Source organism: Pristis pectinata, chromosome 1, assembly GCF_009764475.1.
Source record: "Pristis pectinata isolate sPriPec2 chromosome 1, sPriPec2.1.pri, whole genome shotgun sequence".
Lineage (NCBI taxonomy): Eukaryota > Metazoa > Chordata > Chondrichthyes > Rhinopristiformes > Pristidae > Pristis > Pristis pectinata.
The window spans coordinates 35,266,551-35,388,446 of record NC_067405.1 but is presented as its reverse complement, the minus strand read 5'-3'; the positions used below and the strand labels follow the sequence as shown (position 1 = coordinate 35,388,446).

Here is a 121,896-nt window from a genome sequence, read left to right as displayed (position 1 = left end):
AAGGTTAAGTGTACTCTGTCTATGAGTGGACAGCCTTCTAATGCTCCAGGGAGACCCCGCATTTCTGCAATCTTTGCACTTTGCTGGAGGACAAGGTGCTGAGGCACATGCAAGCCAGACTGAACAAGCCTGAGCCTGCATGGTGGTAGTCTGAGCTTCCACTGCAGTATTCAGATACTGGGGGGCTCTGCATCTGCTGCACTGAAAGCGACATGAGGTGTGGGCCCAAAGGCATGCTAATAGAGTTGGTCACCACATCTACACTGAAAAGGATGAGCGCCAAGTGCTGTGCAAAGACCAATGATGATTTTTTTTTGAGAAGACTTCACTTTTTCAGAACTTGGCAATGTTGACATGGCCAGCATTTATTTCTCATCCATAATTAAAGAATCATACAGCAGCGAAACAGACTATTCAGCTCAACTCATCCATGCTGACCAGTGAGCACATTACGTATTAATCCTATCCCCCAGCACTTGCTCCACAGTCTTCCATGCCTAGGCTATTCAAGTTCTCATCTAAACACTTAAATCCTCTCAGTGACCCACCTTCAACCACTCTCCCAGGCAATACATTCCGGATACTTGCCACTCTCTGAGTGAAGAAGGTCCCCCTTATATCCCTTCTAAATCTCTTTTTCCTTACCCTAAATCTATGTCCTTTAGCTTTACCTCCCCCTGATGTGGGGAAGATCCGGCATGTTCTGGTCTTTGGTGATGCCAGATTAGCAGATTTTCTGGACTGTTGAATGCTATTTCTTTTAATACCCCAACAAATGCTTCATTGAATTTTTAGATGTTACACCATATCCAGTGAATCAAGTAAGTTTAAATGGAGCATGGGAACTGGAGGTCCAATGAGTGGATATGAATCATGGAATCTGGACTCATGATTGTGTGTGCATGAGAGAGGTGGCGAGCATGACTAAGAGAGGACAGAATGTTGGGGTGCCTGCGTGTGATAGAGAGGAGGGTGTGTGTGATTGTAGTTGTTTTTATTACAATCATAACATATCCTTTAAGACAATCATTTGAATTTTGTTTTTCCTATTTGTGTTACAGATCTAGTAAATAAGACCGATGTAATGGGAATTGTCTTAATCCAAAGTCTGAAAGTCTACAATATTATAGAAAGGTTTTCTGCAGCAGTTTATTGATATTTTAATTACATTCACATTTATTATTATTTTATTTGAGAGAAATGTATCTTAAGTGAAATTCTGGAAAATTCCATAGATCCACTGTGCAAAACTTTATGACACTCAGCATTTTCTATTTTTATTTCAGATTCCTGCAGTTTTGTTTTTACATTTACATTTACTCTCACTAACTATAGATGAATGCTGTGTATTGTGGGATTGATTTTATTTACTGAACTAATATTTAATGGGAAGAAGTTTGATATACTGTTCTTTGTATATCTGTGTGTAACTGGTTAACTCAGACGGACTAGGCAGAATCCACAATGGAGTAAAGTGGAAACAACTAAGTTAATGGGTCGAATAGCTATTTAAACTTTGATCTCACTAATATTTATTTATATTTATTGATTTGCAGTCATAACTTCTGTGTCATCAAAATTTATTGAAAATTTATCCAAATTTCATCATGCCACTGATGTGAAAATGTACATCATTTTTGATAAATAACCAGTGATGAACTGAACTTATTATTTAGTATTACATAAACAAAAACAAGATGCATTTGATTTTTTCTTTCAGCTGAAGAGTTGTATAAATAGGTTGGGTTTAGTAATTAAGAAAGAAACTGCATTCTCGTTAAAACCTGGCTAAAATCTGACACAGCAAAAATAAAACAGCAGTCTAATATTTTGGAATCAACCCGAATCTTAATGTGTGACAAACAGTGAGTGCTGTATGATTGCATCACTGTGATGCTTGGTTGCCAGGGAGCTTCAGTTGCTATCTTTATCTTCTACATTTCTTTCTTAACCAAGCAAAGACAATGTTGCTTGTTGAAAATTAACAATAGTAAGTCTAAATCTATCTTGTCATGGATGCTGTGATCTCGCTTACAACATTGCTAATTAAGTATTTAATGATTCATTTCTATTGATTGACTTTGTAAATAATCAATCATTAGAAATACAGAACTGGGGTGTATATTTTTATATCAATATTTGAAGACTTATTTGCATTTCAAATTCAGAAAAAAATAGTCCAGAGCAAAGTTACAACATGCAAATTGATGCAATGCATTTTATAATAATCAGAATGCTGTGCATAATTATGAAATTTTGAATGCTGTAAAAATCTTATGGTGTAATAGGAAATTGAAACACAAACATTAACCTAACAAAATTGGTAGCAAAATGGAAGGTAAGCAAGAGTGAGTTAGTGCCAGAATTTCATCATAAAATTCAACAGGGGTTGCTAGAATGCCATGAAGAATTGGAGACTGTCTGTATTTTCATGAATTATTCATAACTATAAACATAAATCCTTTCATGTTACCAGCCTTTGCTTGACTTTCTGCATTTGCAACTAGGAAAATAATACATATTTGGTTTCCAAAAATTCTACATCTGCAAATAACATAACTGATAATTCTATGCAATAATTATTGCTGAAATTATGTTTAAACCATTGTTGATCATCTACATACTGTAACCAGAAATTATTTTCCCGTGCTTCACAACAAGTTTGAATGCTTTATTGTGCACTATTGATTACTTACAGATCAATTACTTTCGATCGTTTCATACCACAACAGGAATTAAAAACTAACCTATGGTTTAATAATTGAATTATACATTTTCCCATCAATATTTATGTGGAATTGATGTGCAGCACTGACCAATTGCAGATGGATGTGATTTTTTTTTCCCAGATAGCACAATCTGAGGGAGAAATATTATTTTAAACAGGAAATGTTCCTGATATACAGTATATCTTATCTTATCTTGCTGCAGGTGTTCTATATCTTGAAGTTTGGGTGGGGATTCCCCTACTATCTTCACATACTGGTTTAATTTAAATGCAAATAATTTGCTACTAGTGCTAATCTTGATAAAAGGCAATTTGTTAATTTGGAGAAGTCCAATGGCTCAGTCCCTTAAAGGGGAGGACTACATTTCAAATGCAGATGATGATTTACTGAAGCACTTGACAGCATTATTTTGGAAAAGCCCCCATATTCTTTGAATTGTAGAGGTGCTAATAGAGGAAGCTGATGAAAGGAAGACGGCTAGTTAGTTTCCTGAGTTTGATCTGGCATTCAGTGTTATAATGGCTGATGTGTGATTCAACCCCAATAACCTGCATTTTCACCATAACACTTAGTACTTTAATTAACAAAAGTTTATCAATCTCAGATTTAAAATTAGCAATTGACCTAGCATAAATTGTCATTTGTGAAAATGAGTTCCAAGTCTCTACCATTTTATAGAAATATTTCCTAACTTCCTTCCCGAAGGGCCTCATTCTAATATTTAGACCATGCCCTTTGGTCATAGGCTACCCATCAATTGTACTTGGCATCTAGGAAACCTATCAAACCACTCCAGAGAATACAACACAAGTTTTTGCAATGCCTCCTTGTGACTTTACCTTTGAAGTCCAGGTATCATTCTGGTAAGTCTACGCTGCCTTCCATTCAAGGTCAATATATTATTTCCATGATGTAGTGCTTAAAACTGCTCATAGCACATAATCTGTGGTTTGACCAGGAATTTGTACAATAGCAGCATAACTTCTACCCTCTAATCTTCCAGTTCTAACGGCTTTCTTTCCATTAGACTTCTTCATTTTTTTTCTTCACCTGATCATGACATGATGTACCTGGATCCTAATTCTCTACCTTTTTGGATTTCCACTACATCTAGCTTTGCAACAGGAAAATGAGGAGAGGAAGTTTGTGTCACAATCATTGTTCCTAAGGCCTGCTTCCAGTGCAGGAAAGAAAACATAACTAATCATTCCATTAGTACTCTCTCCACTGGCCTGTACTGGTTGCTCAACACCTACATAATTAATCTTTCCTCCTCCATTTTGTTTTGTGCATTTTACTAGAACTTATTGCCACTGTTCTCCCTTGTCATTATGTGCCGGCCATAGGATCTTGTTCATTTTAGTGGTGCAGTGGAATCTAAGGCCTTTTTAATGCAGAGGCCAAAGGAAAACACTGCCTGCACATGCAGAGCCACTTGCTTCAAGCACCAGTGCAGGGTCTGGGTTCAACCAACTCTTCCGCCTTGGACAGACTGTCAGATGAAAGCTGCAGAAGCTTGGGTTGGAACTTCAGTCGTAGCACACATCTATGACTGTCTGTATTCCTGAAGATCAGTAGCTCATCTGAAGTCAATAAAAAGGCTGATAAGAAATGGAAATTACATTGTCACCTCTCAAGAGGATAGCACCTCTGAATCCTCGCATTCCCCTCAACCCATCAGGCCTGTGAAGAGGAAAGGACTGGCTCCTGTTAAAATACCTGATTCTTTCACATTTTTGTGGAATAATAGATACCGACAACTATAACTTTTGCAGTTCTGCTTCTAAATCAAATAAGCACAATGAAAACATTTATGCTCCCATCTTTCCCAGGAATGGCTCAATTATGAAAGATACCAAATACTACATCGGGGGGAAAAAAATTTGAAAGACCTCAGCAATGATATCTACATCATGAGGAAGCACATACATCAGGAACACATTTAGTCTCAAAGATTTCTAGGGCAATACAGATGTATAAACTTTAGAAAATGCACAATTCAAAGCCAAGATGTTTTAAAGAATAGCCAGGCAGCTTGAATTGGTGGACTGGATCATATTCAGGGATTCATCTTCGGATCTGAATGAATATGCCACAGCCGTCACCGACATCATCAAGACCTGCATGGATGAGTGTGTGCTGTCAAGAACATATTGAATTTTCCCAAACCAGAAGCCCTGGATGAACAAGGAGATTCGCAGTCTGCTGTGGCATTCAAGACCAGTGATCCAGAACCCTACAAGAAGTCCAGGTACAACCTATAGAAGTCCATTGTGAGAGCAAAAAGGCAATTCTCTGTGAAGTTAGAGGCACAACTGTGGCAGGGTTTGCATGCCATTATTTCCTGTAAGGCGAAACCTAACAGCATAAATGGCAGTGATGCTTCACTCCCTGATGAGTTCAATGCCTTTTACGCACACCTTGAAAGGGAGAATAACACTACACCTGTGCAAATCCCCACAGCATCTGGTGACCCTGTGATCTCTGTCTCGGAGGCCGACATCAGAACATCCTTCAAGAGGGTGAACCCCTGCAAGGTAACAGGCCCCAACGGTGTACCTGGCAGGGTACCGAAAATCTGTGCTGACCAACTGGCTGGTGTGTTCAAGGACATCTTCAACCTCTCATTGCTGCATTTAGAGGTTCCCACCTGCTTCAAGAGTGCATCAATCATACCAGTACCCAAGAAGTGCAAGGTGAGCTGACTCAACGACTATCGCCTGGTAGCACTCACATCTACTGTGACTAAGTGCTTTGAGAGGTTAGTCATGGCTAGAATTAACCCCTGCCTGAGCAAGGACCTGGACCCGTTGCAATTTGCCTACTGCCACAACAGGTCTACAGCAGACACAATCTCACTGGCTCTTCACTTGGCTTTGGAGCATCTAGACAACACTACCTGTTTTATCGATTACAGCCTGGCATTCAACACCATCATCCTCTCAGTACTAATCAACAAGCTTCAAAACCTGGGCCTCTGTACCTCCCTCTACAACTGAATCCTTGACTTCCTTATCGGGAGACCACAGTCAGTGTGGATTGGCTCCTCCTCGCTGACAGTCAACCCAGGTGCAACTCAAGGATGCGTGCTTAGCCCACTGCTTTACTCTCTCTACACTCATGACTGTGTGGCTAGGCACAGCTCAAACGCCATCTATAAATTCGCTGATGATACTACCATTGTTGGCAGAATCTCAGATGGCGATGAGGAGGCGTACAGGAGGTAGACAGATCGGCTGGTTGAGCGGTGTCGCAACAACAAGACCAAGGAATTGCTTGTGGACTTCAGGATGGGGAAGTCAGGAGAACACACACCAGTCACACAGGGGTTTGAGGAGATTTGGTATGTCACCAAAGACTCTTGCAAATTTCTACAGATGTATGGTGGAGAGCATTCTGACTGGTTGCATCACCGCCTGGTATCAAGGCTCCAATGTTCAGGATCGAAAGAGGCTGCAGAGGGTTGTAGACGCAGCCAGCTCTATCACAGGCACAATCCTCCCTGCCATTGAGAACATCTTCAAGAGGTGGTGCCTCAAGAAGATGGCATCCATCATTTAAGGACCCTCACCACCTGGGACATGCCCTCTTCACGTTACTACCATCAGGGAGGAGATATAGGAGCCTGAAGACCCACACACAATGTTTCAGGAACAGCTTCTTCCCCTCCACCATCAGATTTCTGAACAGTCCATAAATCCATGAACACTACCTTGTTATTCCTCTTTTGTACTATTTGTTTATTTTTGTAACTTCTAGTGATTTTTATGTCATTATGTCTTGCACTGTACTGCTGCCACAAAACAACAAATTTCACGACATATGTCATTGATAATAAATCTAATTCTGATTCTGAATCACATTGTCTAGGTACTGATCATTGTTGGGCACTCATTTCAACTTGGCCTTTCTCAGTGCATCACTGGAGTGGGATTGATATCAGCTAAATCCCTTATATACTTTTCAACATTCATTGACACTCACCCTCTCCCTAACACACTAACCCCCACTGTACTCTCACCCAGGGCCCTGAGCTCCCATCCAAGTAAGGCTTCAATCTCCTGATCCTGCAGTTAACCAAGGTTCCCAACCTCCATCCTCATCACCATGCTCATCTGCCAGTTCTGGCTTCATACAGGACTAATGTGCAATTTAGAAAATGTACAATGCCTATTTAGATTCAGCCGTGGCGCTACTGGAGTTTCCAGCTGGAGGAACATTGCCCCATTACAATGCCCATCTAGCACTCGTTTTGGGAAGCATAGAATCTATAGGCCCTCCTAATTATATAACAGCTCTAATGCAAGCCTTTGAAAGCACCTCATGCTTGTCTTGTCAAACAAAATTTGATACCAAGGATATTAAGATGACTGGTTATTTGGACAAAGAAGTAGGTTTCAAATAAAGTGACATTGGAAAGGAAAGAAAGGTAGAGTTGTGAAAGGTTTGGTGAGAGAAATCTAGAGCTTGAGGCAAGTGCAGGTTGAGGAAACTACCAGCAATGTTGAATTGGAGAAGTGCAAAAATCTTAGAGGGCTGTAGGGCTGGAGGACATGGCAAAGTCATAGAAAGATGTGGAAATAAAGATATAATTGCTTAACTAGAAAGGAATATAAGTTGGCAAATTGAAATTGAATTGGAATTGGTTTATTATTGTCACTTGTACTGAAGTACAGTGAAAAATTTGTCTTGCATACTGTTCATACAGATCAATTTCATTACACAATGCATTGAGGTAGTACAAGGTAAAACAGTACAGGATACCGAGTAAATTGTCACAGCAACAGAGAAAGTGTGGTGTAGGTAGAAATAAAGTGCAAGGTCATAACAAGCTAGATTGTGTGGTCAAGAGTCCATCTTATCGTACTAGGGAACCATTTAATAGTCTTCTATAACAGAATAGAAGCTGTCCTTGAGCCTGGTGGTAGGTGCTTTCAGGCTTTTGTATCTTCTGCTGGTTGGGAGAGGGGAGGAGAGAGAATCTCTGGGGTGGGTGGGGTCTTTGATTATGCTGGCTGCTTTACCGAGTCAGTGACAAATGTAGACAGAGTTCATGGAGGGGAGGCTGATTTCTGTGATGTGCTGAGCTGTTTCCACAACTCTCTGCAGTTTCTTGCAGTCATGGGCAATACCAAGTTGCCATACCAAGCTGTGGTACATGCAGATAGAATGCTTACTATGGTGCATCGATAAAATTTATTGAGTATCAAAGGGGATATGCCAAATTTCTTTAGCCTCCTGAGGAAGTAGAGGCACTGGTGAGCTTTGTTGGCTGTGGCGTTTATGTGTTTGGACCAGGACAGAGTATGGGTGATGTTCACTCCTAGGAACTTGAAGTTCTCAACCCTCTCAACCTCAGCACCATTAATGTAGACGGGAGCATGTGCACTGCCCCCCTTCTTGAAGTCAATGACCAGCTCTTTTGTCTTGCTGACATTGAGGGAATGGTTGTTGTCATGACGTCATGCAACTAAGTTCTCTATCTCCCTCTTGTACTCTGACTCATCGTTATTTGTGATACGACCCACTACGGTGGTATCATCTGAAAACTTGTAGATGGATGTGGTGCAGAATCTGGCCACGTAGTCATGAGTGCATAGGGAGTAGCACAGGGGGCTGAGGACGCAGCCTTGTGGGGCACCAGTGTTCAGAATAATCATGCTGGAGGTGTGGCTGCCTATCCTCACTGATTGAGATCTGTTGGTCAGTAAGTCAAGAATTCAGTTGCAAAGGGAGGCGTTGAGTATCAGGTCTCAGTAAGCTTGCTTGGAATTATAGCATTGAAGGCAGAGCTGTGGTCAATAAATAATAGTCTAAAGTACAGTAGATGTATTTACTGTCCAGATACTCCAGAGATGGGTGTAGGGCCAGGGAGATGGTGTCCACTGTAGACCTGTTTCGGCGATAGGCAAATTGCAGTGGGTTGAGGTGGGTCAAATGCAAAAGTGATGTATGAATAGGACTTCGTGGAAATAAGAACAGTTAGGACAATGGAGTTCAGATGATGTCAGGTTTACACAGGGTAAAATAAAGAGGCAGCCACATCATGAGGTAACAAAACCAGGGAGAAGTATTTAAATTGATCTAGTTTATATTTATTTCTCCATCCTTGTAATATTAATTTCATAGTCCTTCAATCTAATTACACTTTGCTGCAGCATCAACAACTGACACTTTCTGTATGTTGGGATTCAAAAAATTTGAATGTCTAAATGTGCAAGGGCAATTCTAACATGTAACAGATGACATTAAATGCTCTGTAACAGGAAATGTATAACAGGTTTGAAAAGCGAATAAAAATGCTTTTTTCTGCAATATGCAGTCATGATTTTCATATATGAAATAGTCTGTTTCACAGTAAAGTTGAATACTTATTCTCCATTCTTAGTTTAAAGAAAGTTTTAACTTATCTCAAGAGTTTTAGAGCCAAGTAGTTTAGTCACTGGTGCAGGATATAAAGTGTAATGGCAACTTGCACACTGCAGGCTCCGGAAAACAGCAATATGTAATGACCATATGTTCTATTTTTGTGATGGTGATTGAGGAATAAGTAGTGGGCAGGATGCTGCCTTGGTATTCTTCGAAATAGTGCCATGAAATCTTTTAGGTCTTCCTGAGAATTCCAGTAAGGCCTCACTTTAATGTCAGATCTTCAAGTCAGCACCCACAGAAGTGCAACATTTCTGAAGTGCCAGTCAAGATTTTTGTGTTCAGATCTCTGGATTGGGACTTACATTCATAGCCTTCTTAGTCAAATTGACCCACAGTGGACCATGGATTTTGTTTTAGTCATACAACAATCTTTTTTTAGCAAAAGTAACAAAAATTATCCATATTTTATATAGTAAGATGATTCAGTAAAAATCAACAATTTTAGCCAGAGTATACAATTTATTTACAATGCCAACTATTATAGGAAGATGTACAGCTCCACAAATTTTGTTGAGATCAAGGGAAGTGAGATTTAAGCAATCTATTTCTGATATAGCTACTAACATGGCAGGGTAAATTACACAGGTACAGAGAATCTAGAAAGAATAGGATGTACAGTACTTTGGGTGATATATTGAAAGAACAAAGTTGTCTTCCCAGAGGTTGAGCCAAACAGTTCACATATGTCAGTCAGGTGAAGTTCAAGAAGCAATTGCACAAGAATATAAATAGCAATGTTAATTCTGTTAAAACCGAGTTTCAAAATATCCATTTGGATTTCACTTGGCTGGAATTTTTATGTACCTGATATTTCAAATAAGCATGAAGTGGGACATTGTGGACATAGGGACACAGCATGTAAGGTTAATTTGCATATCATTATTACAAAACATATTGTAACACGTAAGTATATTTCTGCATCATGGAATAAGTCATACCTGGCTTGTACTTAGCAGCATGGGATAAGAATCAAGCAGCCCACTAGAATGTCCTCTTCGAGAAAACTCCATCAGAATAAGATCCACAAGTACATGGCAGCCTTTGTGTTAATGTGTTTAGAGATATTGGAGCTTGTTCCAGGATGGTCTCTATGACAGCAGGGATAACTCCACAGTTGCCCCCAAGGCTGTCTCCATGGTAACTAGGGGCCTGAGTTAGAGCAAGAACCTACTGACATGGGACACATAGACAGAAGTATATACTAATGATATGTTGGGAGATAATGATGTATACCAATTGCCTCAAGTAAAGTGATGGGGATAGTTAATTAACAAAGCATCAAAGAAACCCAGAAGGCCTCTGGAGGAGTGCAGTAATTGGAAATGATGAGCCTGCTCATGGTGCCATTACCATGGTAACCATGGCCTTAACTGAACAAGAGGGATGTTTTAGTGTGAGACCATTAGATGTCAGCCAAACACAGGGGTCTGTAAAGCATGCAATGATCATGCAGGGAAGGCTATGTCAAAAGTGACTGATCACATGCCTTTTTATTCTTGGGTTGGTCAACTGAATGTCTGTACTATGGTGAAGATGCTATACCATATCTTTAAACATGTACCTGCTTTGTCCAATTGACAAGAGGGTGCATGGACTGTATCCTCAAGATGAGGGGCCTTCTTTCTCCCCTGCAGCAGGTAACAAAATACTTCTCTGTTTGTCCTGAGTACAGACTTGTGTGAGTAATCACTTTGCTCCACAAGAGGCGTATGAGACATACCACACTCATTCATATAATAGATTTCATTAATATCATTAGGTCTTTACACATAATAACCAAGAAGAAATTGGGGCCATTCAGGCATTGTAAAAAATACAATCTAGTGGGACCAACAATATTATCTTGTAAGATTCTCATCTGTGGGGCATTTTGCATTTCAGATATCTGTTTTGAATGAACAGCTGAAAATACACAAATACTGATCTGTGAGTTGAACTAAGGACAACTGATCAGCTTATTTGGCATTGCTCTATTATTTCTATTTAACAAAAAAATGTATTAATTAATCACAGAAGGGTTAGCTTGATTACATTTAAGATGCAACGGACAATTGGACATTTTGAGAGGGTTCATTTGATCATTTGGCTCCCTCTTGTGGAACCTTCATCACTTCACTGTCGCTCAAAATGGTAATGAAAGTAATAATTAATGAATCAGACAATAATTAATTTTATTATTAAAATAGTTCAAAAACTGGGCTATATCATTGAATGTTGACATTTTATTAAACTGTAAGAGGTGCCTTGGTTTAGGTGCTTTGTGTTATTCTTCTCTCATGGGTCATGGGCATTATTGGCAGGACCATCATCTCATGCCCACACCAAATCTTCCATTATAAATTGGTCGTGAAGTTATCCTAAACTATAGTGGTTCTTGTGATGGAGGTATTCTCCCAGAGTGCTATTAGTACGAAGTTCCAAGATTTTGACCCAGCAATGGTGAAGGAAATGTGGTATATTTCCTAGTCAGAATGGTCTGTGACTTGGAAATTGCAACTGGTGGTATTCCTATGGACTTATTGCTCTTGTCCTTCTAGATGGTTTGGGAGGTGCTGTTGAAGATGCCTCAGAAAGGTGCTCCGATGCATATTGATCAGTGGTGGAGATAGTGAAAAATTCATGGTGACACCTTAGACCTCAATAACATTCACTACTTTGTACCAGATGAGTGTTCTTGAATCTGGAGAGTATGCTACTTGTGCATTGTAGATGGTGGTAAAATAGAGGCAGGAGGTGAGTCACTTGCCAAAGGATATTTAGACTCTGATATACTTGTGTAGCCAGAGTATCCTATGCATCTGATACAGTTAAGTTTCAAGACTCTCAGTATGTTGATGTTGGAGGACCTGACAATAGTAATGCCATTGAATGTCAATGGTAAGTGGCCAGATTTTCTCTTGCTGGAGATGGCCATTGCCTGGCACATATGTCTCGTTGGTTCCTTGCCACATCAGCCCACACTGAACTGTGTCTAGATTTTGATGCATGCGATCAATAGGTTGTTTCATTATCTGAGGAACTTCAAATGGAAATGTGCAAACTTCCACACTTGTTATGATGGTGAAAGCGTCATTAGTGAGGCAACTGAAGATGGTTAATGCAGGATGCTGGCCCTGATGAACTCCTGCAGTGATATCCTGGGGCTGGGATGATTGGCCTTCAATAACCACAAACATCTTTCTTTGTGTTAAGTATGGAAACAGCCACCAGAGATTTTTCCTAGTAACTTGAGTCTGGCTAAGGCTCTTTAATGTCTCATTTGATCAAATGCTGGCTTGATATCACAGCCATTCACTCTCACTCTGGTGTGCCATTGCCACTTTATAGTATTGTCCACAACTTCTGTCATCACTTTGCTTATAAAACTGAAATGATTGGATAATAATTGGCCAAATTAGATTTGTCCTGCTTTTTGTGGATGACATATGTTGGAGCGATTTCCCACAATTTCCGGTAGTTACCCACTTTGTACCCATACAGGAACAGCTTTGGCGAGAGTTGCAATATAAACAAATGCTGGAAGGACCAAGCAGGTCAAGCAGCAACCTTGGAAAGAGAAGCAGTCAGTGTTTCATGACAATGACCTTTTTTTTTACAGAACTGGGGGGAAAAAAATTAGGAAAATTACTTTTTTTTTTACAGAACTAGAAGAAATTAGAAAAAAAGCATGTTTTCTGTGAGTGGGGTTGCTGGAGACAACAAAAGGAATGTCTGTGATAGGGTGGAGACAAATTAGAGGTTGGGTAGCACAAATTAGTGTCAACTAGGAGAGGGTTCTGAAGTAAAAACAGAAAATGCCGAAAAAATTCAGCAAGACAGGCAATATCAGTGGAAAAAGAAACGGGCTTAACATTTCAGGTCTGAAAGTCTGGGAAAAAGATAAAACAAGTTAATTTTCAGGGTGCTGAAGGCTTTTTAATGGCAGTTTGTCCAGAGGAGGATTAGACAGAAGAAGCACAAAGAAGTGAAAGAAAGAGAAAAACTGAGCTACATTAGAACAGAGCATAAGGATGTGTGAACCCTATATTGCTATGGGAAGGGGGTGGGGGTGGGGGTTGGCTTGAGAGCAGAACTGTGGGAAATGAAATAAACATAGTGAGAACCCTGTCAACTACGATGGAAAGGAAGCCATGGTTGAAACAAAAGGAATATCTCGGAAGCACTGACTGGAAAGTGTCATCATCAGAAGAGATAAGACAGAGCTGGAGAAACTGGGATAATAGAATAGATTTTCTGCAGGGAGCAGAGTGGAGGTGTGCTCAAGAAAAGTGTGAGAGTCTGTGGGCTTATAATGGATAACAGTTTTGAACCATCTCCTGAGAATCAGAATCAGATTTATTATCACTGACGTATGACGTTGTTTTGCGGCAGCAGTACAGTGCAAAGATAAGAATCTATAAATTGCAAAAATAAATACATAGTGCGAAAAATAATGAGGTAGTATTCATGGGTTCATGGACTGTTCAGAAATCTGATGGCAGAGGGGAAGAAGCTGTTCCTGAATCACTGAGTTTGGGTCTTCTGGCTCCTGCACTTCCTTCCTGATGGTAGTAATGAAAAGAGGGCATGTCCTGGATGGTGCGGGTTCATAATGATGGATGCCACCTTCTTGAGGCATAGAGGAATCAAGAAAGGGGAGGAGAAATCTATGGATTATGTGAAAGAGTGAAAATTAGCAGCAAAGGATATGGACATTTTGAGGTTTGGACTGGAGCAGAAAGCAGTGTCAATACGTTCATCAATATATTGGAAAACAAAGTAAAGGGGATGCAGTGGCGTAGCTAGTAAAGCTGGTGCCCACAACTTGAACGACCTGGGTTCAATCCTGACCTCTGGCACTGTCTGTATTGAGTTTGCATGTTCTCCCTGTGATTGTGTGGATTTCCTTTTGGAACTCCTCTGGTTGCCAAATACGTGGGTTGGTTGGTTAATTGGCTGCAGTAAACTGCCCCTGGTGTGTGCAGGTGAGTGTTAGAATTGATGGAATGTGGGCAGAATAAAATGGGATTAGTGAAAATGGGTATCTTTTGGTCAGTACAGACTTGATAGGCCAAAGATGTTTCTATGTTTGTGCTCTGTTGACTCCTTACTATTGAAGAGGGACCTGGCTTGGACTGAAAGAAGGACTGGCCAGAGCTGTAACTTCTTTGGTAGCACAACTCCAGTTGGAATTTTATTAGGACCATACCCTTTGCTGTATTACGTACATACAAATACATGTAATTTGCTATTGATATCACGTAAAGCGAAATTAATTGGTGCAGATAGTTTCCTTCAGTTCTGAGTCCAGCCTAAACCTGTTGGGGGTGGGGGTGGGGGTGGGGGTGGGGGGGGTGGGGGGGGTGGGGGGGGGAAGGGGGAGTGGAGCCAGTGAAGGCTCACAGAGCAGCACAACTGAGAACTCTTTTTTTAAAAAAAGTTATTAAAACCTTACCAAACATTGTGAATATAAATACAAACACTGCAAATATGGCAGTATTGCATAAAATTACCAAAGATATGATTTAAAATATTACAAACTGTCATATGCCAATATTCTGTACCTTACACCGATTTAACCCTTAAATGTTACTCCTGGTACACTCTTACATGAGTGGTCAATCCTATATGCAGCTCCCTTACAAGCTCCCTTTTAACTCAAAAAATCAGAATCAGGTTATCTCTGACATATGTCGTGAAATTTCTTGTTTTGGGGTGGCAGCAGTACAGTGCAAGACATAAAGATTACTATAAGTTAGAAAACCAAATAGTGCAAAAGAAGAACAATGAGGTAGTGTTCATGGACCATTCAGAAATCTGACGGCAGAGGGGAAGAAGCTTTCCTGAAATGTTGAGTGTGCGTCTTCAGACTCCTGTACTCCTCCCCAATGGTAGTAAAGTAAAGAAGGCAGGTCCCGGGTGGTGAGGGTCTTTAATGATAGATACTGCCTTCTTGAGGCACCGCCTCTTGAACAGGTCCTCAGTGGTGGGGAGGGTTGTGCTCATGATGGAGCTGGCTGAGTCTACAATCTCTTTCGATCCTGCACATTAGAGCCACCATATCCACCATACCAGGTGGTACTGCAATCAGTCAGAATGCTCTCCACTATACAGCTGTAGTAATTACTTGCAAGAGTCTTCAGTGACACACCAAATCTCCTCAAACTCCTAATGAAATAGAGCCGCTGGCGTGCTCTCTTTGTGACTGCATCAATGTGTTGGGCCCAGGATGGATCCTCTGAGATGTTGACACCCAGGAACTTGAAGCTGCTCACCCTTCCCACCACTGACCACCCCCCCCCCCCCCCCCCCGCCCACCCACCCACCCATGAGGACTGGTATGTGTTCTCCTGACCTCCCCTTCCTGAAGTCCACAATCAATTCCTATGACTTGAAGCACAACTCACTCTGGTGAAGGCTGAGGACGCTGGTCACAGTGAGTTCTGTCGCTATGGTGAAGTGACACCACGTTGATGTTCAGGTCCCTGACAGTCCGGCTCAGGAAGGGTGTCCGCTGCTCTTGATCAATAATTGACATTTCATCAGATTATTTGCACGTATGCGGCTGTTGTATTTGAGGTGATGGTCGAGTCTGGTGGGGTAGGAATGAAGCCTCGGTCTTGGAGTGCGGGCTGGCCGTGGTCGGGCCGGTTTTACCCCCAGAGTCGGAGTCCCACACGCCGGCCACGTCCTCGGATCGGGGAGTAAGGCATCACCAGTCGATGGGCAGCTGGAATGCCGCCGCGGCCTCGTTCGTTCACACAGCCTGTCGGCGATCGATTGCGCCGTGCTCGAGTGCTCGCCCTTCCGTTGACTCCGCTTGCCTGGTAACCTGGAGACGGGCGGCGGCGGTGGGGCCCGGAGCAGCCCGATCCCCCGCCTCACAGCCCAGGGCCCGGAGCAGTCCGACACCGCCCCCCCCCCCCGCCCCACAGCCCGGGGCCCGGATCAGTCCGACCCCCCGCCCCACAGCCCGGGGCCCGGAGCAGTCCGACCCCCGTCCCACAGCCCGGGGCCCGGATCAGTCCGACCCCCCCCCCCCCCCCCCCCAGCCCGGGGCCCGGGCCTGGATCGGCTCAACCCTTTCCCCGATCCTCAGCCCGGATCAGTTTGCTGCCCGAGACCCGGGGGGTCGGGTCTTCGCTTGCAGCTTGCGCCCAGCGATGGCGGAGCAGGACTCGGCCACCTTGGTAAGAGAGTGAGGGGGTCTGCAGCCCGGCCCTGCTGGCGTTGGGCGGCCGAGCCAAGCAGATAGAGTCGGGTTAGGTGGGACGAGTTTTTTTTGGGGGGGGGGGGAAATAAATGGATTAAGGACGCACCGGTTGGCGTTTTGCTCCGATATTAAGGGTCGGGCGGACAGTGCGCTGGGTGGTATAAACATGCCAGTGTGTTACAGTGAAACACATTGACAATCTTGAAATAAGTAACTAGGGGAATGGTGGTTGGTTGTTGTGACAAATTATTGCAGTGGAGTTGTTATTCTGGTTAAATTATATGCTGAAGAGGGATATTCTGATCAAAATTGGCGTCTTCCTCAACTGTATCAACTGGAGGTATACATGAAAGAGTTGCTTATCTGAGGATAAGGACTGCTTGGGGAAAGGGTGTCCATACCCTTGTGTGAATGCATCTCTTGATATCTTATAGAACTTTGATTCAAATGAAAGAAAAATGTCATACAAAAAGGATGAGTTGCAGAAGAATTAATGACTTGCAGAAGATTACGCACTAAACACAGGATTCATTGTATTTACTGTGCTATTTTGACTTTGCAGGCACTAATAAACTACTACTGCCAAAAAAATTACTTTAATCATATCCAGATTGCAGCAGATGAGGGTATCAAAAGATATGGCAATGATGCGGTGTTCCTATTTTTCCGTGCTTATGGGATTCTTATGGAAGGTAATTTAGTGCAGTGAAAATGCTGAATGCAATTTCATGGCATTCAGAAACTAACCAATGACCAGACTTATTTTATAATTCCCAAATTATCTTTATTTTATGTATGTAGATCGTATTCAAGAAGCTATCCGTGAGCTTGAGCCTGTTAGGGAGAAGCAGGATGTGTCACTGTGCTCAATAATGGCTTTAATCTATGCTCATAAAAAATGTTCAGCTCCAGGTGAGTACATATAGCATCCAATATAGGCAAGGAGGAAACTGCAACTCTTATTATAAAGTAAATATGACAAATATTGGACTACCACGTCCAAATGTTGTAAGGAAAGTTTACATTGTCATTGAAAACAATGAGGGACATCCACTAAACCAGAGCAGGATCCTTGCAATATCCACAGTTCTTTAAATGTGCAGTGTTCACAGATTATTCATTCACAGAAATAGCCGATATGCATATTTTCTGTGTCTCCATACGCATTTTCTAACTTGATCATTACTTTCTTATTGCTACAGCAGGACAAAACCTTGACGTTCTTTAGCCTCAAGCTAGCAGGTTTTGCGGCTTGATTTTCTATTTTATTTGTGCATTTTATATGTTTCCCATGATTGATTTTCTGCTAGTATTGTTATTTTCCTCCCTTCTCCTATCCAGAAGCCGTAAATTATTCATTGTGACAAGAATCTAATTGTCCTAAAGTGGCCATTATTCATACCTTAAATCTTGCATCTCCACTTGAGCATTACAGCTGAGCTCCATAATAATTAGAAATTGGAGCCCTGGCTGAATTCTGCCCACCTTGATGTAGATGATGGAATCATTTATCCACTACCTGCTACCTACTACACCAGTACCATCTTTGACTGAATCTCCTGCTGTGTGTAGTTTGGCTTCTCACTTTGTAATTTGCTGAGCGACTAAACAAACAAATTTGGCATCAAAGTAAAACTTGATTTTGGATCACCACACATTTTGGTTGGAAAATTCTTAGTGTTTTCTTTAAACAAATGAGCATTTGTTAAAATGAGCATAATGTTAAAAACATTAAATAAGCATTTAAAGTATCTTTTTTGCATAAAAGATCGTGATGCCATTCAAGAACTGGATAGCAAACTCAAAGAGAATCGAAAGACTGCAGGACAGATGGCTTTGTATTTTGCGGGCCTCTTTCTTTGGCATATTGGGCGTCATGACAAAGCTCGTGAATATGTTGACAGAATGATTAAGATTTCGAATGGATCAAGAAAGGTCAGTATACTTCTATAGTCACAAAAAGCTGAAGGGCCTCAGCGGGTTAGGCGGCATTTATGGAGGGAAATGGACAGTTGATGTTGAGCCCCTTCATCTGCTCTTGACCCAAAATGTCGACTATCTATTTCTCTCCATAGATACTGCCTGACCACTGATCCCTCCAGCTGTTTGTTGTTGCTCCAGGTTCCATCGTCTACAGTCTCTTGTGTCTCCATACTTTCTATTGAAGTCTTTCTTTAGATAATTCTGTAATTACAGGAGTCTTGAAATAGATTTTTCTTTGCATTTATGAAATATTGTGATATAATCACATGACGGTGCAAGCGATAGTGCTGATGGCTCACAATTTCAGACACCTGTGCTTCATGGTGACCTTGGGTGCTCTCTGTGTAGAGTTTGCATGTTCTCTCTTTGGGTTTCTCTGGATGCTCTGGTTTCCAACCACATCACAGGACATGCTAGTATGTTAACTGGCAACAGTAAAGTTACTCTTTATTGCAGGTAAGTGGCAAAAGAATCAAAGGGGAGTTGATGAGCATGTGAGAGAGAGAATACACTGCAAGGCTACAGGGAAGAAAAGGGAGGGGGAATGGAACCAACAGGGTTGCTTGTCGAGACCAGCATAGACTTGATGGGTCAAATGGCCTCCTGCATTGTAATAAATAGGTAATTCAAGAGCTTGATGACAAACTAACCAGGGATTGAAAGACTGCAGGGCAAATAACATTATATTTGCTGGCCTCTTACTTTGGAACCATGATAAAGCTTGTGATGACTTTGTGTACCAAACATAATTAGCACACATAATTTACTTTGGTAACTAGAATTGTAAAATTTGGGCTGTGGCAATATCTTCTAATTTTAATTCAAATCAGTGTTTTATTAATTGAAATACAATAGACCATGGAGCAGATTTTCTGCGGGCATCTGCAATGATCTGTCAGCATTCTAGTAACTTGGTTATTCTGCAGTGGAGACTCTAGTGTACCTTTCTGCTCTGTACAGCCGGTAGAATGCCTGCACTGTTCTCGTAAACCCTTTATAGACTCCAGGTAGCATGAAATTCAGTAAATTTTCCATCTCAGTTTGGGACATTTGCCCACTGAATCTATGCCAGGTTACCCTGATGCAAACACTGTGGGCTCCTAAAAATGAATGGGAGAAATCGGCTGCTTGGTAAAAGCTTCTTCTTGTAGCAGCCAGAGCAATGTCAAGTATCTCATTATGCTTTGGGAGACGTTGCCTAGGAAGAGATATTGGAAACTGCAGAACAAAGGGGTACAGTAAAGGAAGTTCATGTAAAGGACACCTGGTCAGTCTCAAAGTGAGAACATCACTGAGACAACTTTAGCCCTGTGGAGTATCCCATTGTCAACATCCCACTGTGAGCTAGTTGGAAGACAGCACAAGCAGATGGAGGTGTCTGACATTTTGTGGAAAAGTACTATTTGATCATTACAAATCTCAAATAAACACGCTGGTAATTTAGAAACCAAATGGTTGAAACAATTGTAGGATGGCGCCAGCAGCAATTTGATGAAGTTAAGGAAACACATGCTCGTATGGATAAGGATAGGAATTAAAGCAAAGGCAATAGGGAACTAAGCAAAGTATGGGAGGTATGTGAAGAAATGTATAAAAGTTGCCTTACGAGATGACCAGCGGCAGTGACTCTGGAGACCAACCACTGAAGAAAATGACCATGAGTCAGGGACTTGGAGAAGAACTCACCAACATCGAATCCTGGCCAGGTGGTTCATCAAGAGTGGATAAGTGAAACTAAAGAGTTAAGTGATTCTTTGAAACTACTTGGTGAATCTTTGAGTTGTTTGAATTAATTGTGATTACTCAAGAAATACAGTTGTTGGGCAAAGTCATTGGTGTGTATTGTGTGCTGTTTTGAATTGGCAACATTGCTTAGTTAAATTGTTTTGTTTTTATTTGTCCTTTTTGTGTGTTTTTAATCTTCTAACTTTTTTTAATAATTTCATCTTTTTATTTTTTTTTAACAGATTTCAATTGATTTTGAATCATGCGTAATATAACTATTGACAGTGGGTAAGCCTGGGAATAGAGCCTTACCAGCTGTCAAAGCTGTTGTGTCAGTGCATCTAACCAGTTGTGTTGTAAGAGGTCCTGCACTGCCCTGGGCTAAAATGATGAGCAGGGCCAGCCTGCTAGTGGAATCAGCATCGTGGACCACACTGAAAGAAGCTGTGTTTTCCCATGCACAGGTGCCCTGAGGTCTTGGGACAACAGAAGATCTGACCCTCGGTGTTGTTAAGGATCTGATTTTCCCATCACTGGGAGTTTAGTGCGTTGGCATTTCAAATCTCATTTCTACTCATTATCCTTTTAACCCAGATTCCCACTGATCAGTTTATGGTTACAAGATTTTACCTTGCATATTCTTACATTTGCCCATGTGATTATTATTGTTCTGTGTACTATTTTACAGGGTTTGATTTTGAAAGGATGGATTGATCTAACCAGTGGTAGAGATGCATATGCTAAAAAGGCCATCAAATACCTTGATGAAGGAATCCAGGATGGAAATGATGTATTTGCTATGATGGGGAAAGTGAGTTTAAAAATTGGGGATTAAAAAAAATACTGTGCAAAGATGAAATTTTTCTTCAGCAGTTACACTAACCAACTGATGGAAACAGAAATAGCTATTGCTATAGACCAGGTCACATCAATAGCTACTTCTGGGAATTGTGCAATGAATAAACTGACTCCAGCACAGGAAACCATTCAGCCCATTGAGTCTGTACCTGATCTAAGTCCCTCTCACTCCTGAAGGCCTTGTAGAATTTTTTCTTTAAGATAACTATCCAACTGCCTTTTGAATTCCATGATTTAATCTCTCTATTCATCCAGTTCACCAGCTTCTCAATAACTCCTTGAAGTGTACCACTATCGTCCTCACGGTTCACTAGGCTTCAAAGTTTTCTGTCATTTGCAGACTTGGAAATTTGTGTGCTGTACACACCCAAGTCCAAATCATTAATATTTATGTTAGGAAAACAATGTTCCTCATATCAATCTCTGGGACCTCCACCATAAACTTCCCTCAAATCCAGAAAAATGCCTCTTGCTGATACTCATTGTCTTCTGTTACTTAGGCAAGTCTATATCCATGCTCTTACTGTTCCTTTTATTCAATGGCCTTCAGTCTTGATGACGTGCATTATGTGCACCTTTTCAAATGCCTTGTGGAATTTCATATACACCACATTTGCCTCATCAACTCTTTCTGTTACTTCATCAGTTTTGTCAGGCATATTTTGGCTTCAACAAATCCATGCTGGCTTTCTCTAATTATCTCATACTTGTCTAAGTAACTGCTGATTTTGACTCTGATTATTGTTTCTGGAAGTTTACCCGCCGCCAATGTTAAATTTCGGGTTCGTAGTTTGTGGGTTTCTCCCTATACTCTTCTTTGAACAAGAGTGTAACATTTGCAATTTTCCAATCCTTGGATACCACCACTGAATCCATAGATGTTTGAAAGATTATGGTCAGGGTGCCTAAGATTTACTCCCTTCCCTCAGCAACCTGGGATGCATCCCATTTGGACCAGCTGATTTAAGCGTAGCTATTCTTTCCAGTACCTCCCCTTCATCAATTAGTCGCCCAATAATTTGTTAAGAATATATTTCACATTGCCTCTGACAGTATCTATTCATTGTAAAAGATAATGGAACAGTTAACATGAATTCCTCAAGTTCCGCACAGAAGTAAGTTTTTCATTGTACCTGTGCATACATGCACTTGTGCATATGACAATAAACTTGTTTATGACTATGACTAGAAGATCTCTATACTAGTCCGTCTACTTTTTTCTCATCCCATACCCAGCAAAGGAAACAGTTTCCTTTCAAATGTCTTTTTCTTCCTCCATATGTTTTCTTGGTCTCTTCTCCTGTCACATTTTCTTCCTTGAATCATACCTTTCATTGTTCATTGCACTTATATGAAGTCCTACATTCCTTTAGATCTAATACGCTTTTCGATACTTATCAACAGACATGTAAGTTAATGCAAGTAAAGTTGACTTTGCTCCTCCATGTCATTTTGTTTTTAATCTCTTTGAGCTCAGTCATTACCAAGTGCACCAAAGTTGATAATTGCCCCATAGTGCCAAGTGACAAACAGGAAGATGCAACAAAAGTAGGGCACTTATTACATAAAATACACTTCCTATTCTGGAAGTTGATTGATTTTTAATCTTCTAAATAATTTAATTTTTGTTGCCATTTTGAAGCACTTTGGATTAGAAGTTGAAGAATTTCCTGTGTGCTAAGTATATTCATATTGTTAACATTTTGAATTTATAAGTTCAGCTGATGTCTAGAACATAGAACAGTACAGCACGTGAGCAAGGCCTTCAGCCCATGGCGTCTGTGCCGACCATGATGCCATTCCAAAATAATCCCATCTGCCTGCACATGATCTATATTCCTCCATTCCTTACCTGTTCATGTGTCTGTCTAAATGCCTCTTAAATGGTGCTATCATATTTGCTTCCACCTCTTCCTCTGGCAACGCATTCCAAGCACATACCACTCTGTGTGTAAAAAGAAAACTTGCCTTGTAAATCTCCTTTAAACTTTCCCCCTCTCACCTTAAAGCTATGCCCTCTAGTATTTGACATTTCCATCCTGGGGAAAAAGGCTCTGACCATCTAACCTATCTATACCTCTCATAATTTTATTTACTTCTGTCAAGTCACCCCTCAGTTTTCGAAGCTCCAGAGAAAACAATCCAAGTTTGTCCAACCTCTCCTGATAGCTCATACTCTCTAAGCCAGGCAACATCCTGGCGAACCTGTTCTGCACAGTCTGCAAAGCCTGCACATCCTTCCTGTAATGGGGCGACCAGAACTGCACTCAAGTGCGGCCAGCCAAAATTCTGTACAGCTGCAACATGACCTTGTGACTCCTCAACACCCAAACCGATGAAGGCAAGTGTGTAACCACCCTATCTCCTTGTGTTGCCACTTTCAGGGAGCTATGGACTTGCACCTAAGATCCCTTTGTACACCAATGCTCCTAAGGGTGCTGCCATTGACTGTATAATTTCCCCTTGCACTTGCCCAGATTAAACTCCATCTGACATTTCTCTCCCAGCACTTCCAACTGGCCTATATCCTGCTGAATCCTCTAACAACCTTCTTCACTATCCACAAATCTCCCAATGTGTGTTGTCTACAAACTTACTAATCATCCTACCTACGTTTTCATCCAAATCATTTTTATATATCACAAACAACAGCACACTGCTCCTTGTGGAACACCAGTGGAAAGTTTCAGTATTTTTTCATCATTTGATTTGATGAAGAAAACTCGGTCAAGTTAACTTTACCCACCCAAAATTATGAACCAGTTAAGATATGGGATTACTCCATTTGCTCATTTTTGATTTTGGAATATTATTTCTTAATAATAGGCACAGTACTTTGAGATGCGACAGAACTTCTCGGGGGCTTTGGAAATGGTAAACCAAATAATAGTTCATTTTCCTGGCTTCTTGCCTGCTTTTGTAAAGAAGATAGAATTACAACTAGCCTTGCAGGATTGGGAACAGGCAATTGAGACAGTACACAGGTAAAGATGTTTGTTTAACCTGAAAGCAACTCTGTTAAATGTTAACTGTGCACAATTGGGGTTGTTACAATAGACCAGATAGTAGTATTTGTGCTGCATACTATATAGCCTATCTACAAACAACAGAATCTCAGATACAGTTGTGTTATAACTACCATTTCTCAGTCAGAATCTGTGGAGTGTTATAACAGGAGATCTTTGCATGCATCTGGTGCAGCTTCTTAAGCATAAAAAAACATGAAAATGTGAGGTTTCAGTCTGTCCAAAAGGGATCAAAGGATGTGAATTCACATAAAGTTATAATCCACGTTACTGAATATTGGATGAGTGTGAAATGACTTTCTGGAAAGATTTCCATGAAGGGGAGGCAGCACACTAAATGGTGATTAGGGCCATGCACAACTTTCAATGTGTTATCTATTGGACCTGACCAGGTATATACTGTTTCTATCAAGGCACACATTAAAAAAACACTTTGTGTTATTTATGCCACATGGCATTAAGAAATGGTTGAGTGTAGTGTTCATATCTAGTAATGAGCAGCTGTAGCTGGCTAATATAGAACAGCACAATACAGGCCCTTCAGCCCATGATGTAGTGCTGACCTATATAAATCTACTCCACGATCAATCTAACCCTTTCCTCCTACAAAGCCCATAACCCTCCATTTTTCCTACATCCATGTGCCTATTCAAGAGTCTTTTAAATGTTCCTATCGTATCAGCCTCTACCACCACCCCCGGGCAGTGCGTTCCAGGCACCCACCACTCTGTGTTTAAAAAAAACCTACCTCTGACATCTCCCCTAATCTTTCCTGCACTCATCTTAAACGGATGTCCTCTGGTATTGGCCATTGCCACCCTGGGGGAAAAAGGTGCTGGCTGTCCACTCTATCTATTCCTGTCATAATCTTATACACCTCTATCAAGTCGCCTCATCCTCCTAATTGGAAAATGCTAGAGTCTATTAATAAGGAAATGGTAACAGGGCACACTTAATAACACTAATAGGATTGAGTAGAGTCAACGTGAATTTATATAATAGAGAAATTATGTTTGACAAATCTTTGAGTGGTTTGTGGTGGTAAGTAGCAGGATAGATAGGGGGAACTAATGAATATTTGGACTTTCAGAAGGCTTTCTATAAAGTGCCAACAAGAGATTATAAAGTAAAATCAGAGTGCATGGGATTGGAGATAATGTATGAAATTGATTGAGGATATATTAATGGACAGAAAACAAAATAGAAATAAATTTTTAGGTTGGGAGAGTGTGACTGTTGGTATGCCTCTAAGATCAGTGCTGGGGTGCCAATTCAGTTTGTATCAATGATTTGGATGAGAGGATCAAGCATTAGGATTAGACACCCTAATAAAACTGAAACCAACAGGAGTCTGTTTTTAAGAATTCTCCAGTGGTTGGAATTTTAGCTAAAACGAATGAAGAGGTTCATGTTTATTAGAGCCCAGTCACAGCAGGTTCTTCTTACTTCAGTAAAAAAAACATTTTTGGTTGGTTTGTCAATGGTATCTTCTTTATAATAGGAGCAGGAATAGAATTGTTTGCTGGTGATTCTACCGTGCCCATAAGTTCTGAGAACAAAAATGTAAGCAAAATTAATTGAATTGCAAAATGTATGTGGGAAAATTGTCAGAAATGTAATTCCTTTTCCATCTTCATTAAAAATAGAGTTGTGAAGATCATTACTTATGCATTTATGTTATTTCAATGCTTTTACTTAAATAAATTGTAAACATAACTTCCCTGTAACCACAGTTTAGCATGAAAAATTTCAGTAAATTCTGGTGAAATTAAGATATCAATTCGTTAAATAGTAATTTAAAATGTATTCCAAAATCTGTTGCAGGCTGTTGCAAAAGGAGAGTCATAATTTTGAAGCACTAAAGATGCTGGCTCTACATTTATTATGCAGAGAGGGAAATATTAAAGAGGTAAGAAAGAGTTATTATAATTAATCAGCACTGATCAGTTTCACCCCTGGGTACTGGTGCCAATTGGTGTGTTTGTTAGTTCTATTCATGTTTGTCAACTGTGGCAAAATCCAAAGTCAGTTATTTCAGTTCTCTGCCTCCTTCAACAAAGCTTTCATGATATTTTAAACTCAGTTTTTGCTGTATAAAATCGTGTGCTTGTTGGAAACATTTTTCTCTTACTGGATAAGGATGTTGGTCTTGAATTTTGTGAGTAGAATGCATTATTGTGGAGCTAGCCAACGTGTATGTTCTTGCCAAATTTGAAAGCCTACATCAATTTCAAACTAAGTATCCATAATTATCATTTGTTTTGAGGCTCTGTGAGGTCAGAATTTAACTGTGCAGTATTTACAATTTTTTTGCTCGTGGGGAGAGAATTAAGTGAAATAGTGATAAAGCAGTGATTTTTCTAAGTTTTGCACTTTAGAATCCTTTGAATGAAAATTCATATTTGTTGTTGTCTTTTCCAGGCTGGCAATAGACTTGGTGATCTGATCAGTGTACTGGATCGTTTTGAACCCCACAATCCTGACATTTTTTTTAAAGTGGCATTGGTTTTCAGCAGGATGGTAAGTATATTAATATTTTTGTTTTGAAATATCTATCCCCAGGGGTTTGAGTAACTTTAGTGAGTGTATGACCTATATTAAAAAAAACACAAAAGAGATCAACTATTTCTAAGCCTTGGATTGGAAAGTTGGTTGTTGGGCACAGTTCTCCCTCTTGAGTCCTAATTTAGAGAATACAGCAGGAATAGAGACAAATTAAAATTACAGGGATGGACTTGATGGCAGGATTTGAAAATGGAGAGGATTTGAACAAGGTGAATTTATATGGCTGAACTTTCAACCATTAATACAAGGGCTCAAATAAGTCTAAATTTTAATGCTAACAGGACAGAAATCCTGACGTTGGAGGCAAAGCATCTGAAAGAATTGCCAACAATGATTAAGTGAATGATGAGGAGGGTAATTAGAGAATACAGCAGAGATAGACAAATTAAAGTTACAGGGATGTACTTAGGTAATGGAAGGATTTGAAAATTAGCAGGAGCAATTTCAATTTAGTAATATAAGGTGTTAAAAGGTTGTATAAGTTTGCAAGGCTGGATGTGATAAGATAGCACACAATATATAGGTAACTTTTTTGGATGAGTTGGAGCTTACTATTTAGAATAGGAGGCCAGGATGGGTGTGATAAATATTTGGGTATAATTTTCAGGAAGAGGTGTTCTTCAATTGAAATTGGACAATCTTTGTGACGGATGGGAACAGAGGATGAAAGCTCATTTTGTGGTAAACATGAACCAGTTTGGAAAGCTCCAGTTTAATTTGAATGAATGATCAGGATAAGGGAAGGAATCACAGGTGTGGGTGCTCAAAACTATGCTTTTAATGTACCGAAAATTAATTTATAAGAAATCATCAGTAAGATAGAATGGAGGTGCTTGTTTAGTCTATATCCCAGTCAACATATCTGTGCCATTAATCTGCTATCTATCTAAATCAGTTGTCTTTGCTGTACAATTTATAAAATACTGTACAGGGAAACCGTTGCCCTAGAAATTCCTCTGAGCAATAATCATGCCAATAATGTTTGAATTGCATCAGCTGGTGACCTTCATTGCTAACACTACAAAAGAAAACATAGTGGGAAGTCACTTCATTTATGATATTTCTGCAGCATTGTCTGTAATTACATAATCTGGGCAGGTATTGATATCCAGGCCATGATCTCGGCCTTCTAGGATTAAGATACTCCAGAGAACAGCTTCTAATTTTTGTAATGTTCCGTGTGAACTTCAGTGCAAGTTGGAATGCAGGGTCTGGCTCCTGCTTATTTTACAGCCCTTTCATTGCAAAGTTTCTATCAAAATTGTGGTAGGGGGTGCTAGATGGGTTTATGTTTGATAACATGGTTGCCAAAATAACCAATGTCCACCATAGAAAATTAGAAACGTAAGTGTAAATTACTTGAATTAATTAATGTTTACAATTGATCCCCAATGTACATTAATAGTGTGGACGAAACCAGATTATCCTTCAACAGACATATACCTTGGTTGAAAGAGCATTCAGCATTTCTTCACATAATGCAGAGATTGCAAATGAACTTGGATATCAGATGATATTACAAGGAAAAATAAAAGAAGCAATAAGATGGTACAAAACTGCAATGTCACTGGATGAAACTAGTATCCCTGCTGTAACTGGTATGATTCATTTTATTTGCATTTTTTTGAAAAAATACCTTTTTTATTGCCTGTGTGAGATTGTGGTTGGGGGAAGTGGAGACATATTATAGGCTCCTGTGGTGAAATAATGGCTATTCACCTTATTCCTCCAAAAGATTCTGAGAGGAGATTTCAAAATCCATCCCTTGCTAATATTAGGATGACTATTTTGCAATTGTTTCCCTATTTTGGATCTCGTCTGATGTTTCTAACTATTTTGCTTACAATTTCAGTGAGAATTTTTAACAAACTGCCTAAGATTCTTTTGCCACCCACCAGGACCTACTGACCAACTCCACTGTGCTGTCCTAACAGCTGCTGCATTTTGATGAATTGTTCTTCAGTCACAACTAAAGCCCTTTCTTTCAATTCACTGACCCTTTACAAATGCCTAATTCAACATTGATCCTCTAAAGTGACTTATTTAGTGACACAAAGAAAGCAGGGAGAGGGAAGGTTAAATTCCAGTTTATCACCAACCAGATTTCCAAGTCCTGTACTGTAACTGGCTGACAAGTCAAGTTCCAGACCTTTTTCATCTACATATCCATGACTTCTGTCATGAAACACCACATCTCTTTCCATCTCCCCCTGTTCCCCACCTCTCGGCCATTCCAAACCAGCCAGGCCCTTTTTCATCCACCACTAATTTTCAGCCTTTCTTCTCTAGCCACCATGATAGTTTATTTACTTTGATTGTCATTAGGCCTTTTTTTTCTGATTACTTCCAGCTCTCTAATCTCTTTAAACATCTCGCAAGGTCTGTACTGTTTGATCTACTAACAGGCTCTGCACCTTGTTTGCTGTGTGAATGAATGATTTGAAGCACTGAAATTATGCACAAGCTATTGTAGCCAAAGATACTTGCCATATTAACCTCGTGCATATTTCATCTGCTGTCCAGATCCATAGCTTCCAAACTTTTCTTACTGATTTCATACCAATATCTCTCTTTCCTCTTCTTTGTACCCCATGTCCTTTTAACAACACTTTTATTCTGCTTCATTCTTTCCCAGCTATTACTAACCTCACTGTGACCATGTCCTAATGTACACATGGCATTTTTTTTGTTATAACTCTGTCATCCTGCCATTGAATCTTCCAAAGCACCAATATGCACAATCCCTATCCTTTTCAAAGATCTTCAACGAATATTGATAAATTAGAATGAAGACAACAAAGTCACTTTTAAGTACAAAAGAAGTACAAGGAAGAACAACACAGTGGTTTATTTCATAAATCCTTGTTCAACATCTCCAAATGTTACAGCTTATGTCATGCATCTGACAAACAGCTTCATGTTCCAGCAATTACTTCACATATTGCAAGTCATTTAAAATATTGCTCCGCCATCTTCAAACATATAATGCACCTGATTCCTGGTCTGTTTCTTCTACTCTGTATTTTCTGTTTTTATTTCTCCATTTTCTTAGTGTCTATTACTTTCATCTTTCCTAAAAGCTACTTTGACTAGGTTTGAACTTTTGTCACAAATTGTGTTCCTGCATCCATGTGACTGCACAGGTTACCTTTTAGGTCCTCCAGTTTCCTCCTGCATCCCAAAAATGTGCTGGATGTTAGGCTAATTGTCTACTGAAAATTACCTAAGTTGCTGTGTCTGAGAATCATTGTGGAGTTGATGGACATATGACAGAGAATAAGCTGCAGGCAAATAAATGAGAAAATGGGTTTGATAGGATTGCTCTGAAAGCCAATGTAGAGTTGCTGGGATAAATTAAGTTTGGTACCACCGTAGTGGGCTGTATCTCAAATAACGATGAGTTGGAGAACAGGAAGGAGATAGAGAGCCTAGTGACATGGTGTCATGACAACAACCTATTCCTCAATGTCAGTAAAACAAAAGAGTTGGTCATTGACTTCAGGAAGGAGGTTGGTGCACATACTCCTGTCTACATCAACATTGCTGAGGTTGAGAGGGTTGAGAGCTTCAAGTTCCTAGGAGTGAACATCACCAATAGCCTGTCCTGGTCCAACCATGTTGGCGCCATGGCCAAGAAAGCTCGCCAGCACCTCTACTTCCTCAAGAGGCTAAAGAAATTTGGCATGTCCCCTTTGATCCTCACCATTTTTTGTTAATGCACCATAGAAAGCATCCTTTCTGGAAACATCATGGCTTGGTATGGCAGATGCTCTGTCCATGACCGCAAGAAGCTGCAGAGAGTTGTGGACACAGCTTAGCACATTGTGGAAACCAGCCTCCTCTCCATGGACTCTGTCTGCTCTTCTTGCTGCCTCGGTAAAGCAGCCACCATAACCAAAGACCCCCCCATCAGGCAGAAGATAAAAAAAGCCTGAAAGCAAGACTATTGAATGGTTCCCTAGTACAATATGATGGACTCTTGACCTCACAATCGACAGCGTTATGACCTTGCACCTTACTGTCTAACTGCATTGTACTTTCTCTGTAAATGTAACACTTTATTTTGCACTATTTTATTGTTTTACCTTGTACTACCTCAATGCATTGTTGTAATGAATTGATCTGTATGAATGGCATGCAAGACAAGTTTTTCACTATACCTCGGTACATGTGACAATAGTAATAAAACAAAACCAAATTATCTCCTCCTATGTAACAAGGAAATATGCAGATATATTGATCACTTAAAAGTCTTTGGCCACATGTAAATTTTTATGGGAAAACCTTCATTTGATAAGATTAATTTTAATGTTTTGTTGTAACTCCAGGTATTATAAGATGTCAACTAATTGAAGGTCATCTGGAAGATGCAGAGCAACAGTTAGACTTTCTTAATGAAATTCAGCAATCTATTGGAAAATCTGGGGTAATGGCATTTTTGTTTTCGTTTTTAATTTTGAAGATTAAAACTGATTATGCAGCTCTGTGTGCAACTGATTATAAAGCATGTAACAACTTCAAAGACAAATAATACAAATTTCTGTATTAGCTGATAACTGCAATTTTGCAAGCGATCCAAGAGAATGGTTTGTTGGAGGCCTTTGAGTTTAAGGAAAGAGGTTACACATTTAAGGGAACTTGGTCTCAATCAAAACTATCTCCATCAACTGGAAAATTCAGGGTATATGAAAATTCGAGTCAGGATCAGTGCTTTGATTAAGTGAAATGCCTATTCCTGAAGAAATCTGATTTGTAGCATATAGCCTGGATGCAACAATGACAAACATTTTCAATTTCATCTAAAGTCTGATAATTTTACACAATGAATTTTGAGTAAATCACATCTGTATTTATATATCAAAATTATAGTTTAAGCCCCTACTAAATGTAGGTTTCAAATACAATTTAGCCACTTGCAGTTTTACAGAATAAATAGAAAATTCTTTCTTGGAAATTAGGTTGCATGCCTTTGTTGTTTTTAAGTGCAATGTGGTTGAAAATTAGTGTTTTTGGTGACTGGCCATCAGTTGAGGAAGTGTGATTAATTTCTGAGAATTGTACAGTTAGTGATGGGCAATTGTGGTTGTGATGTGTGCTAGTATGTGAGACATTTGAAGCAGTAGACGAACATTATCCATCATAGAGCTGTGATTTTTGTTTTGATCAATGCCAGAGAAATTGAGTCAAGTAAATTCACTGTGGATAATCTGATGGCCAGTCACAGAGGAAATTGCTTTCATGGTACTCCATTCACTGCAGCCACATGATTTAAAGGGCCACCCACATTTGTCATTTGGGTCTCCATACTGGTGTTGATCACTATGAAAGTTGACTGCTGACACAGGTGGCTGTTGTCATTGACCAGAGGGACTTTGGGTGAGATTCCCATATTACCTCCTTTCCTGAGTGCTTCAGTGATAGTTCCATTGATTTAGCTGTATGGCAAGAGCCAGAGGCATGGCAGACTTGTCCTGGGATCCCAAGGGAGGAAATAGAGAAGGACTTGTGTCTGAAGATCCCCTGCAAGTTTTCTGGGAGTTACTCTCTGAAGAACCATGCATCCTGACGCTAAGGTTTTCTAAATCAGTGGTAATGCAAATCTGTGATCTTTCTTGGGTATGGCTACAGCCAGGTACCTGTGTTTGGAATGCTCTACCCATGGAGGCCTAGGTCTTTGTCAGAAGGAACTCCCTTGCCTACATTTGATTCTAGGTGACAACAGTTATTTATCCGATGTTTCACAATTTGCTATGCAAATAGCACGATATTTGGGAGGTCACTAATGCTCTCCACCATTTACTTTTCCTTCAGCATAGATAATCAAGCTGAGCAGTCATGTGGATTGACAGGCTTCATAGTTTCCTGAAGGTTTGTGAGGAGGATGTAACAGACTGTATTTGTGCAGTGTTTCAGCTCTTCTTCAGAACCCAAAGCTGTTAATGAATTATAAGAGCTATTTGTATATGGCTGGTGTCTTGGTCTCAAGTCATCCCCTCCTTTCTTGATTTTTAACTGGACATGTTAGTGCAGTAGTCAGTGTTCATAGCTCCAGGCTTTGTTCCTGACCTCTGGTGTTTGTGTGATGTTTACACATTATCCCCATGACATATAGGTTTCCACTGGATGCTCTGGTTTCCTTCCACAACCCACAGGCATGCTGATAGGTTAATTGGCTCCTGTAAATAACATCTTAATGTAGATTTATGGGGAAAGAAATAACAAAGGGGAAGTTTATGGGCATGTGAGCAAAAAAATAACTTGCAGAGCCACAGGAAATTAAGAGAGGAGGAATGGAACTGTTGAGGTTGCTCTGTTTGGAGCTGGAATGGTGTCAAACAAGGAAGGAAGGAATGAAGAAAGACTCCTGTCTGTTCTCTGATTATAGCTGAGTGTTGATATAGCACTGGACTACTGGCTAGACAACCAGAAATCTATTGCAGAATGCCATCAGGGTCCTCAAGATGCAAGTATGTTGATGCTCCATTCCTGGGCATCAATATTATGTTGTATTGGTCTGCTGCCTCTTTCACAACCTTCCCCCTACATTAGTGCAGTTCTTTAGTCCTTCAGGACAGCTTAGCCATTTTCTGAAGTCATCAGGAGAACTTCCAGCTGGAGGCTCAAGGACAATAAGTGTAGGAAGCAGACGGTCTTGGCAGATGGGAGTGAAGGGAGGTCATCTCTCTGGATATGCTTCTTAGCTAAGCTGTTCTGCTACAGTAACAGAATTGATACGAGCTCAATAATGTATAAACTTAATAAACAGCAGAACAAGTCCTTTCTTGCCTTTTTACCTCTCCTTTGTTCTACTCTCAATTTTCAGCAAAGTGTCAGAAGAAGTAATTGGTGGTTATATGAAATGCCATCATTTTTATTTCATGGGTGCAATGTGCACCAACTTAAAAATGCCCCACAATAATTACTAAACTTCCTCAACCTATTGTACTCTACCGTCAAAAACGACAAAGGCAAAATGTACATGGGATCATCGTCAGCTACAAATTCCACTCCAAAACATACAGCATCCTGACTTGGGAATATATTGCTGTTCCTTCATTATCACTGGGTCAAAATCCTTACTCAATAGCATTATGTCTAGATGAGTGCAGCTCAAAACAACTCAAGCAGCTTGATATAATCCAGGACATGGTAGTGTAGCGGTTAGTGCGACGCTATTACAGCGCCAGCAATCGGGGTTTGATTCCCATCGCTGTCTGTAAGGAGTTTGTACGTTCTCCCATGTCTGCGTGGGTTTCCTCCCACATTCTAAAGACGTACGGGTAGGTTAATATGGGGGTTTAAAATGGACGGCGCGGACTCGTTGGGCCGGAAGGGCCTGTTACCACGCTGTAAATTTTAAAGAAAACAGCCTGTTTGACTGTCACCCTAAACATTCATTCCCTCCATCTCTTCATGGAGGCTGCTGTGTGTGTACTACCTACTAAATACATTGCACAAGCCACATAGGAACACTACCACCTACAAATTCAAAGTCAAAGTTGAGTTTATTGTCATATGCACAAGTACATGTATGCACAGGTGCAATGAAAAACTTGCTTGCAGCAGCATCACAGGCACATAGCATCATATAAGCAGCATTCACATGAAAAACATAAATTAAACAATTTTTACAAGAAAGAACCAATTAGAACAAAAAAAAACAAAGTCCATTTCAGTGTAAAGTGATCAAACTGGTCATAGTGTTGCTAAACTCCAGTGAATAGGGTTGTGCTGGTTGGTTCAAGAACCGAATGATTGAAGGGAAGTAGCTGTTCTTGAACCTGGTGGTGTGGGACTTCAGGCTTCTGTACCTCCTGACCAATGATAGCTGTGAGAATTCCCCTCCAAGTCGTGCATCATACTGACTTGAAAATGTATCACCAGTCCTGCATCTAAATCCTGGCACTCCCTCATCAATCTCATCATAAGAGTATCTTCACCAGAGGAACTGCAGCTGTTTAAGAAGGTAAATCACCATAACCTTAAGGACAAGTAGGGATGGATAATAAATGCAGGCCTTGCCAGTCTTGCTCAGATCCTGAAAAATTAATAAATAATAAAAATGTGGGAATATCTTCAATGGTTCAAATAAGTGGCTCACCACCACATTTTCCAGGGCCTTTGGAGATGAGCAATAAATACTGGCCTGACAATGACGCTAGTGCAACTGCTATCTCCTGAGATTCTGCATTGATAGACACAAACTAGAGCATAGTAATTATGAGTGCATGGGGCTCCTGGGGAAATGTTCTGCCACATGCAGATATATCTTGACAGAATGCTCATGAATAAGAAGGAAGAATGCATGGTAAAAATCCAGAAGATAAGGATAGCCTATGCTCCCTCTCCTCCACTGTCTCTTTTAAAGCTATTTAAATTCAAAAACAGCATCATATGGCACTTGGAGTAGTGTTATGGCTTCATGGAGACTGCCCACAAGGGCTGGAATCCCGACAATAGTACTGAAAATTTTGGGGGAGCAAAACAGATTGCCATTTAAAATATGTGGGTCACTCCATTTGCAAAATATGAGCTGCACTGGCATGAATAGGCTTGGGTCAACCACACTGCAGTTATCTTTTCAATTTCCAAATAGTTAAGCATTAGCTTTCCGTGTTGAATAAATTGTATTGAATACCTACTTACAAAGCTGATGGGTTTAGACTGGCTTCAGGCTAGGTAGCTTGCATCTCACCTAGAAGTATGTACAGAATCAATAAGATGCTTCAGTTTGGTTTAGTCGTTCCTCTTAAATTCCTCACCCATTGATTTTATTAAGATTTTATTTAATAATTTGAAAATAGCATTATTCTAATGGAAAATAATTTATTTCTCAGTACCTACTCTATAGTTATTTTGACATAAACAGTAGTGCCCTCTAGTTATCCAAATAAAAATGGCACTTTTAGTTTTCACTATTTTTATTTAAAGAGGTAATATAGCCAAAAATGTACTTTTATTACATAGAAAATGAAAACACTTCCTTAAGAATATTGATTGATAGATGTACTTCAAACTTATTCTCTTTTATACGTAGCTTTAGTGCATGTTCTCATCTGTAGATGCAGTCTGGTAACTGAGTTAACTACAGTATTTGTAGTTGGCTTAATAGATTCAAATTTCCTTCAACCAAGAGGGCTTATTTTGAAGCATATCACATGATTGCCTTCAATATAACCGGGAGCAGGGCCATGATTTGACAAATGGAAATTTCTACATATCTCTCTGGAGTTCTGGTGAGGATGCTCATTGGCCTCCATTATAGGTCCTCTTCTTCCTTGGAAGATCTACAGTGGTACTTCCATATACTACTACAGCTGTTGTGAGTGGGGCAGACAGCTTAAGAATAACCAGCATAAGGAGCTCTTCATGTGAGCTTTTTGATTTTCTATGTACAGTTAGAGGACTCCAATATTAGGCACAAACTGGTTGGGGAAATTAGATGGTGTCTAACATATTCATGTTAAGATGGTAATTTTAGGCAGAACTGTTCTTCACCCATGAATCCCATTGGATATGTATGCTTTGGGCAAAATGAGTTACAGAACTTGTATGCTGGATCTTCCCCTATTTTTCCACTTTGCATTTGAGAATAATATTTCTGACTGGAAAATCTGGTTTCTAAAGTATTTTTCTGCTTCATCATTTTTTCCACAGGAATTGTCTTTCTTGTGTGCAATTTTGGCAGTGAAAAAGCACAAAGGACAAGATGAAGTTATTAATTTGTTAAATGATGCTATTGACATTCATTTTTCATCATTGCAAGGCCTGCCACTTGGAATTCACTACTATGAAAAATTAAATCCTGATTTTTTATTGGAAATTATTCGTGAATATCTTGCTTTCTGTCCCACACAGGTAAAAAGTTTAAATTAATATTTACAGAAACCTAATAGGAAGCATTTTTTTTTGATACACATTTGGTCCAAAAGTAGAAAGGATAACTTTATCCATAAGAAATTATGTACAATGGTGCTGCTTTATAACTTTAAGAATAATTAAATAATTGGTATAATATGCATTTACTATTGAAAGTACCAGTTATTTAAAGTTATTTTTGAAATGTACTGCTTATTGTTTAAAGTTACCAAGGAGCAAAGGGGAGGTCATTGACAAAGACGTATGGGTGTAGGAAACTACAGCAGTACTGATTTGTAATGTTGCAGCTCTTGGGAGCCAACTCAATCTGCATAACAAAAACCAGCACAAAGAAATCCTTAAAATGAGCTTTAATTTTCTACTCGGTATTGAACAGTTAGAGGACTCCATGTTTTCTATTTTAAAAGTTACGTCAGTAGTTCTTTAAATATCTTGCTTTGAAATTGTTTGGTATATTTTAGTGAAAAGCAATGTAAACTCATGTTTTTTCAGCCCTCATCTCCAGGTCAACCTCTTTCTCCATTGTTGAAACAATGTGCTTCAGTGCTGGAGGCTATAGTGAAGACTGTACCAGGACTACTAGAAGCTGCCTTTTTAATGGCCAGAGTCAAGTATTTGGCAGGTATTTATGTTGTTCTATTACATTGCAACCATACTTGTTGTGTGAGGAGGGCAGAGATAAATACTCAATGTTTATTTAATTTGTTCATTCTGAGATCATTAACTTTCCATGATCTACAGGAACATGAAACTTGTTGCTTAAATTTGTCTCTAACATAAGGGATTGACAAGAATTTACAAATTCAGATGTAAGATTTTGTAGATATACATTTCTACCAACTCGCAGGGTATTAAGATTTCCATTATTCTTTGCGTGCAGAGTTAAACATGACAATAAAAATCTCGTTCGTAATAGAAACATCTTTATATTAAAGGAACTGTAGGTGAAGTAGACTTGCATAAATAATTGCAACAACAGAGATTTGGGAACTGCTTAGACAATATTCTGAACTAGTTCAGAACTGAAAATACTGCAGGAAGTACTGGATTTGAACTTCTACAGTTCTTGTTTTGCTCTTTAACAGGTGATGTTGATGCTGCCCAAATCAATCTGCAGCATTGCTTAGAACAGAATCCTTCATTTGCAGATGCCCACCTCCTGATGGCTCAAGTTTACTTATCTCAAGAAAATTTTAAACTTTGCTCACATTCCCTGGAAATGTGCTTGAGTTATAATTTTGAGGTAAGAAATAGAGTCCAATAAATACTCGAAATATTTTGAACGTTTAAATTGTTTTACTACATTTAAAAAATTTTAATCTAACTTTAGTCTTTAAAAAATTATTGAGCATGATTAATTTAGCAAGAAATTAAAAGAAACAGACTACTGATAACATGTCGAGTTATTACATGATTTCCTTGTGTACCGCCCAGAAGAATAATAATTAATAGAATTTCTTTATTAAATAAAGCAGAAGCAAGACAGAAGTATTGTGTTGGGTTAGCAACCAATATTATTTTATTATTACATCTCAGTGTCCAAATGAGAACAGAAACATTCAAGAATAAGCATATAATTCTGTGTTCTGCACATCTGTACTAAATTCCATAACATAAATCTTACAACACATACTTTACATTAGTTGAACTGTACCATGGCAGGATTATTAACCACCACAAGGGTATATCCTTCATCCAGAATTTTCTGACTGGAGATAAAAACAGAAAATGCTGGAAACACTCAGCAGGCTAGGGAGCACCTGTGAAAGAAACACAGAGTTAACATTTCAGGTCTGAGACCCTTCATCAAACTAGAGAGTTAATTGAATTATCCAGACAACTCTCATCCTCCAAGGCTAATTTTCTGAAGGGAACTGGGGATTTGCTTTGGCAGATGTTGAAGTTTGTTGTTGTGTTCTTTCAGTAAACTACTAATTTAAACTCGGTTGCGATGTTGTGTGGGTTAAATGTATGTTTACAAAAGTAAGATGTGTGACCACCTGCTTGCCATTTAAAGGTTAAAGAGTATTCTGCTGCCATTCCATGAAATATATATTGCTTTTTTCTATGGTGCTTCCTTTTAAAAGATGTTATTATATCTGAATATCAGTGTAGTATTTCTGTAAGCTGGCTCAAGCTGTTCAGTAATAAACAATATTGAATGGAGCAGAAACCTGTAGATTGATGCCAAATAATCCCACTTATGATATTGGGAATGTCTTCAATGAAGCAGCTGAAGAAGCTTGGGCTGAGGAACTTCTGCCTGCGCTACCCTGGATTTATGATGGCAGGCTTCAACCATTGTCCATTATATAAGAAAAAAGGAAGAGGAGCAGGAGTAAGTCATAGAGTCACTAGAAGCTGCACCACCAATATAAGACTATTGTTCATCCTGCACTCAACTCTACTTTTCCTCCTGACCCCTATGTTCCTTGATTCCCTCAAAGGATAGATATCCATTAATCTCTGACTAATGCTGTGGCAAAGGAAAGGCATTTAAGTGCTTCAACTATTTAAGGCTGATTCTTTTGCGCATGATGCTTTGAACTTCATGCACAATAAAATTTTGCAGTTGCAGACTAAGAAATTAAATATTCTTTGGCCTGCTAGGCATCACCCATTTTGTGTGGCAGTTAAGATGCCATGCATGTTTCTGTTTTTCTGATCAAATTCAATAATTTATCAACTTTAGGGATCTGCATTAAAAAATGTCTGGATGTTATTGTAATTTTATACTGTGCTCCCTTACTCCTGTTTCTAAAATGTATAGCTTTACATTTTTGTATTGAACAGCATCAACCACCTCACACTTGTCCGAGCTGCTAGATAAACTCCTACAACATTTCAGTCTTTGATTCAGTTTGCCATAACTCTAATATGGTCAACGACTTTCTTTCATTTCCTCAAACAAAATTCTAAACTTGATATTTAGGATTGTGGTTTTACTTTTTGTTAAAAAAACAGTAGACATCTTCTACTGTTCTCCTAATTCCTCAGATTGAAAAAAACAACCTATGGTTCATAGAGTCATCCTGCATAGAAAAGATACTTCACCCTGTCAAGTCGATGCCGACCACCAAGTATGCACTTCCAGAAATCCTACACCCATTCTATTTTATTCTCCCCACATATCTCTAAATTTTACTGCTCACCTTCATGCTGGGGGCAATTTACAATGACAACTAACCAACTCAACGTAACATCTTTAGGATATGGAAGGAAACCGGAGCACTGGAGGATGTGTAAACTTCACAGAGACAGCACTCCTGAGGACAGGATTGAACCGTTGTGTTGCCCTTTCTTTTCTTGAGTTTATTTCTTCCTTAGATGGCTTAGGGTATCAAAACAGCTTTCTTAGAATATAGAACATAGAACACTACAGCACAGTACAGGCCCTTCGGCCCACAATGTTGTGCCGACATTTTATCCTGCTCTAATATCTATCTAACCCTTCCCTCTCATTTTTCTATCATTTATGTGCCTATCTAAGAATGTCTTAAATGTTCCTAATGTATCTGCCCCCACAACCTCTGCTGGCAGTGCGTTCTACGCACCCACCACTCTGTAAAATTCCATACCTCTGACATCCCCCTTATACCTTCCTCCAATCACCTTAAAATTATGCCCCCTCATGTTAGCCATTTTCACCCTGGGAAAAAGTCTCTGACTGTCCACTCGATCTATGCCTCTTATCGTCTTGTACACCTCTATCAAGTCACCTCTCATCCTCCTCCTCTCCAAAGAGAAAAGTCCTAACTCACTCAACCAAGCCTCGTAAGGCATGCTCTCCAATTCAGGCAGCATCCTTGTAAATCTCCTCTGCACCCTCTCTAAAACTTTCACATCCTTCCTATAATGAGGCGACCAGAACTGAACACAATCAGGATACCAAGATAACTGTCCTGATCTTCCCCAAGACAGACCCATGGAATCTTTTACGTTCACCCGGGAGGGCACATGGGTCTGCTCTCAGCCTCAACCGAAAGACTTCCGCTGACAGGGCAGCACTCCCTCAGTACAATACCAGAATGTCAGTGTGAATTTTGTGCTCAAGGGGAGTTGAACGCACAACACTCAGACTTAGCCATTGAATCAGAGCCGACCTCATAACAGCAGTACCGTGGCAACATGCAGAAGCCAATTTGCTCACAAGAAGCATCAACAGGATAAATAACCAAGGAAGTTCCTGTGACTATATAGATGACTGTTATCCAGTCTTCGATTGTTTTCCTTTCTCTTTGCTTTTGTTTCAGAATAAGCATTTTCTTGGTAGGGAGGGAATACTGGAATACACATGTTTCTTTATTTCTGTATGTAGGCAGGCCATTTGCCTGACACTGCAACTAAATTTTTTTAAATTGAAATTCAGACACTCTTGTTATGCATCTGGTAGATGAAAATAAACTGAATCAAAACACATAAATACTAAATAAATAATAACACAGAAATAAGCCTATTGTTACCTGAAATTTTAAACTTCCTTAACTTCCAAATCTTTTTTTGTTAAAAACATTATGGAAGTATAGAAGTTGAAGGCTGTTTTCATTCATATTCTCAGTTGTTGACACTGGGAGAAAGACAAGTAAATAAGATGAAAGCAATTAGAAACCTTGAACTTGTTTCTCCAATTTTAATTGATTTACCATTCCAGGTTCGAGAACATCCTCTGTACCATTTAATTCGAGCCCAAACTCAGAAAAAAACGGGGGATGTTCAGGAAGCCATTAAGACCTTGCAGATAGCTACGGGCTTACCTGCAATGAAGAAAACTGGAAGTGCATCGAAATCTAAAAGCAAAATAGTTGAATTTTGTGCAGCTGATCGTGTTTCCATTTTTCTGGAGTTAGCAGATGCTCACTGTATGAACGGAGAACAGGTAAGGAAAAAGGTTATTTTTCTTGTAGATGTACATTTTACATAAAAGCAGAATAATGATAGCAGTTTTCACAATGCTATTTGGAATTAAGCAAATTGTAATTTCTGATTCATCTGGAAATGTGATAAAACCAGCCTTTGTTACTACCTCAAGTTTTATACAGTAGAAGTCCATTATCTGATTAATAATCCACTATCTGATTATTCAGAATTCCTGATAGTCTAGGTAAACAGGCTCAGCACGTAATGCTTATCATGCTTCCCATCCACTTACCAGATCCCAGTTTCTCTGCTCCTTTACTACTCACCAGGCCTCAGTTGTGGCACTCCCCTTCTGACACACTGCGACCCTGGTTCTCATGTTCAACATCCACTTGTCAGAGCCCCAGAAAGGAGCCTGTGCTCCCTTTCTATTCATAGTGTTCCAGTTCCCACACAACCTTCCTTTTCCCTGGGGCCCCAATTTACACAATCCCTTGCTACTTACTGGGTTCCAGTTTCTGTGCTCCATTTCTACACCTTGGAGTACCAGTTTCTGTGCTCCCTGTGCAATCGCAAAGGCCCTGGTTCCTGTGCTCTCTTCCTACTCTTAGGGCCCTGGCTCTTGTAATCCCATTCTACTCACTCAGGCCCCAGTTCCCGCACTCCCTGTACACTCTCAGGAGCCCCGGTTCCCATGCTACCTTCCTAGTCACTGGGGCCCTGGTTGCCATGCCCCTGTCCGCTGCGTGTGGCCCAGGTTCCTGCATAATCTGCTAGCCAGGGCCCCAATTTCTGTGCTTCCCTTTCATTCGCCTGGTTTGTGTAGCTGTGCTCCCTTAAAACTTGGGGCTTTTGTTTCCTGTGTTTCCTCTAAAGTTACTGTGTTCACTGGAAAAATTATTTACCTTTAAAGAATAAGTGAATGAAATGTATGTTGGAGCATTAATAGAATAACATTCAATAGTCCAGAAAACCTATTAGTCTAGCACCATCAAAGTCCCAAAATTACTTGCAGATCTTTCACAATCAAATATTATATACAATTATATGATGATATTCTGATTGCACTTAAAAAGACTCCTTTTGTGTTTCTGTAGCATGAAGCTGCCAAAGTGATGCAAGATGCTATCAATGAATTTACAGGCACCTCTGAAGAATTGAGAGTTACAATTGCTAATGCAGACCTTGCTGTTGTACGTGGGGATATAGAGCTAGCACTTAGTATGCTTCGAAATGTCACACCTGAACAACCTTATTTTATTCAAGCAAAACAGAAGATGGCAGCTATTTACCTAAATCAGAGGAAAGATAAGCAGTTATATGCAAGCTGCTACAGGTGATAGCTTTTTGTTTAATACCACAAAACATTCTTTATTTGTTTCTAATATTTTCAAAATAGAATACGCTTCGAAGTTCAATTGGTATTTAACTTGCAATTAGCTAGCAGGCTATTTTAGATCTGGTATTGTATAACTATCTCATTATACAATACCAGACCTAGCTCACCAAAGCCTGCATTCCGAGGACCACTGGGAGCCCCTCCCAGGTTAATTGTTTATTCACCTCACCTGAACGCTACAAGTTACAAGGATATGACAATAACCAACTTAAATAATAAATTACAAATAAAATTTAAAATAACATACACTTATCCCCTTGGGAACCCCAAGGATGGTGTACTCCAGTGACTGCTGTGTCCAAACCACTCTAGACCAAATTATTTCCAAGGCAGAGCACTTTAATTGACCCTTCCCCTTATTGGCAGTTAAAGTTAGACATGGTGGTTTTCTCCAAAATAACGTCTCTCCTGACAACATGAAAATGGGTCCTCCACTGCCAGTCCTCATCCCTCTCCCTCAGTAGCTATTAGGAAAGTCTTTGAGGTAATCTTGCCCACAATGAAAGGAAAACCAACCATTGTAAACCACAGATCTGTTTTCCCCCCCATTCAAAGAAAAATGTTGCCCCCTCTTTCCTCATTGGCTTGGATCACAGCCTAGCTGATTGGAGGTACAGCAAAGTTTGGCCTTTATGTTCTGAGAGAGTGTGTCCACTTTTCTCTTTTCCATCTTTCCATCACTATCAAGTCTCTCCATCATGCCTTTCCCTGATCTTTTTGACAAATTCGTCCTCTTTCACTTCCCTTGCCTTTATTGCTTTTCTCATCCCATTTCCTCATAATTATCCTCTACTGCTACACACCTTGTTCCTACACTAACTACTTTCAGTTGCTTTGATCTTTGTTGAACATAAGTAAGGAAGTCTTGGTGAAATTATAAGCCTGGATCTGACCTTTTTTTGAAGTACTCTATGGAATTTTGGTTTGTGTTCCTAAAGAAGCATATACTTGTCTTGCAGTTAGTGCAATATAGATACACTTGATTGATTTGCAGGCTATGGGATGTCCTATGAAAAGGGAATCACTGGAATTTCAAAGAATGAGACATGCACAGTTCTGAGGAGGATTGGCAGAGTAGATCCAAGAGGCTGTTTTGTCTAGAAGGAAAATGTAGCACCTCAGGGAATACAGTATTGTATTATACAGATAAGGGTTTCCCATTTAGGACTGAGATGAAGAGAAATTTCTTTGCATGGCAAGTTTTGAGTCTTTGGAACTCTCTATCTAGATGCCTAGTTATTGAGTATTTTTATTGCTGAGAGAGATTTTTGATTGGAGGTGTGGGAGAAACCAAACAGGTGAGGTACAGGATTAACCAGAATCTTATCATGTGGCAAAGCAAGTTTAAGAGATTATCTGGGCCATCTTAAATCCTCTGATCTAGTTGTGCTGCACTCTTATTGATCTGAATATGGTACTTTGCCCTGACTTCCCATGCGCTGTATCATGAGTAGTTGAGTAATAGAAGTTCATTTAAGAAAAGCAATAATATAATTTTTGTGATTGCATAATATGCAATCAGCAGTATAATAGGCGGCACGGTAGCGTAGTGGTTAGTATGACGCTATTAAAGCATAGCGATTGGGGTTCAATTCCCGTCACTGTCTGTAGGGAGTTTTTATATTCTCCCCATGTCTGCATGGGTTTCCTTCGGGTGCTCCGGTTTCCTTCGGGTGCTCCGGTTTCCTCCCACATTCCAAAGATGTATGGGGAGGTTAACATGGGTTTAAATGGGTGGCGCAGACTCATAAGGCCGGAAGGGCCTGTTACCATGCTGTATAAATAAAGTTTTTTTTAAATAAAGATGAAGATAAATGATATTTGAGCAAATTTGATTGAACGTAAGTACAATTTTACATTTTGCTTTAGGGATTTAGTTGACAAACTGCCTGGACCTCACACCTACCTTCTGTTGGGTGATGCCTATATGAACATTCAAGAGGTGAGTTGTTCTTAATTTTCACTTGGAAATGTCTCTGCTCAGTCAATGAATCTATTTTCATACACCAAACAGCAGTGAGTGTGCGCATGTCCACGTAGGCGTGTGTGTGTAAATGCACATATATTTGAGCAATTTCTGTCAGTGCTTCCCTTATAAATTCCTGCCTCAACTTAAATATTGGAGGGCAATTATATAAATTAGTCAAACAGTAATTATAGCCTATGAAGTTGAAGGTATTTTGCATTTTTCCAGCCTCTAAACTTCTCTGACTCTAGTACCTAAATTCCAACTTATGAAACAACTTTTATTACTTTTCAGTTTGCAATAAATTTCCTGAAAGAAAAAGGAATGAAATATGTGACATGGAAATTAGATACGAATTATTTCTGTCTTTTTGTGTTCAATTATTTCCTGCCGCCTAATCCTACTTCATTCAAAGGTCACACTTGGAGTTGCTTCACAGCGTTCAATGACATGAATGACGAGTATATATCTATATTTAATACATCTTAAGATCCTCTTGTTTGGTTAAGTTAACAGCATTAAGAACATCTGTTGGTCACCAGCGATTTAATAAACTGGAAAATAAAGTAGTTCTCTTGAGACCAGTTAAAATTTAAATGTGATTAAGGTGCTGAGGTAACCTTGTGTGGCTCCACTTCACTGCTTCTTTACACTATTATTGATGTGACAAGATTTCATTTTGTTTTATAGCATTTGTGAACCTCTTCTGCACTCTCTCTAGCTTAATAATACCCTTCCTATGGCTAGGCGACCAGAACTTCACAAAATATTCCAGGTATGATCTCACCAATGTCCTATACAGCTGCCCATAATGTCCCAACTCCTGTACTCAATGCTCCATCTGATTAAGGCAAGCATGCCATACTCCTTATTCACAACCCTGTTTACTATGTACTTGTACCCCTAAGTCTCACTGTTCCACAACACTCCCCAGGGCCCAGCCATTCACTGTGCATATCCTGCCCTAGTTTAACTTTCCAAAATGCATCATTCAACTTCTCCGAGTTAAATTCCATCTGCCTTTCCTTTGGCTACTGTCCCTGTTGATCTAGATCTTGTTGTAACCTCAGACGATCTTATTCAGTGTTCGCCTTACCACCAATTTTGGTGTCATCTGCAAAACTACATTGTCATCTAAATTGTTAATATATATGAAAAACAGCAGGAGACCCAGCACCGATCCCTGTGGCACACCAACTGGTTTGAGGCCTCCAATCTGCAAAACAACCCTCCATTACCACCCTCTGACTCCTTTCACCAAGCCAATTTTGTATCCAATTAGCTAGCTCACCTTGGATCCTTTGTGATCGCTCCTTCTGGATGAGCCTACTTTGTGGGACCTTGTCAAAGGCCTTCCTAAAGTCCTTGTAGACAATGCTTACTGCCCTGCCCTTGCCAATCCTCTTGGTCACCTCTTCAAGAAAAATACCCAATTAAATTTGTGAGACATGATTTCCCACACAGACTAACTCTAATCAGTCCTTCCCTTTCCAAATGCTAAGATATCTTGTCTCTCAGAATTTCTTCCAGTAATTTACTAACCACTGGTGTTAGGCTCACTGGCCTGTGGTCCCCTGGCTTGTCCTTGCAGCCCTTCTTAAATAAAGGGACAACATTAGCCATTTTGCAGTCCCTGCTTCACCCTGTCCTCAAAAATACAACCTTTGATCTCTTTGCTTTCCCATCTTCCCTTAACTGAAAGACAAAATTGAGCAGTACTTTCTGGTAGCTTCATGGTCATTACTATTAATCTGAATTTAGGTTCTGCAGCTGCAATAGTGGCAATTGTACCTGGATCTCTGGATTCTTAGCCTAGGCCTATGGGTTACTTGTTGGTTAATTTAACTACTTTTTAATCACTATGTCCTACCTTTCACTATGAATGATGCAGCATCTCATCACCCCACAACATGATTAGAAAATACAGTATCAGTTACCATGTGTTTTTTCACGATTGCAACATCCAATTGTGGGTGGTATCGGACAATTAAACAAGCAACAACAGTCAGAGACCCCAGGAATACCCCATCTCAACTATGCCTGTGCCCAGACTACCAGACTATGAGTGCTGAACAGAAGGATGAAGCATTTGCAGCCATGTTCAGCCAGACGTACTGAGTGGATGATCCATATCAGCTTCCTCATGACTTCCTCACCATTTACAGAAACCACTCTTTAGATAACTTGATCCGCCCTACCTTAATAGCAAGAAACCACTGAGAGAACTGGATACAGCAAAGACCAGAGCCGACATCCTAGCTTGAGCACTGAAGATATGCACTCCAGTAGTAACTGCATCTCTAGCAAAGCTGTTCCAGTACTATTACAAAACTGGCATCTATCCAGCAATGTGGAATATTGCTCTAGTATGGCCTTTTCACAAAAAAGCAGGCAAGTCCAATCAGGTTAATTACTGCCCAATCAGTCAACATTTAATCATAAGCAAAGTGATGGAAGATATCCACTACTGTGCTGCCAAACAACATTTATTCACCTATAACATCTCATCAGTGCGGAATTTCAGTTTCACTAAGGCCACTTGGTTGCATACTTCATTTCAACTTTTTTGTCCAAAGTTATATTCCAGAGAGGAGGTGAGAGTGATTGCCCTTGACATCCAGGTAGCATTTGTCCAAGTGTGTCATCAGCAAGTTCTGAAGTCAATGGGCATCAAAGGAAAAACAATCCAATGGTTGGAGTTGTATCTCTCACAGAAGATGATGATTGTGATGATAGGAGGTCAGTCATCCCAGTACCCCAGAGATCATTGCAGGAATGTTGTAGGCACAACATTTTGGTTACATCGTTAATGATTTTCCTTTCACCGTAAGGTCAGAAATAAGGATGGTTGCTGATGTTTGCACAACATTAAATTCCATTCACAACTCCTCTGCAAGTGAAACGGTGCATGCCTGCCTGCAGTAAGACTTAGCAACTTTCAAGCAGAGGATTTTAAGTGCAAGTAACATTCACACCACTAATGTGCCAGACAACGACCATCTTCAAGATGGAGTTTAACCACATACTCTTGACACTCAGTGGCATTATCATTGCCAAATGTCCCACTAACAACATCCTGGTAGAGTTGCCATTGACAAGAAACTCATCTGCACCAGCCACATAAATACTGTGGCTATAAGAGCAAGTCAGAAATTAGGTATCCCATGTGAGCGGTTCACCTCCTTACATCACAAAACCTTTCCACCATCTGCACAGTACAAGTCAGGAGTGTGAGGAATACATTCTACTTGCCTGGGTGAGTGCAGCTCCAAAAGCACTTAAGAATCTTGACACCAGGACAAAGCAGCCCACGTGATTGGTACCCCATCCACCACCCTAAATATCCAATCTCTCCACCCTTGGTACACGTTGGTTGTAGCACTTACAAAATGCACCACAGTTGCTTGCCTTGACTGCTCTGACAGCACCTCCCAAATCCAAGACCTCTTCCATTAAGAAGGACAAGGGCTTCAGCTGCACGGAAAGACTACCATCTGCAAATTCGCCTACAAATTGGACACCATCCTGGCTTGAAAATTGATGTTCCTACATTGTTGCTGCAGATAAATCCAGAAACTCCCTACCCAGTGGCACTATATGAGCACAGTAAGAGTATCTTCATTAAAAAGACTTCAGCAGTTCAAGAAGGAAATGCATCACATTCTTCTCAAGGGCGACTGGGGATGGGCAATAAATGCCTTGTTAGCCAAGCCCAGATCCCCCAAAAAATTGATTAAATTAAAAAAAAGAATTATGTTGTTGATACCCGTTGCCACCTGTCTTGACCTCTCGACTATATTTAAATTGTTAGATTGCTTGTCCAATATCTAGTGCGGTGGAACAGGAATTTCCCCTACTAAATATTCCAAAGAGTGAAGTCATAGTGTTTAGTTCCTGTCACTTGAGAAGTCACAAAATCTGTTCCTTAGTTAAAATCCGGACCATTACTGACCATTTTTTTCAAATTTGACCCAGAGATGATTTTGTGCTACGTTTCCATATCATTACTCAGCCTGTTTATTTCCAACTATTGACATTGCCAACATCTCAGCTCATCTGCTGCTAAGACTCTCTGCAATGTCCTTGTTATTCTTCACTATTTTAATGTACTCCTGGCTGGCCTACTTTTAAGTCAAACAAAGTCTGACTTTGTGTCCTAACTAACAACCAGTCCTGTTCATTTATCATCCCTAAATTACTGACCTATATTAATCACTGGGTATAATATAGTTAAGCAATATATTAGACCTATAAAGTTTTGTTTTGAAATCTCCCATGGACAGACCCACCTACCTTTCTGGCTTCCGAAGGTTGACTAATCTGAATTTAACCCATCTACAGCCAAAGCCCTGCATTCTGGAATTCACTCCCCAACTTCTGTTTCTATCCTCCACCTTTCCTCTCCACCTCTCCTTCAGCTCATAAAATGTACTTTAAAGTCTATATCTTTGACTAAAATCTTGATCATCTGTCCTGAAATCTGTTTATGTGGCTTGAGATCAGTTTTGGTTTACTAATACTCCTGCAAAGTCTCTTGGGATTTTGTTTTTCATTATTAAATGTGAGATGTAAATGGAAGTCATTGTTATTGATACTTTTAATCCCATTGCAGCCAGAAAAGGCTATTGACATTTATGAACAAGCACTGAAGAAAAATCCAAGAGATGGAACTCTGGCTAGCAAGATTGGCAAAGCTCTTATTAAAACACATAATTATGCTAAGGTCTGTTCTAAGACTTATTTTTCTGCTTTAGACTAGAAGTCACCCAATGAATTTTCTATTGTATGTTATGCAGTTTATATTCTTTAGTTGTTTCTGATAGACAATTATTATATAATGTGTGGATAAACAAATTTCAGGATCAAATATTCATGTTGAGTCGATCTTCATTCATTGAGTTTCTTTTATAGTAAAGTGAAAAGACCAGATTGTAATCAGTTTTTAAAATTTAGCTGATCTCCCTAATTGATTCAGCAGATATAAATCTAATATAGTGAGACACAGTATTCAGGAAATAAGGACGTGTGGGCTAATACAGTAAAGTGGTGTGGAGGTAAAAGATCAACTATGATCTTAATTACTGTTGGAGTAGACCAGGTAAATTGGTGAACTTTTCAGGATTTATCAGGGTATTCTGAACTGATCTCACCAAGGGCTAAAGTGTGGGGAAGAAATCTTTATATGTTAGATCAAAGTTAATATCTAATATTTTTCCTGGCAATTAATGTGTATTGATCTCAATGAAAGAAAGGATTGAGGTGTTTCCAGGATTAAATAACCCATCAACATTCACTTCCTAACTTAATGCATTGCCTCTCCATTATCTGTGGAACCTTACACCATAAGTTATCCCATCATGACAGGAGAAAGAGGGAGGAAATGGGGGGAAAATTAGTTCATTAATAATGTACAATATTAATGGAAACCGAATGGTTTTAATCAAAGCTGTATTCATTTCAGTTTTTTTTTCCTCATAGGCAATTAATTATTACGAAACAGCACTGAAGACTGGCCAGCAGAATTTTCTTCGGTATGACTTGGCTGAGCTCCTATTTAAGCTTCGACAGTATGAGAAAGCAGAAAAAATTCTACTGCAGTCATTAGAACATGATCATGGTATGTCTTTTTTAACAGTGTGAATTGTGTGCTTTCATTATTTGCATTTAGTAATAAAAAAAATGTTTTAAATATATTTAACTTTCTAAGTCGTGCACAAGGATTTACTTTAGATATAGAATCATAGAGTACTACAGCACAGAAACAGCCCCTTCAGCCCATCATGCTGACCTGATCTTCTGCTTAGTCCCAACTTCCTGCACCCAGACCGTAGCCCTCCAAACCCTCCCATCCATGTACCTATCCAAACTTCTCTTAAATATTGCAATTGAACTGGCATCTACCACTTCCGCTGGCAGCTCGTTCCACACTAGCACCACCCTCTGAGTGAAGAAATTTCCCCTCAGATTCCCCTTATATATTTCACCTTTCACCCTAAACCTATGTCCTCTAGTTCTAGTCTCACCCAACCTAAGGGGAAAAAGCCTGCATGCATTCACCCTATCTATACCCCTCATAATTTTGTATACCTCTACAAGATCTCCCCTCATTCTCCTGCATTCCAGGGAATAAAGTCCTAAGCTGTTCAGCCTTTCCCTATAACTCAGGTTCTCAAATACCAGCTAAATCCTTGTAAATTTTCTCTGCACTCTTTCAAGTTTATTGATATCCTTCCTGCAGGTAGATGACCAGAACTGCACACAATACTCTAGATTTGGCCTCACCAACGTCTTGGACAACTTCAACATTACATCCCAACTCCTGTATTCAATGCCCTGATTTATGAAGGCCAAAGTGCCAAAAGCTCTCTTTATGACCCTATCACCCTGCGATGCCACTTTCAAGGAACTATGGGCCTATATTCCCAGGTCCCTCTGTTCTACCCCACACCTCAGAGCCCTACGATTCACTGTGTAAGTCTTACCCTGGTTTGTCCTCCCAAAGGGCTTCACCTCACACTTGTCTGCATTAAAATCCATCAGTCATTTTTCAGCCCATTTTCCTAGCTGGTCAAGATCATGCAGCAAGGTTTCATAGCCTTCCTTGCTGTCCACTTACCCCACCCCCAAATCTTGGTGTCATCCGCAATGTGCAGATCCAGTTTACCACATTATCATCTAAATCATTAATGTAGATGATAAACAACGACGGACCCAACACCGATCCCTGCGGCACACCACTAGTCACAGGCCTCCAGTCAGAGAGACAACCATCTACTACCAATTTCTGGCTTCTCTTGCTAAGCCAATGTTGAATCGAATTGGCTACTTCATCTTGAATGCCAAGTGATTTAACCTTCTTGACCAGCCTCCCATGTGGGACATCGTCAAAGGCCTTGCTGAAAAACCTCCTTGAAAAACTCTCTAAGATTGGTTAGACATGACCTACCACACACGAAGCCATGTTGATTATTCCTAATCAGGCCCTGTCTATCCAAATACTTATATATCCTGTCCCTTAGAATGCCTTCCAATAATTTACCCACGACTGACATCAGGCTCACTGGCCTATAATTTCCCGGCTTATTCTTAGAGCCTTTCTTGAATAAGAAACTGTAATGAAGAAACGCTTTTGTTATTTGCACAGGTATAATGTACAGAACTTAGGAAAATTTCACATCAAATCTCCCAGCTTGCACATATTGCTACTAACTTAACTATGATACTCACATCACACATATTGCAATAGCACAGACATTCTTTAGTTCTCTTGGAAGAAAAGGTGGTATAGACAGGAGTCAACACAGGCTACCAGTAGAGAAGCAGGCACATTTCCATGTCTTATTCCCATGGAGGAAAGAGTGAAAACAATAACTGGAACATGCATTGCTGAGGCCATGAGAGGGCTGAAATCGTTGAAGATGATGGCATTCGCATACCCCACCATCCTCTTCAAATCCCACTTTCATCTCATCTGCACAATCTCTTGATTTACAAACTGCAGAAGGTATAAATATTCACTTCTTCCTTCCCTTCATCTACCCCACCTCCCAAAGTCCTCCTTTCACCACAGTCTTACTCTTGTATATTTCTACATTTAAATACCAAAGAAGTGAAACCTGATTAGCAAGAAGGCAGTAATGAAGAAGGATCACCATCAGTTTATTTCCCCATCCACTAGTTCAGATCCTGACACCATGTATTTTAGATGATGTGGGTTAGGTCTTGCAGGTGTGACGGAAGCTCTACAGTAGCCCCTGTGTGTTTCAGTGTGCATTGCTTTCTGTATCAGGAAGGAGTGTGATAATAACTGCAATGAAGTCTGTTTTGTTAAATGGTGTTTGTCATGGTTGGATAGCAGTGTTCTCAAATATGTGATATGAGACATTCAGCAAAGTTGTGAGGGTGAAGCATACGAATGTTATCAATCCTTATCAATAATGAATAACATAGAAGCAAGATCTACAAATGGTGAAACATTGGACACAAATAGCTTGCAGCCAGGACAGGGGACAAGGATAGCGAAGATGCCAACCTGCAAGAAGGCCAGGTTACATAAGAACTTTGAGACAGCCTGCAGAGGTCAGATGATGGGTAAAGACAACAAATTGCTCATTGTATTGGGAGACCAACTTAAAAAGTGTGTGTGGCTGTTACAAACCAAGGAGGAGTTGAATATCATCTTGGCACCTTGCTTTGCATTTGTCTGTTATGGAAGTATTGACTGAGTACTTTCATAGATCTATGGACTCAAACATGACATATTGCTTGATGGCCAACTTCCATTACAGCACAAACAACAGCCAGCCAGGCTATGTGGTGAGTATAAACTCAGATTGCTGTCTTGCAAACTGACTGCTACCATTATAGTTGTGGATTATATAGCAATCTTGCAATCAGCAAATATATTTCTTGGATTGCTGAGATACCACACAGGGGAGTAGCAGTAGCTCCACTGAGCATACAATTGCTTTCCTGTCTCAGGAAAACTGCTTTTGTGCTCCCACCCTCCCAGTACAGTGAAAGGTCAGTCTCTTCCATTGAAAATCAACAACCTTTCATCTGTCAAGCTGATGCAGAATGAATGCATTGTGATGACAGGCAGAATACTGGGTGCTTATCTACACAATTCATTGTCTTTGGTCGTTTACCAGGTAGGCATTGAGTGGCAAAACTCTTGGTTTCTTTGTGTAGTAGAATTGACATGTGGTGTTTGAAAAATAATTAGCATGCAATCAGTGATATCCTGCAGTATTGGAAGTCTGCAGTCCTAGCATTCCTCCTGGAAGCGAACATGAAATGTACTTATTTCTCTTTGAACACAGCCTGTGATCCCTCTTATGTAATAATAGGCAGCAAATTTCTAAGTGGTATATTTAGAACCATAGAAAAACTACAGCACAGAAAACAGGCCATTTGGCCCTTCTAGTCTGTGCCGAAACATTATTCAGCTAGTCCCATTTACCTGCCCCCAGCCCATACCCCTCCAGACCTCTCTCGTCCATGTATCTATCCAATTTACTCTTAAAAGTTAAGAGCAAGCCCGCACTTACCACATCAGATGGCAGCCCATTCCACACTCCCACCACTCTTTGAGTGAAGAAGTTTCCTCTAATGTTCCCCCTAAACCTTTCCCCTTTCACCCTAAAGCCATGTCCTCTCATACTTATCTCTCCTAATCTAGGTGGAAAGAGCCTACTTGCATTAACCCTGTCTATGCCCCTCATCATTTTATAAACCTCTATCATATCTCCCCTCATTCTTCTCCGCTCCAAGGAATAAAGTCCTAACATGCTCAATCTTTCCTTCTAGCTCAAATCCTGAAGACCCGGCAACATTCTTGTAAATCTCCTCTGTACTCTTTCAATCTTACTGATATCCTTCCTGTAGTTCGGCGACCAGAACAGCACACAATATTCTAAATTTGGTCTCACCAATGACTTATACAACCTCACCAAAACATTCCAACTCCTATACTCAATACTTTAATTTATAAATGCCAGGATTCCAAAAGCCTTTTTTACAACCCTGTCTACCTGTGACTCTACTTTCAAGGAATTATATATCTGAACTCCCAGATCCCTTTGTTCCTCCGCACTCCTCAGTGCCCTACCATTTACTGTGTACGTCCTCCCTTGATTTGTCCTTCCAAAATGCAACACCTCACACTTGTCTGCATTAAATTCCATCTGCCATTTTCTGGACCATTTTTCCATTTGGTCCAGATCCCTCTGCAAGCTTTGAAAGCCTTCCTCACTGTCCACTACACCTCCAATCTTAGTGTCATCCGCAAATTTACTAATCCAATTTACCACATTATCGTCTAGATCATTGATATATACAACAGACAACAATGGCCCCAACACAGATCCCTGAGGCACACCACTAGTCACAGGCCTCCAATCTGAGAAAATACCATCCACAACCACTCTCTGTCTTCTCCCACTCAGCCAATTTCGAATCCAGTTTACAACCTTTCCATGGATACCCATTGACTGAACCTTCTGAACTAATCTCCCTTGTGGGACCTTGTCAAAGGCCTTACTAAAGTCCATGTAGACAACATCCACAGCCTTACCTTCATCTACTTTCTTAGTGACCTCCTCAAAAAACTCCACAAGATTCGTTAAACACGATCTACCACGCACAAAGCCATGCTGACTATCCTTAATCAACCCTTGGCTGTCCAAATACTTACGTCCTATCTCTCAGAACACCTTCCAATAATTTACCCACTACTGATGTCAGGCTCACTGGCCTGTAATTACCCGGTTTACTCTTCGAGCCTTTCTTAAACAATGGAACAACATGAGCTATCCTCCAGTCCTCTGGCACCGCACCCGTGGCTAAGGACATTTTAAATATATCTGCCAGGGCGCCTGCAATTTCTACACTGGTCTCTCTCAAGGTCCGAGGATATATCTTGTCAGGCCCTGGGGATTTATCTACCTTTATTCGCTGTACAGCATCAAGTACCTCCTTTTTAATCTCTGTATGTTCCATGACACTAGTGCTTGTTTCCCTTCCTTCCATATCCATGATGCCAGTTTCCTGAGTAAATACTGATGCAAAAAAACTGTTTTAAGACCTCCCCCATCTCCTGAGGCTCCACACATATATGACCACTCTGATCTTCTAGGGGACCAATTCTGTCTCTTACTATCCTTTTGCTCTTAATATACCTGTAGAAACCCTTTGGGTTTACCTTCACATTATCTGCCAAAGCAGCCTCATGTCTTCTTTTTGCCTCCCTGATTTCCTTTTTTTAGTATTTTCTTACATTTCCTATACTCTTCAAGTACCTCATCCGTTCCTAGTTGCCTATACCTGCTATACACCTCTCTCTTTTTCTTAACCAGCTCACCAATATCCCTTGAAAACCAAGGTTCCCTATGCTTGTTACCCTTGCCTTTAATCCTGACAGGAACATACAAACTCTGCACTCTCAACATTTTGTCTTTGAAGGCTTTCCATTTACTGAGCACATCTTTGCGAGAAAACAACTTATCCCAATCCACCCTACCTAGATCCTTTCTCATTTTCACAAAATTGGCCTTTCTCCAATTTGGAACCTCCACTCGAGGACCAGACCTATCCTTATCTCCAGCTGCAGCCTGGCGCATATATATGTTCATTGCCACAATCACTGGCAAGGTAATCATTGACCAGCATTGAGATTGCAAAAATGGCCACAGCAGCTGGCAGATTTCAGTTAGTGAAGCCCAGAAATCTCTTACGTAGTTCCTTACTGAGGTTTGGGTTGGATTGTTGCTCCTTGTAAGCCCTGAAGAGGCGTGTTAATCTCTTGAGAGCTCTTCTCTCCTCCTCCTTTAAGCAACTTGTGTTGTTCGCTGTGGCTTTTACTCACTGTCCCAGAGGGTTCCCTATTAATGCACCCACGTCTGGGAACAACTCGTTTGTGCAGAGGACTTAAAGTCAACCAAAAATTCTTCAGCATCTGTCACATTAGGGAAGCCTTTGCAACTGGAAATATTAGTGAAAGCATCAAACACTCCTATCAACATCTGGAAAAAATTAACCAGCAACTAACCTGTTTGGTTGATGTTTTCTTTAAATAATGGAGCAGCGTTTTGAACTCCAAATAGACAGTGTTGGCATCAAATCAATTTTGCACATTGATCTGCCTACTCTGGATTCAGCTGACAGACATTCATTGCAAACAGCTTCACCAAATTAGCACTGAGATGATTTACGCGAAGTGTGAGTGCGTGCACATTGGATGCCTTTTTGGCCTTCAGTCAGCTTTTGAAACTCTCAGCTGGGCGTCATTGGTTTCAATTTTCTGTCCATAATTTTAGCAAAATGGCAAAACATGGAAAACTTATGTGAGTGCCACTTGTAAAATATCATATTCTTTTGATATAGTGAATGGGACTGACTAGATTACAGTGTTCCATCATGGATTCAGTGGGCCAAATGGCCTCCTCCTGTACTATTATGATTCCATTTTCTTTCCCAATCTTTTTCAGTAAGCGATCTTCAAACATTGATGGAAGATGCACGCTATTTAATGCTTCTAGCAAAAATATATAGCAGGAAGAAGAAGACTGATGATGCTATCCTTGCATTGCAGAGGGTGAATAGGCTTTTATTATTTATTTAACTACTTGAATATAGAAAGATATTTTTAGCTTTGAAAAGTTACGTCTTCAAATTATGTCTGTAAAAGTTACTGACATACAGTGAAATAAGTTCTCTAACTTCTTGCCTTTTACTATTTTAGTTTTATTTTACTCAGATTGGAATGCATCATTAAGGTGCATAAAGCTTTCCTAATTAAAATATTTAGAAAAATTGTTTCTATTCAAAACTCAATGACAATTTTATATTGTAATTGCCATATATATGGAGTCATATGATACAGAAGGTCATTTGACATTTTGTGCCAGTTTTTGCCTTAATTTTTATGTTTCTTTTTCAAATTTATATCCATTATGTATATTCAACTTGTTCTGACTGATCTTTAAAGCAGTGCCAAATCAAAATAACTTGATGCATAAAAATAATCTCTGATCTTCTGTCTGGTTCTTCTGCAAATTATCTTTAAACTGCCTCTTCTAAATACCGAATTTCTTATTGGTAGCAATAATTTCTACTTATTTGTAATAAAACTCTTCTGAATTTTGAACATCATTACTAAATTAAGTTTGCTTAACTATTTGACTGGAAAATAACATAAAAGTAAGAATAATACAAGGCCACTAAGATATTCCTGTTTACATCTTTTATAGGACATCCTCAGACAAATTTTAATTTTGCTTCCTGTGGTATTTAGACAACGTTCCTTTTGACCTTTGCTTTATCAAGTATATCCATTTACTGTATGTTATGCCTTTAAATTCTTTAAATTTACCATGTTTGATACCATTCTTATCAATAATATCACATATTAATTTGCAGAAGACCTAAGGCATTAATCCTGTACCTTGAATGGCACTTATGATAGCAAAGATTTTCTGCATTCACTGCTCTGTTGACCTTCATGGTTTTAATATCTTCTACCTGTTTTTCTTCTCATACATTTCATATTTTATTTCTTTGATTTGATTTGATTTTTGACTTTACGACCTGATCAGATTGTTGAAATCTAGTCAGTGTTTCACTCTTTTCAAGTTAGAAAACCTAGTAATTATACTTCCAGTTAGCATTTCTTTCTTTCCCAAAGACTTTAATTTTTTCCATTTGTCTTAATCAAAGATATCTTCCAAAGACTGTATGAATGGACACTATATCTGCTGTATTTCTCATGCTTATCATATCTATAACCTTCTAAAAGAATTTATTCAAGTCCAAATGAAACGGTCTTTTATGAAAAATGCTTTTGCTGCTTTTAATTATTTTCTGTCCTATAGATTTTTAGTAAATGATCTCTAAAGATTCCAAAATTTTTCTGACCATGCATGTTATTATTGATCAACATAATTATTACATAGCCTATTAATATTATTTTATGCAATTTCAAAATCTGACATTACCACTTGTCTTTTTTTTTGTTCCATCCATTTTCTGAATAGGCACGAGAGGTCCAGGCTCAAGTATTAAAACGAGTTCATTTAGAACAGACTGATGCAGTTCCTGCCCAAAAGCAACTTGCAGCGGAGATTTGTGCTGAGGTAGCAAAACATGCTACAGAGCAGCGAGAATATGAAAAAGCAATTAAGTTCTACAAAGAGGCCCTAGTCTATAATGATAATGATCACAAGGTTAGTACTGCAGCTTCTAGGTTATTGAATATGGTGATTTAAAAAAAATTGTGAACCAGGTTTTCATTTCATGAGGGAAGAATGTGCATGTTTACATAGATATCCTGGAATATGATGATTGTGTTACTGAATATTGCTTTCAGATATATTTAATAAGCTTTACTCAAGCTTTCTCAATATTCTACTGATATTACTATAATGGTTCTATAAAGTAGTTTTGAATATATTAGGTGAACTGTGTCTGTGAAAACAATCCACCTTTTGTTTAGTTCAGAGGAACAGCATAAAAAAAAGACAAACTCTAAAGCCAGAGTTGTAATGCATTTTACTTTGCACCAGTGTTTACCAAGAAAGGATTTTTCCAAGCTATGGTAAATTGAATTTGTCAGAATCCTGGCTGAGATGAACCGAAATATAGGAGAGGTATAAAAAAGCTGGCAATGAAAGTATGGTTGGAAATTGCAGCGTATTAGTCACTATTTTCCAATCCTGCTGGGATGCAGTGTTGTTGATAAAGTACTAAGGATTACAAATGTTACATGTGTTGAAAAAAGAAAAAGATAAACTTTGTATTACAGGCCTGTTAGTTTAAACGTGAGGTTAAAAAAGATTTTTAGATAGAATAACCTTGGAAAAAAATTACAGCTATTTGGAAAAACAAGGACCAATGAGAAAATTGAAAACTACAGATACTGGAAATCTGAAATAAAAACATGAAATGCTGGAAACACACAGCAGGTCAGGCAGGAGAGGAAACACTTAGGAAAGAGAAACAGTTGATGTTTCAGGTCCAAGACCCCTCATTAGAGCAAGGGAAATGAGAAAACAAGTTGTTTTTAAGTTGCAGAGCGGGTAGGGGGTCAGGGTGGTGATATGAATATATAGGATAAAGTCAATATAACTGATAGGGTGGAGCCAAGGCTCCTGAGGTGATTCCAAGGTTCAAGGAGCTGTCTGGTTAGTAGATTAGTGAGTGCAGATTGCTTATAATTCGACATCGAGACATGAAAGTTGCAACGTGCCCAGATGGAAAATGAGGTGCTGTCCCTCAAGCTTGCATTGGGCCTTGTAGTAACAGCACAAGAGGCCACAGATATACAGATAGATCAGTGGGATGGAGAATTAAAATGACAAGCAACTGGAAGCTTGGGGTTGCTCTTCCAGACTGAACAGAAGTGTTCTGCTCTGATTATGAGATTATGAATACAGGTGCCTCTGAAATGTTCCCTTAACTTTGGCTTCCCCTCCAACACAGTTGACAAAGCCCTTGACCATGACTCATTTATTCTGCTTGGATCAGAAGTGGCTGGTTCTGCTGTAAGGTTTATCCATCTGTAATTTTGACTTGCTTTTTTGCTTTCCACAGACCCTGCCTGATGTGCTGGGACATTTCCAGCAATTTTCCTTCTGGTCTCAAGATCAACTTTGACCTGCATTTACAGCTTTACATGGCCCTTCATTTGTTTTCACTGTCTGTAACTGCCTTTGTTAATCTATTAACCAGATGGTTCTGTAAACATTATAGTCATCTTGGAAAAGGTGACCTCACCTTTGTCCTATCCATCCTCCCCACCCTTTCTGCTACTTAAAACTAACTTCTTTTCTCACTTTCCCAGTTCTAATGAAGGGTTTTTGACCTAAACGTTAATTCTATATCTCTTTCTACGAATAAGGAGAGCGTGGATGGATTTATTCAGGATAAATTTAACTTGACTACTTCATTATAATGAAGTAGCAAAAAGGGTGAATGAAGTTATTTTTTAAAACTCCATTTTCTTGAAATTGAATTGCATAATGCCATGTTTTTTTGCACTACAAATCTAAATTTTATGAAAATAAAACATTATGGTAAATTCCAGAGTTATTATGCAGATTGCGACATCTATGATTTTTGTTCCAGCTTGTTCATGCTACTGACACACATATCATAGACATCAGATGTGTATAGACTTTCGACAATGTCCCATGCATGCCTGGATACCATTTCTATAAAGTTCAGTGGTGCATGCCTGGCCCTGTCTGTCTGCAGCTTCTCACTTAGAGGCAAATTTTCATATCACCCATAAAGACTGTGTCAGCATGATTTACAGATGACCTCCCCGAACAGAGCCCAGGCCTGGGAACTGGCTCGGATAGATATCCTCTGCAAACTTAGTTCTCTGAGGCCTCTTTCCAACCCATCCCCAACAATAGTGATCCCATACTCCTCACCAGACTAGTGACCTTCACCTTGTGAAACACAAGCCCCCTCCCTACAGCCCTGTTTGGAACATCCCCAACACCTAATACTCCATTGTGTAACAGTCTCTGATTAACACCCTAACCCTGCTAATCCCCTACAGCCAACTCTGATATCCGCCACTGACTGGCCCAAATTCTGTCCCTACATTTCATGCCTGAGCCTTTCTACCCATCCACAAGCCCTGGACTTACTTGACTTTCTTTGCTTGGTCTGCATTGGTAGTTTACAAAGGAAAAACCATAGCTCATGTTAGCCCAATTATCTAATTCCATTGCACACAATGCACACACTTGGTCCTCTTACATTATGGAATTTCCTAGTGGAAGACCCAAGAACAAAATATTCATTGACTCAACATTCAACAACTGATTAATGTTCTGGAGAGGTCAGATTAGGATGGGGCATACACAATGAATGGTAGGGCCCTCGGGAGTTTTAAGGAACAGGGCAACCTTGCTGTGCAAATCCATGAAGGTGGAGCTTAGGTAGATAAGATGGTAAAGAAGGCACATGGGATGTTGGCCTTCATTAGCCGGGTCTTAGAATATAACAGCAGGGAGTAAAGGTACAGCTCTGCATAACTTTGGTAAGGTCACGTCTGGAATGTTGTTTGCCGTTTTGGTCACCTCAGTATAGAAAGGACATGATTGCTCTGCTCAGAGTGCAGAGGAAATTTGCCAGAATGTTGCCTGGGATGGAGTGTCTTGGTTATCTGGAGAGGCTGGATAGACAAGGTTTGTTTTTCTTGGAGCAGAGAAGGCTGAAGATTCATTTGAGGTGCATAGAAAGGGTAGACATTGGATACTTCTGCTATTTGGAAAAGTTTACCATAACCAGAGGGGATGTGTTTAATATGAGGAGTAAGAGGTTTAGAGGGAATATAAGGAAGATATTTTTTCACCCAGAGGGTGGATGGAGTTTGGAATGCACTGCCTGAGAGGCAGAAACTCTCACAACATTTAAGAATATCTAGACGAGCAGTTGAATCATCAATGCAAATATGGCCACAGATCCAATACTTGAAATGGAAGGGTACTTGATGGTTGGCATGGATGGGGTGACCTAAAGTCTGATTCTGTAGCGTATTGTTCCATGAACTGTTTGACATGCCATTGCAAGCAACAACTTGTTTCTAAGTTTATGTATTAGACATGTTATCCTGTGGGTTAGCAGCTCAGATAAAAAGTTAAAAGACTGAATGGAAGTGTACAGCAGAGTTGCTGGAAGTGTGGTTACTGCATTTTTATAGTTTTTGATAGTTGATACGACTTGCAGGTACAATTTTTAAATTTGCTGTGCACCGTTTTCTTTAAGTATAATGAACACTGAGTCAGCTGATAATACACTTCAAAAGGATATAGCCAGACTTGTGGAATGGGCAGACACATGACAAATGGGATTTAATATAGGAAGGCATGAGATTAGGTATATTGATAACAGGAATGAAGTGAGACTGTACATACTAAATAGTATTTATGTAAATTATGTGATCATTTGGGGAATAGGTTGGGGATTACTCTCCTGAAAGGAATAGGGCATTTGAATGCTGCCTCCAGTCTACAGGGTTTGTGGTGAGCAATCCCTTTAGAAAAGGCAGATTCAGTAATGGATAATTATGAATAAAAGTTACAGGAAGTTTGAGCTATAATGTTCATTAATACATAGGCAATCCTCCTTAGTCAAGGATTATTCTCTCTCAAGATATATTTCACACTTTGTACTTAAGTACAAAGAAGGCTCGAGGCTGATCCAGAGTCAACTGATTCTGCTGCAACTTGGACATATATTTCTGAATGGGATGGGTAGGCTCAGTTTGCTAATCAATGGAAAGATGTAACATGCAAGAGATAAGTCTTAACAAACAGAAGGTATTGTCTGAGAGAAGGATTATTTGACATGTCCATTGACCACAGTCTTAGGAGGATCAGGATATCGCATTAGTTGGTGGCAGAGTTTTGCAGTCTTTCAGAATAAGATCTGGTTTACCATGCTATACCAAGTGTGAAAATCACCATCATACTTCTTTGTCCCATGGTCATTCCAGGACTCTATTGGAGATATTTATGGGACCTTGCAATCAGAAGCACATAGCATGTGATGAATGTCTTCTTCGTCTGATCTGGCAATTATTTACATTCCATCCAATGCTGGCAACTGGAATGGCCATCACACTGGAAAATTAAAATTCAGCCCTGGAGTATATAACTCTGGACTTTATGAAATATTATAAAATACTTTAAAACTTAATATAAATTATATAAAAATATAAAATGCCATTTCTGATTCTGGGCACCGTAGCTAAAAAAAGAATTGAATGCTTTGCAGAGGATTCAGAAGAGATTTATTAGAAAAAGGATTATAGTTAGGTTAACGGGAGAAATGATAGAATAGAAAATCATTGGGCAAGATATAATTGAGGAGTTAAAATCTTTAGGTTATAGTAATGCTGGAAGAGCCAATAACTAAAGGGCACAGATTCACGATGTATGTGGCAAATGGTCAAAAATCTTTCCTTAATGGAACCTGTCAAGATTTGAGATTCCTGAAGTAGCATTGGAGGTTTCAAAAGGAATAATAAGTGTCAAGCCTGAAATGGCTTTTGTTTTAGTACTGAATGAAGATGGTAAATCTAAGAGGTGTTGCTTCACTGATGTTTTCTATTTCTATATTGTTTTTATGCACCAGGTCTTCACCCTGTCCTTCTGTGCTTGTGTTTGTGCTAATCTTCAGTGGAGTCTTAGCAGTTGCTTTTGTAACATTAATAGAATTAAAGTCATTGAGAGTTCCTGCTGCTAATCGCTATTTAGTGATAGTTACTGGAGAGCACGCAAGTCTTTATAATTGAGTGTTGATAGGATTGGCTTAAATGTTACTAAATCTTGGTTTATTTGAAGAATAGTGTAATGATGCTTATTTGCTTGAAGAGTGCCACTTAGAACATAGAACATTACAGCACAGTACGGGCCCTTTGGCTCACGATGTTGTGCTGAACTATATGAACACCTCCTCCATAATCAATCTAATGCTTCCCCCCTGCACAGCCCATAACCCTCTATTTTTCTTACTTCCATGTACCTATCTAAGAGACTTTTAAATGTCCCTATTGTATCAGCCTCCACAACCACCCCCGGCAGTGCATTCCAGGCACCCACCACTCTCTGTGTAAAAAAAACCTACCTCTGATGTCGCCCCTGACCCTTCTTTCTCTGATCTTAAACAGCTGTCCTCTGGTATTGGCTATTACCATCCTGGGGAAAAGGTGGTGGCTGTCCACTCTATCTATGCCCCTCATAACCTATCAAGGTGCCTCTCATCTTGCGTCACCTCAAAGAGAAAAGCCCCAGCTTGCTCAGCCTTTCCACATAAGACGTTCTCCAATCCAGGCAGCATCCTGGTAAATTTCCTCTGCGCCCTCTCTAAAGCTTCCACATCCTTCCTCTAATGAGGTGACCAGAACTGAACACAATACTCCAAGTGTGATCTAACCAGAGTTTTATAGAGCTGCAACATTACCTCAAGGCTCTTGAACTCAGTCCCCAGACTAATGAATTCCAGCACACCATACGCCTTTTCAACCACCCTATCAACTTGTGTGGCAACTTTGAGGGATCTAAGGACTTGGACCCCAAGATCCCTCTGTTCCTGCACGCTGCTCAGAATCCTGCCATTAACCTTATACTCCGCCTTCAAGTTCGTTCTTCCAAAGTGTATCACTTCACACTTTTCCAGATTGAACTCCATCTGCCACTTCTCCACCCAACTCTGCATCCTGTCTATATCCTGTTGCAACCTATGACAACCTTCTACACTATCCCCAACCCCTCCAACCTTCGTGTCATCTGCAAACTTACTTACCCATCTCTCCACTTCCTCATCCAAGTCATTTATAAAGATCACAAAGAGTAGGTGTCCCAGAACAGATCCTTGTGGAACACCACTAGACACCGACCTCCAGGCAGAATATGCTCTATCTACTACCACCCTCTGCCTTCTGTGGGCAAGCCAATTCTGAATCCACGCAGCCAAGTCTCCATGGATCCCATGCCTCATGACTTTCTGGATGAGCCTACCATGGGGAACCTTGTCAAACGCTTTACTGAAGTCCATATAGACCACATCCACTGCTCTACCTTCATCAATTTGTTTTGTCACCTCCTCGAAAAACTCAGAGTCATGAGGCATGACCTGCCCCTCACAAAGCAATGCTGACTATCCCTAATAAGACTATGCTTTTCCAAATGCTCGTAAATCCTGTCCCTAAGAATCCTCTCCAATAGCTTGCCCATTACTGATGTAAGACTCACTGGTCTATAATTCCCAGATTATCCCTATTAGCTTTCCTCCAATCCTCTGGCACCACTCCTGTGACCAGGGAGGATGCAAATATCATCATCAACGCCTCAGCAATCTCTTCCCTTGCCTCCCGTAGTAACCTGGGGTATATCCTGTCCGGAAATTGGATGAATTAAAAGATCGTTGGCAGTATAGGAAAATATGGAACTTTGTATTACTGCCTTCTGAAAAAAATAGTGAGAAAAAGAGAGAAGAATCAGAAAGAATTCAAAAATAGGCACACAAGAAAGCATTGCATGTATCCCAGGACTTTTTTTTATTCATTCACAGTTTTTGGACCTATCTGACAGGCATTTATTTCTTACCTCTAATTGACTTTGAACTGAGAGGCTTGCTACGTCATTTCAGAAAGCAGTTAAATTCAGTCATGTTGTTGTGGTCTGTATTCACATACAGGCATGACTGAAAAAGCGTAACAGGCTTCCTCTGCTGAAAAGCAAATTATGAAGAAGAAAGGCTTTTACAACAAATTGGCAGTTTCACGGTCATTACTTTTTACTTCCATAATTTATTTCATGAACTGCATTTAAATTCCCCAGTTGCTATAATAGAATTTGAGATTGTGTTTCCTGAACAAACAACTGTCCATGCCTCTCAATTGGCAGTTTAATAATTTACTGACAATGCTACCTTCCTGTTTAGTTTACTGTCTGGTAGGGATTCTGATTTCTTATCTTTACTGTTTACAGGACTACTGGATGGTTTACTCGTATATTTTTTCCCTTCAGTTTCAATGGAGTTTTGAAAAACATGGCAATGTAAATCTTTCAGCTGCTTTTTCTGCACATTATTGAATCTGCATTCAATAATATAGAATGATTGGAAAACCATGAAACATTAATAAACGTGGAGTTCAAATTCTGGATTAAAGTGATTTTGCCAATTTATAAGGAAAAATTAAGGCAATGTGTGCTTCATTTTTGTGTTTGGTTCTGGAAAACAGCACCCATAAATATGTCTGTAGTCTGAGGCAAAAGATTGATCTTTGTGATACCATTAAATTTATGGAAAATTTACAATACTGAAGGAGGCCATTCAGGCCATTGTGTTTATGTCAGTTTAAAAAAATAAAGCTAACAGCCTAATCCCATCTTCCAGCACAAACCCATAGACCTGTTGACTTTTTGAGTACACATCCAAGTATCTTTAAAATATGATGAGGGCTTTCGCCTTGACCACCCTTTTGAGCAATGAGTTCCAGACCCATATCAAACTCCAGGTGAAAATATTTTCTTCATCATTCCTCAGATCCTTCTACCAATTATGTTAAAACCATGCCCTCCTGGTTTTTAACCATCTCCTCAGTAAAATTTATTTTATCAAGGCATCACAAATCTATAAGCTTCAATTATGTCTCCTCTCAGCATATCTTGTTCAAAACAAAACAGTGCTGGCTTATCCAACCTTTCCTCCTTTCCTCATAGCTATAGCTTTTTGAATGAGTCAATATGTTCTGCATTCTCTTTGTGATAATTGCATTCTTTAATCTGGTGAACAGAAACACATGCACAAGCTATGGTCAGACTAGGATTGTTTACAGTTCCAGCCTAAGCCTCAACCAATAAAGAAATGCAAACAATATATTAACAAGCTTATGAATCTGGATGTGGATGTGCACTTCAATATCCCTCTATTCCCCCACAATATCCTGCCATTTAATGACTTTTCCCTTGCCTTTTTGAACCTCCCCAAATGTATTGCATTACACTTCTCTGGATTAAGTTTTATTTGGCACTTTCTTGTACTACAGACCAGATAATTCGTATCTTCCTGCAGTATAAATCTTGCCTCACTGTCAAACATTCAGCTAGTCTTGTACCACCTGAAACTTCGTTATCAATGTCAGCAAGACCAAGGAATTGTGGACTTCGGGAGGGAAAAGTCGGGAGAACACACACCAGTCCTCATTGAGGGGTCAGCGGTGGAAAGGATGAGCAGCTTCAAGTTCCTGGGCATCAACATCTCAGAGGATCTATCCTGGGCCCAACCCATTGACGCGATCACGAAGAAGGCGTGCCAGCTGTTCTACTTCATTAGGAGTTTGAGGAGGTTTGGTATGTCACCAAAGACTTGCAAATTTCTACAGATGTACGGCAGAGAGCATTCTGACTGGTTGCATCACCGCCTGGTATGGAGGCTCCAGTATGCAGGATTGAAAGAGGCTGTAGAGTGTTGTAGACTCAGCCAGCTCCATCAGGGGCACAACCCTCCACACCATCAAGGACATCTTCAAGAGGTGGTGCCTCAAGAAGGCAGCATCCATCATTAAGGAGCCTCACCATCTGGGACATGCCCTTTCCACGTTACTATCATCAGGGAGGAGGTATGGGAGCCTGAAGTCCCACACTCAACTTTTTAGGAACAGCTTCTTCCATTCCATCATCAGATTTCTGAACGGTCCATGAACTCTACCTCATTATTTCCTCCTTCGTACTTATTTATTCATTGGTAACTTATAGTAATTCTTATGTCTTGCACTGTACTGCTGCCGCAAAACAACAAATCTCATGCCGTACGTCAGTGATAATAAACCTGATTCTTACCCCCATGCTATGTAGAGCCTTGTCAAAAGTCTTTTTAAAATCCACGAAGACGACATCAAATGCATTGCCTTCATTAACCCTCCTTACTACCTCTCAAAATATTCTATTGTTACTTAGATAGTACATTGCAAAAAAGAGCATTATATGGTTCCCAGAAATTAGGAAAGCAGACAGACATTCCAGGCTACAAATAACTCCTGAATGTATCAGAGTTTGGAGAGATCCTGTCTACAGATGGTATCAAACAAAAAAATATTAATTTGCTGAACTCCATTGTTCCTGTGAAATTTCAAATTAAAATCTCGATGGAAAGTTCCAAAGTGAAGAAATTAGTAATCATAAAACTGGGGACCTAGAAGTTACATCATGTAGAAATTAAATCATGTAGCATAAATGTAATGGAATAGAACTAATGATTGTATTTCTAGGCCAGTAGTGTGTACACACGTGAAGCACTCTGTTTCATTTATCCTTTCACATATCTCGGTCATTCATTATTGTTGGAGCTGCACACTAATACTGACCACCCAATAGCACTCACCGACTCATGAGTAATAATAAATAAAAACAGTGCCCATGTTGCCACCTCTTGTTATACAATGTTCTGTATGTGAAAGACAGAACCATGCAAATCAACATGCCTAATATTTTTATACAATCTTTCACAACTACACCATAAAATCATTCATCTGTGTATGTACTTTTGGTGCCTTTGCCATGCTCCTTCAGTGTAGTAGTCTTCCAGTGGCTAAATCCAAGTTGGTGCATGGTTGCTCCTTGGAGTTGAGAAGGTTGAAGGTGGTCATTAAGAGACTCCAAGGGTTCAGCTTGGGACTGCAATGTTTTGACTTGAGCAACATCTGGCCGACAGGCAACTACAAGAGCACTCTCATGAAGTGACAGTGGTGAAAACTTGATTGTGATCATCCTGAGAGAAAATAACTGATTTGTACTCCACTGAGCCACTGCCATTCCCTTAGATGAGCCAACAGTAAGCTAGAGGACACACTGCTGGGGCTCTTGTACCTCAAAGCCCCTTGAATACTTGAATCCAGACCCATGTTGATAATTGTCTGAGCTTGTAAGGTAGCAGGCTGCACTTTGCTATAAATGGATATTAATGCTATTTTCCCATGCCCCCAAATGAGTTCCCAATTGTGTATATTTGTGAAATAATGTGTTATCATTCTCCAAATATTTTGTCATGCTGATTTTCCAATTTTTCTGATATAGGTCATGCTGGAGCTTGCTCGTTTGTATCTTGCTCAAGATGATATTGATGCCTGTCAACATCAATGTGCAATTCTATTGAAGAGTGACCAAGATAATGATGCAGCTACCATGGTAAGTAGAAATAAAAACATAGTGCTACAATTGGCACATTAAAAATGAACTACAGGCAACCCCCTCATTACAGCAGTCTGGATAATGAAAATTTTCCCTCATGGAATTCACAAATCAAGACAAGATATTTTTATTAGTCACATGTACATCAAAACACACAGTGAAATGCATCTTTTGCATGGTGTTCTGGGGGCAGCCTGCAAATTTCGCCACGCTTCCGCCGCCAACCTAGCATGCCCACAACTTCTTAACACTTATGTCTTTGGAATGTGGGAGAAAACTGGAGCACCCGGAGGAAACCCATGCAGTCATGGGGAGAACATACAAACTCCTTACAGGTGGTGGCCGGAATTGAACTCGGGTCTCTGGCGCTGTAATAGCGTTACACTAACTGCTACACTACTGTGCCTGCCCTTAGCAAGAGTAAAGGGAAAAAGTAACTGGTGGGAGTTGTCTATAAGCCACCAAATAATAACATTACAGTGGCATAGGCAATAAACCATGAAATAGATGTAGCAGAGGATGCGGAGAGTCTACAAAGAGATAATAGATAGGTTAAATGAGTGGGCAAGGGTCTGGCAGATGGAGTACAATGTTGCTAAGTGTGAGGTCATCCACTTTGGAAGGAAAAATAGAAGATCAGATTATTATTTAAATGGTGAAAGATTGCAGCATGCTGTAGTGCAGAGGGACTCGGGAGTGCTCGTGCATGAATCACAGAAGGTTGGTTTGCTGCAAGTACAGGGTACTGGTGATCTTGGGGTGCAAGTCCATAACTCCCTGAAAGTATAAATGCAAGTAGATAGGGTGGTAAAGAAGGTGTGCAGTGTACTTGCCTTCAACGGTCAGGGTATAAAGGTTGGGAAGGCCACATTTGGGGTATTGTGTGCAGTTCTAATCGCTGTAATACAGGAAGGATGTGGAGGCTTTGGAAAGGGTGCAGTAGAGATTCACCAGGACGTTGCCTGAATTAGACAGTATTAGCTATAAGAATAGGTTGGACAAACTTGGAATGTTTTCTCTGAAGGATCGAGGCTGAGGGGTGACATGATAAGGTTGTCCAAAATTATGAGAGGCATAGATAGGCAAGTTGATAGGGTTGTTAAGAAGGCGTGTGCTGCATTGGCGTTCATTAGTCAGGGGATTGAGTTCAAGAGCCATGAGGTAATGTTGCAGGTCCATAAAACCCTGGTTAGACCACACTTGGAATATTGTGTTCTGGTCACCTCATTATAGGAAGGATGTGGAAGCTTTAGAAAGGGCGCAGAGGAGATTTACCAGGATGCTGCCTGGATTGGAAAGCATGCCTTATGAGGATAGGTTGAGGAAGCTAGGGCTTTTCTCATTGGAGCGAAGGAGGATGAGAGGTGACTTGATAGAGGTGTCAAGATGATAAGAAGCATAGATCAAGTGGACAGCCAGAGACTTTTTCCCAGGATGCAAATGGCTAACATGAGGGGGCATAATTTTAAGTTGATTGAAGGAAATTATGGGGGGATATCAGAGGTAAGTTTTTTACGCAAAGAGTGCGTGGAATGCACTACCAGGTTAGAGGCAGATATATTAGGGAGATTTAAGAGACTCTTAGATAGGCACATGGATGATAGAAAAATGGAGGGGTATGTGAGAGGGAATGGTTAGATTGATCTTAGAGTAGATAAAGGTCGGCACAACATCGTGGGCCGAAAGGCCTGTACTGTGCTGTAATGCTCTATGTTCTTTTTTCCACAGGGTAGAAATGTCAAATACTAGAGAGTATAGCTTTAAGGTGAGAGGGGAAAGTTTAGAGCAGGTTAACAAGGCAAGTTTTCTTTTACACAGAAGGTGCTAGCTGTCTGGAATGTGTTGCCAGGGGAAGTGGTGGAAGCAATTACAACAGCAAAGTTTAAGAGGCATTTAGACAGGCACATGAACATGCAAGGAATGGAGGGATATGGACCATGTGCTAGCAGGTGGAATTATTTTGGATTGGTATCAAGGTTGGCACAGTCATCGTGGGCTGAAGGGCTTGTTTCTATGCTGTATTGTTCTATATATGAGGAAAGCTTACGCAGTTCAAACATCTGTAATTTGAAAGCAGATGAAAATTTTTCCAAATTGAGATATTTCATTTCTAACTAATTAGATCAATCACACAACTTTTTCACACAGAGGGTGGTGAATGTAATGGAACGAGCTGCCAGAGGAATTAATTGAGGCAGGTACAATAGTATAATTTAAGAAGCACTTGGATAGGTACATGGAGGGGTGGGGCTTCGAGGGATATGGGCCAAACACAGGAACTTGGGACTAGCTGGGTGGGCACATAGTCAGCATGGACTGGTTGGGCTGAAGGGCCTGTATCTGTGCTGTATTGCTCTATGACTCTCAAATAACATTGAAGCCTTAGTTCTATGTTCTATTGACCACATAATGAGTGGTTGCATGGGCAATCCAACGTTTGAATGGGAGTACTCTCAGAACACAAATAGCACTATTTCTAAATACTATAACAGGTAATAACAGGAAAATTAGAAAATATTCACAGCTATTTATTAAAAATCATTTTACAAACAAGATTTTCCAGGCACGGAACTAACCCTGCTTAAAAGTCAGTTGTTTGTTAAACGTTGCGCTCTCCTTGTGTAATCTGACTGTCTCTGATAGTTATTTATTAAGTTATCTTGCATATTACAAATGTGAATCTGAAGTAGAATCTGGAGTAACACACACAAAATGCTGGAGGAACTTAGCAGATCAGGCAGCATCTTTAGAGGGAAATAAACAGTTGATGTTTCAAGTCAAGATTCTTCATTAGGACTGGAAAGGAAGAGGGCAGAAGCCAGAATAAAAAGGTAGGGGCTAAAGCGAGTCTGGGTGAGAACATGGTCGAAGAGCCGGAGAGCAGCAGAGATCATAGAGGGGGAGCAGTGAGAGAGGGCCTCACCGAACTCCCGTTGAAGAGAGGAGGAAAACTTCTTCAGGGTAGGCATACCTCGAAGAGGCTTCGCAATGGAGCAGCAAAATGGATAATCTGCAGTGCAATCTGAAACAATAGTTAGAAATTCCTCCTGCACAGTACAGAAAAATAAAGTTAACTTCTAATGTCAAAACCATCTTAAAAGCACTGATGCCCTTATTGTCAAAATATCCTTATTATTATTCTTGCAATAACTTGAGTTTACAGCTATTGTGGCGACTCACCGTTTAGTCGGGCGGACCGGCTTGGCAGTCGGGTCGCGCGGCGTCGGAGCGACGAGGCCCAAGATGGCGGTGGGCCTCGTCTTTCCCGAGCGACGGGGAGAACCCGCGCGTGGGAAAGTCTTGATGACGTAGAACTTATGTCATTGCCGGTTGCTTTGGGCGGGAACAGTCTCCCTTAAAGGGCCCGCGCAAGGCGGGAAAATAAACCACTTCTGTTCGACAATCCTCCGACTAGCGTCTTGTTTTATTTCGCGGTAGCAACCGCTACATTGGTGACCCCAACGGTCCAAACGGATTTTGGACCCGCGCAATGGCCGACAGCACAGCAGCCAACGCAGTGGTCCTCGAGCTGCCAACCTTTTGGTCACTTCGGCCCAGCGTCTGGTTTGACCAGGCCGAAGCACAATTCCACCTTCGGCAGATCACCTCCGACTCCACGAAGTACTACCATGTGGTTAGCTCTCTGGACCAAGAGACAGCTGCCCAGGTTGGAGACTTCATCCAGTCGCCTCCGGAGGAAGATAAGTACCCGGCTTTCAAAGACCTTTTGATTCGGACCTTCGGCCTCTCCCGTCGTGAGCGCGCCGCCCGCCTGCTTCATCTGGACGGCCTGGGGGACAGATCCCTATCCGCCCTAATGAATGAGATGCTGGCATTGGCCGAGGGACACAAGCCATGCCTGATGTTCGAACAGGCCTTCCTCGAACAGCTCCCCGATGACATCCGCCTGTTGTTAGCTGACGCCGACTTCAGCAACCCCCGTGAGGTGGCTGCCCGGGCAGATGTCCTGTGGAGGGCCAAGCGCGAGAGCGGCTCGTCCATCAGTCAAATCACCAGGCCGCGAGCCCAACGCCCGCCTCGCCCGGCCCCAGCAACCAAGCAACCACACCCCAGGAACGCAGACAACGACACGGGTGACCAGCTGTGCTTCTACCATCAGAGGTGGGGTGCGGAGGCCCGTCGATGCCGCCCACCCTGCAAGTTTCAGGGAAACGCCAGGGCCAGCCGCCGCTGATGGCTACGGCGGCTGGCTGCTGACAGAGCCTCCTATTCGTTCAGGACAAGAAATCTGGATGGCGTTTCCTCGTTGATACTGGAGCGGAGGTCAGTATTTTGCCCCCGACCGGCCGCGACACTCGTAACAGGCCACCCGGTCCTCTACTCAATGCCACCAATGGTACAACGATACGGTCTTTCGGCACCCATACACTTCAATTACAATTCGGCGGCAGCCGTTTTACCTGGACCTTTACCCTTGCCACGGTCGCCCGACCACTCCTAGGAGCTGATTTCCTTCAGGCCCACAACCTGTTAGTCGACCTGCGAGGGAAGCGGTTAGTCCACTCTAGCACCTTCCAGACCTATCCCCTGGGAGAAATCAGCACACCAGCCCCGCGCCTGGACTCCATTTCTCTTCCTGGCGACGATTTCGCCAAGCTCCTAGCCGAATTCCCATCAATTTTGGCACTTTCGTTTACGAATTCTAGGCCCAAACACGGGGTACGACACCACATCATTACTACAGGGCCACCCCTTCATGCCCGAGCACGACGATTACCTCCAGACAAGCTCCGCCTGGCAAAGGAAGAGTTCCGTCACATGGAGGAGCTGGGGATTGTTCGCAGGTCAAACAGCCCCTGGGCCTCCCCCCTGCACATGGTCCCCAAAGCCACCGGAGGGTGGAGGCCCTGCGGCGACTACCGCAGGCTGAATGACGCTACCACCCCAGACCGCTATCCCATCCCTCACATCCAGGACTTCGCAGCGAACTTACACGGGGCCCGCATCTTTTCCAAAGTGGACCTCGTTCGGGGATACCACCAAATCCCGGTCCATCCGGATGACGTCCCCAAGACTGCGATTATCACCCCATTCGGCCTGTTCGAATTCCTTTGGATGCCGTTTGGCCTTAAGAACGCCGCGCAGACCTCCCAGCAGCTGATGGACGCAGTAGGCCGAGACCTGGACTTCGTGTTCATTTACTTAGACGACATACTGATCGCCAGCCGTAACCGCCAGGAACACCTTTCCCACCTCCGCCAGCTGTATTCCCGCCTCCGCGATTTCGGCCTCACGATCAACCCGTCCAAGTACCAATTCGGACTTGACTCTATCGATTTCCTCGGCCACAAAATCACCAGTGATGGGGCAACACCCCTACCCGCCAAGGTGGACGCTATCCGCCATTTTGCCCGCCCTGACACAGTCAAAGGCCTACAGGAATTCCTTGGGATGGTCAACTTTTACCATCGGTTCATCCCTGCAGCAGCCCGTATCATGCGCCCTCTGTTCTCGCTGCTGGCTGGTAAGGGCAAGGACATCACCTGGGCCGACGAGGCTGCGGCTGCTTTCGTTAAGGCCAAAGACGCCCTGGCAGACGCCACGATGCTTGTACACCCTAGGACTTACGTCCCGACTGCCCTCACGGTGGACGCGTCCAACACCGCGGTGGGTGGGGTACTGGAACAGCTACTCGAAGGCCGTTGGCAACCCTTGGCATTTTTCAGCAAGCACCTTAGACTGCCCGAACTGAAGTACAGCGCTTTTGATCGGGAACTTCTAGCACTGTATCTGGCGGTCCGGCATTTCCGATACTTTCTGGAAGGCAGGCCTTTCACCGCTTTCACCGATCATAGGCCTTTGTCGTTTGCCTTCTCCAAAGTCTCCGATCCCTGGTCAGCTTGTCAGCAGAGACATTTATCCTACATCTCTGAATTCACAACTGACATCCAACATGTCTCCAGAAAGGATAATGTCGTTGCTGATGCACTTTCCAGACCAACCATCCACAACCTATCCTTGGGTGTCGACTACGCGGCCCTAGCTGACGCACAGCAAGCCGATGACGAACTGCCCAGCTACAGAACCGCAGTCTCGGGTCTGCAGCTCCGAGATTTCTTGGTTGGTCCAGGTCAGCGGACCCTACTTTGCGACGTTGCGACTGGTCAGCCCCGCCCTATAGTCCCTGCAGCCTGGCGGAGACGCGTTTTTGACTCGGTACATGGGTTGGCGCACCCGTCCATCAGATCTACTGTCCGACTGGTCGCCAGCAAGTTTGTCCGGCATGGCCTGCGCAAACAGGTCAGTGAGTGGGCCAGGACTTGTCCGCACTGCCAGACGTCAAAAATCCAGCGACACACCAAGGCCCCACCACAGCAGTTCGAGCCTACCCGTAGGAGGTTTGACCACATACACGTCGACCTCGTGGGCCCTCTGCCGGTTTCAAGAGGAGCCCGGTACCTCCTTACCATCGTGGACCGGTTCACGAGGTGGCCTGAGGCAACCCCCCTGACTGACATCACAACTGATTCCTGCACCCGGGCGCTGCTCACAACTTGGGTCTCACGTTTTGGTGTTCCGGCCCACATCACTTCAGACAGAGGCACCCAATTCACTTCCAGTCTCTGGGCTGCATTAGCGAACCTGCTAGGGACGCAGCTGCACACCACCACGGCCTACCATCCTCAATCAAACGGGTTGGTGGAACGTTTTCACCGCCATCTGAAATCAGCCTTGATGGCCCGCCTGAAGGGTCCTAACTGGGTTGACGAGCTGCCTTGGGTCCTGCTTGGCATACGCACTGCCCCCAAAGAAGACCTCTGCACTTCGTCAGCTGAGCTTGTGTACGGGGCGCCCCTAGTTGTCCCCGGGGATTTCATACCTGCCCTTCGGGACCAAGGGGAACAACCCCCAGCAGTCCTACAAAGACTGCGCGAGAAGCTTGGCGACTTGGCCCCGATTCCCACCTCACGGCACGGTCAAGCCCCATCCTACCAGCCCAAGGAACTATGGGACTGTAAGTTTGTTTTCGTTCACAGGGGCACACCTCGGGCGCCATTGCAACGACCATATGAGGGACCGTTCCGAGTCATACGGAATAATGGATCCACCTTTATTTTGGACATTGGAGGCAGGGAACAGGTTTTCACGGCGGACCGCCTCAAACCGGCCCATTTGGATCTGCAACAACCTGTTGAGGTTGCAATGCCGCGACGTAGAGGCTGGCCCCCTAAGCGGCAGCTGGCACAGCCCGCGGACCTTGGGGACTGTATCGCCGGTTCTGGGGGGGGGGGGGGGTTGTGTGGCGACTCACCGTTTAGTCGGGCGAACCGGCTCGGCAGTCAGGTCGCGCGGCGTCAGAGCGACGAGGCCCAAGATGGCGGCGGGCCTCGTCTTTCCCGAGCGACGGGGAGAACCCGCGCGCGGGGAAGTCTTGATGACGTAGTACTTACGTCATTGCCGGTTGCTTTGGGCGGGAACAGTCTCCCTTAAAGGGCCCACGCAAGGCGGGAAAATAAACCACTTCTGTTCAACAATCCTCCGACTAGCGTCTTGTTTTATTTCGCGATAGCAACCGCTACACTATAGTACATAGAGGATACTGGCATCAAAATAACAGATAATGCTTGTGATGTCTTATAGCCTTTCTATTTTCATGAAATGTCAACTCATCATTATATTCAAGGAGAGTACTGTCAAATGTGTTGTGATTTTAAAACATTTAACTATTGTTCTTTGCACATTTCTTTGTAATATTTAGTCTAATTTCAGTCATTTTTTTGTTATAGATGATGGCTGATTTAATGTTCAGAAAGCAGGATTTTGACCAAGCAGTATTTCACTTTCAACAACTTTTAGAGCGCAAACCAGGTAAATATAGCAGTTAACTGTTTTTAAATTGATTATGTCTTGTAGTCAGTATTACAATGATGCCAAAAATTTATAAGTATTTGCCAAACTGTCATTATTTATCTATTCTAAGAATGTTGATATGAAAAATACCAATTTTGCTGACCAATTAACAAGAACTTCACCAAGGAAGTAGGTATAAAAGACAAACAGTAGGAATGAACTTTGCATTTTATTTAATAACTGTGTGATATATGTTAAAAGTTTGGGTCTTCCTCTTGTATCTAATCTGATACATTGAAACCTTAACTGTCTGGTCACCACCATCTTGCCTGTACCTCATGGAGCAGTAGCAGTATCTAGGGGAATAACAATGATACTCACTTTCTTGTGGATTGGATCTCTTATGAAATTATACTTATTCAGTTTATCTCACTAGAGGAAAAAAAACTTGGATTAGCAAACAAGATGCTGTATTTCACATTGAACCACACAAACAGAACATCAAAAATGATATAATGTAATCAGAATAATGTGTTTTTGCCCTTTTCCAAAAATGGAGCTTGCTTATGTTATCTCATTTTGATGTAAAATGTGAATTAACCTTACTCAGGGCAGAAATCTGTTGCCTGACTGAATTTTTGGTATCTGGATCCTGAAGTTAAATGCTATTCACCATGATGCATCAGGTTAGTCAGCAATACGGTTCTTAATGTCTTCCATTATAACTTGGCACTCTTAAGAAATCACCATTCTTAGACATTTATGTAAATTGACAACCATCCTATATTTTAATCTCTCTTGTCAAATGATGCCAAGCCTTCTGAGTAAATTCTGCTCAGATTATATTTAAAAATCACTTGCATCTGACTCTTTCATATTGGGATAATGGCGAAGGAGTATCAAGCTATAACAACTGGCATTCATGTTTTTTTTGTTCAGATAACTTTGTCACATTAGCACGTTTGATTGATTTGTTGAGGAGAGCTGGAAAACTAGAAGATGTTCCAAGGTTCCTTGATATGGCTGAAAAACACACTCCAAGACCAAATTCTGAGCCAGGATTTAATTATTGCAAAGGATTGTACCTCTGGTAAGTTAGCCTTTAATAAGTAACTACTGAAGGTCCAATGATCAAATACATGTGGCATTGCACCAGAAAGATCAGAAAAATCTCACATTTGAGTTGAGTTTGTCCATTGCTGACAGGAAAGCAGTTTTGAGCTTTATTTAACAAGTATAACATTCTGTTTTATGACATCGTTCCAGCTGTGGGTGTCAATTTACTTGATTTTTTTTTGTCATTGTTTTATATTCCTAAATCATGCTCATTCATTGAGGCATCCTACTTTGGACAGATGTTGGGACTCTAAATGTATGACACCTATACTCACCAGTAATGAGCTAGCAGTAATGATATTGTTTGTCCTGATCTTGGTTAACATAATATTGTGATGTTTCAGTGAACTGACGCCACAGCACCCTCCAGTGGCGTCTTAATATTAACGTCAGCTTTCCCTCCATATTTCAATACCCCTTTTAACATATGGAAGAAAGTAATTTCCCTTGTCTTCATTGAGAATTTTTGTGAATAAAAAAGCTATACATTTATAAAGTCTAGAATATTAAATCTAATTGCAGGTAGTTGTGTTATAAAGCAATAGTTATGTTCCTAAGAAATCTCGTGTGACAGAAAATCGCATTATAAAAACAATTGTGTCAATGGAGAAAAGGGGGTTAAGGCCTAGAGAGTTTCAGACTCGCAATAACAAAGTTATTTTTTCTGCAGGATTTTCAAACATGAAGTTGTTTTTAATAGCGGCAAGTTCATTTTGTTACCGTAAGCTTAAAATACTAAAGGCTGTATGTTACATTGTTTAATAGAGTATCATTGCACAAGTACCAATAGAAGAAATTGCTTGTCGATTTCCAATGGCCTCCTGTGGTGAAACTAGCAGCCTGTGTTCTTAAGAGACAATGGTGTCTGATTACTGTTGGAAGGTTACATGTAAACAGTTTTATTTCCCCAAGACAGCTTTTTTTTCCTGCTTGTCAATTTGCAAAGTAACTCTTAAGTGATTTTTTAGTTCCCAATTGAAATTGCGTTATAACAAATTTGGCCTGCATAATACAAATAGGGTTCCTTAATTCATCAATCACATTATATCCAATTCGTGTTATGGAAACGTGCATTATAGCAGAACTACCATTATTGTAACAGATCCTCTTATGTACCGAATCAAATGGGGATCAGATTTTATAAACTGACATATATGAAAGCTACATGTTCCAAATCAATTTTCAAGTGCTAGTACTCCAAGATATAATTTAGTTCAAATGTCAATTTTATAGTAGAATTGATTTGCATAAAGAAAAAATGGTAGTATATTCTACCCTAAGATTTGTAAACGTATCTTCAATATCCACTCCCACTTTAATAATGAAATGTTTTCTCATAAGGGACACTTACAGTATTTTTAATTTTTCTAGGTACACTGGGGAGCCAAATGATGCACTCCGACACTTCAATAAAGCTCGTAAGGATAGTGATTGGGGGCAAAATGCAGTTTATAATATGATAGAGATTTGCATGAATCCAGATAACGATACTATAGGAGGTGAAGTCTTTGAGAACCTGGATGGAGACGTGCGGTGAGAACAGTGCTGTTAAAATTTAGTCTACTATGTTTGGTTGAAAAGCTAGGGAGTAATCAGAACTCCTTTTAAGTTGAACATCCAATATTGTTTTGTCGTTGGTTTCAATTCTGCTATAATTTCTCACTTTTTTTAAAATTAAACTTACATAGAACATTACAGCACAGCCCATGATGTTGTGCCATATTTTATCCTGCTCTAAGATCTCTCTAACTCTTCCCTCCCACATAGCCACATAAAAGATAGAAAAATGGAGGGCTATCTAAGAGTCTCTTAAATGTCCTTAATGTATCTGCCTCTGCCGGCAGTGCATTCCACACACCCACCACTCTGTGTAAAACAAATCTTACCTGTGACATCACATCCCCCTTACCTTCCTCCAATCACCTTAAAATTATGCCCCCTTGTGTTAGCCATTTCTGCCCTGAGAAGAAGTCTCTGACTGTCCATCTTGTTGCTTTATTTCAATTATTCCTGTTCCAAAATTAAAATCTTTTCACAAAATATTTTCCTGGTTCAGTTTAGGCAGGTGTTCAGAAAAAACCCTCCAATTTTGCTGTGGTTATTGATTTTTGGATTAATTTTTATGGAAGCAAATTATTGGTTGTCCAACATAATTTACCAGGATTCAGTACATTTGATTGCTTGCACATACAAACCAAACAAGTAATTGAAGCAGTATTTGAAACAGAAACTCAAATGCTGTACAATTCCGGTGGGAAAAACTGCTACTTGAACAAGAGATTAAAATTGAGCAAATAAGTTTAGGATGTCTCACAAATGTTTCTGTTGCCAATAGAAACTCAACTGAAAAGCAAGAGTCAGAGCAGTTGGCTGTCATGACAGCAGAGAAACTTCTGAAGGAACTTAAACCTCAGACTATTCAAGGTCATACCCAGCTACGGATAATGGAAAGCTGCTGCCTAATGGCAACAAAGCAAAAAGCAAATGTGGAACGGGCTCTTAATGTCTTCACTGAAATAGCGACAGCTGAGGTTAGTCTGTGACTTATTCAAGATAATTATGGACATGAAAGCAATTTTGCTCATCTAAATTTGTACATTTCTGAAATTATCCAAGATCTTTCCTTGCACTATTATAGTGGCACAGTGATGCAGCTAGTAGAGCCACTGTCTCACAGTGTGAAAGACCTAGGTTCAATCCTGATCTCAGGTTTTGCCTGTGTGGAATCTACCACGTACTCCCTGTGATTGCATGAATTTTCTTTGTGTGTTCCAGTTTCCACTGGGTGCTCCAGTTTCCTCCCACATTGTAAAATGTGCAGATCGTTATGTTAATTAGCCATTGTAAGTTGCCCAGTGTGTCAGTAAGTGGTAGAACCTGGGAGTTGGTTGGTTGAGTGCTGAGTTGGTGAGAATGTGGGAGAATTAAAAAAAAGGATTAATGTAGGATTAGTGTAAATAGGTGGTCAACAGATGACACAGCTTGTTGTGCCAATGAGCCAGTTTTCATGCCATCTCTATGTCTTTAAGTAGTCCATGCTGCCCATATTTTGTAGTAAGAACTTAATATCATTCCTAAACTTAATACCAGTTTGAATCACTACTTTCTTGATCTAACTTGTAATTCATTATATACCAAATTTACTTTTTTCTTGCATGCTTCTAAAATCAGCTATTGTTAGCCTATTAGAGAACAGGCTTGATGTTCTGTAAACTGCCTTCTCTGTTTGAATACATCTACCCCCTCCTCACCACCCCCACCCCCCAATAGAGCTGGATAACACTTTTAAGCTTTGAATCCTCCAGAGCACTCCATTAGTATACATATTCTGGTTTTCTAGTTATATGGAGTTTGGTATTGTTGGCTTTAGTGATTCCTGTACAGCACAGTTTGGAAATGTTATGTCCAAGCCTTCTTTACATTTACTTGCATCTACTTCAAGAAATAGCTGAGTTATCCATTGCTCATTCCTATGTGCAGTGGTTATACTCACCTGCATTAGGTATCAACATTTGCTGTTCTGAACTTAGTTTAAAATTTAGAGGGAATACTTTATTAAAATATGATTCCATCATCACTAAGATCTTCAGAGATAAATCTGATCAATGTTTATTGAATCATAGACTCTGATATAAATGAGAGAATATATTTATCTATGCACCACACAGTGACAATAAGTAATTCATCATAATTCTATTAATAAATACATCTTGTTTCCATCATTTAGACACTGATATATACATTTACTGGTCTTCGGAAATCCATTTGTAGACTACTACAGTGTTACTTTGGTCAAGCACAATCTACCTCTTCTGAATCTGTGTTTACTATCTTTTGTTTGATATATTTATCCACAGCTTATAGAGATTTTAGCAGCTGACATTTGAAAGAGACATGACATCTATCCTAAATTTTTAAAGAGTCTGAATTTTTTTCCCCCGCGTAGTCCTGGGCAGGGGGTGTGGGGGGGGGGGGGGGGGGTCTGAAATGCAGTAGAGAGAAAAGAAAGCTTTGGAAAATGAATTTATTTAGCAGGTTCTTACCAAATTTTATTAGTTAAGCTTGGATCAATGTTGTGAAAACCTACTAGAAATTAATTGAAATGCATCTAAAGGAAAATTGCAGAGCACTATTTATATTAATAATTTGATAACTGATTTTCTTAATACAGAAGGACCACATTCCTGCACTATTTGGAATGGCTACTGCATACATGATTTTAAAGCAGACACCTCGTGCAAGAAATCAGCTGAAACGCATTGCAAAATTAAACTGGAATGCAATTGATGCCGAGGAGTTGGAAAAGAGTTGGTTGCTCCTAGCTGATGTTTACATACAATCTGGAAAATTTGACATGGCGGTTGAATTACTTAAACGCTGTCTGCGGCATAATAAGGTTGGTGAATTTCATTAATATTGTATGCCATTGTTGTGTAAGACGTTTATCAAAGATCGCCTCTGATCATACAAGTTTTCATGAGGATCTTGGTAGATACAGTATCACTGGGAATATATTGTTTTGTGTATTTTTAGAAAAGTGTCCTTGGTTCATATCTGTATTAACAGCTGTTTATTTTCTTAGTCTTGTTGCAAGGCCTATGAATATATGGGTTACATTATGGAGAAAGAACAATCTTATAAAGATGCAGCCTTTAATTACGAAATGGCTTGGAAGTACTGTAACCAGACAAATCCAACAATTGGTAAAATCCAATTAATTAATATATCGCATTAGCATCATAAATTTTGAAATGCATTGACGTGTAACACCTAGCTCAAAACTGATACCATTTATTTTACAGGGTACAAGCTGGCTTTTAACTACTTGAAGGCAAAACGATATGTTGATGCTATTGACATTTGTCATAAGGTAACATTTTTAAATGCAAAGTTTGATGTAGGTTTCAGTATTGTTGACAGAATAATTATAACTACTCCGTGTTAATGCTGATCCTCCACACAAGTGCTCCTAATTTTGGATGCCCAGTCTAATTACCTCTGCTGCTATCTCACCAGTACCTTATCTAAACTCAGATTAAATGTTAGCATGGTTTTAGTTCCACTCAACACTTCTAGCAGTCCATTTCCACAGCCTCACAACTCTGACCAAATTTTTAAAAGAGCATCCCTATTCTAATCCCTTACATGTTGATTTTTATTTTTGATACTACAATCACAGTTACCTACTTTGTTTCTTCCTCTCAAACACCTCCATCAGATCATCTCGTGATTTTTTTTAAAACAATAAACATCTGTAAAATTTAAGGCTTTCAATATATTTCTGTTTCATCCTATTAGGTAGCATTAAAAATATAGTGAATTTGCAAAGCATCTTCAAATTGGCTCAACACCCTTACTGTAACTACGAAGCTGAAAAATATACACAGTATTCTTAATTGTGGTCTCAGTAAGGTTTTATAGAAACTTATCATTGCATCCATTTTTATGTCCTTCTTGCTATCAAATTGTAGTATTCAATTAGCTTTAAAGCAATATGTGTAAGGTGTTGCATTTTGGGAGGTCAAATGTAAGGGGAAAGTATACAGTTAACGGCAGGACCTTTAATAGCATTGATGTGCAGAGGGATCTTGGGGTTCAAGTCCATAGCTCCCTGAAAGTAGCAACACAAGTAGATAGAATGGTGAAGAAGGTGTATGGCATGTTGCCTTTATTGGTTGGGGCACTGAGTTTAAGAGTCAAGAGGTCATGTTGCAGCTGTATAAAACTTTGGTTAGGCTGCATCTGGAGTATTGTGTGCAGTTCTGGTCGTCCCATTACAGGAAAGAGGTGGAGGCTTCGGAGAGGGTGCAGAAGAGGTTTACCAGGATGCTGCCTGGATTAGAGGGTATTAACTCTAAGGAGAGGTTGGACAAACTTGGATTGTTTTCTCTGGAGTGTTGGAGGCTGAGGGGAGACTTGATAAAAGTTTATAAAATTATGAGAGGCACAGAAAGGGCAGACAGTCAGAGTCTGTTTCCCAGTGTAAAAAATGTCACTTTTCAGAAGGCATAGCTTTAAGGTGAGGGGGGAAGGTTTAAAGGAGATACGCTAAGCAAGATGATTTTTTTTTACACACACAGAATGGTAGGAGCTTGGAACATGTCATCAGGGCTGGTGGCGGAAGCAGATATGATAGTGGCATTTAAGAGGCTTTTAGAGAGGCTAATGAATATGTAAGGAATGGAGAGATATTGGATCATGTGCAGGCAGAAGAGATTAATTTAATCTGGCATCATGGGCCAAAAGGCCTGTTCCTGTGCTGTACTGTTCTGTTCTATGCCAAGTGACTAAGGCTGCACATATATCTTAGGAGCCTGAATTTCTAAACCACAAACTTTACCCATGTTTTAAATACGAAATTGTTTAATCTCCATACAGCTTCCCTTGGTCCTCAGAATTTATACGTCTCCTTTTGAAAAGGTTTGTTACCATCCCAGTCAATGTCACCACAATTGATGGAAATAGTGAATTGAAACTAACAGTTCTAATCACTCAAAGTTAATTACCTTCTGCTTTGTCTCTTCTCTAACCATTTCATAATCCAGTTATCCACCCTAAAATTAATTTTGCACTGCTAAATCTTCTCCAGTGGTCTCCCACCTGAAACCTTGTCAAAGAATTTCTGCAAATCCTTATTACTCACATTTATTGTATTTTCCCCATTCATCATTCATGTCACCTCCACAAAGAAATTGTATTGTGTTTGCTTAGCATGATCTTCCTTTCTGATATCAGTATTGATTTCCTTTAATCATTTGCTGTTTATTTTTCATTAAAAATGAAAAAATAGTTGGCTTATGATTACCTGGCTTAACTTTACTACCCTTTAAAGAAATGTAATCATATTTGTCACTTCTAGTCCTCTGGCTTCTGTCAACTAGCTGTTTGTTCCCCTTCTCTGTAAAAATAGGTTTCTTGGACAGCTAGTAACCTTTAGTATCCTTTACTTTCTACAGTTTACCTTGTGTGGAAAACCAGATATTAAAATTATTAAAGCATGACATAAAATATCCAGTTAACCTACAAATAAAAGAAAGCAAATCTGCACAAATGACGCAAATTATACAGTTTTCTAAGCTGGCTCTGCATCTGAAATTCAAAATATTAGGCATTAAAATGCATGTATCATAATCAAAGTTATAAATGTACTTGGATGGTTAAAAACACAATTGAAATAGATTTCAATATGTTATCATAAATATTCAACATAACTATATCTAATATGAGCTGAGATTTGTCCCAACAGATTCAGCTTAACACTATTAAAGCTCAAATCTCTACTTTTCCTTCTTTACCTGTGTTGAAAGTGAACTAAAATGTATCTTATTATTGGTGGAGCCCTAAGAAATTCAAAGGAAACTACTTTTATAGGACCAAATGATAGAGTGAAAGTTCCTACTGCTATCAATTTGATTATGGTAGCTGGTGTCTGAGATTATGAATAGCTGTCTACATTTAATGGTTAAATCAGTGCTATTTTATTGGTCAATCTTTACAACAGTTTTCAGATATTCACATGGTTTAATGTTGGGAACAGAGAAGCCATTTTAATTTAAATCGGCTGTAATCATTGAGTTAATGCTTCAAACTCAATATTTTCACCTCAGTTCGTAATAAATTAACAATGCATTGTATGAAAAGCATGTGAACAGGGCATTCCCCCTTCCAACAAATAGTCCTAATTTTGGCTGTCAATTGATTAAAAACAAACATGGTTTTAATTACTGTCCAACAAATAGTCCTAATTTTGGCTGTCAATTGATTAAAAACAAACATGGTTTTAATTACTGTTAAACATTGATAGGGTACTTTTTTTATATGGTTGAAAGGAAAATATTTTGCCTTAATAACCATCAATAAAGTAAAATTCTCACTGGGGTCAAACCCAAATGTGGTCTTGTGCCCATCCCTGTAACCTCCACCAGTTCTCTAATTCTCCAAACTCCAATGTTGAATTGAAGTGGCCCAGGAAGCCACTGCTGATTTTTCTTTTAAACTCCACAGGCACACAGAAACTATTTTAAAAATTATAATATTTTGCTGTAACATTAATTAGGAATAAATAATGGTGAATGATTGACAAACTTATTTCTAATCACTGTTACCTATTCTATTTTGATTCCCCTCTAGTCACTTTCTTTCTTCCATCTATTCAATAGAATCTTGAACATTGATAACATTTCTACTTCACTCACCTATCCTTTAGATGAGATTTCATCAATCCTTTCATTGCTGTCATTGGACTGTTTTCTAAAAAGAAAGGCACTTGTTTACTTCCCCCATGTGAAGTGTATCACAAATATTCTATCATCCAAGCAGTTTCCTATTTTCTGGATATAAAAGAATGTTCCAGTAGTGCTTTAAGAACATGGTGATGCACTAAGGAATTTGGTAGAAGGTTTTGAGATGATGTATGGCGACATTAATTCTCATACTAAGTAGGAGAGACATTTAAAACGTGGGCAAGGAATTAGAATTCAACTGTGATAATTCTATCTTCAGCATACTACACTTTTTGAAGACATTCTTGCTCTCCTTCAAATTTATACTTTTAAAATTAGAACATTAGAGATTAGTTTTTGTATTGTTCCTTCTGAAAATAATTTTAATTTGTGCCTCAGAACTAGCATCAATTAAAATAATATTTGCCTTAGAAAATTTAGACAGTCTTGCCATTTTTCTGAATTTCTACAGGAAAAGGTTAAAGACATTTACCACATTATCCACATAATAGAACCACTTTCTGCAAATGCACTGAAGAGGATTTTAGACTTCAATTTTGCAAGAATATAATTATCATAACATGAGCTGAGAATTACTACAATATTTTCGGATACCTTGCTTGAATAACCACTCAGGACGTTCACAATCCTGGACTATTTTAAATTGACGTTTCTTAAAAATCCAATTACGATACATCCTAAAACAGTACCAAAAAAAACAAACTACTTTGCAGCATGGAAATTTAAATAAAACAAAGCATTAACTAAATTAGAACAAAATATGCTATTTTTGTGATACCATGCAAAGCTAAATTTTGCAACTTCCAAAAGGGTACAGATGAGCATCAAGCAAGTCAGTGCTATTAATTAAGTAAGTGATAGGCAATACGTCAAAATTGGTACAGCACAGGCCAAGTGCAGAAATCAGGTACAAGTGGCAGTGAATTAGTAAATTCAAATATTTAGTGTTATTCTGTGCTATTATTGGAACAGCAAATAATTTATTTACTGATGCCCACAATTTACCTCAATAGTGTGACGCTTTCCCATGAATTACCATATATGAAGTAGAAAGTACAAGTCTATTTATTTGCTAATGAGCAGCAGGCATACCAGGAAATCAATACTAGATACACCCAAACATTCAGTAAATTATATGGAACATTGCATGCCACTTAATTAGCAGAGCCTTAAAAAATTAAATCAATATATTCATTAAAGTAGTAATACATTCTGTAGTTCTTTGAAGACATAAATGCTGTTGATGAAGGGGAACCAGTGGAAATACTATACCCAAAGTTTCCAGAAAGCATTTAGTGCCACATCAAAGGTTCTGGCAGAAAATATATGTTTATAGTGGAAGAATTAACATATTGGTATGAATAAATGATGGGTCCCTGTTAGTTATCCAATGGGTAGGCATAAACAGGACATTTTCTGGTTGGCAATTTGAAATGTGTGGTGGGTAACAGGGGTCAGTGCTGGGGTTACAGTTTTTGTACAGAGGTATGCATGTTGTGAAGAGGACCTAAATGAGGCTACAAAGTAATGAAGGTAAATGAGTTGGCAAAGATTTGGCAGATGGAGTATAATGTAGTAAAATGTGAAATTATGCCTTTGCTGGGATTTTTGTTTTAAGAAGCATGTTAGCTATATGGTGCAAGATTGTAGAGGGATCTATGTACCACAGTGCAGAGGTTTTCAAGCTGTGGTCCGCGAGCAAGCCAAGAAAAAAATGGAAAAGCGACCTGTTACAAAGACGTAGCTTACTTGCTTGCTCCAGTTTTCCACTATTCAGAATATCAGCCATATCTATTCGATCTGTTATAGGCAACAATCTTAGAGACTTAGACGGTGTTCCCTTCTGGTAAGCTGCCGCTTAATATTCAATTTGTGTAGTCAGCAGTGTTCACTACTCACTACTATTCTGTTGTGCACTGTAGTGTTAGCGAGACTGAGTGACGTTGTTGGTGTGCCTTAATAATATTGCTTACTTACCGTGCATTTACGCCACAGTGACGTCACTGTTAAACGAAAAGTGTGCAAGCATGTAAATTTTAGATTAGTTTTGATAATTTTATCAGTAATAGTAATTAAACTGTCCAGCGTGTATTGCTGAGTATGGAGAAATTTCTGAAGAGAAAAGCTGACCGGAAACCGGAAGATTCTGATGACGAAGGGGATAAGGGTGACGGAAAGAGAAAACAACGCAAGTACGATCCAGAATACATTTCATATGGCTTCATCACAGTGGGGACAAATGCGGACCAACCTCTCTGTGTTGTGTGTTTGCAAACACTGTCCAACAATGCAATTAAACCAATGAAATTGAAGCGCCGTTTAACAACAGTGCATCCAGATATTGCCAGTAAGCCAAAGGAATATTTTTTTTTATTTACGGCGTGGTAACAGGCCCTTCCGGCCCAACGAGTCTGCGCCACCCATTTTTAACCCAAATTAACCTACCCGTACGTCCTTGGAATGTGGGAGGAAACCGAAGCACCCGGAGGAAACCCACACAGACACGGGGAGAATGTACAAACTCCTTACAGACAGCAACGGGAATTGAACCCCGATCGCTGGCGTTGTAATAGCATCGCGCTAGCCGCTACGCTACCGTGCCGCCCTTGAGCGGCAAAAGGAGCTGTATCTCAAGCAGAAAGGCAAAATGACAGCCTGCGCCACTGTAAATGAGAAGGCTCTTCGCGCATCATATTTGGTAGCATTACGAATAGCACATTCCAGAAAGCCTCACACAATTGGAGAAGAGCTTATACTGCCTGCAGCAGTAGATATGTGTGAAGTTGTACTGGGAAAAGAATCCAGTCAAAAACCGAAAGCCATTCTACTGTCTGATAACAGAGTAAGCAGAAGAATTGCAATATGGCAGAAGATATACAGAGCCAGCTGATAGCACGCCTTCAGCAAGTCAGATTTGCAATTCAGCTCGATGAAAGTACTGATGTTGCCAGTGCTGCACAGTTGTTAGTTTATGTTCGATATTGCTGGGAAGGAGAGGCTTTGGAAGACTTTTTGTTTTGCAAGGCGCTCCCAGGGCGTACAACCAGTGAAGAACTTTCCCGTGTGCTTGACACTTTTTTTTGTACAATTGGCATTGATGTGGACACAGCGTATTGAAGTTTGCACGGATGGTGCTGTCGCAATCATGAGATGGAAGTCGGGTCTAGACGCATGAGTGAAAAAAGTAGCTCCACATGTAGCGGCAACCCACTGCATGATTCACCGTGAGGCTTCGGCTGCAAAGGATATGGATGAAAATCTTGCAGATGTGTTTTCCACGTGCATTAAAATCATTAACTTTATCAAAGCCAGGCTGCTCAATCATCGTTTGTTTGTTTGTGAAATGGAAGCCGAGCATAAGCGTTTGTTGCTACATACAGAAGTCAGATGGCTGTCATTGAGGCTGCGTTGTGAATTACGAGATGAACTGCTCATTTTTCTAAAGGAGCGTAATGGATCATTGGCACAGTTCTTGACAGATGAGATGTGGGTTGCCAGATTAGCTTACCTTTCAGATATTTTCAACATTTTGAACAGCTTAAATCTATCATTGCAAGGACCTGGCTCAAATGTTCTGAAAACGCATGACAAAATCAATGCCTTCCAGAAAAAACTCTGTATCTGGAAGGAAAGATGCAAGCAAGGCATCTATGTTTCCATTGCTGGCTGACTTTCTGACAGTGAACGAGACTAAGACAGGGGCCATTGCGAGCACCGTTTTGAACCATATTCAACAGCTGTCACATTATTTTCATGAGTATTTCGGCGACAACGACACGAGCATGTTTGATTGGATTCGGAATCTGTTTGAATGCCTGCTTACTGATTTAACTGGACGTGAATAAGAAGAATTGGCTGAACTGTCATCTGACAGGACTTTGTGCTTGCAGTTAAACCGAATGTCACTGTTGTCGTTCTGGATAGCGTGTTCCCAGGAGTATCCACTGCTGTCCGGCAAAGACGTCAATGTTCTATTACCATTTGCAACCACTTACTTGTGCGAAATAGCATTTTCTGCAGTCACTGCCATGAAAACCAAATACAGACCAAGACTGAATATTGAGGATTACATATGCGTATGTTTGTTGCATACACCACCACGTTTGGACAAACTCTGCAGTGCAAAACAGGCACAACCTTCACATTGAACTGAACACTGAAAGACACCGCTGGTAATTATTGGTGATTGAAATAGTCACTATTTCAATAGGGCCTATGTGCAGTAACTTAAGTGTTGTATGCATGAATTATCGATTGTTTGATTTTGTGGGCTTTGGGGGGTCCACCATCTAACAAGGACATGTTCTGGGGTGCCGCAGCATGAAAAAGGTTGAAAAGCACTGCCTGATTTAGTGGAATATGTGGAATAGTGAAATAGTGTATGATTTGTGAAAAGTTAGCATGCAGAAAAACAGGTCATGAGGAAAGCTTAAAGAGTGCTTATTGTAAGAGGAATTGAATACAAACGTTACTGAAGTTTACAAAAGTTACATTGAATTTTGGTGAGAACTCATCTAGAAGACGATGTAAAGTACTGGTTTCCTTGTGTAAGAATGGATGTTAATATGTTGGAAGCAGTTCAGAGTGTCACGAACCAGCAACAAAAGAAACACACTGAGCATGATTTAGTGTTAAAAACTATTTTATTAATCACTACTTATGATAATACGTAAAATAAAAGTAAAAATGTTAGTATGTTAGACTTCAAAAATGTTAAACCTTGAACGTTAACCCCAAAACTAAACTCTTTGTGTGTGTGTGTGGCAAAGTCCAAAACTCCCAGTTCCAGAATGGTTCTTAAAGTTCAGTTCCGCAAGCCATAAGGTGAAACATGAGCAAGGGTTTCTTCAACAACCACCGTTGTCAGAAGATAAGACGTAGATGTAGAAAAACAGAGAGAGAGTACATACGAAATCCAAATGTTCCACGATGGAACCCAAACGACACTTCAGTGTTTACTCGGTAGTGACTTCCTCACCCCGAAAAGCATCCGAATCGTGGTCGTCCACACACAAATACCTGTTTCCTTCTACAGGTCAGCAACAAAGTGAACTCCACCGGATTACTTCCAACTTCCATACATGGATTTCAGTGGCAGACACAGTTATAGTTTCTCATCCATCGATAGAGAAAACTAGCAGGCTGGTGTCTCTCTCTCCCTTCTCTCTCTCTCTCTCTCTCCTTCTTCTTCAACAACGTCATTACGTCCTTAATCTTCTATTGACGTAAGCACGCCCCACACACACATACACACACACTCTCTATCTTAAAGGGACTTTCACTGAGTCTGTAACAAGAGCAAGTTAAATAGTCCAGGCCTGTATTCACTGAAGTATAAAAGAGTAAGAGGTGACTTGATTGAATCATACCAGATCCCAAGGGACTTTGACAGGATGGATGTAGATAGGATGCTTCTTTTTGTTTTTCTCTTGTGGGATAATCTGGAACTAGGGGTAACAGTTTTTAAAAAGTGTGGTTGCCAATTTAAAACAGATGATGCAAAACCTTTATTGCCAGAGCACTGAATCTTTGGAACTCTCTTTAAAGGGCAAGAGAAGCAGTCTTTGAATGTTTTTAAGGCAGATTGATAAGCAAGGATGTAAAATGTTACCTTTTTGACTGGAATGCAGAGTTGAGATTATAATCATATCAACCACAATCTCATTAAATGGCCTACTCCTAATTCACATAGCACAGAAAATCTTCCATCACAGAATTGACACCACACTGGTTGTACCAACAAACTAACAAAGTAGCAGTCATAACTAAATTAATAAATACCAATGATTTTATGTAGCCTTTATTTTTTGGCTACAAATTGAAACAAATGCAGATGATAGAATTCTAAAACAAAAGCAGAAACCACCAAAAACACAGCTGGTCAGGCATTGTCTGTGGAGAAAGAAATAAAGTCAACATTTTCAAGTCAAGTGAGAAAAAAAATGTTTTAAGTAGTGGGAGCGGAGAGGACATGTCTTTGATAAGGCACAGGCTAGGGTTGTCCAGGTAACATAATTGCTTTAGGTACCAGCAGTTGGACAGCAAGAGAGAAAGGAAACAAAAGATCATATTGGAACTTGGAGAGGCAGAGTACAGCAGTTACAGAGTCACAGAGCATACAGCAAGGATATAGGCCCTTCGGCCCAACGGGTCCATGTCGACCAAGGTGCCCACCCATCTAGTCCCAATTTCCTGCATTCAGCCCATATCCCTCTAAGCCCTGCCCTGTATGTACCTATCCAAGTGCTTCTTAAATGATACTATTGTACCTGCCTCAACCACCTCCTCTGACAGTTTGTTCCATGTACTCACCACCCTCTGCATGAAAAAGTTGCCCTTCAAGTCTCCTTTAAATTTTTCCCCTCTTATCCTAAATCTATGTCCCCTAGTTTTGGACTCCCCTACCCTGGGGAAGAGACAGCTACTATCCACCTTATCTATGCCCCTCATGATTTTATAAACCTCTATAAGCTCACCCCTCATTCTCCTATGCTCCAAGGAATGAAGACCTAGCCTGGCCAACCTCTCCCTATAACTCAGGCCCTCTAGTCCTGGCAACATCCTCATAAATCTTTTCTGCACTGTTTCCAGTTTAAACACGTCTGTCCTTTAACAGGATGACCAAAAGTGTGGACTCACCAATGACTTGTAGAACTGCAACATAATGTCCCAACTCCTATTCTCAGTGCCCTGACTGATGAAGGCCAGCATGCTAAATGCCTTTTTCACCACCTGGTCTACCTGTGACACCGCTTTCAATAAACTATGCACTTGTACTCCTGGGTCCCTCTGTTCCATTACACTCTCTAGTGCCCTACCATGCACAGTCCAAGTCCTACGCTGGTTTGACTTTCCAAAATGCGTCACCTCACACTTATCTGTATTGAAATCCATTTACCACTCCTCAGCCCACTTCCCTAACTGATCAAGATCCCTGTGATCTATGATAACCTTCTTCACTATCAGCAACACCTCCTAATTTCGTGTCATCCACAAACTTACTGATCAAGCCTTGTGCATTTGCATCCAAATCTTTTATATAAATAACAAATAACAAGGGTCCCAACACTGACCCCTGCAGCACACCACTGGTCACCAGCCTCCATTCCGAGAAACAACTTTCAACCACCACCCTCTGCTTCCTATCTCTGAGCCAATTTTCAATCCACCCAACTAGCTCTCCCTGGATTCCATGGGACCTAACCTTCCAGACCAGCCTGTCATGCGGGACCTTGTCAAAGCCTTGCTAAAATCCATATTGACGACATCCACTGCCTTACCCTCATCTACCTTTTTGGCTACCTCTTCAAAAAACAACTCTTAACAAGTTCATCAAGCACGACTTTCCATGCACAAAGCCATGCTGACTCTTCCTAATCAGACTCTGTCTATCCAAATGCTGGTAGGTCCTGTCCCTCAGAATTTCCTCCAGTAATTTCCCCACTACCAATGTCCGGCTGACTGGCCTGTAGTTCCCCAGCTTGTCCTTGCTACCCTTCTTAAACAATGGAACAACATTAGCCGCCTTCCAGTCTTTGGGAACTTCACCTGTGGATAACAATGAATACGAGGGCCTCCGCAATTTCTCCTCTAGCCTCCCACAAAGTACGAGGATGCACTCACCAGGCCTTGGGGATTTATCCACCTTATTGTGCTGTAAAGCTGCAAATACCTCCTCCCTGGTAATACAAATATCCTCCAAAATATCTCCACTTGTTTCCCTTATCTCTTGAGCAACCATAATTTTCTCTTCAGTAAACAAAAGAGAAGAAATACAAGTTAAAAATCCCACCCATCTACTGCAGTTCAAGACATAGGCCACCCTGCTGATCTCTAAGGGGACCTACTCTCTCCTGACCCACCCTTTTACTCTTAATATAGCTGTAGAACCTCTTGGGATTTTCCTTAACCTTACCTGCCAGATCCATCTCATACCCTCTCTTTACCCTCTTGATTTCCCTCTTAATTCTTAATCTTTTTATCGTCATCAAGAGATTTACTCGTCCCTGACCTCCTGAACCCAATATATACTTCCCTTTTTCTTAACCAGAACCTCTATATATCTCGTCAGCCAAGGTTCCCTAAACTTGCCAGGTTTACCCTTCACCCTAACAGGAACATGCTGCTCCTGGACTCCCGATATCACACTCTTAAAATCCTCCCACTTACTATTTGTTCCTTTCCCTTCAAACAGGCTCACCTAATAGACCTCTGTAAATCCTGTCTAATTCCCCCCAAATTAGCCCTGCTCCAGTGGACCTGTCCTATCCTTTTCCATCACTATCTTAAAACTAATAGAATTATGTTCACTAGAGCCAAAGTGCTCCCCGACTGCCACTTCAGTTATCTGCTCTGCTTCATTCCTTAAGACAAGGTCCAGTATTGCACCCTCCTGGGTAGGGCCCTCTATGCATTGACTCAGGAAACTTTCCTGGACACATTTCACAAATTCCACCCCATCCAGGCCCTTAACACTCCTGATAGTCCAGTCAATACTGGGGAAATTAAAGTCTACCACTAATACAACCCTATTATTCTTACAACTATGAGCAATTTCTCTACACACCTGCTCCTCAAGTTCCCGCTGACTATTAGGGGGTCTATAATACAGCCCCACTAGAGTCACTCTCCTCTTCTTGTCTCTAAGTTGTACCCATATGGCCTCATTGGACGGTCCCCCAAGAATGTCATCGTAAGTACTGCTGTTCTGCCCTCCCTTATCAAAAAGGCAATAACCCTTCTTCTCTTACTGTACCTCTGTCATGCCTGTAGCATCTGTATCCTGGAATATTGAGCTGACAGTCCTGCCCTTCTCTCAGCCATGTTTCTGTTATGGCTATAACATCCCAGTCCTCAGAGCCAATCCACGCTCTGGGTTCGTCTGCCTTACCTGTTAAACCTTGTACATTGAAATAAATGCAGTTTAGCTGGGTATTCCTTTCCCTGCCTTTACTGTGCAATCCTGATTGCTGAATTTGCTCTTGTTGACCTCTGCTTTATCCCATGACTTGCTCCTGCGCAGAATCCCTCCCCCCACCAATCTAGTTTAAACCCTCCCATCCAGCATTAGCAAATTTCCCTGCAGGGATAGTCACAAGATCACAAGACAAGGGAGCAGAAGTAGGCCATTCAGCCCATCGAGCCTGTTCCAAGGAAAAGGGAAAAAGAAATGAGAAATGGGGGGGGGGGGGGGGCAAAAAAAACAACACACTATTCTAACCCCAATTTCCAGCCTTATCCCCATATCCCTTGATACCCCGACTATTTAAATATCTATCTACCTCTTCCTTAAATGCCTCCAATGATCTGGCCTCCACTGCTGTACGTGGCAAGGAATTTCACAAATTCACTACCCTCTGGCTAAAGAAATTTCTCCTCATCTCTGCTTTAAACCTGTACCCCCTAATTCTAAGATTGTGCCCTCTGGTCCTGGACTCACCCACCAAGGGAAACAGCCTAGCCACATCTACTCTGTCCAGTCCTTTCAACATTTTAAATGTCTCTATGAGGTCCCCTCTCATTCTCCTGTACTCCAGTGAGTACAGTCCAAGAGCCCACAAACGCTCATCATACGTAAGCCCTTTCATTCCTGGAATCATCCTCGTAAATCTCCTCTGAACCCTTTCCAACATCAGCACATCCTTCCTAAGATATGGGGCCCAAAACTGTGCACAGTATTCCGAATGAGGCCTCACCAGTGCCCCGTAGAGCCTCATCAACACTTGCTTACTTTTATACACTATACCTCTCGAAATGAATGCCAACATAGCATTCGCTTTCTTTACCACCGATCCGACCTGGTGATTAACCTTTAAGGTATCCTGCACGAGTACCCCCAAGTCCCTTTGTACTTCTGTACTTTGAATTTTCTCTCCTTCTAGATAATAATCTGCCTGTTTATTTCTGTTTCCAAAGTGTACAACTGCATATTTTTCAACATTGAATCTCATCTGCCATTTCCTTGCCCATTCTCCTAAACTATCTAGGTCTCTCTGCAACCTTCCTGTCTCCTCAATACTCCCTACTCCTCCACCTATCTTGGTGTCATCCACAAACTTAGCCACAAAACCATTTACTCCATCACCTAAATCATTAATATACAAGGTAAAAAGAAGCGGCCCCAACACCGACCCCTGCGGAACACCACTAGTAACCGGTAGCCAACCAGAACGAGATCCTTTTATTCCCACCCTTTGCTTCCTGCCAACCAGCCAATGCTCCACCCATTTTGTTATCCTACCTGTAATTCCATGACCTCTCATCTTATTAATCAGTATCTTATGCGGCACCTTGTCGAAGGCCTTTTGAAAGTCTAAATACACAACATCTACTGCCTTTCCCTTATCCACCCTATCTGTGATTTCTTCAAACAACTCCAATAGGTTGGTCAGGCAGGATTTTCCCTTCACAAAACCATGTTGGCTAGAACCTATCTTGCCTTGCACCTCTAGATATTCCATAACCCCATCCTTGAGGATCGATTCCAATAACTCTCCCACCACTGACGTCAGACTAATAGGTCTGTAATTTCCTTTATGTTGCCTCCCACCTTTCTTATACAGCGGAACTACATTTGCGACCTTCCAGAACCATGCCGGAGTCTCTCTCTGGTTCATGTGCAACAGGTCTCATGTACAGGTAGTCTCTACCCCAAATGAGATCCCAATGGTCTAACAACCTGAATCCCTACCCCCTGCACCAGCTCCTCAGCCATGAATTCATCTGGCCTATCCTTCTATTTCGACCTTGCGAGCATGTAGTACCGGAAGTAATCCAGAGATCACTACCCTCGAGATCCTGCTTCTTAACTTCTTACTTAACTGCCTATACTCATTCTGCAGAACCTCATCCCTTGGTCTACCCATGTTGTTTGTACCAGCATGTACAACAACCTCTGGCTGTTTGCCATCCTGCTCAAGAATTTTCTGCAGCAGCTCAGAGACATCCTTGACCCTAGCAGCCAGGAGGCAACACACCATCCTGGCATCTCTCCTGCAGCCGCACTATCTCCTGTCCATCCCCTTCACTATCGAGTCTTCCATCATTATTACCCTGACTGCATCCTCTCCCTCTGAGCCAGTCACAGTGCCAGAGACCGGACCACTGCTGCTTGCCCCTGAAAGAACATCCCACTCAACAGTATCCAAAGAGGTATACCTGTTAGTGAGGGGAATGGCCACAGGGGGAACCCTGCACTGCCTGCCTACTCTCCTTACTTTTCTTGGTGGTCACCCATCTATCTGAAACCTGTACCTTGGGTGTGACCACCTCCAAAAAAATGATCATCTATGAGGTTCTCAGCTTCCCAGATGATTCTGAGTACATCCAACTCTAGTTCCTTGATCCGGTCTGTAAGGAGCTGCAGCTGGGTGCACTTCCCACAGATGTAGTCATCAGGGAGACCGTGAGGTTTCCTGACTTCTCACAGTGGAATCTTGGGGTCCACATCCATAGATCCCTCAAGGTTGCCACGCAGGTCGATAGGGTTGTTAAGAAGGCGTATGGTGCGTTGGCCTTCATTAGTCAGGGTATTGAGTTCAAGAGCCACGAGGTAATATTACAACTCTATAAAACTCTGAACACAATACTCCAAGTATGGTCTAACCAGTTCTGGTCGCCTCGTTATAGGAAGGATGTGGAAGCTTTAGAAAGGGTGCAGAGGAGACTTACCGGGATGCTACCTGGATTGGAGAGTATGTCTTATGAGGATAGGTTGAATGAGCTAGGGCTTTTCTCTTTGGAGCGAAGGAGGATGAGAGGTGACTTGATAGAGATAAGAGGCGTAGATCGAATGGACAGTCAGAGACTTTTTCCCAGGGTTTAAATGGCTAATACAAAGGGGCATAATTTTAAGGTGATTGGAGGAAGGTATAAGGGGGATGTCAGAGGCAAGTTCCCCCCCCCCCACACACACACACACACACACACAGAGTGGTGGGTGCATGGAACACACTGCCAGCAGAGGTGGTGGAGGCAGATACATTAGGGACATTTAAGAGACTCTTAGATAGGCACATGAATGATTGAAAAATGGAGGGCATTGTGGGAGGGAAGGGTTAGATAGATCTTAGAGTGGGATAAAATGTTGGCACAACATCGTAGGCCAAAGGGCTACTGTGCTGTTATGTTTTATGTTCCATGTTTCATCTTGCAGGAGGAGCATTCCACTGCCCTAACTACCATCCTGCACTGAATCTTGTACTAAGGATCAGCAGCAAAATAAACCCTTACCTGTGCCTCCTCACTGAAGCCTTTTTAAAGATCTCCTCTCACTCCCAACACTTGGGCCACTTACAAAACCCCTTGAGCCAAAGCCTCAGCTGCCCACTCTGACACTAGCTGCTCTATTTGACCCTACCTTCTTTTTATTGGCTGCTGTTAATTATCTAATTAGCCAATCAACTATTAACTAACAATTAGCAATCTTGCCTCTTTTAAATTCCTGTAAAGTGAAAACTCACAAGCAAACCCAGAGAACTCTCTCTTTTAAATTCCCCCACTCTCACTCCAAGTCCTGAAAAGTGAAAACTTGTTGTTGGATGTTCTTAACCAAAAAGGAATGATGGCAATATTTAGATCAGGCGGTATCTGTGGGAAGAGAAAAACTAAGTTAATGTTACCAGTACATCTATAGTTGGCCAGTCCTGACATAACGAAGAAAGGCTGGTTACCTTTTGAAATTGTTGATTTCAGTATTGAGTTCTGAGGGCTGTAATGCTGCTCGATAGGGAATGGGGTGCACTTCCTCGTATTTATATTTGGCATCAGTGGACCAATGTAGGAGGCCAAAGAAAGATCAGAGTGGGAGTAGGATGGAAAATCAAAGTGAAATGCAACTAGAAAGCTGAGAGTCAACATTACATACTGAATGAAAATGTTCTGCAAAACAATCACCCAGTCTGGATCTGGTTTATCCAATAGCGAGTTGTCCACATCATGAGCTGCTTCATCTGAAAGGACTATTTGAGAGGACCTTGGTTGGTGAGAGGGATAGATGTAAAAGGGCAGGTGCTGCACCTCCTGTGGTTCCATAGGAAAGCACTGTGAAAAGGGGAGAGGTTGGTTGACAAATCAGAGAATCATGAAGAGAATGGTCCTTTTGTAAGGTGAGGGGAAGATCTGTGGAAATGTTTGTACAAACTCATTAAAGATGACAAGTTACAGAGAAATGATCTGTGGAAATGTGGAGGCTGGTGAATGGAAGATGAGAAACCTTATCCTTTCTCTGGCTGGGAGGGGAATGGGATGAGAACAGAAGTGTGAGAAATAGAGGAGATGTGATTGAAACCCCTGTTGACTGTGGTAGAGGAGAAGCCATAGTTAAGAAGAAAGAAAGATCTTGGAGGTACTGGTGTGGAAGATCTCATTATCTGAACAGATACGATGGATATGAAGAAACTTGGAAATGGAATGAAGTTCTTACTGGAAGCAGAGTGGGAGGAAGGATTGATCACCAAGATAGTGATGGGGAAAACTTAGAAGCTAGAAAGAGGAGTTCAGGTGAATAATAAGTTCTAGATACAGGAAAGAGCCCAGAGTCTGGGGTGCAGTCTCTTGGCCAAAGTAGTAAACATGGAGGTGAAGGCTGTGGAAGATAAATATAATTTTAGGTTCAGAAATGCATTACGACGAGAATAGGATAGAATAAAGCTGAGGCCTCTGCTTTGTTCAGAATTGGCGACTGGAAGATTGGAATGAATGGTGAAAAGACAGCAAGGAGTGGGGTCTGAAGGGCAACAAACTGGGTCAGAGGTAAATGACGACAAAGTTGTTTCACTGTTTCTGGTCTGGATATTCAAATAAATATCTTCACTAAAATTGTGTTATTTTTGAAAACAAGCTTTTTTAGAAATGTTATTTATGAACATGATGATAGGGAACACAGATTTTTAAACAGCAGAACTGGGAATAGCCCTTGCAGTGGTAGCAAAGGATTAGAATTGGACTGAATGATGAAAGGAGTTTTTGACAAATTTGATCTCACCAAGAATTTCACAGTGTGGAGTAAAACAGTAAGTTTGAAGAGCAAGAATTTTCAGTGATTGGTCAGAAATGCAAGTTCCTCTAAGTAGTAGTGGGAAAGGAAAAATAAAGATCATGTTGCAGCAACTTTTCTGCAAATTGGGAATTTAACATTAAAGTTATTGCAGCTGTGAATATAAACATGGTTAAAAGTGAGAACATGAAACAAGTAGGTACGGGGAGGGAAAGAAACTACAATAAAGCTAATTTTGAGAATCTAACCTCCCTACATTGGCAGAATCAAAATATGATAAATTGATATGGGTAACTTAAGTGTTGCGAGCATTAAACAGCAGAAGTTTAAAATTATTTGTGGAAATAATAGCCTGAATTTTTTTTTCATGGCCCACGCCTCAGGTGCACCCCCATACTACTGTCTCAGCCACATTAACCTTTTGCAGCTTACAGCCTGGCTGACGCAACCATTGTGCTGAGCGAAATAATGTGCAAACAGTAACTGTGTCTCAAATGGTAGAACCTGAGGCCCAGTCCCAGATTGCCTGATGGCCATTTGACAGCTCATGCTGTCAAAGGCCTTTTTATGGCTCTGAAATAGAGTTAAGTAATAAAATTATTTAAAAATCTTTTGATATTAATTAAAAACACGTGCAAATATGGGGGAAATATGAGTTAAGCAATTTTAATGAATGAATTGACATGGGTAATGTTACAGTGCAAGTTATGTATAATTGGTTAATTTATGTTAACTTATATTTGTCCTCGTCTTGTAATATACTGTGCTGCTACTGGAAAAAGCTAATTTTTATGCCATTTATATCCTGTGTATGTATGTCTATGACACCAATAAACTTGAACATGAATCTCAGCAAACCCATTCAAATGAATAGGGCTGCACATAGATGCGTCAACTACGGCTGTGTAAAGCTGGGGGATTAGATAGAAAGCATATTCAATCTGTCGACAATGTGGAACTGTGCTGAGAGTCAGTGACAAGTACAAGGAAAGATCAGGAAATCAGATGCAATAACTGTCGGTGTCAACTAATATTGTTACCAACTCAAGACAACTATAAAATGACATGACCAAGAGGGATAAAACAATTAAATAAAATGTAGATGTTTATAATGTTCTAACTATTGTTATTTTGTTTTCTTTTGTAGGTATTAGGAGCCCATCCCAATTACCCAAAGATGAGGAAAGACATCCTTGACAAGGCTCGGGCAGCTCTACGTTCTTAACATTGACAGTTTTTCCTTAGGAAAGTTATGGATACATACATTTGACATGTTACTCTTATATTATGTACAACAAATTACAATTTAAAATTTTAGAAATTTAGATTTTCATTGTTTTATAGTTCAAAAATAATTTGTATTGTAATTTTGTTTTTTTTGAAACAGCAATGTTTTCCTTTTAATATTAGTATTTATAAAGAATTATGCATAATCACTAAATTTCCTGTTCCATCCTCTCTATAAACCATTTCATATTTTTGTGATCTTCTTAGAGTTAACCTTTCAAGCCCCAAAATTTGTAGTCAGCATTTAACTCTTGTTGATCATATTTTATATATTTTGAGCACAAATTAATCAATCTGTGGTGTTAGCTTTTGGTAAAGGGATCAATCTATTCTGAAGAAGTTAAGCCCCAAAGTGTATATGTAGTGAATCACTGTAAAGAAATTTTAAATCCAAGACTAGAAACTAAAATATCTGTTTAACATTCTTGTGGTTGTCAATTATTTTGCAGTACATGAATCTGGGATGGGAAGGGGTGGGGTAGAAGAATTGTTTCTCCACACCATGCAAGTTGGTTAAATTAGTTGATACACAGTTTTAAAAATCATTTAAAAAACATTTTCCTCTTCAAAAAATAGTACAAGGTTTTTCCAGTCAGCTTTCAATTTTGTCTTTTCAACATTTTTACCTTCTCTGACTCTAACTGGAGATATACTCTTATGTTCATTTTAACTGTCCCTAGTTATCAGCCAAAGGAACAAGTGGATTATCTATCTCAACAGCATCCTAGTTACAGTGCTGAAGATGTATGCTCCAGAACTAACCACAGTTTAAGCCAAGCTGTGCCAATATCACTACGCAACTACGGGAAAAGTTGTCCTGGAATAAATACCCTATCCATAAAAAACGGAATAAATCCAATCCAGTAATCTACTCTGAACCATCAGCAAAGTTATGTAAAGTGGTATGGACAGAATCAGAATTATTATCACCGACATATGACGTGAAATTTGTTGTTTTGCGGGAGCAGTACAGTGCAAAGACAAAAATCTATAAATTACTAAATAAATAAATAAATGAATGAATGAATAAATAGTATTATTAAGCAGCTGTGATAACCAATAACCTGCTCACAGATGCTCAGTTTGGTTTCCATCAAGTCCACTTGGTTTCAGTTTGCATTGTAACCTTGGACAAAAGAGATGAATTCCAGAGGCGAAGTTAGAACCCCCTCCAACCACACACACACACACACACACACACACACACACACACACACACACACACACACACACACACACACACACACACACACACACACACACACACACAGGACAGCATTTGACCAAGTGTGCCATCATGGAATTCTAGTAAAATTGAAGTCAAAGAAATCAAGGGGAAAACTTGCAATAAGATGGAACCACAGACTGCACAAAGGAAGACTAGTCTGATAGCTGGAGACAAATTATTTCTGCTCCAGGACTTCACTGCAGGTAATAATCACTGTCAGCAAGATGGATTTTAACTTCCACCTTTTTTTATTAAATGACCTTTCCATTGCAAAATTTCCTGACTCAGAACATCCTTAGGAGGGTCACCATTGTCCCAAAACTGAAATGGACCTGCCAAATAAAATAGTAGTTACAAAAGCAAGTCAAAAAGTGAACATTCTGTGAAAATGATTCAGACTTGATTTCCCAGAGCCTTTTCCACCTTCTACAAGGCAAAAGTCAGAAATGTAATGGAAAAGTCTTCACTTGACTGCAAGTCTAACTCCACAATATTTAAGAAACTAAATGCCACCTGAAACAAATCAGCCCACTTGAACTGCACAGCATCAACCAACCTAGACATTACCTTCACTAGCACCATAAATGCACAGCAGCACTTCACTAACATTTCTGCGACAGATCCTCCCAGATTTGAAACCTATGTAGTTCAGAAAAACAGGGTTCCTAGGAATATCATTTGCAAGTTCTGTTCCAAATCACATACGGTGACCTGGAAGTATATCACAGTTCTTTCATCTTTACAAGGTCAAAATTGTGGCACTTCTTACCAAACATTTCACCACAAGGATTGAAGTAGTTTAAGCAGATCATCACCATCTTCTTAGTGGCTGTTAGGCATAGGCATTAAATGCTGGCCTTGCTAGTGATGGCTACATCCCCCAAGAACAAGATTTGGATATAAATTTGTTCCTATAATTTGCAGTTTTCTCTCCTTTGCATCCACTTGTGTGTGCGCTTTGCCTACCAATCCAGCCTGAGCCCACCACTTTTTCCACAATTTTTCTGCCTCACTATTTTACATTTTTTTACCCTCTCCTAGATTTTGCTCCCACAGTTCCTTCATCCCTCTCATGTACAGTATACTGCTCTGCCCTCAGAATCAGGTTTATTATCACTGACATTTGCCACGAAATTTGTTGTTTAGCAGCAGCAATACAGTGCAAGACACAAGGACATAAATTATAAGTTACAAAGATAAATAAATAGTGCAAAACAGGAATAACAAGTAGTGTTCATGGGTTCATGGACCATTCAGAAATCTGATAGCGGAGATCCAAAATCCCTATCTAGCTCTTCAGTATTCCTCATCTTTCCCACTCTCCTGCTTTGACTCCCTTTTGGGTAAGCCAAAGATAGTTTTCTTCTGTGCTTCCCTTGGCATCCTGTGAAGGGCTCCTCAAGGATCATTCACTGGATCCTTATGAGCAGCAAACCCAACTGCTATATCCTCTCTCACTGAATTTTCTGGCCATTGCATCCGCTTGAACCTGATATTTCAATACCCTTGTCATCCAGATCACTTCCAGTACTGATCCCATGGACATTACCAGAATCATCATCCTGCTCTGAATTTCCCTTGCAAATAGACCTTGTCATCCATGAGACCAAGTGATTTCCCATCCTTGGCCATTTCAACTCCCATCTGAATTCAAAGAGCAAACTGCTGGAGGAACTCAGTGGGTCAAACAGGAGGGTGAGGGGGGAAGGAATTAACTAACTCCACCCCCCCCATCTTTAGTCTCTTGTTTTCCACCTTCGTTCACTTTGCTTTCCGAATTCTTTACCCACCTATCCTTACTTATTCTCTCCCTCCATTTAAACTTACTATTCAACTGGTTTGATCATGCAACCTCATGTAACTTGCTGCTCTTCTTTGCTGCAGTCATGTCTAGGGCCATCTCTGATCACTTTTTTGTATTGCTGTCCAATCCCATGACCCAATCTTACTTTCTTCTACATCAAAAGAAAAATCTATTTCCTCGGACCTTGAGAGAAACTAATGTAGAAATTGCAGGGGCCCTGGCAGATATATTTAAAATGTCCTTAGCCTCGGGTGCAGTGCTGGAGGACTGGAGGGTAACTCACGTTGTTCAGTTGTTTAAAAAAGGATCTAAAAGTAAACCTGGTAATTACAGGCCGGTGAGGCTGACATCAGTCGTAGGTAAATTATTGGAAGGTGTTCTGAGAGATCGGATCTACAAGTATTTGGACAACCAAGGGCTGATTAAGGAGGGTCAGCATGGCTTTGTGTGTGGTAGATCGTGTTTAACGATTCTTGTAGAGTTTTTTCGAGGAGGTTACCAAGAAAGTAGATGAAGGAAAGGCTGTGGATGTTGTCTACATGGACTTTAGTAAGGCTTTTGACAAGGTCCCACATGGGAGGTTAGTTCAGAAGGTTCAGACACTAGGTATCCATGGAGAGGTTGTAAACTGGATTCGAAATTGGCTGTGTGGGAGAAGACAGAGAGTGGTAGTGGACGATTGTTTCTCAGACTGGAGGCCTGTGACTAACGGTGTGCCTCAGGGATCTGTGCTGGGTCCATTGTTGTTTGTTGTCTATATCAATGATCTAGATGATAATGTGGTAAATTGGATCAGCAAGTTTGTGGATGACACTAAGATTGGAGGTGTTGTGGAGAGCGAGGAAGGCTTTCAAAGCTTGCAGAGGGATCTGGACCAACTGGAAAAATGGGCCAGAAAATGGCAGATGGAATTTAATGCAGACAAGTGAGGTGTTGCATTTTGGAAGGACAAATCAAGGTAGGACATACACAGTAAATGGTAGGGCACTGAGGAGTGCGGAGGAACAAAGGGATCTAGGAGTTCAAGTACATAATTCCCTGAAAGTGGCATCACAGGTGGACAGGGTTGTAAAGAAGGCTTTTGGCATCCTGGCATTCATAAATCAAAGTATTGAGTATGGGAGTTGGGATGTTATGGTGAGGTTGTATAAGACATTGGCGAGGCCAAATTTGGAGTATTGTGTGCAGTTCTGCTCACCTAACTATAGGAAGGATATCAGTAAGATTGAAAGAGTGCAGAGCAGATTTACTAGAATGTGGCCGGGTCTTCAGGAATTGAGTTACAGGGAAAGATTGAACAGGTTAGGACTTTATTCCTTGGAGCGTAGAAGAATGAGGGGAGATTTGATAGAGGTTTACAAAATTATGAGGGGTATGGACAGAGTAAATGTGAGTAGGCTCTTTCCACCTAGATTAGGAGAGATAAGTACGAGAGGACATGGCCTTAGGGTGAAAGGGGAAAGGTTAGGGGGAATATTAGGGGGAACTTCTTCACTCAGAGAGTGGTGGGAGTGTGGAACGAGCCGCCATCTGATGTGGTAAATGCGAGCTCACTCTTCAGTTTTAAGAATAAGTTGGATAGATACACGGATGGAAGAGGTCTGGAGGGTTATGGACTGGGTGCAGGTCAATGGGACTAATGGAATAAAGTTTCAGCACAGACTAGAAGGGCTGAATGGCCTGTTTTCTGTGCTGTAGTGTTCTGTGGTTCTATTGTTTTCAGATGATAAAGATTTAAGGTATAATGATTTTTAAATGGATGTTTGCCATAAATAACAAAACAGAAACATTCAATGAAGTGCAACGTAATTCAATAATTTAAATGTTTTGCAGAAATTCAATTCGTAATAGCCAATCTCTTTGCTTGGGGAGATTGTTTAGTTTGAGAAGCAAACTGTGAACATTACAGAAAGGGAACAACCATTAAGATTTTATGAATGAAACGTGTCTGAATAAAAGCATTCAGAATTCAGTCTCCAGTTTCATTATTTTGGAAAAAGCTAAGAAACTCTCAAACTCATCCTCAGGAATAAACTCAGAAGACCTTGATGTGAGGTGAGAATTTTTTGCTAACTGCATACACCGAAGACATACAAAATGCACCATTTAAAGTTTTGGGCATAAGACCACGTCGCTGTAAATTCAGATTCGAAAATGAGGTGGAAGCACAGTTTGAGGTCCAGTTTGTAGCTCCACACTGAAAACTTCAATAGAGGTTGTTCAGTCCATTGTGTCTGCCATTGTAGAAGGAGTCTCACTTTGCCACACTAGGTCCATTGTCCTGAAAGTCCCCTCTCTCCAACTAGGTTTCCAAATAATAATTAAAAATGAGGAAGATTTCTTTCCCAACCATCCTTTTAGGGCACTGAGTTCCAGACTCCTACCACACTTTGGATGGGAATCTTTCCTCGTCTCTTCCGTCATGCTTCTAGCATTTACTTTAAGTCAGTTGCCCTTTGTTTTTGATCCCTCTGCTAATGGAAATAAGCAACTAAGTTACTCTACCTAGCCCTCTCGTAATTATATAGACCTCAAATAAATCCCCACAGCCTTATGCAAAAATAGTCCCAGCCTCTCCAATTTTTCCCCTTTGCTAAAATTTTCCAGTCCTTGTAAATCTCCTCTGCACTCTCTCCAGTATAATCGCATCTCTCCTGTCACATGGTGACAAGAATTGCTGAAGGCAGTTCTCTCCATGCACACTATCATTTTTAGTCCTGAAACCATCCAAGTTGGGGAAAGCTGGCCAAGCTGCACAGAGCAGCACAACTCAGAATCCTTCTTAAAAGTTTTTTTGAAACTAAGTTACACTACAAATAATGTAAGGTAAAATACTGCAAATAAAATAACAATATTGAAAGAAATTATGAAATTATATGATTATAGAAGTATAATATATAACTCAAAATTTAACAAAATACCATACTTTGCTGTAATGATTTCACACACATTGATTTAATTCTGGACACAACTCAATACAACCAATTAGTGCAAATTACCTGTCTGTAATTTCTTTGCAAGTTGCCTTGGCTTGCTCCCAAACCCTGTTTTTTTTAATCGAACACAAGGATCATGTCTGTGACAATTGATGCAAACTCCTCCCTTTGTGACTGTCTCTTCCATGCCCAGTTTATTCCTTATAAAGTCATGCACCCAATCCAGTTAATCCAATTAGTCCTCCATTTTCAATTTTCACTGAAAATTTATTATGATGAGCTCTGGGATTATCTGTACCTGGATAAGTTTTTATTCTGCAAACATTGAGACTACAAATATCTCTATGTACAGAAAAGGATGCAAATTGTATCCTTGGGCTAATCTTGGTTGAGGATGGAAAGGACTCACTAGCATTTTCTTCAACTTGCAGTCTGATTTTTTAATATATTCTTTTAAACTAGTCCTATGGTCTCTCACAGTAGGCCATGTAAAATTTTGGTCAGTTTTAGTCCATATTGTGCAACCAGGAGTTAAATACATGTCTTCCTCAAGATACAATCTACCCTATGCACAATACTCAAGCTCTGGTCTAAATTGTGTTATATACAGCGTGAACTCATTTCTCACAATGCCACAGCTACCAAACAAAAGGTGATGATATACCTTTTTAAAAACAACCTTGTCTACCTGTCCTACTATCCTTAAGGATCTCTGGACATTAACTCCAAGGTCCCTCTCCTCCTCTATATGTATCAGTGTGCTCCCATTTATTGTGCAAAACAAAGATATCAGGTGACATATTTAATTTTTTTAGGCATAACAATCTACCGTGGTGTATGATGATATTAACTCCTCATGTCTTTTTTTTCATAAATTTCAACAAGTCATATTTGGAACTTGGCTACGATTTAATTTTAACAAGTTGTACATTGTGGAAAATTTTGAAGGAGTTGCTGCATAATCGAGTATTAAAAATATTTTCATTAAATTTACCTGTCCTCCAAATAAATAAATCTCCAACCAATCCAGAATTGTGAATAAAGCTATGTTTCTAAATTATCAACCTATAACTGCCACAGTATTAGAAATAGCAGCAAAAATATTATTTGTCTTATTTTCTGACCTTTAAATTTATGAAGATGGTGCAATGATCTAATTTTAGTTCAACTGTAAATTCTATTCTTTAATCCATCTGCTTCAAATATAGCTTACAGAATTCTGTTGTTTTACTCAAGTACATCTTAAAGCTTATAATCAGTTAATTGCTTTGTAATCAGTGACATCCCAAAAACAGAAGAGGTGATTAGTAAATTAATTTATAACTTTTAAGCAATATTGCAAAATGTAATTTTCAAGAAATTAAAACACAAGAACATTATAAAATCAGCCTCCATCAGCAAATTTCATGCAATTTTCCTAATTACATTTCCCAACTTGCTTTCATAGTGATTTATTTTGCCTTCCTTTATCCATTGTCTAATCTTGATAACTGTGCTAGTTTCAACCTTGCATCATTACCCTGAAGTTGAATTCTACAGCCAATTACTTTGTTCTTGTGTAAAGCAGTTTCTCCTGATCTCTGTTACTTTAATCTTGTTTCTATGATCTAAGGGAATTAAAGGTTACTAAGAGTAGACAGGAAAGCAGAGTTGAGTATAATCTCATATTGAATGGCAGAGCAGGCTTGAAGATCTAAATAGCCCATTCCTACTCCTAATTTGTTTGTTCATATGCTTTATGATCCATCAATCCAGATTAAAAACTACTTGAGGTATTCCATTTCCATCACCTCTGTCCCATCCCATCAGAAGCACTCTCTTCTCACTCAGATACTTAAGGAAAATACCTTTGATATCCTTCTCTTTATCAGCTACCAACAGCATAAAGTCTTTATTAAAAGGGCAAAATGCTAAAGAACTAAGAGTGTAATGAAAAGGAGGAATTAAAGGAAATTAGTATAAATAAAGTACTGGAGAAATTAATGGGACTAAAAGCTGATTAAACCCCAAGGCCTGATAATCGGAATCCTGGAATACTAAAAGTAGTAGCCATGGAAATAGTGGATGCTCCCTTTAACACATTGCTGTTCCCATTCCCGCACTCCCTTTAACAAAGGGCCCTGGTTCCTGTGCTCCCTTTAAAACACATTAACCTTGGTTCCAGCGCTCCCTTTGAACTCATTTGGTTCTGTTTCTCATGTTCCCTTTAAACTTACTGGGGCTGTATTTCCTGTGCTCTCTTTAAACTTACCAAGTTCACTTTAAATTTATTACAATTTAGTGTAACATCTTTCAAAAAAAATGCTGTTACAGCACCAGTGACCCGGGTTCAATTCCGGTTGCCGTCTGTGAGGAGTTTGTACGTTCTCCCCGTGTCAGCGTGGGTTTCCTCCGGGTGCTCCAGTTTCCTCCCACATTCCAAAGACATACAGGTTAGGAGCAGTGGGCATGCTATGTTGGCGCCAAAAGCATGGCGACACTGGCAGGCTGCTCCTAGAACACTCTACGCAAAAGATGCATTTCACTGTATGTTTTGATGTACATGTGACGAATAAAGAAATCTTAAAAATCTTATATTTTGGCAATCCACTCCAAGTGTTTTGAATTGTTTTATTTACTGGTGTCTTTTATCCTCTAGGCAGCCTCTGAAACATTTTCCTTGTAACTCTTCTTAGCTTGGATATGGTGCACTCTTTTGTCAGAAATTCTTTTATTTTTTCATTCCATTTACCATTATTTCTATCATCCTCACACTCTCAAGGCCTTAAGAACATAAGAAATAGCAGAAATATGTCATTCAGCCCCTTAAGCCTACTTCACTATTCAACAATATGGTGGCTGATCTAAACTTGGTCTCAATTACATTTTCTTACATGTTTGCCACAACCTTGAACTTCCCTTCAGTTCCAAAATCCTACTCGCTCAGCCTTGAATATCTTCAATAACCTGGCCTCTGTGTTCATTCAGGAAGAGAATTTCAAATGTTCAGAATTCTCAGAGATGAAATTCCTCCTCATATTTTGTAAATGGGCAATTCCTAATTCTGAAACTACTCCCTCCTAGTTACAGATTTCCTCATGAGGGGAAATATTCGCTCAACATCTATCCTGTTGGGCTTCTTCAGAATCTTGTGTTTCAATAAGATCAACTAATTTTTCTAAACTTCAGTAAGCATACATCCAGCTTCCTGAACCTTTCCTCTTCCAGACTACCCCTTCATCTCGGAATGAACCCAGTGAATTTTCTTTGAAATGCCTCCCATGCAAGTATATTCCTCCAACAAAAATAGAGACCAATACTGAATGCGAAACTCCATGGTCCCAGCAACACTCTGTACAGTTGTAGCAAGGATTTCCCACCTTTATACATTAACTGCCCCACAATAAACCTCAACAATCCACTTGCCTTTCTAATCACTTCCAAGTTAATTGTGTCTCCATGCTAACATTGTGTTTCACGTTCCTCTGTAGAGCAGCATTTTGTAATCTCTCTCCAGTTAAATAATATCATGTATTTCTGTTCTTCCTCTCTCTAATTTTAAATTGCTTTCTTGACTCTTTTTATTTGTGGTATCCTGGAACTAGTTACAATTTAATTTAATGGAATATAGTTTTTCTGATTTATTTTAAATATTTTACACTTGCTCTGGAGAACTATGTGCCAATACTCCCCTCCAACCTTAGTTAACCAATCTATTACTTGCCCTCCAATCACAGCTATTTCATGAGTCTTAAACCAATGGTTTGCAAACAGTTTTTTTGCTCAGCTCTCCTACAGAGTGATTTGTTCTTCCTGAACTACCTGTCCCCTAATCCAGTTCTCCAACATAATTATAAAGAGTAAATTAAAGGCATGTGTTTCTATAAAGGAAGTACAGTTCAAATCACTTAAGACCACCACAAGTAAAAGAAAATAAACCTTAACAGATGTCCACCTCAAAAAGAGATTTAGTTGGTTTTGAAGGTTTGGGAGCACAGGTTCAAATTTGTTTCAGGTGTAAGAACATAATAAGATAGCAGAAATAGACCACTCAGCCCCTCAACAGCCCACCCTGACATTTGATACAATCAAAGTTATTTGAGAGATACAGCATGAAAACAGGACCCTTGTCCCACTGAGTAGGCGCTGACCAATAACCACCCATTTACACTAATCCTCCACATTCCCATCACCTCCTCCTAGATTCTACCATTCACCTACACTAGGGTCAACTTCCAGTGGCCGACAAACCTACCAACCTGCTTTTGGGATATGGGAGGAAACCCACAAAGTCACAGGGAGAACATGCCAACTCCACACAGACAGCACCCAATGTCAGGATTGAACCTGCATCGCTGGCAGTGTGAGGCAATGGTTCTGTTAGCTGCACCACGATGCTGTGCTTGGATTACGGTAGATCTGCCCCAGCGCTCGTCTCCTTTTCTGGTGTCAGTCCCCCATGGCCCTCCATTTCCTGTTCTCTCAAAATGTACCTACCTCCTCTTTAAATATCCTCAATGAAATTAGATCATAATTTGCCTTTAGCTTCCTCTGACTAGTGCATGAATTCACATTTTTCCACATTAAGCTCCTTTTGCCAAGTTTTCATCCACTCACTCAATCTATGTTTATCCTGTTACAGAGTCTAATATCCTCATCACAACATGCTCTCCCACCTATCTTTATATTATTGGCAAACTTGGATACATTACTAATAACCTGGAGGTGGGAGCAGAGTGTAAAAATCATAAATCATTGAGAGTCAAGAATGGAACCTTAGGACATTCTACTAGTTACAGCCTTCCAGCATGTAAAAGACCAATTTATTCAGACTATCTTCAATCCATGCTAACTCACTTCCCCTAATACCACGAGCACTTATCTTGTGCACCAGCATTTTATGTAGCACTTTGTTAAATATCTGCTGATAATCCAGATACACTGCATCTACATGTTTCCCTCTATCTGATTCACTTGTTACATTCTCCCGGAGCTCCAGCAAGTTTGTCAAACATGATTTACCTTTTGTAAAACCATGTTGACTTGACTTGATTAAGTTTCCCTAAATAACTAGTTATTTCTTCCTTGATTATACACTCCAATGTCTTGCCAACAGCAGATGTGAAGCTGGCCTATAGCTACTTGCTTTTTGTCTCCCTCATTTTTTTTGAACAAGTGAGTCACATTTGCAGATTTCCAACCTGCCGGTACCTACCCAGAACTCAGTAAGTTTTGAAAAACTTCACCCAATATTATCTCTGCAGCTACTTCTTTTAAAACCCTTGGGTGCGGGCCATCAGGACCTAGTGACTCGTCTGCCTTTAGTGCCATTAATTTTTCCCAAAACTTTGTCCCTTGTGATAGTGAGGTACATGTTCTTTCATTCAGTTTGAAACTAACCAACAGATATCTTTGGGATATTTGCAGTTTCCTCCACCATGAAGTTTGATGTAAATTATTGATTTATCTACCATTTCCTTGGTTCCTGTTACTAATTCCCCTATTACACCTTCTAGGAGGTCCCATATTTACCCCAGCTGCCCTCTTCCTTTTTATATATTCATCAAGGCTCCTGCTATATATTTTGATATTACTAGCCAGTTTTCTTTTGTAATCAATTTTCTCCCTCCTTTTTAATTTTCAGTTTCTTTAGTCCACTAACTCTTCCCACTTTATATACTCCAGTCTTTGATTTAGTATTTTCCCTGATCTTCTTTGTTTACCATGGATGGTCCGCCTTTCTTCTGGGATCTCTCTTCTTAATTGAGATAAGTTCATTATGCCCAGCAAAAATTTAAGTTTAAGGTGCTGGGGAGTAGATATAGAGGAGATGTCAGGGGTAGGTTTTTTACTCAGAGAGTGGTGAGTGCGTGGAATGGGCTGCCGGAAACGGTGGTGGAGGCGGATACGATAGGGTCTTTCAAGAGACTGTTAGATAGGTACATTTGCCTGAGTAAAATAGAGGGCTATGGGTAAGCCTAGTAATTGCTAGGGTAGGGACATGTTCGGCACAGCTTTGTGGGCCGAAGGGCCTGAATTGTGCTGTAGTTTTTCTATGTTCTATGTTCTAACTGGCTGTTTAAAATATTTGCCAGTGCTCATCCACAGACCTATCCCTCAGACGATATATCCTGTCCATTGTAGACAACTCTAGCTTCATACCTCTGTGATTGTCCTTATTTTTATTTGGAGACATTAGTTATGGACATTGGGTGTTCACCCTCCAATCATATCTAGAACTCTATAATGCTGTAATCACTACTCCCTGGGGAATCCTTAACCACAATATCTTTTATTAATTCTACCTCAGATGAAACAGTAGTCTAGAGTGAAATTGGATTCTACCATTCCAATTGCTGGGGCAGTTCCCCAAGCCTGATGGTGTCCCAAACCAGTGGGTGGACACTTCAGTAAATCAGACCAAGATCCAGCTTCCAATTAAATGAGCCAAGTCCTGCTGTCTGACTCAGACTGCATGTTCAGAAGAATTTGAGCCTTCATAACACCTCCCCTTCTGTAGATCTCTCTCCCCCCCCAATTTCCCTCACTCTCCAGACCAAGATCATTCTCTTTCCTTCACCTCACTTCCCCATTTCTCTCATTCTCTCTCCCCCCTCCCTTTCTACAATCTTCTGCACCTCCCTCCAATTCTTTATTCTCCACTCTCACCCTTCCACAATCTGCCTATCTCTACCATCTCCCCTGTCCCTCTCTCATTTCTCTGCAATGAAGCCTCAGTGTGATTTTACTACCCATTTTACACATGGCATACACCACTGGCATTTTGTGTATGTAGGAACACCATGAAAGATCAGGGTAGATGATGGGGATGGCAATACAGGGGGTTCCTAATGGATCTTTGGGCCCTCTTCCCTTGTTCCCAGTCATCGTAAAAGCACAATTGGATTATTAAAGCAACCATTTTTAGAGAAGAAAATAAGCCTTCAGTTCAGCATAAAGAAGGAAATTTTCTCATTCACTGCAGCTCTAAAATGCAGATCAGCAACCCCAAAACGTTTTCCTCGAACTCAATCTCCCAAAAAGAATTATGAATCATTTTGAATAGTACAGGCATTGGCTGCTACCTATTTTTCAGATTATTTCCTCTGCAGGGCATGATGCATATCCAAAGACCAAGTTGACAGGAACAGATTTCTAATAGCATTGCACAATTAATGTCACTAGTCCATCTGCTTCTTGTACGAGTATGTCCCTGCAGAGATCCATCAGTCATATCTTTCAATGTGCTTCGAGGTGCACTGCAATCTACCTGTTGTGAATCAGTAAGTGTGGACTCTCTAGCCTTTTTCCAAAAGGAACTGCTACACAAGCTAATTTCTAGTCCTCTGTCTCTTTCTTATATTCCCTCTTAAAAATATCCTGATATTTTCTATTATTGTCCAATTTGGGGAGATGGGGAGAGTTTAAACTAGAATTGTTGGGGGGTGGGATCTGTATTGGAGAGACTGGGGAGGAGGTGTTTGGCTCTTGAGTGGAGGAGGCGAGGAGTGGGTGCCGTGGGCAGGTGATAGAGAAGGGACGTGTTCAGACAGGCTTGAGATGTGTCTATTTTAACGCAAGGAGTGTTGTGAACAAGGCGGATGAGCTTAGAGCTTGGATCGATACTTGGAGCTATGATGTGGTGGCCATTACAGAGACTTGGATGACTCCGGGGCTGGAATGGTTGATTCAAGTGCCGGGTTTTAGATGTTTAAGGAAGGACAGGGAGGGAGGCAAGAGAGGTGGGGGAGTGGCACCATTGATCAGAGATAATGTCACGGCTGCGGAAAAGGTGGACGTTGTGGAGGGATTGTCTACGGAGTCTCTGTGGGTGTAGGTTAGGAACAGGAAGGGGTCGATAACGGAACTGGGTGTTTTTTTATAGGCCGCCCAATAGCGACAGGGTTATTGAGGAGCAGATAGAGAAGCAGATCCTGGAAAGGTGTGAGAATAACAGAGTTGTGGTGATGGGGGATTTTAATTTCCCAAACATCGTTTGGCATCTCCAGACAGTGAGGGGTTTAGATGGGGTGGAGTTTGTTAGGTGTGTTCAGGAAGGGTTCTTGACACAGTATGTGGATCGAACTACAAGAGGAGAGGCTGTGCTTGATTTGATATTGGGAAATGAACCTAGTCAGGTGTCAGATCTCTCAGTGGGTGAACATTTTGGTGATAGTGATCATAATTCTATCTCCTTTACGTTAGCACTAGAGAAGGAAAGGAACAGACAGGCTAGAAAGGTGTTTACTTGGAGCAAAGGGAATTATGAGGCTCTCAGGCAAGAAATTGGAAGATTAAATTGGGAACAGATGTTCTCTGGGAAAAGTATGGAAGATATGTGGCAAATATTCAGGGGATATTTGTGTGGAGCTCTGAACAGACATGTTCCGATGAGACAGGGGAGTCATGATAGGATACAGGAACCATGGTGTACGAAGGCTATAATAAATCTAGTCAAAAGGAAAAGAAAAGCATACAAAAGGTACAGACAGCTAGGTAACGTTAGAGATCTGGAGGAGTACAAGGCTAAAGGAAGGAACAAGAAAGAGATTAGGAGAGCCAGAAGGGGACATGAGAAGGCCTTGGCGGGCAGGATCAAGGAAAACCCCAAGGCGTTCTACAAGTATGTGAAGAGTAAGAGGATGAAATGCGAAAGGATAGGGCCTATCAAGTGCAGCAGTGGGAAAGTGTGTATGGATCCGGAAGAAATAGTGGAGGTACTTAATGAATACTTTACGTCAGTATTCACCACGGTAAAAGATCTGGGGGATTGTAGTGGGGACTTGCAGTGGCCTGAAAAGCTTGAGCATGTAGATATTAGAAAAGAGGTGGTGCTGAAACTTTTGGAAAGCATCAAGTTAGATAAGTCGCCGGGGACCGGATGAGATGTACCCCAGGTTGCTGTGGGAGGTGAGGGAGGAGATTGCGGAATCTCTGATGATGACCTTTGTGTCATCCATGGAGATGGGAGAGGTTCCGGAAGACTGGAGGGTTGCGGATGTTGTTCCCTTATTCAAGAAGGGGAGTAGGGATAGCCCAGGAAATTATAGACCGGTGAGTCTTACCTCAGTGGTTGGTAAGCTGATGGAGAAGATTCTGAGAGGCAGGATTTATGAACATTTGGAGAGGTATAATATGATTAGGAATAGTCAGCATGGCTTTGTTAAGGGCAGGTCCTGCCTTACGAGCCTGATTGAATTTTTTGAGGATGTGACTAAGCACATCGATGAAGGGAGAGCAGTAGATGTAGTGTATATGGATTTTAGCAAGGCATTTGATAAGGTACCCCTCTTGAGGCTTATGGAGAAGGTGAGGAGACATGGAATCCAAGGGGACATTGCAGTGTGGATCCAGAACTGGCTGGCCCACAGAAGGCAAAGAGTGGTTGTTGAGGGGTCGTATTCTGAGTGGAGGTCGGTGACCAGTGGTGTACCTCAGGGATCTGTACTGGGACCCTTACTATTTGTGATTTTTATAAGTGACCTGGATGAGGAAGTGGAGGGGTGTGTTAGTAAGTTTGCGGATGACACAAAGGTTGGGGGTGTTGTGGATAGTTTGGAGGGCTGTCAGAGGTTACAGAGGGATATAGATAGGATGCAGAGTTGGGTTGAGAAGTGGCAGATGCAGTTCAATCCAGATAAGTGTGAAGTGGTTCATTTTGGTAGGTCAAATATGTTGGCAGAATATAGTCTTAATGGTAGGACTCTTGGCAGTGTGGAGGATCAGAGGGATCTTGGGGTCCGAGTCCATAGGACGCTCAAAGCGGCTGCGCAGGTTGACTCTGTGGTTAAGGCGGCATATGGTGTATTGTCCTTCATCAATCGGGGAATTGAATTTAGGAGCCGAGAGGTATTGTTGCACTATATAGGTCCCTGGTCAGACCCCACTTGGAGTACCGTGCTCAGTTCTGGTTGCCTCACTACAGGAAAGATGTGGAAGCCATAGAGAGGGTGCAGAGGAGATTTACAAGGATGCTGCCTGGAATGCAGAGCATGCCTTATGAAAGCAGGTTGAGGGAACTCGCCCTTTTCTCTTTGGAGAGACGGGGGATGGGGGGGACCTGATGGAGGTGTATAAGATGATGAGAGGTATTGATCGGGTAGATAGTCAGAGGCTTTTCCCCAGGGCTGAATTGGTGGCCACAAGAGGAGATAGGTTTAAGGTGCTGGGGAGTAGATATAGAGGAGATGTCAGGGGTAAGTTTTTTTTTTACTTAGGGAGTGGTGAGTGCGTGGAATGGGCTGCCGGAAATGGTGGTGGAGGCTGATACGATAGGGTCTTTCAAGAGACTGTTAGATCGGTATATGGAGCTGAGTAAAATAGAGGGCTATGGGTAAGCCTAGTAATTTCTAGGGTAGGGACATGTTCGACACAGCTTTGTGCGCCAAAGGGCCTGAATTGTGCTGTGTTGAATTGTTGAATTGTCCTGAATTGTTCTATGTTCTAATTTGCAGCCAGCTTCTATTCAACCAGCTTCTAAATTCAACGCTAATGTTTGGAACTTCCAGTTTCCCCAGTTTGTTCTCACACTCTCATCTCTTTTAAGTCATTACTTTCTCCCACCCACGGCATGGTAGTGTAGCGGTTAGGGAAACACTATTACAGTGCCAACGACCCGGGTTCAATTCCCACTGCTGTGTGTAAGAAGTTTGTACGTTCTCCCCGTGTCTGCGTGGGTTTCCTCCCACATTCCAAAAGACATATAAGTTAGGAGCTGTGGGCATGCTATGTTGGCGCCGGAAGCGTGACAACACTTGTGGGCTGCCCCCAGCACATTCTCAGTAATGCAAAAAGACGCATTTCACTGTGTGTTTTGATGTACATGTGACTAACAAATATCTATATATCTATATCTAATATATTTTATCAAAACTACCTCCTGCCTTTTAGTCTTCCACTCCCACCCATATTTATAATTATTTATTCTGATTTTATTTTAATAATCTGCACACCATAGGTTGAATTATTACATGAATATTACTGTTATTCTTCTTCTTTAGCAATCATCCCTGATTAGATACATCCTATTCTGTTAATTAGTTGCTTTTTGCCCCAGAACCTCTATCACTGCCCAAGGTGGAATGACCTTTCCTGATCCCAGTCCTTCATCCGTCTATTAATTTTCCTAATCTTCCGATCCTTTCCCAATCTAGTCCACTAAGAGAATTCCTTCCCCATCTTTAAACAACGCTGTGGGAATTCACATGTAGCTGAACAAGCCAACGGGCCTCAGTTTATTGCCTCAATAAAAGGTCCAAACTTCCAGCTCATAACTGCACCCGAGTGCCAGCTCAAATTTATATTAACTCCAGGCTATGATATGAGTTTTGAAAGCTGTAGCTTTGTGACACAGAGGTTACAGCAATATCAACTGAGGAAGGCTGACATGTCGGGTTAAAATAAGGTTTCCTTGCTTCATGACATACTTCTGTGATTTTTTTTAATATGCTTGTGGCACTGACCATCATACAGCAAATATACATAGAGATTTTGGAATCCAAGCTCAAGTCCAACAAAACTTTCCATCCACTAGCTTTTATTTATGTGAATTCCTGGTTCCATCAACACATCTTTCATATTGCAATTAGGAACCACAATAAAAACGTGATGAATATGTATATATCACAAGGTTCTCTGTCTGCAGAGTACTTTGGAATGTTATGTACCAGCAACAAAAGAAACACTCAGAGTCATGTATCAGTGTTAAAAACTACTTTGTTAATAACTACTTATGATAATAAGAAAAATAAAAGTAAAAATGTTTGAATGTTAGAAGTAAAACAGATCTTAAACATTAACCCCAAAACTAAACTCGAAGTGTGTGTCTGGCAAATTCCCAAACTCCAAGTCCAGGAATAGTTTTCAAAGTTCAGTTCAGCAAGCCGTAAGGTGAAACGTGAGCAAAGGCTTCTTCAAAACCACCATTGACTGAAGAGGAAATGTAGACATAGAGAGAAAATAGAGAGTAATTACGAAATCCAAATGTTCCACGATGGAACCCAAATGACACCTCAGTGTCTACTCAGCAGTGACTACTCCACTGCATCTGCCTCACCCAGAAAGGCTCTCGAATCGTGGCCATCCACACAAATACCTGTTTCCTTCTACGGGTCAACAACAAAGTGAACTGCACTGCTTTGTTCCGAAGTATCTGCCACCCTGAAAGGCATCCAAGACGTGGCTGTCCACACACAAATACCTGTTTCCTTCTACAGGTTAACGACAAAGTGGACTCCACTGGATTATTCCAAAAATCCATATGTGGATTGTAGTGACAGACACAGTTACTGTTTTTCATCCATCGATAGAGACTAGCAGACTGGTCTCTCTCTCTCTCCCCCGACTCCAACTGATTCCAACTGACTACTTCAAAAACGTCATTATGTCCTTTATCTTCTGTTGCCGTAACCACGCCACACACACACTATGGTCTATCTTAAAGGGACATTCACTGATAATAACCTAGTCCATAACAGGAATGAGAATAGCTTTATAAGTATTCTGCAGGACAGATCTCTTTGACTTTTTCTTCCTCTCTACCTCCTTCACTTCACTTCCACAGTTGACTACCAATTCAGATTCAATGCAACATTTATTCATTTTGGAGATATGGAAGCTTGGAAATTTATTAACATTTTGATAGGGGCAATTAACCATAATTTGATCATTCACTCAAGATGAAACATGCTACAACATTTGGTTAACTGTTATCAATAGCGATTCTAGTGCAAATGCATTCCCAATAAAGGAAGCAGTGCTTATAACTATTATCAATTCAACTTGGGCCAACTGACATATCCAGGACTGTCAGAAACACCACTGAATCCACGCATATTAGACAAAGGTAGACACATACACCCAGTGCACATAATCAGAGGGCATAGCAAACACGAGGGACAGTTCTTATGTTCAGGATCTGATCAGACTAACAAACAAGAGGTTTTCCTCCAAAAGGGCATTGAGGGAATTCCAATGAAACCAGTGAAGAACTTCTGAATCCCCATGTTATATATGCTCTCTCTACAGGAGAAGAGGATGAGATGAAAGTTGCTTGTGCTCAAGAAAATGTGGAATGAGGAGGATGAAGGACCCATTGCAACATTGCTTTCAAACCTGCACAAAGGCAGAAGACAGTGAAAGGGGCAAATACAGGTGCAAAGTGACCCTTCATCAGACGAAGGGTCATTGCACCAAAACGTTGGGCCTGTTTGTCCCTCAGTGCTGCCTGACCTGTTGAATTCTTTGAATATTTTCTGTTGTTGTTTTGGATTTTCAGTATCTGAAGTCACTTGCTTCAAGTTGGAGAACCATGTTGCTTGAAGAGAGACACCTAGTCTTTGGTGGCTGTAATCTGGCAGGAGGAGAAGGAAATCTAGTGCATTTGTTCAGTGGATTGAGTGTCTAATCTCAAAAAAAATCTTTTTGGAAATATATAGTTGGTAAAGTCTTTTCACTATGAAAGACCATCCATTCTGACTTAGCTGAAATTTCCCATTCAGGTGTTTGTGCTTTTGACATACAAATATTGAATAATTTCCTCTTGGATTGTGAACAAAATCAGCAATTCTTCAAGTTTGCTGACTTTAACACTGAACACTGTGTTGGCCAAAGTGAGATCTGGCTTTTCATGAAAGGCAGTTAGAACACAATCCCTTAAAATGAGCAAATGTTTACACATTCCAAACCAGAGGGTTTTATGAGAAGCCAAAATGCTGCTGTTTTGGAACAAAACTTTAAAAGCAGGGCGTGAATAAATGTGTGGTTCTGAATGGCAAGTTCAAACACACAAGATTTACTGTTGCATTGTTAAAGTAACACAATCCACATGTTTACTTCTTCAGTTTCTTTCCTGTGGTATATTCCACCTTAGGGCTTTGAGCTACTGCGTTTTTGTCTTGGCATATACTACTGGATACACTCACTCAGTTTTTAAAACACCTTAATAGTGACTATTGTTACAAAGAGAAAATAAACAACTGAAAGAAGTGTGTGCTAAGGAAATGAATAAAAAAATAAATCATCTCATTAATTTGTTCAAGTTATAATTCTAACCACAATCCAATATTATTATTTGCCTTGAAAAGTATTCAAGGATTTCAATTATAGTTTGTTATTCATGGTTCAATTTTTGGGTCAGGTTTTGATAGCAGTGAACTATTCTGGTTAAAATGTTAATCAATATGCTCCTACTTATGGTCTATGATGGTGTATTAAATTAAAATTGTTGATTAATTGGTCGATTATTGTGAATATATTTAATAACAATAAAATGTCATGCAAGTGGAGTTTCAGTGGGAGAGCATTTTGGGAACAGTGATCATAAGTGTAAATTTTCAGATTGTTATGGACCTTGAGGGATTGAGGAAAGGCTAATTACAACAGTATTAGGCAGGAGTTGGGGAGAGTAGATTGGGAGGAGCTGGGAAGTCCACATCTGACACATGGGAGTCATTTAAAGGCCAGCTAGTCAGAATTCGGAACTATCATGTTCCTGGGAAGAGGAAAGACAAGGATGGCATGGTTCTGGAACCTTGGATAATGAGAGATATTGCAAATTTAGTCAAAAAGAGAAAGGAAACATATGTAAGGTTTAGGAAGCAGAAATTGAACAGGGCTCTTGAGGAATATAAAGGAAGCAGGAAAGAACTTAAACAGGAAAGCTGAAAGGACCATGAAAT

General features: G+C 40.5%; 1 protein-coding gene across 3 annotated transcripts; it reads left to right on the top strand.

The window, feature by feature from the left end:
* The first annotated feature begins 15,902 nt into the window (after positions 1 to 15,902).
* On the top strand, positions 15,903 to 101,660 carry ttc21b (tetratricopeptide repeat domain 21B). 3 transcript variants are annotated; one of them, XM_052027564.1, is made up of 30 exons: positions 15,903 to 16,330; positions 16,916 to 17,045; positions 17,155 to 17,265; positions 18,122 to 18,288; positions 20,750 to 20,872; positions 23,746 to 23,903; positions 25,770 to 25,854; positions 26,367 to 26,465; positions 27,916 to 28,108; positions 30,839 to 30,936; positions 36,168 to 36,368; positions 36,882 to 37,011; positions 37,475 to 37,632; positions 41,041 to 41,265; positions 42,344 to 42,582; positions 44,515 to 44,587; positions 49,224 to 49,334; positions 50,090 to 50,228; positions 56,599 to 56,705; positions 58,144 to 58,332; positions 68,704 to 68,814; positions 76,566 to 76,647; positions 77,569 to 77,719; positions 79,117 to 79,278; positions 80,081 to 80,276; positions 81,917 to 82,141; positions 82,328 to 82,448; positions 82,548 to 82,615; positions 87,798 to 87,834; positions 101,132 to 101,660. In XM_052027564.1, exons 1-29 carry the CDS (start codon positions 16,304 to 16,306, stop codon positions 87,816 to 87,818), a joined length of 3,900 nt encoding a protein of 1,299 aa, XP_051883524.1. In that variant the 5' UTR covers positions 15,903 to 16,303; the 3' UTR covers positions 87,819 to 87,834; positions 101,132 to 101,660. The 3 variants fall into 3 exon arrangements, with proteins under 3 accessions (XP_051883524.1, XP_051883514.1, XP_051883506.1); XM_052027554.1 differs by lacking the exon at positions 87,798 to 87,834 and adding an exon at positions 99,661 to 99,740 and having other exon boundaries at positions 101,132 to 101,214; XM_052027546.1 differs by lacking the exon at positions 87,798 to 87,834.
* Positions 101,661 to 121,896: the final 20,236 nt, after the last annotated feature.

Excerpts from the sequence above, each read along its gene's own strand:
- ttc21b (XM_052027546.1), top strand. The coding sequence starts at position 16,304 with ATGGCGGAGCAGGACTCGGCCACCTTG. Across the intron at positions 23,904-25,769 it reads GCAATTGAGACAGTACACAG|GCTGTTGCAAAAGGAGAGTC; the intron begins GTAAAGATGTTT and ends AATCTGTTGCAG. Across the intron at positions 77,720-79,116 it reads TGCAAAGGATTGTACCTCTG|GTACACTGGGGAGCCAAATG; the intron begins GTAAGTTAGCCT and ends TAATTTTTCTAG.